The following is a 142573-nucleotide window of genomic DNA, read 5'->3' as shown; positions in this document are numbered from 1 at the left end:
TAATAATATAAAATTTAATTATATTTGAAATAATTTATAATTATATTTATATTCTATAATTTAAATGAATTTTTTTTTTTTTTTTTTTGGAAAGTGTTTTAATTATTTATTTATTTTCAAAATGCACACTGTTTGTGATGAATGGAAGCTTGTTTCCGCCACGGAATAAAACAACTCGCAGTTGCGTGTTAAAAGACTTTTTCCTCAGAATTGCAAGTTTATATCTTACAATTCTGACTTTATATCTCCCAGTTGTGTGTTATAAAGTCAGAATTGCGAGATATAAACATGAAATTCTGAGGAAAAAAGTCAGAATTGCGAGTTTATTTCTTGCAATTGCAAGCATATATCACAATTCTGACTTTATAACTCGCAATTGCGACTTTATATCACACAGTTGTTAGCGAGAAAAAAGTCAGAATTGTGAGAGAAAAAGTCACAATTACCTTTTTATTTTTTATTCTGTGGCGGATACAAGCTTCCATAGTGATGCCATTAATGCATTTATTTAATATGACAGATTCAGAACAGATTTGTTCTTTTTCAGCTTCAAATTTTACAAACGTAGCAATATTTAGCTATGTAACCGTAATACATTTAAAAAGATCAAGTATAAAAATGCAAACGGTTTTATTTTCAGGTTAGTTGTACATTAGTCATTGTTATTGTCTTCTTATAAAACACTAGAGGTCTGTGATACAGTATGTCCTCATTTACATAAGTTGACCGGCCTGTATGTGAGTATTGATTGTTCGTCCATGCATGCAGTTGCTGGCTGGTGTTTATAAAGCGTTACGCTGCGGTTGTGTTTGCAGGTTCTGTATGTTCCTGATCCGGAGTACGCGTCCAGTCCGGGCAGCTCTCCCTCCTTCAGTCCCAGCAGCCCACTCTCTCCCACCTCCTCTGAAGCTGACCTGGAGAAAGTGACCACGGTATGTGACATTTCCCTCTTCACACCACAAGCCTTATCATTTAACCTGTGCTGTTGAAGGACTCTCACACAATCAGAAATGCCCTGAGCATGGCATGTGTTCATACTGAAGGCTCTCTGGGAATTTTAGAACAATTTTCCAGAATTGAAGCTCTGTGTGCTTTTGTTATCTTAAGCTTTCTGGTTTACAGGAATCATGTGAGAAGGCCTTAACGGAACAGTGAAATCATGAGGTGACAGCACGAAATGCTGCTTTTCATTGTTAGTCAGGAAACGTTGTGCTTTGTTTTTCTTGGGTCATAGTCAGCATTTCTCTGATAGTAAGATAGGAAGAATGCCAGTCTTGCAGAAAATCTCTCTGTTTGGTAGTCGAGGTATCCATGTGTTTGTCGAGACGAACAGGAGCAGGAATTGTTGACTTTAGATAATTAACTCAATGTCAACAACATGTTTATCTTTAAAGCTGAATGTAATTGTTAAAATACTTCCTTGTATCCCAGGTTAAAGGGATAGTTCACCCAAAAATGAGAATTCTGTCAGTAATTACTCACCCTCATGTTGTTCCAACCCCGTAAGACCTTCGTTCATCTTCGGAACACAAATTAAGATATTTTTGATGAAATCTGAGAGCTGATCACTCCTCCATAGGCTGCTAGGTGGCCCAAACTTGCTGGCCCAGAAAAGTTATTAAAGAGATCGTTAATATAGTCCAAGTGGCTACAGTGGTTCAATCTTAAGTATATCAAGCGACGAGAATACTTTTTGTGTGCAAAAACAAACAAAAATAACGACTTTATTCCACTATTCATTTCCTTCTCTCTGGACCTCTAGTTGGTTCGCGTAGTGTTTTTGCGCAGCGCGTCTGTGTTACACGTCACCACGTAGGCTCACTATTGGCCGACGCCGGTCATGTGTGTGTTGCGTGATGACGTGCAACACAGACGCGCAGCGCAAAAACACTACGAGGCCCAGAGAGAAGGAAATGAAAAGTGGAATAAAGTCGTTATTTTTGTTTGTTTTTGCGCACAAAAAGTATTCTCGTCGCTTGATATACTTAAGATTGAACCACTGTAGTCACTTGGACTATATTAACGATCTCTTTAATAACTTTTCTGGGCCAGCAAGTTTGGGCCACCTAGCAGCCTATGGAGGAGTGATCAGCTCTCAGATTTCATCAAAAATATCTTAATTTGTGTTCCGAAGATGAACGAAGGTCTTACGCGGTTGGAACAACATGAGGGTGAGTAATTACTGACAGAATTTTCCTTTTTGGGTGAACTAACCCTTTAATATGCAGACAACTAGAAGACATTCATAGGATGATTCCTTTAAAAATGTAAAGATTGTGGCTCTCTGATGCTATTAAAACACACTTCCTGAAGAAGAAAATTTGAAGTTATTGTGTTTGCAATTCTGTCTGGTAATTACCTGGCAAACTGCATGCTTCAGCTTTAATTATTGGCAAATATGCCAATGTCGATCTAATATTAGTTACCAAAGGACAGATGGATACATAAAATATTTATACAACGCAAATAGATTTACTTCTGTACATTTGCTTTTGAATAGGTTTTGAGATCTCGCGGTTCAAGGCTGTGGTTTTTCACTGTCAGACGTGATATTTACGTACACACCCTCTGTAATCAAATACCTGCCATGAACTGTGTTGACTTGCCCTTATTCTTAGAAGCACTTCATCTAAATCCCTGAGAAATAAGATATTCTGGTTTGATGAATAGAACTGGGTGATAGAGCTTATCAATTTTATGACTACGATACAAATATAAGGGATGAACAAAACATTAAACATGGTTAAAGTATTTATGAGACAAAATTATTTGGCAAGAAAAGGCAAACTACAGCCACAGGTTTTATTTTACTGTGCAAAAAACATTGCATAGAAAAACAAAGCTCACAGGAAAAAGCGTACATTGACTACAACATAATCATTTATTAATATTTCGTTGGTTCTCTCTTGTTCCATGTGTTCATATTTCTTTTTATGACAGCCTTGCCAAAATTAAATCAGCAAAATTTGGCATGTTTCATTGCATTTTCACAAACAAAATAATTGACTCCAAGGACAACTACACAATATACTTACAAAATCTTTAACCAATTTTGATTCATATTTGAATAAGAGTAAAGGTGTTAATTTTCCTATGCCGGGGACATCACTTTTAAGCCACTACTGTATATAGTTGTAGTCAAAAGTTTACATACGGCTTGCAGAATCTGCAAAATGCTAATTATTTGAATAAAATAAGAGGGATCGTAAAAAATGCATGTTATTAGTTATTTAGTACTGTCCTGAATAAGATATTTTACATAAAAAGATGTTTACATATAGTCCACAAGACAAAAAATAGCTCTCACAAAAAGTCACCTCTCAAACTTGCATTGCTGGTTCTACCAGCAGCTTTTCTAAGGCTGCACAATATATCAAAACCATTTAAAAAACAGTGCTATTGTCAACTTACAAAGAAATTAAGGGTCTATCATTTTTATGGTAGGTTTTTTTTAACGGATAGAGACAGAATATTAACCAAAAATCCAGAAAAACACATTATATAAAGGTTGTAAATTGATTAGCATTTAATCGAGTGAAAGTATTTGATCCCCTACCAACCAACAAGAATTCTGTGTCCCACAGATTGCTTATGTGTCCATGTGGAACACAGATTAGTCCTGTCACTTTAAGAAAGTACTCCTAATGTCAGTGGACACCTGTCCACAGAATCTGTATCTTCCATTCCAACTTCTCCACCACCATGGGCAATACCAAAGAGCTGTCAAACGTCAGGGAATGGGCTACAAGACCATCAGCAAGAAGCTTGGTGAGAAGGAGACTTTTGTTGGTGTGATTATTCGGAAATGGAAGAAATACAAAATGAAAAATTAATCGCCCTCGGTCTGTGGCTCCATGCAAGATCTCGATTCATGGGGTAAGGATGATCATGAGAAAGGTGAGGGATCAGCCCAGAACTACACGGGAGGAGCTTGTTAATGATCTCAGGGCAGTTGGGACCGCAGTCACTAAGCAAACCATTGGTAACACACTACGCCGCAATGGATTGAAATCCTGCAGCACCCGCAAGGTCCCCCTGCTCAAGAAGGCACATGTTCAAGCCCATCTGAAGTTTGCCAATAAACATCTAATGATTCAGAGAAGGCTTGGCAGAAAGTGATGTGGTCAGATGAGACCAAAATTGGGCTCTTTGGCATCAACCATAGACTGTAAAAAAATACGGACGTTGTGTCCGTGACGTCACCTTTAGGACTTCTGAAGACCGTTTTTGAAGCCTAAAGTGGGCGTGGCCAACCGCTCTGCTCCTCCGCTTCTGCTGGTTTCAGTCACGTCACGGCTCTGAACGAAAACGCGGTGGAAACGCGTTGGCCTAGTACTTTTTGTCCCTCTCTGCTATTATAGTTTTTCAAGATGGCGGAACTACATGGAAGCCTCCGTGGACCTACCCATCCCATGTATATAAAGATAATAAATTCTTAATTTACGTCAGATCACTGGCAGAGGATTTTGTACACCATTGAGGACATATTTAAGGATAAAAATATTGATTTTAGATAATAAAATACCTAAAAAACTACACATCGTCCCTTTAAAAGTGGCCGCTATATACCTCACTGCCTCCTGGTCTCCATAGTGACAGCCTGAGATGCTCCTTTCCCTTTCGTTTTTCACACATATCTATTTAGACCGTTCCTCTGGGAAAATAAAAGCTGTGATCTGTCTAGCAGTCTGAGACGGGTACTGCACTGGGAATGAAATGACCTGTTCCAAAATCCAGAGAGCTGCCTACCTAGACACATTGTAGGCGTGCTTCTGACCTTGTTTTATCCAGAATTTAAGACTCTTCTCTCTTCAGGGAGAAGGCGATCCCAGAATGCATTTCAAGAAGCTCTGTAACAAAATTCATTCAAGAAGGCAAGCAATATTTTGTTAATGGGAGCCTATGCTTACAATTTATTTAATTTTGAAAAGTATTGAAAAAATTATTTAGTACAAGTAAAATGGACCATACTGTATGTGTGTTTGCTGTTTATTTTTATGCTTATTAGAGTATCACATTGTAGGCTTTGCGAGATGCTAATGTAATGAATCAAGGTTATTAATATAATGTTAGAATCACTGAACATACTTAATGTTAGGAATGTTATATACCATATTATTTCACCATAAAGAAATGAAATAAAAGTAAAGGCATAACAACATTATTATACAGTATACAAAATATAGTACAGTATAAAAAAAATTATTTTGAGATTTGATTTACATTACAAATAAATTTAATTGAGCAAAGAAAATTTTGAGGTAAAAATAGTACAATTTAATTTTGTAAAATTAAATATCCAATAATGACAGAAATATATCGAATACCAGCTGGTATTTGTACATTTAAAACATTTCTAATATGAGCTAATAACCGATAGCAGCGTAAGTGATTTGTTCCAGAAACATTTTTTGTTATGCTAATTAGCTATTACTAGCCGCTCCGAAAATTGCCTACCCTACCTTTAATATTTGTACTTGTGTTGCTTACAAGCCTCAGTACTCAAGGGGGCAAAAGATTTACCTTCAAATGTCAAATGGATTTGTTATTAATAATTAATCAGGTAGCTAACTATAAACATATTGACTTCAGCTAACTTGCTCAGAGCGATTGTCTTCAAACTGGTGCTTAGCCCTGACAGTAGGTGACCTGAAAGAGAAAACTGACTGTAGAAGAAGACAGTTTATGCTAATGTTCGCTAGAGCGCCCCTTTGGCAATGCTGAAAATTGCAACACCTACTTGCATGTGAGTTAAATTGGGCAGCAGTGCTCATTGTCCCCCTCAGCCAGAGAGTCTTTTCTCAGCACACTACAGAGTCCTCCAGAGACACAGCAGGGTCAGCCAGGTGCGGTTTGATTCAGTAGTGTAAAGAAAGCACTTGTAAAGCAAACAGCTCTTTTCCCAGGCAGTAGCAATCTTTTCATTACAAAGCCATTATTGCAGTGCTACAAACTGAACTTGTATTTAATTAATAAAGCGGATTCCCTGGCATGTTTGTGTGTAATTAAAAGCAATAGTGAATGCTGACCACAGGGTGCAGTTTATTTGCTTGGGGAAGTAGATGGATTATCTCACCTCTACTGCTGCTATAATGTGTTCTTAATCAATAGTTATATTAGCTAGTTAATAAATACCACGTACTACCATGGTAGTTTGAGGAATATGTGAATACTAAATATATTTCTATTTTAATTATTTTAATTAATGTATGAATATGTAAATACTGTGGTCACATTTATTTATTTATATTAATTACCTAGTTCTGGCATGAAACTCTATATGGCGCAAGCTGATAGGTCCTTAACTCATTTGGTAGCAATCACATCATTATCTACATGCCGCAGCTGATTGGTTGCTGTTCCACCAGCGGCCAATGAGCTGCGGCTCAACATTCAAATACTGGTAGTGTTGCTGTTAGCAGTCTGCAGAACGCTTCCAGAAACCCTCCACCTTCCCCAGCTCCACCTGTATAGATCTACTATGGGGGGTTAATTCATGGATGTTACATGTGCAGCAGCAGCGTGTCTGTGAATGTATTGACACTTGCTCTGAAGCAACAGCAGCGGCGTAGCAGATCTATTCCGCCAAGACCAAATACATCAACATTGCCATATTCATTACCATGCCAATCTCTATTACCATGCCAATCTCCAGAGAGTTGTCGTGACAGAATTACTTTCATAAAAAAAAAAAAAAAATCATTTATTCTAATTTAAATTAAGCAACATTGTTGTTTTATTACAAATTACAAATTATTATTATTAATGCACTGCACTATGGACCTTATCGCCCAATACTACGGTGTACCGATAATCAAAAGTCTGACTAAACAAGCAGCGCTGACTCCGTCAATTAAATCTGGTGACTTTGAATTGAGGCTTCTGAGGAGTTTTTGTCTCGTATCATCCTTATCTCACCCTCCCTTCCTGCTGTATGCTAAATTTAGTTTGTGTCACAAGAAAACGAGTGAGAGAGAGAGTGTGTGTGTGAGAGAGAGAGAGAGATGGCCAGTGTGCATGTGTATGTGTGTGTGTGAGAGATGGCCAGTGTTAATTACAAGTGGCTGCTGGTGTTGGCTGACACTTGGTAAGGTGACTTTGTCTCAGTGTTACTGGTCTGATTTTATGCCCAGAAACCCTTGTGATGCTTTGCCTCAGTCAATAACAGCATGAAACTCTGCAGATCAACAGAGGTTACAAGGTTATGTTAAGTTAGCACTGCACGTTATCTTGGAGTTACAGGAAAACTTTATCATTAGAAACTCCTTTGTGACATCATGTATACAATTCAAAACTCTGGAATAAGTATATATATAGTTTTAATTAATATTTGTATTCAGTGAGACTCATTAAATTCCACAAAAACATAAAGGGGTGGTATAATGCCCCTTTTTACAAGATGTAAAATAAGTCTCTGATGTCCCCAGAGTGTGTATGTGAAGTTTTAGCTCAAAATACCCCACAGATCATTTTTTATAGCATGTTAAAATTGTCCCTTTTTTAAGGGTGAGCAAAAACGTGTTGTTTTGTGTTTGTCCCTTTAAATGATAATGAGCTGCTGCTCCCAGCACTGTGTGTGTGTGTGTGTGTGTGTGTGTGTGTGTGTGTGTGTGTGTGTGTGTGTGTGTGTGTGTGTGTGTGTGTGTGTGTGTGTGTTAGCAGCTCCGATTACCTCACGCAGACACACTAAGATGTCAGAAACTGTTCTGCCTTTGATATTTAAACTGGAGTCGGACAATAGCCGCTTTCCGACCAAGTAGTTACAGGAACTTAGTTCTAGGAACTGTCCACTTCTAAACAGTTCTAAGAACTACTCTCCCCCAAACTCGGTTTTGCTGTTTGCGTTCGCACTGGCTAAGTGGCCATAGGAACTGGTAGGAGGGGTAAGGGAGTGACGCAAGCACGGGGACTTTTATTTTGACGGCGCGACGGACCTTTATTTTGGCGGCGCTGAGAACGCCAGAGTAAACAATGCTCGCATTCTCTGTGTTTATTAGTTAGCGATCTGTCTAACAGTACTGTTTAACATGTTATTAGATAGAACTGTTATAGAAAGTAGACAGTATATGAAAAAAAGGTTATTAGCCTATGCCGTGTGGTTGATGTCCAGTGTTGCTAGCTGGGCAGATAAACATAATCATGTTTGACTTGGTCCCCTCAAAGTTGCGTTGGATTTTCTCTTCAGCATAGAGACCCATCTATCACTGTTTTCCATGTTTGTATCTAGTTTCTGGAGTAAATATATAGGCTATAATCTGTGTTTACATTATAGCTGTTTTAAAAATGGCGGTGTGCTGGTGTTCCGCGTGCGTTCGGTCATCAGCGTTCCTATAGTGCTGGTTTAGACCCTACTCTGAAGTAGGACCTGAATTAGTTCCTCCAAATAGAGTTCCTAGAACTAAAATCGTTCCTAGTTCCTGCGGTGCGAACACGCCGACATCCGGGTACTTTAGCCAATAGTTCTAGGAACTGTGAAAAGGTTCCTCCGATCGGAAAGCGGCTAATGATGGAGAGACTCAAGAAGAAGTGACAACATGTAGAATGCCATAGGACGTTTGTGAATGGTTAGTTGATGAATTTATGTTGCTGATGTGGAGTTAACTATCTTTAAGTCATTGATTAGCCTATTCTTTCATGATAATCTACAAATCGCTAGTGTGGGAATTTAACTGTTGTAAGATTGCTACAGAGTGACATGCATTTGTGTTATGTACTGTATTGCAATAAATGTGAAAAGACGGATGTGCTCTACTACAACAAATCTTCCTCTTCTCAACACTGCTTGCTGTTTCCGGGGGTGGGGTTTATGTAAATTTTTAGGGTTTGTGATGTCACTAACCCGTGAAGAAGCTCATTGTAAAGACCCCAAACTTTTGAATGGTAGTGTACCTCTACATTTTACTGTATGCCTTTTCACTATATCCAGTGTTACTTGCACTGTCTTTGTTCAGATAAAATTAAGGTAGTGATGAAGTATTTGGCTTTCAATAACAACAAAGCCACATATGGATCCATTTTGGGATCTTGAGCGTTGCCATAGAAACTAATAGTTTCTGAATCTAAGGATGTGAATGGCTCCAGGTATAATGGAGATACCTGTTTCAGTGATATCTGTCAGGTGCTTTTTTTGACTTTTACCCTGCAGAACCTGTTTCTGGTCACCAGATGGAGCTGCAGTTTGTTGTCCTAATATTTCATATCAAACATCTGCATATGAACAAATCCACAGATGACAATTAATTCAAAGTGCTGTTGTTGATCTCAGTTAATATTAGAGTCAGCTGACAGCATCCTTCTGTGGTGTTATGCATTCTCAGTATTCGCCTTAATATAATGACAACAGAGCTGTGGAGATTTTGAGTGTTCATCTATTGCTTCAGACTAATAGCGCTTGAGTCATTAACATGAGCTGGTGAAATGTTGCTTGTGAAGTTTAACAGTACTCTAAGGGTGTGTGTGTGTGTGTGTGTGTGTGTGTGTGTGTGTGTGTGTGTGTGAAGTTGAGATCAGTCTGGTGATCTAATGATCACATGGATGTCAACCACCCACATGCGGAGCCCTGTAAACAGGGTTAGTGCCCTTTTTCCAGGCTTTGGTTCTAAATCAAGCCACTGGTCTCCCTCAGGCTGGATTCACTGAGGCCGTGTGAAACCAGCCCAGCGTAGGTAACCTCCAGATGGCCTAGAGGACATGAAGACATAGACTTTTTTCCTCCTCCATGTCGGATAGTAACGTCACCCAGCCAGAGGACACTGTTGGTCTCTCTCCCACAGTGTCTTTGATGTGCTTTGGTAATAGTCATGAGATGTTCTTCAAGAAGCGCTGAATGCATGTTCCTCAACCCATAGACTAGATTTTATCTTTGCAGAAAGTCACTGTGCCCGCACTGTGTCGCAACCTGTCTGTGTTGGCCTGTATGCTGTCAGACCTTGTGCCAGAGTAATTGAGTTGCATTGTTTGGTATGATCTCAGGGCTGATAGCGCTCCGGCGCCACGCCAGATTTCCGGCGTACAGACGTGTCTGCGAAAAAAAAAGAAAAAAAAATTCACGTTCGCGTGAGAGGCGCTTTGCTTTCACTAAACCACACCAGTAAACTTCAGCCAATCGGTAATAGGGTAGGCAGGGGCTGGTCTTGGGTTTTAGCCAATCAGATAGATTCAGCAGTCACTCCACGTGCGAATTTGTTTTGTGTTTCCCATACACTACGAATGTGTTTCCCACACTGGCAGCGCGAAACATAGCCAAAGTCATGGAGTCCGGTGTACCCATAGACTAGATTTTATCTTTGCAGAAAGTCACTGTGCCCGCACTGTGTCGCAACCTGTCTGTGTTGGCCTGTATGCGGTCAGACCTTGTGCCAGAGTAATTGAGTTGCATTGTTTGCTATGATCTGGTGCAGTAATGTTGTTTATGAATTGACCAATCAGTTAGGACTGAATGACATTATTGGCCGGTACTGGTACAAATAAGTGCAATAAATGTCTTCCATTGTAATAAGGGACAAAGTGAGACGTTTTTGGTTGCCCTGCAATTGATCTCGATCTCCGAATCATTTAAAAGTCAGTTTGGTTTAATCTGATTTCACACTGAATTTGTGTGAGACACTTACTTCACTTTTTTTATTTATATAGAATAATTTGTTTTGTTTTTTGTAAAAATGACTTGTCATTTTTATTTTATTTTTGTAAATATTGTTTTTGTAAAGGAGTCTAGTCATTTTTTTATTTCTATATCATTTTTATTTTAATGTATCAGTTTTTTTTTTTTTATATATATATATAACATTTTTATTTGTAAACGGGACTTGTCATTTTTTGGGGGGGACATACTTCTCTTTTCTTTTTCTTTTTTACGTGAAAATTACGTTGCACTATAAATATTCTTCCAAAGCAACTTGACAGAACGTTTTGCTAAAAGTGAATTTCGTCAACTTTTAGGAGTACACTAGAATATACATAACCTCATCGTGCACGTGGATTATTAGCTGTTCAGATAACCGGCCGATTTGCAGATCCCTTGCACAGATACAGTGATCTCTTTATCCATCCCTAAATCCTGAGTAAAGCTCTACAGCATGCAGGAAAGTGTTGTTTGTTCTTTTAAACTTTCTAAGTTCCTAATCAACATCTTCCCGGGAACACTAGATGTTCTTTTGTATTCCGGTGGTTAATAACGGCTTTGATAATGAAGCTATCTATAAACAGCACGCCGGCGTCAGAGCTCTGGAAATACACAAAGCTATTTGTGTTTCGGTGCACGTTACACCGGTGGATCCTTCCTTCCGGCGCTGAGCGAGACAAACGCCTTCTTCCTGGGCTGCCAGAGGAGGAGAGACTGTGTTTGGAAAAGGCGGAGAGTGTTAACTGTGAACAGGGTTTCATATAGACATGTTTTGACTCTCTGGTTGCTTATTGTGGGATCTGATGGGTGGGCCGGACTGTCACGGCACGCGGGATGTGCGATGTTGAGGCCAGAGGGCGGGGACAGCGGCCGCTGTGCTTGTCAGGGAAGATTTTGTGAGACGAGAGGTTTGGATTATAAATATTAATTGCAAATGTGTTTAATGTGTGAATGAAATGTTGTCTTTATTATTCATAGGGTTCTGACGCAGATATTGTGCTTGATTATAAGCAGCAGACAGGGATGAATTTAAGCCCATTTCCATTCAAAAGTTTGGGGTCGGTACAATAAAACAGCAGTATTGTGAAATATTACAATTTAAAATTAATTTTCAGCATCATTACTCCAGTCTTCTTCAATCACACGAGCCTTCAAAAATCATTCTAATATGCTGAGTTGGTGCTCAAGAATTTTTTTTTTTATTATCAATGTAATAAAAGTGCTAAGCTGCCATTAGCCTTGTGGGCAGCACGCCGACATATAGTGCAGTTGCGCTTCGGGCGTCCCGTGTTCGAATCCCGGCTCGTGGACCTTTCCTGATCCCATCCCCCTCTCTCTCTCCAACTTTGCTTCCTGTCAAGTAACTGTCCTCTCGTAATAAAGGCAAAAAAACATCTCAAAATATTTTAGGATTCTTTGATGTATAGAATTTTCAAATGATGTTTATTTGATTTAGAAATCTTTTGTAATATTATAATGAATTATGTACATTACTCTTCAATCTTTTGAATGGTAGTCTATATAAAATCTACATATTAAATAAACATCAAATTACTATACCATCTTATAGTTAATGTCTTCACTGTCAGTTTTGATCAATTTAATGCAACCTTTCTGAATAAAAGTATTTCTTTAAAAACTCTTACTGGCCCCAAACTTTTGAATGGTGTGTGTGTGTGTGTGTGTGTGTGTGTATATATATATATGTATATATATATATATATATATATATATATATATATGTATGTGTGTAAAATAAACACTGTCATTATTTACTCACCCTCATGTCATTCCAAATTTGTAATGGCTTTCTTTCTTCTGCTGAACACGAAATAAGGTATTTTGAAGAATGTTTCTGCGAAGTCTTTTTTTCTCCACACAATGAAAATCAGTGGGGTCCAAAAATACCACTGTGCCCCCATTGACTTTCATTGATGACAGAATCTTAATTTTTGGGTGAACTATCCCTTTAATACTTGTTAAAGCATGGATAAAGGTTGTCTTTGAAAAATGTTGCTAATTATAGTGTTAAAATATCAGTATTCTACTCAAGTATCCTGATCGTGTATCTGTAATTACTATAATTGAGATGCACATCAATGGTGAGCGTCTAATTGTGTCTGGGATTTTAGTAGTGAGATTTTCACCGAAGATTTATAATGTGCTGTGACAGAATCTCTATTGTAAACACATTCACTGCCTTATAGAGAGTGAGAGCAGGAGAGATGAAGAGTCAGTGTGGTCTCTGGTGTAGTCACTACCCCAACATTGCTCCAGTTGGCTCAGAGGTGTGTGTGTGTGTAGAGGTGAGAGTGGAAGTGTGTGTCGGAGGAAAGCAGACAGCTGTGGGCAGAAGGTTGTGTTTGCAGGAGACCCAGCGCCCACTCTCTGCTCCCGCTGTCGGCTCTGACTCTGACACACACACACAGTCACACCACTACCCAGAGTCCTGTGCTGCTTCCTGTTTTAGGTTGAGTCCAAGATGAGACCAATAAGAGCCCAAAATTAGACCAGTTTGTGATCAGTATGATTTAATGCAGTTCTTAATTCATTCTCTCTTACAGTACCAAACACTAGCATTGAAAAGTTTGGTTTTGGTAAGATGTTTTTGAAGTCTCTTAAACGCTCACCCAGACTGCATTTATTTGATCAAAAATATAGAAGTAACAGTTCGATTGTAAAATATTATTACAATTTTAAAACAATTTTCTCATTTTTCAGCATCATTACTCCAGTCTTATTCAGTCGAAATATTCAAGAGTTTTGGTTGAAGACTTTAGGATATCTGCAAATATCTGCATATTTTGCGATAACCAGCACTATTGTCAAAAAAAAAAGAAGTATATATATAAAGTTATTTAGATTTTACTGCAGTAACAATAGCTGTTGTGATTGATGATATTTTAGTATATACATCTCTCGGAGTGTCAGCCTGTCAGCCTGTGCCATCTAGAGTTTCATGAGTCATGACAGACATTTGTAACTATTTCCAGAAATTTTTTTGTTATGTGAGTGAGTGACTGCTGTTTCTTTATTTCTCGCTGTAGCTTAATCTGTCTCGTCTCTGTCTCTCAGGACTCCAGTTGTCCACCTCGCTCCGATGCTCCTGCCCCTCCAGCCTTCTCTGCACTGCGGTCCTCCCGTGTGGTTTCCTCCACCTCGGAGGAAGAAGAGGCGCTGACAGAGAAGTTCCTCAAAATCAACTGCAAGTACATCACGGATGGCAAGGTAAGTCAGCGTTCGACTTTTCTAATTGGCCACGTTTCCAAAGTTGCACAAAGTTAACTTATGGAGGAGTCCTCAGGTTATTCATTAATAAGACCGCTGCTTTTCTTCTGTCCTCTGGGAAACAAAAGACTGCAAAACTGCAAGGAGCTCCAAGTTTTGCTTATAGAGTAGGAGTTGAGGTGCTGTCTCCAGCACTGATCTGTTCTCCTTAGCGAATCTCTATGCCTGACGAGTGTAATGATGTTAGTGCCGAGATGATTTTCTCTCACACTGTCAAAAATGTACCCACCCTCACATTCACCACAGCACTTATAGACAGAATTCACTGAACAGTTGTGCTGCAGTGTGATCAGTGTGGTCTGGTTCACAAACAAGCGACTCTTATGATCCAATTCTTTTAATGAATCATTCATATGTGTGTATGTGTGTGTGTATATATATATGTGTGTGTGTGTGTGTGTGTGTGTGTGTGTGTGTGTGTGTGTGTGTGTGTGTGTGTGTGTGTGTTTGAACTTTCTTTTTATCCCCAAAATGTTTTATTGTGGGTTCCATAAATGTATTATGCACCACAACTGTTTTCAACATTGATAATAAGAAATGTTTCTTTAGCACCAAATCAGCATGTTAGAATGATTTCTGAAGGATCATTTGACAATAAATTACATTTTCAAATATATTAAAATAAAAAAATTATTTGAAATCATAATAATATTTCAAAATATTGCTGTTTTTACTGTATTTTTGCTCAGATAAATGCAGCCTTGGTGAGCATAAGAGACCTCTTTCAAAAACATTTATGTGTCTATTTTTTTATGTTTAAAAAAAAAGAAAAAATTGCAAATATATTAACATTTTATTATTTTGAATTATATAAAAACATTTATAATTATAACTAATAAAATGTAAATGTTTTATAAAGAAATATCTATATATTTTTGGATATATATGTATATATTGTGTGTTGATGTGTAACTGCCTCTGTCACAGGGAGCTGTTAGTGGGGTGTTGCTGGTGACGCCCAACAACATCATGTTTGACCCTCACCGGACGGACCCTCTGGTCCTGGAGAGAGGCTGTGAGGAGTACGGGATCATGTGTCCACTTGACGAGGTTCAGTCTGCAGCCGTCTACAGAGAGATCACCGACAGCAAGATCCGTGACTCCATACCCCCGTAAGACCTCTCACGTCATACTGTCACAGCACGGCACACACCTCAGCAGATTAAAGGGGTCATTTACAATGTTTCCTGGGGTGCCCTTATAATGTTAGTATAATTTTTACATAAAAAAATTTCATAATTTAGAAATAAAAGGCATTTTTCAAAAGGCCTGATTTTAGCCTTTGATTTGAGGCGTGTCTGTTGTGAAACTTCAGTGTAAACGCCCACTGCTGTGATTGGCTGACATGTTTGCATATGAAATAGCTAGCATTACATGTGGAAATCTCTCAAATGCTTTTACTACGTTTTTACTGTTACAGCTATCGAGATTAACGAATCGTGAGAAGTTTTTTAAGTATTTAGATCTATTCCATCACATGAAAGTTTGCAATGATGAGCATTGAGCAGATGACAAGACAGTCTGTTGATCGCGTGAATGAAGACATCTGATCATTTCAACGCAATTTCTGCACTCTCACGAATGCTTTCACCAAATAACAATGCAAACACGATGTAAATACAGTAAGAGCTTCGTTGTGCAGTGTAACAGCATCATTGATTTCATAACGAGTTTTGGCAAGTGCCAAGATAAACTCGCGCTGTGTGATTGACAGCTTGGGCGATTGTTCTTTGATCGCTTTCTGTATATATTTTATTTATAGTTTAAATAAGATTATTTTTATTTTTAAGTTGATGATCTAGTCACTGGCTTGATTTACTGATGCATAAACAGTATTGATCAGTACTGAATTTGATTACACATCAGAAATTACTGATTACAGATCAGGCATTGGAATAAACACACTTACATGTTTGTGGCGTTGCTGGCAGATCTATATCGTAAAAGTCTGTTTGCAAAGCCTGCTCGGAAACTACGACTGAATTACCAAATAATCCACAGTTATAGGACATTCACATTGTTAAAAAAAAAAAAAAAAACCTTTCCTAGCATTAGGATCCTTTGGAAGGTAATGGTATTGATCCTGTGTCGATCTTTTCTCGTTCTCATGTAACTATTCACTAACGCGCCAGTGGGCGGCGCTAAAGACACGGTGATGTAGACGTAGGCATTGATATTCCTCTGCAAAGGCGGTATTTCGCTGCCCTGTGACGTCACACAAGTCTCCACTTTTGAGATCCTGTCGGTTTCTGGCCTTGGTTTCAATAAAAGCAGTTTTTGGAATAACAAGAAAGTTTTGAGTTTTTAAATTTACAGGGTATTTTTATAGTATAACGAACTCTCACCTGTCAAAAGATCAAGAAAAATTTGAATTTGAATGTTTGTCAACAGACCTTATTCACATCATTGCCATCTTTGATTTTTAGCAGGAATGACAGTGAGGCTGTGAGGGATAGACATGCATCTCTTCAGAGGGTTGTACTGTTATTTAATGTGTTTTTGGATTGCATTGCAAAAATAGCTTTTTCAAGAAATGTCAGTAGACAAAGAACTCCAGAGAACATGAGTTGTGGAAAATTAGTGATCTAGGAGCTTTATGCAGCTTTTTATAGCGGATGCCATTAAAAACATGCTAACTAAGTCTATCCCTCAAAGCCTCGCTTTCATATCTGTCATGGCGCTGCTCTGAATAAGGTCTATTACTTGCCTACGGTCGTTTTCAGACCTGTAGATTGTTTGAATTGTTTCGAAACAGGGACTTACTTTGTTACAATGTTGCATTTTCTTCTTGGTTTGGTTTGCATTCGCATGGTAACATTTCAAAGCGTACCAAATTGTGTTTATTTAAGTCACATGCGAGTACAACTGTCCTCTTATTGGTTTCCTCTGCATCATCAATCAAGATGATAAACAAGTTCGCACCACAAGCTTATCGTGACTTTTTATGAACGCAAACTAAGTTCTTGCCCTTGCTCTTCTAGAAGTAGCACAAAGGCCAAAAAATAACATTATAAAAATGACGTGAGCCACCAGACTAATGGTTTTGATTAAGAAAGATTATGAAAAGAGAAAATTGCAGCGGCATTACTCGTTATTAATTGGATTCATCTTCAGATGTCTTATCTAGATTAAAGATCTCTCATGTGACAAATCAGTATTTTGTCTGCAGTGAGCACGAGGAACCACGCTGCTGTACGATTATTTTAGATATCCAGCGTTCAGCTTTATTATACAGGAAATGGATTTTTACTCTAAGGTTAATGAAGCGTGAATTCAGCCGCCTACATCTGAATTATTCACCCATTTTGATTTGTAATAAGAAGTTAATGATTTTAGCAGCGTTTCCACCCCCAGATATTTATATCCTCTGTTGGTTTATGAATGATGATGTGTTTTATTCAGCTCAGAGCGGTGTTCGTTGGTTCATCAGTCAGACGAGGTTCACTGCAGGGTTTCAGTAGTGGATCTGAAGCCCAGGCGCCTTTGATCATGCAGATGTACAGACAGAGAGACCTACTTTTCATTTGCGCACTTTTATGCTGGCTCGCACGTGTATTAATTGCTCCAAATGGTTTTGATTTTGTAGTACCATCCACCTCCCATGTACTTTTGACTAAAGCACCATCCAGACAGACACACGTCATTGTGCACTTGACTTTCAGATGTTTCAGGCTGTTGCTTTACTGCAGTACAGAAGCCGCATCTAAAATGACTTATCACGATAAGACGTCTGTGCATTTTAGACTTAAGATAAGAAGCGTCAGAGTGGTAGGAAACAGTGAATAAGAGAATCAAAAGTTTCTCATGCACAGCCCGCTAACGGTTGCCTTAGTCACATATTATACTGTAGGACAAAACCAACTGAAGATCATAATTCCACTCGTGTTGTTCAGAAGTAGAGTTTTGTTGTTATCAAGTTTTTCACAGTTTATAGTTTTTATAATATATTTTTTTTAATAATAATAATGTAAAGAAAATGAAGAAAAACATAAATTCCTACCACTACTGTTTTTATTAGAATACTAGTTTTAGAAGGTGCATCTCATTATTTCTGTTTGTACCACAGGGATCTTGAAGCCATGTTCTCTGGAAGCTGTCATCAAACGGATCAGCGTCTGCGGGAGGGTTACGACAGCGCCAGCACTGCCCCCCGCAGCACCGAGGGCTCCTTCTCAGAGGACGTCTTCACCGAGTCAGAGCTCTCACCCATCCGAGAGGAGCGGCAGTCCACAGAGGAGCTCCAGCAGGAGGACAAGTCATCGGGAGCCTCGTCTCAATCCGTGCAGACCCTCCTCCGGGAACCTTCGACAGCTGACGGCAGTCATACAGAGAAGGGAGAACCAGCCAGCGACACTGCCCAGCCCAACACCTCAATGAGCACACCCACCAGCAAGGACCACCAGCAACCACCCCACTGCCAGACCTCCTCAGGTTCTCAGAGCTCGGCCCCTGGAGCAGACGAGGCCACGGGACAGGAAAGCGGCCCCGATGGGGCTAAACTGACCAGAGATGGTACTCGAGATTCAGAGACGGACGTGGAGGAGCTGAGGAAGATGTGGAAGAGTCACACTATGCAACAAGCCAAGGAACAGCGAGAGAACGTCCAGCAGGCCCAGAAAGAGAATGTGCAGCAACCTATGGGCAGCCAGACACTGAGCTCTGCTGAGGGTACGAGAACATGTCCTCTAATCTCTGTCTTTCTGCCATTTGTGATTCTGAACAATCTGTGATAGAATTTGTTTTTATGTTTTTTATTTTTATTTTGTACTTAATTAATTAATCATTAATTTAATAATATGTTATAAAAAAAAATATATATATATATATAAGTAATTTTATATAGAATATCTTAAATATATCTTAATATATATTTTGTTTAATGCATTTTTAGTTTTTTTGAATAAATGAAATTAAAATATATAATATATTTTAATTATATATTTGTTAAATATTTGATATATGTTATTTAAGGTATCTTGGAATTTTCTTTATTTTAATACAATTATATATATACAATTTTAATATATTTTATATATATATATATATATATAATTGCCTAAAATTTTCTAAACAATATAAAGTTCTTTCTCTTCAGCCAGCGTGCACATTTAGTGTCATTGTAAACTGCATTGACATTATAGTACAGCGTTCTTACATTTTACTATCAAAGTCAGCTTCTGTCTTGGTGTCTGGGATGGGGCATGCTGGGAAGTGCTGATAACCTTGTGTTGTGTGGCTTTGTTGATGGCAAGACGAGAGAGTGCTGGGAAATGAAAAGTGGCTCACCTGTTATCACCTGAGGGAGCGCAGGGACAATTTACCGCGGCTTTTACACGCTGCTTTGATCTCTTGACACGACTGAGCCAGCAGCCCTCTGTCTGACGGCGAGATAAGCTAAAGCCCATCAAAACTGACAACTGCACATGCACACTAACATTACATGAATGAATGAATGAGACATTTACATAGCGCTTTCATATGTACTACTTTACACCCAAAGCGCTTTACAATCATGTCAGGGGATCTCTCCTCAATCCACCATGCATCAGAAACAACAGGCAGTTCTTTCCTTAAAAAGATAGCTGAAAATTTTAGTGTATTATCTACAAATAATGTGTTTAATCACAAGGCAGAACTAGTTTTTTTTTTTTTTTTTTTATTGCCTAAGGTGTTGATTTTGTATTAATACTCTGCAAAAAGCATGTCTTGTCTTGCTTTTCAGTAAATATATCGAAACAAAATACACTACCATTCAAAAGTTTGGGGTCGGTATGATTTTTTAATGCATTAGTCTCTTAGGCTCACCAACGCTGCATTTATTTGATAAAAAATACACAAAATCTGTAATATTTTGAAATATTATTACAATTTAAAATAATCGTTTTCTTTTTGAATATATTTAAAAATGTAATTTATTCCTGTAATGCAAAGCTGAATTTTCTTCAGTCTTCAGTGTCACATGATCCTTCAGAAATCATTTTATTATGCTGATTTGATGCTCAAGGTACCATTTCTTATTTTAATTCTAATTTTGAAAACAGTTGTGCTGCTTAATATTTTTGTGGAAACTGTGATACTTATTTTCACGCATTTTTAAAATTAATTTCTTTCAAAAAAATCATACTGACTTTTGAAAGGTAGTGTACAATAAATGATAAATGGAAGCTTAAAACAAGATGCGTTCACAGCAAAAGCTAAATAATTGTTTTCGAAATAATTAAAAGTTTTATGCTTAAAATTAAAATAATAATAAATCAAAAACGCAGTAAGAAAAATAAACTTAATTCAAAGGGAAAATGAGGGAAAACATTTCTCTCTAAACTAAATATACAAGAAATTTTGTTTAATGCAAACTATATCTTGTTGTAAGAGTTTTAGATGTTTGTTTTTAATAGAAAAAAAAAAAATTGCATTGTGTTGTACTGAACTTATTATAACCCTATACCAAGGTTCTGAATGGTTATCATATTCATATTCAGTGGTATTTAGAGGGTAGAGTGGTACAGGTGCAAATAATACAATGGTATGATATACACATGAGATGCCAGAGCGCTATTATTCAGGGCTGAGCAGTATGTCCACTAGGCTCCATAATCTTATAATGGAAAGCAGATAATGAAATGTTCATTTTTAGACTCCCACTTGTATATTTTTATCATTATTCCTCCATGCTTTTCAGCTCTAGACGTGCTAAGCTCTTTGTATACCCCAAGATGCTTTCCATCCCAGCGTATGACTCATCTACTGATAGTTATTCTACTCTAACGGCTGATCCGGCTTTTAGAATGAGCTCAGGAGTGAGTTAAAGGTGTGACGATATGAGAAATCAAAGCAGTTTCCTGGATCTTGTGGGATAAAAAAGTTGAAAACATATGGCTTGTGTCTGAACATCTGCAGCTTACTGACATCAGATGAACATGTGACTACCTACATGTCAACAACGCATATTTGTTGTTGGGAAAGTCCAGTCACGATGAGGTAGTTCGGATGAAGCAGTATAGATGCAATATTATAAATGTGCGAAAATGAGGTTGGACGTTTTACTTTTTTAAATTTGACCTATTTTATATATTATCAGGCTGTAAAACAACATCATAAAAGTAGTCCATATGACTTGTGCACTATGTTTTGCTTCACAGCAACACAACATCAGTCATGCCTCATGTCAGCTTAAAACATTATATACAGTGCTGGTCACCCCCTTGGTAAATATGATCAAAGATGGCTGTAAAAATAAAAATCTGCATTGTTTATCCTTTTAAAAATATTAAAAAAGCAATTTAAAGCAGTATATTTTTAAATATAAATATTTTAAGATGACAAAGAAATTATGACATGACCTCTTAAACTTACCAAAAAAAAGACTAAAATATACTTTTTAAACAATATTATGTTTTTCCCTCGCTTTTTCAACAGCAATACTAATCAGCCTAATGGTATGGGATTGAACTTTGCTCCTGTCCCAGCGAATGTCCCTTTGTGAATCATCGAACCATTCTGACAAATCACAAGGGGTTATTACCGCAGCTCAGGTCCGACTTTAAAAAGTCATCTGAATTACACACCAAATTAGCCCATTGAAAATGAATGCCCTCCCACTGTGTGCTGCAGAGTAAGTAGATTAATGTTGCATTGGCTGTGTAAATGGCTTTGGTTCTCACAGCACTGGTGTAAGGTGTTTCTTTCTGCATCTCCCGCTGCGTTAACCTTCTAATCAGTTATTAACAAAAGATGCATTTGATTCAGCACTGGATCTGATCTCCCGGCAGGGTTTAGTTCATTTGAGGCACTGTTTTTATTTCAGTGACTATTGAAATACTGTGCTTCATGTCCTTGATGATTGATGTATTACTGTCAATTTTATAGACTGCCATTCAAACTAAGTCTTGTATTAGTAGTTTGAGTCTACTAAGTCAGTCGCAGTTATTTCTGTATATTATAGTAGATGTGTTAGCTGTGTTTTTAAGATGAGCTTTTGTTTCTGTGTTTCAGGCCCCATGTTGTCCAAGGAGAGGCCGAAGTCTTACAAGTTTCTGTGTCTGCGAGTGGGCAAGGCCATGAAGAAGACGTTTGTGTCCAACGCCAGCGCCTCAATGCAGCAGTACGCGCAGCGCGACCGCAAGCATGAGTACTGGTTTGCCGTTCCCCAAGAGAGGTGAGTCAGACGTGGACTCAAAGCATGAACTAATATTTACAGATAAAAATGAGATTAACATAATCAAAGATTAATAAATGCTGTATAAGTGTTGTTCATTGTTAGTTCATGTTAACTAACCAAACAAAACCTTTTTATAAAGTGTTATCATTATTTTTACTGCTATTATTATTATTATTATTATGAGTTGAAATGTGACCCATTTATGTTTCTCTATGAAATTAGAAGTCATTTTGCAAGAATTCATTATTATTTTAAATGAGAAATGATGTCTTTTATGCGATTAGCTCTCTAGTAATGAAACAGCACTGTCTTTGTCTCATTTCTTCTACACTGTGATTTCAACACAAGCGCTCAGTGTTCTTCATCCCACTGGAACTTATTCTGTGTTATCACTTTATGAGATGAGTCACAGATATTTTTTAGGAAACACTTTCTGGGCTAAATCAGAATGAGAGAGTCAGAATAGATTAGCGTTGACAGTCTGCTTGTTGTGTGGTGTAGTATTGAACAGAGTCTGTACTCCTGAAGCACTGCAAAGCTCTGTGGCCAAACTGCTGTCTGTTGTTATCACTGAGACATGGTCGAGCTCGGCTACGTGACCTAGTTGGGTGGCGACCCGGATGATCAGTGTAAAGTATCATGACAATAGTGTGAGAGCAGGGGCCGAGAGACGAGGCTTTGAAGCTCACGCCACTTGTCAGCCGCCTGCCGCATCCTGATGCAAGTCACACTGAGTTTTCCACGGCTTTGCCTATTAAAAAAAACAAAAGCAGACATGCACTACCATTCAAAACGTATGGGTCAGTAAGATTTTATCTTAAAAGAAAGCAGTACTTTTATTCAGCAAAGACGCATTGATAAAAAAATGAATCACTGATCAGAAGTGGCAGTAAATATGTTACAAAAGATTTCTTATTCAAATAAATGTTGTTCTTTTAGACTTTCTATTCATAAAAGAACACTGGAAATATGTTCCTTGAGCAGCAAATCATCATATTAGAATGATTTCTGAAGGATCATGTGACACTGAAGACAGCTTTGCATCACAGGAATGCATTCCATTTTCAAAAAAAAATATTATTAAAATATATTCAAGTAGAAGTTATTTAAATTGTAATAATATTTTACATTGTTACGGTTTACTTTTTACTTTTTACTATATTTTTGGTTAAATGGTTAAGCATAAGAGACTTTTTATTTTTTCTACCGACCCCAAACTTTTGAATGGTACAGTAGTGTATATTATAGATACCAGATTTTTTTTTAGCAAAATATATTAATCCAATAAATGAAGAAAAAGGTGAAATAAAGATTCACAGTATGTCCACTATTTTCTGCTCATACAGAATATCTTGTAAAACCATATATTTGTCCCGAAACTCCTTAATTAATAAAAGTGGAACACATTTCAATATTTGGATTATTCTATATCCTACCAGTAAGAATGTAGTTTAAAGGTGCACCAAGGGATTTCTGAGAAATCCGCTGTTGAAAATGTAAATCAGCACCTAAACGATTCATTTTGTGAATATTTTTTAGATCAGTGTTTTCCAACGCCTGTGCAGCGACAGGTTGTCAGGTGTGCCAACCTATAATTGTAAATATAATTGGAAGAAGGGTTATGATCAGGCAATAGGACCCTTGTTAATATAGGAAAAGCTTTCCAGTGCTGGAGAGTTGCTTTGTTTCTGCTCGATACATGAGTATCGTTGGTTTCTGCTGTTTTTCACAGAACCGAGATATGCGAGGTATGTTGTTGAATCACAGCTGATTCATCCATACTTGGTCTTTCCTGTGTTGCGTAGCGTTTTGTTATTTTGGGAGCGGTGTGTTTGTTTGGGTGCCGATTTCAAATATCAACAGCGTTTCTCAGTAATCGCTTACTGCACCTTTAACATATTTAACAACGTCTAAATCCATTCCACAGAATTCCTCAGATTTTCCCCTAAAATCAGGGCAGAAAAAATTCATCAGATTCTGTCTTACTCGTATACAATTAATAGATGACATGTAGTATCATTTTTAACAATGTATTTGTGGTTGTTTCTCTAGGTCAGACCACCTGTACGTTTTCTTCATCCAGTGGAGCCCTGATGTTTTTGGGGATGGGCTAGGAATCATCAGCCGTGATCCTGGCTTCATCGTGGTAAAGAAAATCGAGGAGTCCGAGGCAAACGAGGAGCAGCAAACTGTAGAAAAGTCAACCAAGGAGTGGGAGGTATGGCCCGTCCAGCTCCAATGCTAGGATTGATATTATATCTGTGATTTATGCCCATGTCTGTATTCTCTATGTTGATATGCACTATATTTGATTCAGATATTTTCTCTTTATTGTATTTGCACCTGTCTTTGTGCCTTTATTGTTTGTTTCTATGTTCCAGGTGTCTGGAAATGTCTTTATTGTGTTCCCCGCACTTAATACACCTTCATGCACCAGTCATACTTTGTTGTCACTTCTCCTGTTTTCAATCTTGCTTAATGTTTCTCAGACTGGGTTGTTTTGCATTTGGTCGATAAGTTTCTTGTGAAACCAAGATGCATTGTTCACTGTGAGCTTGCAGTTGGTGTTTTGCATGATTGTGCAATTGTTTTATTATTATTGTTTTGTTTTATTTTTCAAGAAAGAGGAACATGTATGCAGTTTATGCATGCATGAATCTCTCGGTCATGTTTAAAAGGCATGGTTTAACCCGACTAGAATGAGATACAAGCAGATCATGCCTACAGGTGCAAGCAAGTGTTGTTTCCTCATGTATTATGCGTGGTGTGGTGGTCCAGCTCAGTTTGGATGTTTTACTGATTGAATAATAGGAAACATTACCACCTGAGATTTCCCTGCATGTTATTGTGTTCCGGTTGCCGTATTGAAACTAATCTGTGGCACTGAGAAACCGATACTATGACCATGGCAGCATTTAAATTTGACTTTAAATTAATGATGTAGGGAACAAAATAGACTGATTTGTTATTCTAGAACTGGAGGATCTTTGCAAAGCCACATGATCTTTTGATATGAATAAATAAAATTAACTTTCTCTAATCATGGCCACAGGGGTGGCGTGGCGTGAGTCATGAACTCAACCGTATATTGTGACGGGATACTCAGGGGTCAATTGTAACATTTAACAACCTAGAGTAATGACACTTAGGTGCAATTGTTTTTTGTGAGAAATTTTGGTTGGCCCGTATTTTCCTCTGCAGTCTAAAATTGTGATGTCTGTTAATTTAAACATTGTTCAGCAGTTAAACGTTAACAAGTTGGGGGCATTCATATAATGTACATTGTTTCCAGAGGACGCACTAAGATCAATCTGGGATAACATGGATCATCAGGTTTTGCTAGTACTTGTGGAATCTATGTCTGCTCGAGTGCTGTTGTCATTAAAGCAGAAAAAGAGAGGCATACTTTCCAGCTTTACACTCAGTTTGTTATGCTGATAAAAGGTAATGCTGGTAAAAGTATTCAAGAAAGCAGTTATATTATTACTTTGAGGTGCACTCTTATTTGATAAACAGCGAGTGGATTAGTATAATTTTTAAGTGTTAAATTTGCTGCGGGCGGTTGTAATACTCTGACTTCTCATGTCATATGTAATATTTCTCAGTGTAAATATTATAATCGTTGGCACACGTGCATGTTAAGTAGTAAAAAATGTAACATTTTACAATTTCCCCGGTTACTCTCGGTTAAGATTTGGGTTAAGGCATGTAGGCCTACTAAATAAATGTACTTACTATGAGTACTAAACAATATCAGACATCTTGTATTATATTGCCTCAATTTTGCTACTTTGTTGTTTCTCAAAACATAGTGAACTGTCCATCATTGTGGGCATCATGCTCAAAAAAATGCTTTCTAGGTTGGCAGCAACTCATTAGGTTATTTAGTGTTTATGCATGGTAAGTGGCATTTGAAACATGGCCAGAGTGTTGCAGTTATTCTGCTCAAAAAGCAGTTTATTGGTTTAATGATAAGGGGACTAAATACAGGCATGTTTAGTCAAGATACAGAACGTGTGTTTTTAACTCTGAACGAGTCCTCATCGACAGCATGTTTTTCATAGTGTCAGTTTGGATCCCTCCGTGTTATATCATTAATCACTTTAATCTTCTCAAGCATTACTGAAAAAAATAATAATAATTTAGAGATCGCGTTTAGGGAGGTGCGATCGTCCCTTTAAAAACACTAAAGTCTTCCGTACACGAGGCGGAACGTATTTTACCAGAGCCAATCAGAGACCGAATTCTTCCGATTCGTGCGATATCATTGGCTCTCAGAGGTGTCCGTCAATATCTTCTTGTGTTTATGTCTGAATATGGCAAGTTGTCCGGCGTCGGCCGAAGGAAGGCTGCATGTGACAGATAGTGATACCGTGTTCTCTCAGCGGGTGATGGAAGGAAAACCACTGACTCCGAAGTACACTTATGTATGTAATCACAAGTGTTTTGTGTGAATGCGTTTACTGAAGAGTAATGTGTGAGTGGTCTGTTGAATTATTAGCGTATACGTTAATGTCTGGCTGAGTTGATTGACGCGGGCTGTCTTCATTGGTTTGTGTTGCTGCTTTTAAAGTCAAACAGTATAAAAGTGAGATGTGATATTCTCCTGCTGTTACTGGTCTTTCATCTGTGATGATGGAGCGCGCGCGCGTGTGTGTGTGTGAGAGAGAGAGAATCAGTGGATGTCTCACCTCAGACGAGATGCATTTTTTATGAATGCTCTAGTTTACCTTCCTCCTTGTACATTATTGAGGGTTGTAAAGTGGCAACTTATCGGCTAAAACTTTTATTTACCGTCTTGGAGTAGAATGACTGTTGGCTTAATCATTTCTCCTTTACTGTCGATTAACACTGCAAGTCAGCGTGTTGCAGGACTTTAAAGCGATACTTAACCAAAAAAAAAAAAACTGCCATCATTTACTCTCCGTCAGGACATTCCAAATTCCAAACCAGTATGACGACTTCCGTGAAAGTGAAACACGAAAGAGGAATTTAAAGTGAACGTCCTCGTTGCTCTTTTCTAGATAAGGAAGGTGAATAGGGAGTGGACTTTTTAAAGGGATAGTTCACCCGAAAATAAAAAATGCTGTCATCAATTAGCCTCACCCTCATGTCGTTCCAAACCCGTAAGACTTTCGTTCATCTTCAGAACACAAATGAAGATCTTTTTTATATAATCTTGAGAGCTTTCTGTCCCTCCATAGACAGCCTATACAACTGAAACTTTGACGCTTCAAAAAGTTCATAAAGAGATCGTAAAACATCCATATGAATTGAGTGATTTAGTCCAACATTTCTGAAGATTGATTGTTTGAAGCTCAAACGTAACAGTGATGTGACACAAAAGAATGAACCTCATTGGTTACGCAACACGTTTGAGCCTCCGGAAGAGGTTTTTTCTTGCACGTCATTCATGTTTGGTTGAGCTTCTGTATGCGTTTGCAATACTTAATAATTAAAAGTGTAATTCAGTCATTTCTCTCAATCCTGTCGTCACTGGCGCGCAATGAATTCTGGGGTAGGCAAGGCAGCAAAGGATCCATCTGTTGTATCCTTCATTTCACGGGAAACGGAGGACGCATTTGAAGGAGCCTTCCGATTGGGACAGCCTTCGTCACGCAGCAGTGATGCAATCAGCCTTCGAATGTGCCCTTCAAAGGATGCAGCCTTTATTTTGCAACAAAATAATAGTTCCAACGAAAGCCTCAGAGAAACTTGGGTCTTCAAGCAACACACAACGGTGTTTCATTAGTAAACGAATTTTCAGCTTTGAACAAATCTGGAGATTCAATGACCCATTCATAAATACAGCTACTTTCTTCGTTACTGAATGAACGATTGACTCAATGACTTAATCATTAAGGCGGTGACTTGCCACCACCTACTGGCAATTTTAGTTTAATATTTAAAAGCATCACTTAATTTTTACCATCATTTTATATTTCTCTATTGAATTTATTTATTTAAAACATTATCTCATAAAAAATTGTATGCCATTGTAATTGAATTCAATCCACCTCTGAGCAGTGTTAATACATCCAGATTCAGCTTGTGCCACTGCAGTGCAAAGATGGCTTTTGTTGATGGTTTCATTTGAATGAAATTATTAATTTAGTTTAATTTATTGCTTTATTTATTATATTAATAATTAAGTTAGTAGAAGAGAGGGGGTACGCAGAAGGATGTTAAATGCCCCAGGGGGTACGCCGCTCTAAAAAGTTTGGGAACCACTGGTCTAGTGAATCGTTCTTGTGAGTCGGATCCTTTCAATGAATCGGTTGTTCCAGTTCACAAAACAAAAAACCTGATTAGTGTGAACTATTTCAACTCAGTAATTTGATGTTCCATTTAACTACTTAAATTAATTACGTAAAAGTATGGCTTCTGAAGACTTTTGTATTGTTTTCTATTTAATTGATGGACTACTTTTATAAAACATTTAACTTTTTTTTTTTGGAGCTTGACAGCCTCAGTCCCCATTCACTTTCATAATACTGAATAGGGTATTGGCTGGGGTATTCCTCATAAATAACCTTTCTGGTTTGGTATGACCTGAGCAGTGGTAAATGACAAAAGTTTAACCTTGCTTGTGGTGAATGATTCTTTCATGTTGTTAGTAGGTCATAAGTTGAATGTGTTATTGAATGTGTCACATAGTTAATAGGTGTGGCAACCAACAAGCTGTTAAATGATGTGACCGTTCAGAATTGACATTTACTGAAGATAACACATGCCGTAAAATTTCAAGGTCAGCATAAAGGTGGTATTCTTGCTTAGAGGTGCAAGTCTTTATTCAATTGGTATGGTAGCTGAGTCATTTTAAAGCTTTCTAATCAAGTATGCAACATTTGAGTTTAAGAATAAGGGTGAGTAAAATAATGACAGAATATTTAGTTTCAGTGGGGACATTGGGTGTTTGTTATTTCTATGTGGCTCTGCTATGGCTTACGTTAGCTCTTATGAATATGATTTTCATATCTGTCTGCAGAGCTTCATGCAAAACAGTTCACACAATCATGCAAAACACTCTCTGTGTTGTCTGCTCACATTTGTGCTGTAGTTTAACGAGACATGATCTAGACTTTCAATCTTACACTCATCTCTTCCATATACCATAAAGACGATCATTCCTGACCGCAGTTTTCAAACTTTAGTAGTCAACATCTTGTATTAAAAGAGTTCCAATCTGCACATTCTTGTCCATATTTTGGCCTCATCCTGTTGTCCTGCTCAGCGGTGTGGTTGTGTCCCCGTCTCTGGAGCAGGTAGTCTCATGGACTGAGTACCACTGCCGGATCGATGCGTTAAACAGTGAAGATCTGCGCTCCCTATGCAAACGCCTCCAGGTGCACAAAATCAGTAGAACCCTGCAGATGTAGTTCTAGGTTTTGTAGATTGTACTTGCTTTGCTGTGGATGGCCAGTTTGAGCCTGTGACCAAAACAATGTTTGTGCAGAAAATTCCATAATTTCCTGAAATTTGTTTTTCTATACCAAAGTACTTTAAGTGATTTTTTTTTTTTATTATTATTCTTAGATGCACAAATTAGAACTTCATGTCCCTGCAAAATTTCTAAAATATTGTTAGTGGAACTCCCAAATTAAATACAATTTGGAATTATTTGGAATTTTCTAATTATTAGATACGTAAATTAGCAGCTTTATGTCATTGCTGATCTGCTACATTCCGTTTTGGGAGATACCAAGCAGTTGCATGCCCTTAGAACACAAACTGATTGAAATGAGGAATTTTCTGGAAGCTGTGCAAGGGAAAGTGGATTGTATTTCCATGTTCAGAATGTTTTGAGGTTCAGACGGGTGTTTGGGTCGAGACCTGCACTGACTGCTGCTCGATTATTTGTTGTAAACAATTGATGTAATTGAAGCACGGTCGGCGTAACCTGAGTGTGTTTAGGCCACTAGAGGGAATGTTAACTGTCTATGGCACTACACTGTAAAATAACACCACTAGTCGCAGACTTTAGAGCAGTGCTTCTCTACTGGTTATGCTTCAGGAACCAGATTTTATATTGAAAATCAAGTGGTGATCCAACGCAGTACAAAAAAATTCTTATAAAAGTGAAGTAAATTGTACATGCATTAAAAGTATACATTTTATCAGTTCATGTGTTTCAGGAATCCTTATGCTCATATAATGAAGCTTGTTAATGTTACCATGAGCAGTATGCCTACTGTAATTATTATAATAACAGACTGAATAAGGAAATTGACAAGTTCCACTGGTTGAGAACCACTGACTTTGGGAAAATAATGCACAACAAATCTTTTATATGAAAACAATATCCCACATTGCCTTGCCAAAACCTTTTCAGTGAGATTAGATTTGTTGCCTCAGGTTAGTGTGTCCCCTTAGGTTAATTCCACCATAGATAGTCAACTCAGCTCCTGCTCAGGTTGATTTTGCATGTTAGTTCTATGCAGCTTTACTTCCACAAATGTTTTGAATACCAAATCCCTACTGCGAGGGTAAATTTAAGGGAGGATCTAGAGTCATGCCTTGTTATAGTCTCAGATTTATGTGGCATAAAGCACTAGACGGTTTGCTAATGGTGTCTTCTGTCTTTAGATCACCACAAAAGAGGACGTGAACTCCACACATGGCACGTCCATCTCCGCCAGTCTGGAGCCGGAGACTTTCAAGCCCAACCTGAACGAACCCAGTGACCTTCTGGAGGCTGAGCAGATTGAGAAGGTAAGCGCACAGTGGCGCTGCGGTGAAAGAGCTGCTTTACAGTTTTTCATCGATCCACTGGTCCAAAAATAGACGTCCCTCCCTGCTGTTCACTGGTTATTGATCCTCGACCGGAGGATGGTCTCAGACATGTTAACAGACAGATTTATTCATTTGTCATGTTATGGCCAAGGGCATAAGAACGATTGGTTGAGTGAAGGAGATTGTTCTTGAGCCAAAAATTATTACTCACCCTCTTGTCATTAAAACCTATATGATTTTCTTTCTTTAATGGAATAGGAAAAAAAAAAAATAGCAGAATGTTCATGCTTACTCTTTTCCATTTAAGAAAAACTACTAATATTAGACCAACGCAGACAGTCACCAGATTACAGCATGCCATGTCACTTCTCAGACATTCTGATTCACCATGTTCAATCGGTGAAAACAAGCTCCAACAGACTCCGACAGGGGTAACACACTTATCCGATAAATCCGACAAAGTATCTGTTGCCGTCTGTTGGTGCGGTGTAAATTGGACTTTAGGGGTAGATGAAGTACAGAGTGCATATCTTTACAGCGTATCTAAGCTGTAATACCCCTAAAGATAAAATTCTGTATTAAAATATTATTTAGGATTAATGCCGCTGTGCCGTAGTTTTGTAAGCTTGCAGTCAAAATTGAATGTGATGAGATAGAATGGGTGGCACAAAATAATACAAAGACAATGAATAGACTGCATATCTTTCTATTGCTTTGCTTTTGCTGGATGCGTGCAAAGAAGCATACAGTGTAGTCTGATTCATAGACAAATGACTCATTTGAGTTGGTTCTTTTTAAATTAATCATTCAACAAGGAATTGTTGAGTGAGTTCAGAAAATGATTTCTTATACATATGACTTGTTTTCTGAAGCCATACGGCATTTCTCAAGCCGTATGAGATAGTGCTTTGGCAACTAACTAAAATAAGATCATTTTAAGTTTAAATAAATTAAAGATATATAGAAAAATGTATATTAAGAAAATGACAGTAGCACAAAAAATCTGTTTCAAAATATGAATAAATACTATAATAACTACTTTTAATAATTAAAAAATAACACTGAAACAGAACAAAATTTAAGTAATTTCTTTTTTGCCGTTACAACAATCATGTTTTGTACAACTTTCTTCCAGAAATAAAGCGTGATTTTGTTCAGACACTTTTTGACTGTTGTTTAATAAATGTTGCAGTTGTCAGGGACATTTCTGTAATATTCGTACATGACGGCCTGATCTTTTGATCTGATCTCACTGTGCCATTTACAATGTGTTTTGTTGTGAAGCTTCAGCGGTATTGTGCTGTTATGAGGTTTTAAGTCATTGCGCCCTGCGGCTGCCCGGCTTTCAAATGCATCAGCGCTCTGTGAATGGATCACCTGAGGTGGCCTCTCACAGACCCCTTTATTCGGACGTAGACCATTTTGTTGGTAAATCAAATAAACTTGTGTCATTACGCAGAGTAATTCAATGCTCTCCAAGCGCTGGGAAAGCCTGGACCCGCCGGAGGACACAGAGAACGCTGGACACAAACAATGTGTTGAGGAAACGCCTGCCGCCCAGGCGCCCACCATATATGTGTGTCTATATATATATATACAGTGCTGGCCAGAATTATTTGCCCCCTTGGTAAATATGATCAAAGATGGCTGGAAAAAATAAATCTGCATTGTTTATCCTTTTGATATTTTATTTAAAAATTTTGCCAAAAATTGAACCTTTCATTGAAGTAAAATAATTGAAAGTGGGGGGAAATCACATTATGAAATAAATTGGGAAAAAAACACATTGGGAACAATTATTTGCCCCATTTTATTAAATACTTTTTGCAACCTGCTTTTTCCAAGATAACAGCTCTGAGTCTTCTCCTATAATGCCTGATGAGTTTGGAGAACACCTGACTTGAGATCAGAGACCATTCCTCCATACAGAATCTCTCCAGAACCTTCAGATTCCCAGATCCATGTTGGCGCTGCTTCTCTTCAGTTCAGCCCACTCATTTTCTGAAGGGTTCAGGTCAGGGACTGGGATGGCCATTGCAGATGCTTGGTTTTGTGCTCAGTGACCCATTTTTGTTTTGATTTTGATGTTTGTTTTTGGATCACTGTCCTGTTGGAAGATCCAAACATGTCCCGTTATAAGATTTCTAGCACAGGTTGTCAGGTTTAGATTTTTTTACCTGTTGGTATTTGATCGAATCCATGATGCCATGTATCTGAACAAGATGTCCAGGAAAATTAGGCCCACAGCATTAAAGATACAGCAGAGTATTTCATTTTACACATGGGGTACTTTTTTTTATCCCTGTATGAACCAAACCCATATTAAGTGTTTGCTGCCAAAAAAAGCTATTTTTTTGTTGTTGTTTGTTTCATCTGAAAGAGCTGCTTTACAGTTTTTCATCGATCCACTGGTCCAAAAATAGACGTCCCTCCCTGCTGTTCACTGGTTATTGATCCTCGACCGGAGGATGGTCTCAGACATGTTAACAGACAGATTTATTCACTTGTCATGTTATGGCCAAGGGCATAAGAACGATTGGTTGAGTGAAGGAGATTGTTCTTGAGCCAAAAATTATTACTCACCCTCTTGTCATTAAAACCTATATGATTTTCTTTCTTTCATGGAATAGGAAAAAAAACCCAGAATGTTCATGCTTACTCTTTTCCATTTAAGAAAAACTACTAATATTAGACCAACGCAGACAGTCACCAGATTACAGCATGCCATGTCACTTCTCAGACATTCTGATTCACCATGTTCAATCGGTGAAAACAAGCTCCGACAGGGGTAACACACTTATCCGATAAATCCGACAAAGTATCTGTTGCCGTCTGTTGGTGCGGTGTAAATTGGACTTTAGGGGTAGATGAAGTACAAAGTGCATATCTTTACAGCGTATCTAAGCTGTAATACCCCTAAAGATTACAAAAAAATCTCACAGTCAATGAAAATAAAAACACCATAAAAATAGTACATATTACTAGTCCATAATACTACTGGTTCACCATAAAATAGTCTTTTTTTTTTAAATGACTAGGACAGAATAATCTGTATTCTTCCACGGATGTGGACAAAATTCTGTATTAAAGTATTATTTAAGATTAATGGACCAAAGAAACCGTCCCGTTTGAAGTTCCAGTAGTGTCAGTCACTTTTCAAACGTTCTATGGTCAGATGAAACAAAACAAAAAATAGCTTTTTTTGGCAGCAAACACTTAATATGGGTTTGGTTCATTCAGGGATAAAAAGTACCCCATGTGTAAAATGAAATACTCTGCTGTATCGTTAATGCTGTGGGCCTAATTTTCCTGGACATCTTGTTCAGATACATGGCATCATGAATTCGATCAAATTCCAACAGATAAAAAAATCTAAACCTGACAACCTGTGCTAGAAATCTTATAACGGGACATGTTTGGATCTTCCAACAGGACAGTGATCCAAAAACAAACATCAAAATCAAAACAAAAATGGGTCGCTGAGCACAAAACCAAGCATCTGCAATGGCCATCCCAGTCCCTGACCTGAACCATACAGAAAATGAGTGGGCTGAACTGAAGAGAAGAAACGCCAACATGGATCTGGGAATCTGAAGGATCTGGAGAGATTCTGTGTGGAGGAATGGTCTCTGATCTCAGGTCAGGTGTTCTCCAAACTCATCAGGCATTATAGGAGAAGACTCAGAGCTGTTATCTTGGAAAAATGAGGTTGCAAAAAGTATTTAATAAAAGGGGGCAAATAATTGTTCCCAATGTGTTTTGGAGAAAAACATTTATTTCAGTGTTTTTTTGTTTTTTTTCACTTTCAATTATTTTACTTCAATGAAAGGTTAGATTTTTGCATTCAAAAAAAAAAAAAAAAGATATATATATATATATATATGTATATATATATATATATATATATATCGAAAGGATAACCAATGCAGATTTCTTTTTTACAGCCATCTTTGATCATATTACCAAGGGGGCAAATAATTCTGACCAGCACTGTATATAATATGGTGTTCAGCTTCTCTGTGTCTACTGGTGTGGAAAGGTCAGTGCTACTGTAATTGGGCTCTTAATGTTTCACAGGTTCTGCTCTGATCCTGCACAGGTCTTTTATTCGTTCTACATCTTCATGTTGCTGTGTTATTCATTCGTGTTCTGCTGTTTTCCACCTTTTCTTTTTTTCACTTTATTTTTACTTACAGATTACAGCAGAAACTATTTAAAAAATAACAGGAACATTCAGGAGCACAGAAACAGGTTGTCAGTGCTGCCCCGTGACTTTTATCAGTAAAATAGCTTCGCTACTGAAAAGCAAAAAAGTGGTAATGTTGCTGTTTTTGAAATCTTACCATGGTACTTTATTTTACTCTTCTAGATCCAGTTACCTGTAGAAACCAACTTTACTAAACAAAAAATAAATCAGTATTTTTATCCAATTCTGCAAACATCAATGCTTTCACTTGCCCATGTTGGCAAGTGACCACGTGTAAACAGGTTGATTCACAGCCTGGTGTCCAGTATTATTTTATTATTATTTATAAACTCTTACTGTTTTTATTAATGTTTGGAATTGGCTTTTCTTTTTTTTGTATTTTAAATGTTTTTGTCATTTTTATTAGTATTTTTATATCACTATTTAGGTTTAATTTATTTTTATTTTAGTGTTAGTTTTTATTTATTTCCAGTTAGTGAATTTAGTGCTTCAACTTATCAAATATCAATTATTTGCCAAGGCAACATTTAAAAATTTACATTTAGCTTAAGGTTTTCATCTTGTATTTATTTTTTACTTTATTTCAGCTTTATTTCAATTAACAAGAAGGTTTTAAATAGTTTTAGTTGACCAAAATAACCCTGGTCAGCAGTGGTTCTTTGCCTCCATGTCATGTATTAAAATAGTTTAATGCACACCTAACCATGCATTATCTTATTTCCTGTTTTTCACGCAGTTGGCGAAACATCTCCCACCCAGAACCATCGGTTACCACTGGAATCTGACCTTCAGCACATCTAAACATGGCATGAGCATTAAAACACTGTACCGGACGATGCAGGATCAGGAATCGCCCATGCTAATGGTTATCAAAGACAGTGACGGACAGGTCAGACTCTTCTCTTTATCTCTCACAAGTGACAGTCTCAGACCTTAACACAATATTAAAAAAACACCAAAGCCATTGGTTCTCGTATGTCATGTGACCAGGAGCAACGTAAAGATTTTGGTTCAGTGGTTTCCTAATCTAATCTAGTCTCTGTGCTCTTGTAGATGTTTGGGGCTTTGGCCTCCCAACCCTTCAAAGTCAGCGAGGGTTTCTACGGCACAGGAGAGACTTTCCTGTTCACCTTCTATCCAGAGTTTGAGGTTTGTGCTCAGTTTATCCAATCATTTTCGTTACAGGCAGAATAAGCTGTCAGTTTGAAATTAATTCTGATTGTGGTTTGTCATTTGACATTTTCATAATCAAAGACTTCATTGCAGGATTTAAACCCTGACTAAACTGAACTAGAGGGACCAAGTGTGTTTTCTTGTTCTAAAATGCTGTTTCTCTCACTGGCAGGCGTACAAATGGACTGGTGATAATCTGTTCTTCATTAAAGGAGACATGGACTCTTTAGCCTTTGGTGGAGGAAGGTCGGTAACTCAGGGCACTTTTAATATTTTGAATACTGATTTTCGTTAGAGATGTTTGTGTAAGACCAAAAGAATGTGTATGCAAATGTTGCAAACTAAACATGCACGTTTTTTCTTAACTACAAATCTCAGTAAGGGTAAGATAGTTTGTTTCAAATGTCTGCAGATCGGTTATTTTTCAGATAGCTAACTGTGAAAATGTTGACAATTTAACTTTTGTTGAAGGTCGTAGTAGGCGACCGTTTATGCTAATGCACACTTAGAAAGTTTTGAGAAAGCAATTCATTCTTACATTACTGTTTACATTTTTGTGAAATTTGGGGGTGGTTAAGATTTATGTTTTTGTAAGAAGTATCTTATGCTCACCAAGTCTGCATTTATTTGATCAAAAATATATAAAATAACTTTTCTATTTGAATATATTTTTATTTAAATTAATTTATTCCTCTGATGGCAAAGCTGAATTTTCTGTCACGTGATCCTTCAGAAATCATTCTAATATGCTGATTTGCTGCTCAAGAAACATTTTTTATTATTATTGTCAATGTAAATTAATATTTTTGTGGAAACCGTGATGGATTTTTATGAATAGAACGTTAAAAAACAGCATTTTTATTTTACTCTCACTTTTGTTCAATTTAATGGATCCTTGCTGTTTGAAGTGTTAAAAGAAACAAAATCTTACTGACCTCAAACTTTTCAGCAGTGGTTATCATTTATTTGTTTATTTTATTTATTAACATATCTTTATTGCGAGGATTAACCCCTTGAGATGAGACATCTCGTTTTCGAGGGGGTCCTCCAGTACAAGAACCAAAACAGCAGAGCAAATATCACGGTCAAAGACAGCACAACAAAACACAACAACACACACACACACCAGCTCACAATGCTCAACCCCACCCCACCCAGCACGAACCCCACAAGTGACATGACAGAAAAACAACCACATAACTAGCATTGCACAAGGTCAAGGATTTGCATCATGACATTTGGAAAGGCAACGACAGATGAAAATGAGCTTGCGTATGTACTCGTGTAGAGTGTGTTTTTGTACAGCCCTTTATTTTTATTTTTTAAATGATTCCCTCCATGTCCATTTACATGAAGGGTTTATTTGAGAATGTTTTCTTCTCTTTCAGTGGTGAATTCGGGCTTTGGTTGGACGGGGATCTTTATCACGGCAGGAGTCACTCATGCAAAACCTTCGGGAATCCCATGCTCTCCACGAAGGAGGATTTCTTCGTGCAGGATATTGAGATCTGGTCGTTCGAGTAGCAGCATACAGGGAGGTACCTTTGTGTTGTTAGTTGGAAAGAGGAGTTGGACAGCAGGCAGATCCCAAACCTTACTGCACATCACCGCGGCTCCCAGGAAGCCCGTAACGGACGCTACTGTTACCGCGCTTGTCGTATGTTACTCCTGCATTTAATACAGAGCTCTTCTTTGTGCTGTTTAGTATATGTGTTTTGTTCAAGCCGTGTGCAGCGTCAATAACGAACGGGAGGATGTAACAAGGGACCCCCCCGTGAGCACCTTTAGCTTTCGAGTGGAGATGACGATGAAAACGATGGTGGTGGCGGCACGGGTTTGGGCTGCCCGAGAACTGCCACAGTCCAATTTACCTGAGCTGAAGCGGCAGGAGAACGTTCAAAAGATGATGTTAGCCCATAGGATGTCACTACTGCAACACGGGGATCGATGGGGGGAAAAACAACTACGGGAAAAGAAAAGCAAACAACTGAAAACACATTCCCTTGCTCTCAGAGGACGAATATGCATTTTTTGGGGGGATCGCGGTGGCGTCCACAAGAAGACGAGAACACATCCGTAGTTTCTTTTGAGGCGAAATATTCAAGTGTCGTGAAACTCGTAGTCTTTCTGTCGTTCACTATCATAGCACACCATGTCGAAGCACATAATCGGAAACCCCATCGTCGTAATGTTCTGTTCAGTGGGTTTTACGTGTGAGTGTGGCTAACACCGACCCCTCCGCTTCGGAAGGGCCGACTTTTACTGTTCGTAGGCAGAAATGTGTCGCAATAGATTTGTGGAATATGCAAATTCCTGTCCTGTGACCTCAAATAATCCAAACGGGGCACTTTTGTTTTCCCTGTTTCTCTTTCTAAGAGACCTTTTACGTCTTGACGGATTAATTGCTTTTCTGGGTATCATTTGAAAAGCCTGAGACGTGGTTTAATTGTTTTTCATGAATATAATGACAATTCTATATTTATGTATATGATTATATATATATATATATATATATATATATATATATATATATATATATATATATAATGATATATATGTGTATTGCTGTTAAGTGTGACAGTGATCTTTTTTGTGCTGATATCTCAGCTGTTACTAATATAATGTATATTACCCTGTAAATTAATGTTAAGATAGTAGATTTGTTCCTATATATATAAATATATATATATATATATATAAATGAATATACAGTGTGTGGATTGGTGGGTTGCTTCTCGCACTTTATTAATCTAGTTTCAAGCCAGGTTCTTCAGGCCTCATTAGCAGTAGCAGTACAGTATATATTTTTGTTTGTCTTTTAGATCATAGAGTAAATGAATCGTTTATAAAGAGCTTGCTGCTACTGTGGAGAGGAAAAGCCCCGGACGGGCGTCTCAGCGGTCGAGCACAGGGTCGAATCTGACGGACTCTCTTCTTCTCACATGTCCTGTCCCGGAGTTTTTTTGTTTGGTTTTTGTCAGGGTTTTTTTTTTTTTTTCTTCGGTGTCTAGATTGACTGTGCAAAACGAGAGGAGCACAAACGTCCTTTCGAAGTGCAAAGAAGTGCAAACAAATCCTTCATCTATTTCACCGGAATATAATGTTACAGTGATGTATAAAGAACAATGAATACTAATAAATTGTTGTAACCTGGGACAGAATCAGGTCTTTTATGGTTTTTATTTTCTTTGGTCTTTCTTTGAGCTCTTCAGCACTGAATAAGCAATTACATGATTTTTTATTTTTATTTTTAATGCTGACTTGTTCTAATACCATAGTGTTTTGGAAAGTAATTCCGTGCTAATGCCATGTTAAATGAATATGCTAATGATTCAGGCCTGTGGTGTATGTCAAAGCACCATGATATTATCATCCAAAACTATATCTTTACAATAGTATCACCACAGCACTTTTGTTTAAGGGGAAAATTCATGGTTCATATACAGCCATAAATCTGCTTAATTTGGTTCAGAAGGTAAGTCTGTCAACATGAAATACTATTTCACTTTTGTAATCTGCCGTATTTCTTCGTGAAACATCTTATTCGTCGGGGAGAAAAAACATAATTTCATCCATTAGTAATGAGCGGATGGTGGTTTAAGGGGAGGGGCTTAAAAAAGTATGCGGGATTCATGACGTCAGTAAAAGAAAATAATTTCTTCGTAGATTGTTATTTAAAGTTTTATTTATGTTTAAAAAACAAAAATACTGAGACTTGTAAGACCAAGAATATATTATAATGTGCTAATTATAATAAGGATGATGATGATTACGTGTGACCGCCAAAACACGGTAGTTGATTTTTGTTTGCTGTTTTTATTACCACTTTTAAACTTTGACAGCAGCACCATAACGCTTTCAGATGGTAATAGCGAAGTGAATTGCCACATTTTGAACCGCAAGAGACGAGAATTCACATCAAACGACGTCACAAAAGTAGCGTTTTGATTATGAGGTAAAATGATGGGGTGATTGACAGGTGTCAAAAATGAAGAGTCAGTGCTTGTAGGAAAGGAGAATTTTTTTGAAGCTGCTGAGGTGGGAGTTCTGGCTGTACTTTGTTTATATCTATAGTCTGCTGCTGTTTCAGTAAATATATTCAGCTTCGTTCACACTAATGACAAACTCGTCATGTTGAGCAAGTGTCCAGACTACTATGACAGCAGGGCTGTGATGCTGTGAGATGAAAGTGTAAATGCATCTGCCTGGGGCTTATTGACAACACTGAATATATACTGTATATACGGCTGTAGTCTGTATGTTTTTGTTTTTTTTTAAATCTTTTTATTTTGTTTACAGGGTCTGGTGCAAGAGCGCCACCTGGTGGATATATTGTAAATTGCACAAAAATGTTGTTATGGTAATTTATACCACAAACCTCCATCCAATTATAAAAGAATGAGAGATATTAAAAAAGCAAAGCCTTTAAAACAGGTTCACAAATGTCTCTGGGTATTCCAGTCTTATAATATCTCAAACTATTTTTGACTCCAAATATAACAAAAATATATATATACAAAGAAGGCAAATCATATTGAAGAACGGTCGATTGGCTACATACACAAAGCCAGACATATTATGAACACAAATGTGACACCGTCATAACCACACACTCATGGTTGAATTAGTTCACATTAGAAACTAATTCGATCTTCACATTAAAGCTCTTGTCCTCTTTCAGAAAATATACACATGATTTTACTTTGAACAGAATGCCATATTCATTGCAAATAAAAAAAATAAAAAAATTGACGGCACTAAATGTTGACCTGAAAACTTTTTAAACGACAGAGAAAGGCAAAAATGATAATGAAAGTCCCATGTGAAAATCAAGACGTGCACAATTTTGAAAAAAATCTGAAACTGCAAAAAAGCACTAACGCAAGGAAAACAAGTGCTTTAACTACAAATGAGATGCAGTCCCATTGATTGTCCTTAGTATTTTGAAAACAATTAAAACATTTACACAGTTTTAAAAGTCAAGTAACCTAGTGGTTTAATCTTTATTCTGCACTCAGCAATATTGACTTTAAAATAAAGCACAGGATTTTTCCTCATTTAATTGCAGGGGTCAAGGCAAATTTCACCATATCATTATGAAAATATAAGTCTATTAATATCAGACACCATGTGAATACAGGCAAAGAATTTCCTCATCTGAGGCTTGTTCCTTTTGCAGTCTTCTGACAGGAATCCCTTTTTTTTTCTCCCAAAGAAAATGAGGCACTTGGATGTGGCCACCAGTGGCAGATGTGTCGCGTTCAATGGCAGGAGAAATTAAAAATCAGTTTCTTTTTCAGTTTGAAAGTTCCTTCCTAGTAAACCAGGTACTGTAACTCTGAGTAAATGAGAGGAAACATCACGGCACAGGCTCTGTACAGGATGGCTCCGCTCTTGACCAGCGCTCGTGGAATTGTGAGCCAGGATTCAGATCTGAAGCTGAAGTAAATGGCGTACAGGGCCACCGCGAAAAAGTGACCGATTAGAGTCAAGGGTCTCGGTGACAATCTAAGAAAAAAAAAAAAAACAACGATTAGTGGTGTGACATCAATGTATATGCAAGAACCAGTGAAAGAGATCTGATTTGAGGACCGCACTGATGCTTTCAGCTTGTGTTTGTAAGGCAGAGTGTTTATAAATACTTACACCGACAGAAGGCCGATCGGTCCGTTGATACATTCTCCACCGAGTTTGAAATAGTGGAAACAGGCTTTTCTCAACTGATATAGTGAATCTGAAAATAAACATAAGGTTTACATGCATTACAAGTAACTTGGATTACATAATCAATTACTTTTTTGATGTAACAAGTAATGCATTACTTTATATATTTACACATTATTATGAGTTACTTTTTTTTTTTTTACTTTTCTTTGCTTAAACATTTTTTTTTAACTGCTGCATTAAAATTCTCTCTCCATAATGTAGTCACATGTGAGCCAGAATTGACCACAAGTACACAAAACACATTTCTTTCGACTTTCCACATAAAGAGTTGTACATCAGTCAATATAAGCTGTAATGTTGAGAGATCTTTTGTATGTCATACATAGCTCTAGGGGTCAGGAAATATTCTAAATGTGTTTTTAAAAGAAAAATAAGGTGTATGTTACAATACGCCATGTTGCTTTTCAATGAAAAATAAAAAAAACGAGCGAGTCTCAGTCAGGTGAGAAAAAGTAACGTAACACATTACTTTCCACAAAGTAACATAAGTTACTTTTGTAGGGAGTAACGCGATAACGCATTACTTCTAAAAGGAGACTTTGATTTTTGAAAATGTGAAACCAAAAAATGTATATTTAAGAAAGGGTTTCGTTTCGTCACTTACTGTCGGTCGCAGCAAACAGCTCATACAGTGCTTGAGCCAAGACGTTCACTACAAACGAGTGAGATGATTTCCGCTCCCAGTGGAATTTCTTCTTCGCCTGACAACAAAAACAGCCTCATTTCTCTGTTGCACCATGATCTCCGCTGCATTTATCCAATACCATCTGTTCTAAAACCTGTTGAGGTGCCTTACTGTCTACTGCCTACAAAGGCATTACACTTACTTATTGCTGTGGCTACACTGTAAACAAATTGTTGGTTTAACTTAAAAAAAGTTACCTGGTTGCCTTAAAAATTTGAGTTAATACAATAAATGAGATTTAATCAACAGACACTCAAAATGTGTTATCTGAACCACATTAATCATCTAAGTTGATTTGCTAAAAGAAAAAAAAACCTGAGATAAGTTTTGCCGCAAAGTTGATGTTAAACGTTCTTGTCTTGATATGATTTGCAGTGAGGATCAGCGATGACTGGCACCAGAAAGGGATATGATGTTAGCTGTTACCTGGAGCACAGCTGTATTGTCATAGAGATCAGGGATGTTCTTTAGCAGGTCTCTCCAGATGCGGACGTCATTCAGCACGACACTCATCCCGCCACCGGTCAGAGGATGACGCATGTTATATGCGTCTCCTAAGAGCAGAACTCCTGATGGAGGACAGGTGGGTCATCATTCGCAACACAATTTCACTCTATGCACTCGGTGTTCATTTTTAGGGATGCAAAAATTATGTTATGAAAGAGTATTTTAACTGTGTGATGTATGTGTGTGTAGTTTATTTTTTTTCACCATTTGACGGGTCTATCGCAGTTACACTACCAGTTTAATGCTCACCAAAGCAAAATTTTAATTATTCCAAACTTTTGAAGTGTGTGTGTGTGTGTGTGTGATGATATACAATATAGAGAGTCATTCCTTATGGCTTACCTGATTTATTGACTGGTGATGGTGGCAGGAAGCTGGCTGGCATCGTTCTCAAGCGATCATTCTGTAATGCCACCATGAACGGCTCCTTTAAATGCTCTGTGTAAGCAAAATATACAAATTTGTTAGCATTTTGTTGTCTAAATGTTTCAATTGTGTAGAAATACAACTGAAATAAGAAGTATTTTAGAAATCCATTAGTATAAAAGGGACCCATTTTAGCAATGAGGTTTTTTTTTAACTCTAAGTCCGATACCTGGTAGTTGGGGGTAGATTTTTTCTGTCATGTACTGCATAAGGTCTCGGGGCATCTCTCCTCTGACATCCACCAGAACCCGAGTCTCATTGGAGGAGATCTGATAGATCAGCACCGGACTGGGATCAGCTAGAACCAGCTCTGCATGATTGGGCTTGAACTGAGGTGAGTCCTGGAAGAGAACATAACCGCACAATCAACCATTGTGTTGCTTGGGAATTTTTAACACAAGTATGCAACCGTCACCCATATGTTTACCTTCATTATGCATCCAACAAAATGAGACGATACTTTAACTTTCCCAGAAATCAGATTCTTCCGGAACTTGGAGAAACAGCCGTCAGCGACCACAGTCAGAGGAGCATGGATCTCCTGAGAGGGAAGGAGTAAAATTGCAGTGAGGAAAAAGCTTAAATAACAATTTTAAGGAGTGTATTTCATCAAACTGACATGCCATGTGCAGTGTTGGGGAAAGTTACTTTTAAAAGTAATGCGTTACAATATTGTGTTACTCCCTAAAAAAGGAACTAACTGCATTAATTAGTTACTTTTTATGGAAAGTAATGTTACAATACTTTTGCCTTACTTCTTCTCACCTGGGCTGGGCTTGCTTGTTTGGTTTTAATTACAAAAATGTAATATGAAACGAATAAGCTTCAGGCTGAAGGAAATGCAAATTCTCTGGGGGGAAAAGTAATCTGATTACATAACTCGCGTTACTTGTAGTGCGTTACCCCCAACACTGGCCATGTGAATAAAAGTGTGGCTTACAGAAGTATCTGACCTCGTGTGGATGATTGCCAGAGCATCTCTAAATATCTGTGATCCGTTTATCAACCGAGTATCAGTGTGCCATTACCTTGATCATCCCAGAGTCTTTCTCCCTGTACTGAATTCCTGTCACACACTCATCTTCTTCCTCCAGGCTTGTCACCGTTCCCTCCACGAACTTCACACTATGCAAATATGACATGATATTAAACCCATCAGTCTCTAAATCCTTGGGTGAAGAGAAACAAAAGCCCTTACAAAGACTCTTTACAAAATTCACCTAACACATAAAGAACATCTACACCCTTAAAAATAAAGGTTCCAAAAAGGGATTTTTGCAGTGATGCCCCAAAGAACAGTTCTTAATTTTTTTTTTTTTTTTTTCAGTGTGAAGAACATTTAAATAATCTAAAGAACCTTTTTCCACTATACAGAACCTTTTGTGGAATGGAAAGGTTCTATGGATGTTAAAGGTTCTAAATGGATTCATAGATGCCAATAACTATCAGGTTCCGGAAGTAAAAACTCCATTCAATTTCTCCACAGGGTAATTCATTTTCAATGATAACTTATAAATCTTTAAAGGCAGCCCTACTGTAAGCTATGACGTTGTTAGTCTATAGTATTTGCTCCTGTTGAAGCCTTTGTCCCGCATTATTTCAGCTTATCTTTAAAATAATCGTGTTTAACAGCATAATTTGTAGTGAAAAACTGCATTACCCATGAAGCTGTACAGAAAATTCCACCAATCAGATCTCATTAGCTCCGCCTACACCCATGAAGCACTGCAAGTTATGCAATCGAGTCAGTGTCCCTAAATACTTAAATATTTGAATATACATGCATATTTTTGCAATAAACTTAATATATATACATATATATATATATATAAAATCAAAATTTTTAAATTAGTATTTTTATACTTCATAATTTTTACACCAATTATGCAGTTCGCAGTGCTTCATGGGATTGTAGTTTTTTCCCTCACTAAAGCCGTTAAGTACACAGTCTTGTACCTTTGTATTTTTGTCTTCAAATCAAAGTTTGTAATGTTGTGATTCACCTCGTAGCTGATTGGCTTGGTTCATGTCTTATAATGCTTTAACAGAGATCCCTATGGGATAAATGAATGGAAAAATACTTCCATAACCAATGCCACGGGTGGGAGCTGTTGCGCTCTATAAAGAACCTTGACTGACAGACAGTTACTGTATAATCTCACCATATATGAGGTCTACAGTCAAAAATCACATTATGCAAATGTGTGTTTTCCCTTACAGTGGTTTTATGATTATCTCTGTAAACCGCTTTCCAATTAGAATAATTCTTTGAAATAAGACTAGTAATGATAAGCATGGTGTCATTATATTCATAAATGGAAAGTACAAACGGCATCAGGTATTTACTTGGGCTCAGCGAGGGCAGCTCGACGCAGTCCCATGATAAAGCGTCCATGGTGGAAGGCCCGTCCACCCTGAATGCTGTTCTCCTGCTGGGGATACGGGATCTCCACCTCCGTCCTGCTCTCAAGGTCGTGGATTACATATCCATTCACCACATGGGCGTCCAGACCCTCAACAGTACCTGAGAGAAGACAAACACAAAGGAACAACCTGTGAGCTTATGAAAATTAAATACAAAGCTACAAATGTGAATTTGTACATTACAGATCTATCCAATAAAAACACGATCATTTCTATTTATTAGATACTTAAAAACCAACGAAAATAGGAAAAGAGGATTTGAACAAGCATGCTTTTTAATAGAAATACTATAACAGGGGATCTGTACCCTCCAGGTTGAGTTCTTTGAGTGCCCGATATCCTCCCGGCTGCAGAAGTTCTCCCACTATCCGATCTGGTTCTTTCATGTCCCTCTCCACCACTGTGACCCTCCGGCCGTCTCGGGCCAGGACGGCAGCCATGGCTGATCCCAGAACACCAGCACCCACTATGATGACCTCGGGATCCTCTGCCTGATCGCACTGACTGTCAGTCGCTCTCCTTCGCTTTACATCTCTCTAGTTAAGAAGAGTGTCAGATAGAAAGCAACAGCTGTCTTTATTATAAGAATACCAATATTTATTTGTATTATTTAAATATTATATATATATATATATATATATATATATATATATATATATATATAATTTTAAAATATAATAATGTATTTTTTCATGGTAGTGTTCCTGGTGTTCTAAAATGTATTTATATTTAATATTGTTATATTATTTATATTATAAAAATACTTATCAGTTGGAAATGTCTTTAAAATTAAAGAAAATATTTTTTTATGTTTTTGTGGACCCCTTGAAGTACCTTATAATGTAATATGAATAAAGGGATTGTTAGCCCAAAAAAATGTTCATCCTTTACTCGCCCTCAAGTTGTTCCAAACCTGTATGAGTTTCTTTCTTCTTCTGAACACGAAAGAAGATACTATGAAGAATGTTGGTAACCAAACAGTTGCTGGACCCCATTGACTTGCATAGTATGGAGAGAAAAAATTACTATGGAAGTCAATGGGGCCCATCAACTGTTTGGTTACCAACATTCTTCATAATATCTTCTTTTGTGTTTGGATTAGAACTTGAGGGTGAGAAAATTATAGAATTTTAATTTTTGGGTGAACTAACCCTGAATTAATGAACTCCATTTAAATTATGAAAAAAAAAATCTCTTTATTAGTGGTAAATTATTTCCAGTGTTCATATTAATTGCTTGAAATTGACTGAATGAAAACTAAATACTCAAGCTCAACTATGAAAACACAGACACAAAGTAGCTATGATTAAAACACAATATCTCACCTTCTTAGAAGTTCGACTACAGCTGTCCGTACTAGACCTGTGGAAGAGTTTTCTGGTCGGAGAGAATGTAGTCAAGAGTTTGAAAGGCATCTGGAGAAATTGAGGCGCTTTGAGTGTCTGTCCGCGGAACCCGAGACACGTGAATATCAGACCCACGGACACGCACAGCACCGCGGCCACCATCAGCTCTCTGGGCGCGTAACTCACCAGGGCGTCGCATTTCTTATAGATATAAGTAAAACTTGCAATGCCAAGAAAGGTCCACATGTCGAAAAGCACTTAAAAGAGAACAAACAAAAATACTAAGACCGCTTTAAGGTGTTCAAAACTGTCAATAAAGTCTTAAAAGAACAGCACAGGTGATCAGAAAATAGACTTGAGTTATTATTCCATGCAAAAAAATGTCGGGGAAAATAGTATCTATTTTTCAGAATAAGTTATGGCATTAATTTAAGCAAATGCCTCTTCTTATAAGTAATCATAAATAACCATTTAAGTGTATTATCCAGGTGCACTCGAGCTGGTGCGATGCTTCTAGGTGATGCTGAATAATTTATGATAATGAGGGTGCGGATCCTCTTGCAGTTTGTAGACTGCAGCGTCCCGCCTCCTCTGTTTATAATGAGCCAATCAGCTGCGAGTCTTCGGTGAGCAGAGCTCACGCTATCTGGCCATTGGCCAATCCAAGGCTGCTGGTTGGCGAATGGACTGAAGTATGATGTGATGTCACAGAGAGGTTGTGTTTGGCAGATGTTACGAGAAAAGAGCGTCATTTAATGTAGTCCTAAATATGCACGTTGTATAAAGAAATGACTGTAGTAAAGGACTAAAATGCATGTATGTCTATAAATTGGGGAGAATAAATAATCGAGAGAGACCTCTTAATAAGTGCATTGCCATTTTTATGTAAAATGTTATTTTGTTTGTTTAAATACATAGGCTATAATATGACTACATATATATATATATTTTTTTTTTTATATATATATATACATAGGCTATAATATGACTACATATATATATATATATATACATTAAATGACTACTACAACTACATTAAATGACGCTCTTTTCTCGTAACATCTGCCAAACACAACCTCTCTGTGACATCACATCATACTTCAGTCCATTCGCCAACCAGCAGCCTTGGATTGGCCAATGGCCGGATAGCGTGAGTAGTCTCACTGAAGACTCGCAGCTGATATATTAAACTAAAAGGCAGATATTTACAATCACAAGTTGATTGGTTTAGAAATTACATTAAGTAAATAATAATACTTTCAGAATTCCAGGCTCAAAACATTGTTACTTTGTTTTGCTTGATGAATTAAAATAAATGTATTAAATTGATGCAGACCGTACAAGCATATATGCACAAATAAAGAGTATATGCCAGGGGTGTCCAAACTCAGTCCTGGAGGGCCACTGTCCTGCAGAGTTTAGCTCCAACCCCAATTAAACACACCTGAACCAGATAATAAAGGTCTGATTATCTGGTTCAGGTGTGTTTAATTGGGGTTGGAGCTAAACTCTGCAGGACAGTGGCCCTCCAGGACCGAGTTTGGACACCCCTGGTATATGCAGAACATAGACACCTTTGTTTAAAGTAATCTGCTCAATATCGCGCACTGAGCTAAACAAGGGAGACCAGACAACTGAATTTAACTCATGACTAATAAAGGCGATGTAAAATGAGAGTGTGTGGCATGATGTCATTATGATGTCATGATGACAAAAGAAAACCTTGTCCTCACACCATAAAAACTGGATGCATAAATCACAAGTTGGGGGACAAACTTTATTGAAAATAATGTCCCGGGATTATGGGGAAATTAATAATGTCGCGCTAAAAAACGTCTTAAATTAGGCTTCATTTTCTTAAGGCAAAATATAATTCTTCATGAAATGTTCTCCCAAAAACTTCATTTTCGGAACACAAATGAACATCTTTTTGATGAAATCTGAGAGCTTTCTGTCCCTCCATTGACAACACAACTGACACTTTGACGCTTCAAAAAGTTCATAAAGAGATCGTAAAACTAATCCATATGAACTGAGCGGTTTAGTCTACATTTTCTGAAGAGACTCCATCGCTTTATGATGAGCAGATTGAATTTAGGCTTTTATTCACAAATAAACATTCATCATCCACTCACACATCAGTTGAGGTAAACAGAAGCTCAAGCATGTTCACTTGATGTGTGAGAACCAATGAGGTTCATTCTCGTGTTACGCATCACGATTGAGCTTCTACAAGAACCAATGAGGTTCATTATTGAGTTATGCGGTACGTTTGAGCTTCTGCAATAACCAATGAGGTTTGTTCTCGCACGTCAAGCAGGTTCGGTTGAGCTTCTTTTTACGTTCGCCTGATCAATGTTTATATGTATAATTTTAGGGTGAACTATCCCTTTAAATAAACAGTATTTATATGAAAATCCTTGCAAATGACAGTTCCACCCCCCGTCTAATCACTGCAATCATGTGAGATGCTGGACAGCTGTGTTGTCTGTGTGTTTGAATAATTTTGGCCTCTTCACAGTCGAGTGTGTTTTCAAGAAGATACTCTCACAATCATGACGATTCACTGACACGCTGAATGTTCTCTGAGGATGTTTGGAAGCCAGCAGCTGTTCAAAAGAATCTGCACACATTAGCAAGGCAATGCGAAATCAGAAATGATTTGTATTTCTCACACAAACACACACACCCCAGCCTCACATCTTCTGCATTTGATTATTTTGATAATGCATGTGCATTAAAACAGTTTTAGGGATGCATTTTATTGTGTAGCCTATCTATTTTGCTTTTGACCGTAAAACTAGCTATGCCAATTATTTGACAGTTTTTGGATGACTATGTCCATGTGGCTTCATTAAAAGTGTCATCATTCCTTAAAAAACAAAAAGTATTGTGGCGGTACAGTGATGGCATCAAATGTAACATTTTCATCTAAAGTGACTGACATTGCATTACATTACATTGCATTCAAGGTATAGTCCAAGAAAACATGATATTGTTGCCATTTATTTATAATAAAAAAAGCTTAATTAAATATTTCATTTATTGTTAGTTAGTTAGTTAGTTAGTTAAAGCGTGTGGTTCTCTAACTCGCATACTTTGAATACTTCTTGTTTTGCAGACATTGATTTGTTTCTAATTTGCAATAACGCAATTCCGGCTGTAACCACACGGTGTCGCTCTCTCTCTCTCTCTCTACTCTGCATTTCTGACTCATGATTTGGTGACTTAGTTGAAATTTCTCGACAATTCCTGTTTTAATCTAACGCAGATCAAAATTATTATTTTTTTAGATTTCGAGACCTTTAAAAATAAGTACTGTGGCGGTATACCATGGTACAGTCATGGTATTACATAGAATACTTTGTAGTGTTTGAATGACTTCCATTTCACTTAGGCCTATATAATGGATTTGTCACTGGAATAGTCTAGAAATTACCATGGTACTTTTTTTTCCCCATCTTGTTTTGTTTCCTTATTTAAATAAGTTTAGTAAACAGGTAGGCCTACTGGTTTTTAACAACAAGGAACATTGACTATGAGTATGACTCACTTTCAAGCAGGAACGGTTTTGTAAATTTCCCCAGCTAATGAAATACAGTATATTACAACACCTTGTGTGTGAGAAACGTTTCCTTTTTCATGATGTTCAGTAAACGGTTTCATTACAGCAGACATGCAAACCAGATGTCACAACTGTTAGTATCATGAGCCCTGAAAATGCACTGCCCTGTACTGAAATAAATATAAAAATACACGAAAATTGCCTTTTATTGTTTATTATGACTATGTGTGTGTGTGTGTGTGTGTGTGTGTGTGTGTGTAACATGAACCCTAATGAACAAAGAGAAGCAGGTCACTTTCGCTGCTCAGTTTCAGGTGTTTTGTTTATTGTAATTAAGTTATAAAATATCTGATGCAGAAAAATCAAACGTAAAAAGAACACAGAACAGTACCCAGACTCATAAATACAGTATTTACATATTATAGTACAGAAGAAAAACAGCAGGGCCTTTGGCCTGGAACACTACTTGGAAACAAAGAGTTTAACCCAATGCTACAGTCCGTTCATTTTTATAGCAAACATAAACAAATATTTTGGCTTAGTGGAGAAAGGGCCATTCCTTTGTGGATGTAGTTTCATTTGTCCCATAATGCACCTGAAGGCACAATAAATCCACCGAATTTACCAGGCACTGAGAATGAGGCACTTGTGCACCTGGTTAGAAAGACTAGGGATTGGCACGTGGAAGATGCTACACATGTTGATTGGTTACGAAGAGTTCTCTTATGCGGTGGAATCTGATGGCTTCTTATCTTTCCTCTTCTTCTTTTTGGTGTTCTTCTTGGCCTGGCAGGGTTTGCACACACAGCACAGGATGCAGGGAGAGGCCAGCAGCAGCAGCGGTGACGTCACTAGCACGATGATGCTGACGCCCACCAGTATACCGACCACCTGAATACATCACAGCCACATGAAGTCTAAAGGGAAACTCAGCCAGAATCTTGCCGCTTGTGAGTGGTTTTCATCTAATTTCATGATAATAACAAGTCTTATCTTGCCGATAAAAACGTGTCAACCGAAAAAGCAGCGAAAAAAAGTACTTTGTGATCAAAGTCATTTGGAAATTGGTAAACGTCTGACATAATGAAAAAGCATCAATGCTAATGGCATCCCAGCTCACCTGTGTCCTGTTCCACATGACGGAAGCTCTGGAGTGTCCCAGCTTGTTTCGGCACGGTCCTTTATCATAATGTCTCAGGAATATATCACCCTATAACCATAGAGACTTTTTATTTATTCATTCAGCAGATGCTTTAATCTAAACGTGCTTACAAATGATAAATGAATATTTATTATTATTGTTACTGAAATTATTATATTAAAATGTAATTTAAATAATGTATTATTATTATTATTATTATTATATTAAAATGGATTAAACAAAATATTTCATAAAAATATTTGATATATAATTACAATAATAAAAGTATTATTATTATTATTAACAGATTGTTTTATTTTATTATCTATTCATTTTTTATTTTCACTTTTAATAATAGTAAATGTATTTCATTTGAATGATAGTAAAAGGAATACTATTATAATTATTATTAAAATGACTATTATTATTGTAAATTATCATCATTAACAACAGATTTTGATTTTATATATATATATATATATATATATATATTATTTTTATTTTTAAAATAAGTGTATTATATTTTGATAATAATATTATCATTATTACTATTATATTCAAATTGATTCTTTTAAATAAAATAAAATATTTCATAAAAAATATTTGATCTATAATAAAAAATAAAAATAATACAATTATTATTAGTATTATTATATCATACACCATCTTAGTGTCCAACAAAATAAGGTACCATAGTAACGAGCAAAAAAAAAAAAAAAAAAAATTATCATCAATCAAGGTATAATCATGGTACCATTTTCAAAATATATATACATTAATGTGGTCCTGTTATAAATAAATCATGGTAAAAATCATGGTATGTTTGGAATACCATGGTATCTCTATTGTCATAGAGTCCAAAAAGCTTTGTGTCGTCACTTACGTCCAGATTCTGTAGGCAGTACCAGCAGAAGGTGTGTTTGCAGCTCTTGCAGAGCATCTGAGCACAGCCCTGATTGCGCTCTATGTAGACGCCACACACAGGACACTGTTTAATCATCGCATCAGTGTCAGCGCTGCTCACTCCACTGCAGAGACCACAGACAGAGCATGTTTACGCCAAACTCAAGGCCGTGTTATGAGTGATAAGCACTCGTTTGTTGGTGTGGAAATGGGTCGCACTGACCTGTCTGCTGATGATGTCATCAGTGGCTGGTGCTGGGAGCAGGAATGAGCGTCTGTCCAGGGGCTTCTGCAGCCGCAGCAGAAGACGGCACGGCACATGGGACAGGACACAGGAACCGGTTTGCCTTCGCTACCGGGCGTCACGCTGCACACGGCCTGGCAGTCCAGCACGGGGCACCAAGCCTTACTGGGGTCCAACTGAACTCCTGAATGAGACCGAAAGAAACATTGTACTTGCTTGCAAAATTCACTTCCTCATTGACAATTTTTACTTTGAGGTTTCCTGTCAATAGACAGGAAATCGGAGGCTTTCTCGCCGTCTCTTGCGACTACAGTTCACTTTCGCACATTCTGTCCGACATGACAGACTGTCTAGACGATGGCTAGCATGAAGCTGCCATCTGAATAAGCTCATTGTTTACGGTTCTTCTAAACGCCGAGCTGGAGCCTGGCAGACACAAACCAGCAACATTAACCCAGACTCAGAGAAGCAGTGGCATTCATCTCTTACTACAACTTTATGATAGAACAGAAAATCGTGACTCTTCTGATTGTAAAATATACAACTAGTTGCCATAAGCTAATTTTTGTGTTCGAAACCTTAATGTTTGCCTTTGCAGACATGAGAGTCTGAGGGGCCGTTTACATGACACCGTTTTCAACTAAAAAAGAAAATGCTTTTTGACAACGGCGTTTTGGGGGCCTGACAAAGCAAACTTTTGAAAACGGGTTTCAAAGTGCATGTTTTTAAAAACTATACCGTTATCATCTCTGTATAAACTAACAAAAAGTGAATTTGTGAAAACGGTGACGTCAAGAGCATGCGTATTACGTGTTCAGTCTATAGGCGAGAACTGTTTCTTTACAAAGTGACATCGCCAACTACTGGCCTGGTGTGAATAATACAGCGTTTTTTAATCGTTTTTGCTGATCCATGTGAACGGGGATCATTTTGACAATGTTGTCGTCTGTACGCGAAAAACGCAACACTGTTGTCATGTAAACGTACCCTGAGATAGCAAGCCATCTAGTCATGTCTGAAATGAATTCAATGTAATATCTCGCATAATATGCCTTCATCTGGTTAGTTTTTGAAAGGCAGCAAAGATGCATCCTTCACTTCGACTTCCACACTCTTTTTTTTCTCTGAATCTGAGCAAAGGCCGGCTGTCACAGGACAGGTCATAGTCAAAGAGATCTGATTTTGGTCATAACTCACTGTTGGTCAATTTTCATTTTTTATATTTTAAAGTAGAAATAGAAACAAAAGAATAAAGCTAAAACCAACAAGAACCACTGACTGACTGACAGAAATACAGTCTACTATGTCTTTATCACTCTCTAACGCTTATCTAGAACGGCTTGTTCCTGCCAGTGATGGTTACGGTCACTCTACCCATCAAGAGGGATTATGGGAAGTGGCACATACATACAGAAGCACGTACCTCTTTCAAATTGGAGCCGCCGATAGAGCTCGACCTGATCGCTGGGGGCAAAAGAGGTGAGCTGTACAAAGAAAGGTATGAATTTATATCCAGGTGATGTTGGAACATGTCATGTTTGAGCTACAGCTAACTATATGTGAATAGCACATCATGTTTGCAAATCAGGTCTTATTTAAGGGATAATATACAGTCAGCTGGTCATTATTGCAAAATAAAAACCAGACAAAGATACATGACCCTGCTTATCACACATCTAAATACTAAATAAGTAAAGGAAGTACTAATATTGAGTAAAAAAAAAAAAAGAAAAAAAAAAAGATATATACACACACACACACACAAAATGAAAGAGACTGTAAATACAAAAAAGTGTGACACAGGAGTTTTAGCATGTGTAGGAGTATCTCAACATTATAAATCATATGAATAAAGTTTTCCAGAGGCCAGTTTAATGATAGACCCCTGCTGAATCACTGTAGTTTTATTTTTGATGCATAAGTTAAGTTCACAGAGCAGGCTGGTTAAGGTCATGAGGGGAAAATAATACTGGGATTTGTGGAAACAAACATGATAAATAAAGCCATTGTGTTCATGAGACTAATGCTGTGGTTACCGAAAGCAAAACGAAAATGTAAGCTAAACAAGCCCAGACAGATTCTTTCCTTCACTTTTGATCTATTTTAATTTATGAGATACGTTGTTGGTGGCTGTAATGTAATTATATGCAGTTGCTAAAGGCTTCCCGACCATTGTTAACAGATTGCTATATGGTCGCTAGGGTGTTCTGGGTGGTTGCTAGGGCGTAGTCAAATGAGCCAACTCCCTAGTCTCAGTTAATTTACATTTCCTTTCAGAATTTTTGGGGTCTGTAAGATATTTCTTTTGTAAAAGAAATTACTTTTATTCAGCAAGGTTGCATTAAATTGATCAAAAGTGATAGTAAACATACTTAAGTTATATTCCATTTCAAATTCAATTTCAATATTCACAGCAAACGAATGCTGTTATTTCTATGTAACTTTCTATTCATTTAAAAATACTGAGGAAAAAAAAAATTAGCATGGTTTTCACAAAAATATTAAGATATTAAGAAATAGGATGTAAGTGACAGTCTAATTGCTTAGAAAAGTAACAGAACACCTTTTCTCAATAAATGAGTTGAGTAATCATTCAGACCTGTAGCAAAAACATGTCATGGCAAGTTATACCCTGAAGTTTAGTACTTGGGGTTTAAGATTTGAACAGACCCCTCACCCAGAGTATGAACAATAGTCATTGTGATGTTTGCTTCTGTAAAGCCCTACTGACTAAAATAGATGCTTGGTAGAGGAAGGATTTCTGTTGTCAGTGTAAACAGCAGCATTTGCGCAGTCAATATTTGAAGCGTGATCTGCAGAACTGGAAACTGTTGTTGACTGAGACAGAAGGAGAGAGTGAGCCAGACAGAAGTACCTCAGAGTCCAGCAGAGTTCCAGTGTTCTTGCAGGCCGGATCAGGGCAGGTGATGGCATTGCCTGCGCCTCCCCGAATAGCCAGCTGGACATACTGTCTTAAACACTGCAAAGACATGAGAGCTGTGACTTCTCTATGGTTGCTAAGAGGTCATTATCTGAAGTGGCACCAAATATTATTTAACAAATAAAAAAAACACAGATTGTTTTTCAAAAACTCCCTCTGTCATACTTTGTTTGGACAGATAGTCTTGATCCGCAACATTTTTGCAATTTTTCTGTGCCAGGATCAGTGATTTCTGGGATCATAATAGTATATTTCGGTTGATATACTATTATAGTTTTTATTAATCTTTAAAATTAAAATTAAAATATTAAAACCCATTAAAGATATAGTTATTTTCTTGTGCATTTTTTGTGTGTTTTTTTTAAATATATAGTTTTTCTAAATATACAGTCTACATAGTTTTCTTGTTAATTATTTCCATTTCAGTTATTTTAGTACATGAAGTTAAAGGCAGGGTAGGCAATTTGTTACAGAAACATTTTTTGCTATGCAGGCTGAAAGTCTCTTCACATCCAGATAGCAATCACGAAGTTAAGTGGTCTAAATGCATTATTTATATGCATATACGTATATCGTCTGTGGAAGGCGTAGGACCATAAAATGTTTGTCCAATCATTGCATTCGGTCCGGCTCACGCAGACATCACATCACACGTCATCAGCGCTTTTTAGCAGGATTTAGCATATCATTAACAGCGAACTAGCAGGGGAGTCTCAAGAGAAGCCAGGTTATCTCGGTATACTTTTCTGTTGATATGAAAATCAGGTAGATTTAGCAATATAGCAGGGGTATGATGTATATTACGATGTTATGATGAACTATATAACTATATGTTCAAAGTGTTTCTGATGATTGTTAGAAGGCAGCTGTCTGACTCTGAGATGGCGAACGGGAGCATGGTTTGTGTAACATTAGCAACACATTACTAGCTGTTTGATAAAGTAGTCAAGCAAAAGGCTAATCATATTAATTACCGTTATGTGTTCGACGTTGTAAAGAGCGATACCGGTTACCTCAGTAAGGTGGCCGAGTGAGTGGAGGCGGGAATGAATTAGCATATTCATGGGTCCGCGTATACTAGGGTGTAGAGTTACATTCAAGCTATTTTAAGGCATAAAGACATTTTTCACAGGATTATTGACTATGGGGGGACTTTAAAATAGTTTTTTTTTATTTATGGAAATCAATCATTGAATGGGAAGTTAGGAGAAAACACTGAAAAAAATGCACACTTCAGCTTTAAACCACAAAAAGTCAAAAGATTTGTAAGTCTGACCCACAAGATTTGTTTCAGAGGAACAAAACATGTTAGGAGGAACAGGCTAGTCTTGGCTAATCTTAAACGGCATGTGAAAGAAAACATCCCCCACTCTGCGAGACTGAACACTATTGTGCTTTGTTTATTGTATTTCTGCCTTTCACGACCACCTTGTGCTAATAACCCAGACCACGGCTAGAGAGAACCTCCTGCTTATGGCGAGATGTATGTAAACATCATTTCCTTATAGAACTAGTACTTGCGTAATTTATGTAAAAACAACTACCTAATTCTGTAGCATGAAACTACACCTCAGTTTTAAAGCTAAAGATAGATTTATTCAGCAATGCTCTTACCTGCACACAGAACACACAGTTACAGGACTGCAGTGAGCTGGTCTCCAGTTCGGGGCAGTCGGTCAGGCACAGTTTGCAGTGGATCATGGTGCTTTCTGCCTCCATGCCTGCCTTATGTTGTTGTTTAGCCCTTAAACTTCAGAAATAGAGATGTGACGTCCTCCATGCTTCTGATGAATACAAGAGAGGAACAAACACAGCTGAGGCAGATAGTTTGCAACGTCAGAACGGTTTCCGCTGCACGCAGATATACGTACTGCAATTGAGCAACAATGGAAAGAAAAAGCTTGTGCAGAAATGTAAAATCATCATTCCGAAGTCAATTTGCAATTGAATTAGACGCAAGAGAGAAGCATTTAAAAACTCACTCTTAGTCAGAGACTATTTAGCCGACTGCCTAATCTCATTTGTGTTGTGTACACCAACTCAAAACCTGCTCGACCTGCCCCGTTAGTGTGACGCCAAACAAGTTGGTCCGGAAGAAGCAGGAGAGATCTAGATTTCACCCAGTATGATCTCACCGCTTTATAGATTCTTCTAGTCAATATTCCCGTCCCGCATGGGCGACCAAACCTCAAATGGGAAAAAGTCATAACAACATAATCCAGGATCAAGCTGGATTAGAGGCCCCCCCCCCCGCCGCCTGCCTAGACAGGTCAGAAAAATAGAGAACAGTAGGAAAGCGTGAGGTGGAAAGAATGGTGACGTTCATCCACAGCACATTTGTGCTCTTTACATTTATGTCTCCTCTGTCACAGTCAATGAGGATAACATCACTGCCCTAAATGTCCACTGTCTCTGCAGTCAGTATTGATCGTTGGGACACGTGTGACGTGCGCTGACACTAGCAGTATTTTTTTTCTTTTTTTTTCTGCCATGTCATTTTCTTTTCACTAGTGAGTTTGCACTGTTTTTCACTGTTTAAACTTTTACCCCCTTGTGACAGAACAAGAATTATTAGAAAAGATTAGGAAATGTTCTGCATCAATGTTTGGCAAGAATATGATTATGAAAATGTCCTAGATCACTATTGATCAACCCAAAAACACACTTGGTCACACCTCATAAAGTGGGTCACTGAGTAAATCCCTGGCATTACCACAGCACTGAAAATTATTTACATATCCTTAGGTTTCAAGCACAGGGAAGTGAATCACATGGCTGTTCCCATCAATGATTAAAATCATGATGAAGTCAAATCTCGCCAATTGAGGAACAGAAAATATTATACAGCTGATCATTTCAGTAAATAACTATTTAATGCTTATTTTGTTGTTTGTCTTCTTTTTAGACTTCACTGATTAGTCAAAGTAATACAGAACAGGTGATTTAAATTATCTTATTTAATTCTCTTTTATCATAGTTTCTCTTTTATGCATAGACCAGAATAATGCATGCAAGTCTGTAAGCACTGAAACACTCAGGCCAAACATTCCAGCAATAAACTAGAAATGTTGGCCATGTTTGAAATAGCATAATTTTATACTGCATTTGTATGTACACTGTGCACAATACGCACCTTTTCTGTATCCATAAAATGGCATTTATACAACCATAAAACAATGATGATTACTATAGCTGTGTCCCAAAACGAATACTGAGTAGGTACTACTTTTAAAGAGGAACTTAATTAGAAAGTATGTTCTATATAGTATGCATGTGTGTGTACTATGAATACAATTTGGACGTACTACATCAGCCATGTTGTTGTCATTGTCATGTGACCTACAGCATCAGTTACACTGCATCACTGTTATTCACGGCTACGATGCCCGAATTAAATGTTAGCTCCACTTCCTGTCTCCTGAGATCTGATTAATTTTTGTAAGCAGCATAGATGCATCCTCCACTGCCTTTGATATCTCACAATCCTGTGCATTCCATTCTGTGACAGTTGAGCTTGAAAAATAAAGATGACATCTAAAAATTGTGGTTGGTGGTCAGTTTGTGTGTAAATATATGTTTTTGACCAACGCTTTCCACTTTTGATGTCATTTATAGTGTGAAATTACTATTGAAGTAATTAATCATTCGCTTAGTTATCACCAAAACTCTCTTTTTTGTTGTAGATCATTAAACCATTACACTGCCTCAGAAGTCTGTCCGAAATGAGTTTTGTGAGGTACCTTCGTGTGCAAACGAAGTCAGCTGCCTAAGCTTTCGGACGCAGCCTACTTCTCCTCTACCTTGGCCTTATGGGATAGTTGCTGTAAGTGTGCACTGGATGTAACAGAAGTTGTCATCTGGGTACATTTCATGGGTTGCAAATTCAACATACTTCTCATTACTTTTTTCCCACATTCTACTATTTAGTAGAGAAGAAGGCATATTCTGTAATTCAATTCGTTGGGTACGATGGCATAAACCAGAATTTCAACTGTGAACACCCAGAACATCTTCTCGACTCATTTAGTGAATAAATTATGCAAACTTTATTACAATATCTGACTGTAGCAAACTGCTTTCTCAACGTGAGAATGAAAACTTTATCGTTGCATACTGTGTCAGTGTGTACAGTTTTGTTTTTTAAATAATAAGCAGCATACTGCGCAGTATGCAGTACACTGTATTCACCTCTGTTATGACGCCAGCACAGCAGCTTCCGCGTTAATAATAAACACAACTATTATGTCAATAAATTCAGTGTTATTGTAGCTCTAGTGCGGTTACTGTCGAGCATAAAAGACACCTTATTCTTAACTTTCACGCAAACGCACTGCAAGACAAACCAGCTCAAAACTTACATATAGCCTACAGACTAGACCAGGTGCCTCAAAGCCTAGTGTGCTGCCTACGTAGACCCCTTGTTTGGGCATAAAAGACACCTCAAAATTGGAACGCGACTATAATTACTTAAAATCTACAGTAGGTGGGGAACAATAGGTTTTGAGACTCGGTAATAAACTCACCTCACTGTTTACTGTACTCATGTCTGGAGTCTGTGTGCTGCGGTTCCTCCACCGCAGTGATTATCACACGCGCATCTGATGATGAAAATGCTGAAGATTCCTGGATGATGGTGATGATAATGGACAGTCAGTCAGTCTGGTTTACATGCCCGCTCATTCACCTCGATCATGAAGCGGTGTCATGTCCCACAAGGGTGCGTGTGTGTTTGTGTGAAGTTACTGGACGGGTTTAAAGGGTTTGGGGCCACTTCCTGTTTTCTCCTCCCACTGACTAACGTTAACTCTTTCAATCACAGAGTCTCTGACTATCCTTAAATTGTGCTTGGACTATAAAAAGTAAAATAAATATATATATTTTTTAATTTACAATTTGATTACAACTGCAAGTTATTTATAAATATTATCATTAGTATTAACAATTAATACATAATTGTAGAAATGCATTATTATAAACAATATATAGTAGCCTATCTAAAATATTGTCTATGACAGCAGTTTAACTGCTGGGGTTTCATTTCTATCATCTTTCTTTACTCTTATCAAACTGAATTTGAAACATAACAGGGATGTAATACTTCACTTCTATCATCTTTACAATAGTCTGGGACTCTGGGCATAGATTCATGTAGATTGCATCTTTGCAGTTTAGGTATCATGTCTTGCTGTCTTTTATTGTTGTGTATATTATGGCACTTGTATGGTTAGTTAAGTGTCCAGCTGGTTTATGTTGGTTCAAGCTGGTTGATGTCCCCATGTTCCCATTCATTAATTTGCAATATAACCTAAATATGATGTCAGCAGGAGAGTCTTCTTTTAACAGACGTGAGTGTCTATACCTTATATATTGCTATTGTTTTTCTTTTATCTTTATTAAATAACCCAAAATTAAACTTCAAAAAGTTAATATTCTGTTCATGTAATGTAGTAATTTTACTGGCATAATAAACAACCATGTGCAGTAGCATCCTCTAGTGTCAAAATCAAATGACTACTCAGGAGACAAACTGTTCTGTCAGTTACCTAAATATTACAACCTCAACCTGTTCAAACTCTGATATAAGAAAGCTGTTTCCTCCTTGTACGCTTTCAGTGAAGTAAACAGATGACTAATAACAAGAAACATGCTCTCTCATATGACATCATATGTGACATAATGTAGTTCCACTGGATCGTGGGTCATGGGGCTCGGCATTCATATATCAATAATGTTCCATTACAACCAATTCAATTTCCAATACTTACCCTCAGATCCCACTTAAAGTTCTAAAAGATAAAATGAGGTCACAAAATTATGAGCCATCATGCGAGAAGCTTTTCTCTGCTCTTTTATATGCTCAATGCAATGTTTGTATGGCTCAATATAAACCTATGACGCGTGAGTGTCTTTGTGTTTGAGGGGCATTTCTCATCCATCATGCTGTGCAGGTATTGCAGCTGCAGTTTCCACAGGGTCCCGTTACAGGGGAAACTCGCTGCAGCAAGCGTTCAGGGCAGCCGAGTGCTTTGGCTTGGCTCAGGCCACAGAAATCTGATGCTGCACCTTGCGTTCAATGCATTGCTGGCATTTCTCGGCAAACTGTCAACATTCCACTCCGGCCTTTAAAAGGATGTTGGCATCATTGCAGTCATCTAAACCTGCATGTAACTGCCTAATGCCTCTGTCAAATCAGGGAGGAACCAGCACATACCAAATGTGGTCTCAGTGTGGTCTAGATGCGGTGTCTTAGTAATCATTATTCTATACCAGTCATTTCAATGAATAGAGAGAATTAAACACATTTAAACTCTCTTCTTTGTCCTGTGGGCTGTGGTATGTCAGCAGCTAAACCACCTGAACACTATACAGCTCAAAAAAAAAAAAAAGAAAAAAAAAGAAGCTGTTTCTTCTAGATTTACGATTTACTATTTTCAATGGTTTACATCGAGTAATACAGTAAGTAAATGTATGAGATTACATCTCGTGGTTCCATCACAATGAGGTACAGTCAAAAAAGTACTCTGGGTTCGGGCCGAGCACGGAGCCCTCCCCCCGCACAGCACGCCAAATACGCATTAAACTTTACCCCCTCTAATTGTATGTAAGTGTGAACTCGTGAAACTGTATTAATGGTTAGTTATCGTTCAGTCCCATCATACACTATAATATTAAAAATGTATGTTTTAAAAATGAAACATGGAATAAAAGTAAAATATCAGAACAGTGAGATAAGGCAAACATTAGGCTATATTATAGGCCCTATTATATTATAAATGTTTAATATAGCCTAATAGGAGATGTTGCTGTTCGTATTTTTGTCTGGTTTAAAATCAAAACAATAAATATATTTTATATAAAAGACTAATGAAGGCATGACTCGTTTTGGTAACTTGTTATCTAATAATGCATTGATTCCTATTCCTACATGTGGCCAAACTGCTGTAGCCGTCAGTGTACTGAGGACGTTTTTAGTTTCTCCAGTAGAGGGCGTCTATTAAATGTATTACAGTTTTTCTCGATTGTTTACACACATTTTCTGAAAGCATGCCTCATATTCTCAGAACTCTACACACAAATAAAAAAAACACACACACAATGGGCAACACTATGATGAATGGAAAACACTTCTTCTCCATTCATCATAATGACTTAGGCCTTTTTTTGTTCAGTGTTACACTTACTACAGACAGTACATACATGTGTGTTGTAAAATATTTGAGAATATTGTTTTTATACTCAGAACACACAAATACACAGTAACAAATATTTTATTTTTCCCACAAAAACATTGTACACAGTGTACATCCCAACCAACACAAAGTTGTACATACAGTGGTCTACATACAAAACAACAGAAGAATTTACTGTATACAGTTACAGTAAAAAAAAAAAAAAAATCCAATGTTGGCATTCATTGCTCCATTGAAGAGCTCACCTGTTGCGCTTTTATGCTAAAGCTCTGATTGCTAATTGTAAAACTGTGTGACGGGTGTTTGCCCATGTGATGAGTCAGTGTGCATATTTGAATGGCAGTGTGTTCTGTGAAAACAAGAGATTTTCTGCATGAAAATTGTGCCAAAAGCAGAGAATTGTGTGTAGTGTTTTGAAAAAGGTGTGTTTTAGAACTGCAATTTGAGTGTAAAGCAGGAATTGTGCTTGTAGTTTAGCAGAATTGGTTCAGGGGGTTGGTAAATTAATTACATGTTGTGGTCATTGTGTCTCAAATACCAGTATTTGTGTGTAAACAATTGAGAAAAACTGTAATTTGTTACAGGAGAACGCATAAAACATTTCTAAGGAATGTGGGTGTCACCCCCCCCGGTGGCTATTTTTGGAATTATGCTTAAACAAGATTTCATAGCTTCAATAGAACTTCAATTTTAGCAATATCAACTTCAAATTTGGAACACAACTTGGTTAGACATATGTCGTTGATTTTAAAGCAATTTTAGGGTAAAAAATATTTTATAAAATATAAATATTTTAGCTATAATAAAAATGGTTAATATTAGGCCTAGCCTGCTAGTTCTGCATTATAAATGTATTAAAATCTAACCACTTCATATCTGTGAGCAGTCTGCATTGTGACTGATTGAAGAAGAAAAAACATTGCCCCCATTACATGACATGATTTTAAAAAAAAATCAATTTGATGAAGTGACAAGGGGGGCTGACACACGGGGTAAAACCAGCATGGGGCAAAAGGCACAAAGTATTGATACAAATAATTTTACTAAAATAATTTTAATATATTTATGTTAATACTTGTTCAAAACAATCACTTTAGCAAAGTTTGTACTATTTTTGGTTTATTTTGGTAAATAAGTTTGTAATTGTACGCCTCAAAGGGTTAAAATCGATCTCGTTTCGGGGGTGGAGAGGGGGCACAAAATCAGATCTGCCCCCTCATGGCGGCAGCACAAAATCTGATCTGCCCCCTCATGGCGGCAACACAAAATCAGATCTGCCCCCTCATGGCGGCAGCACAAAATCTGATCTGCGCCCTCATGGCGGCAACACAAAATCAGATCTGCGCCCTCATGGCGGCGGCACAAAATCAGATCTGCGCCCTCATGGCGGCAGCACAAAATCAGATCTGCCCCCTCATGGCGGCAGCACAAAATCAGATCTGCCCCCTCATGGCGGCAGCACAAAATCAGATCTGCGCCCTCATGGCGGCGGCACAAAATCAGATCTGCGCCCTCATGGCGGCAGCACAAAATCAGATCTGCCCCCTCATGGCGGCAGCACAAAATCAGATCTGCCCCCTCATGGCGGCAGCACAAAATCAGATCTGCGCCCTCATGGCGGCGGCACAAAATCAGATCTGCCCCCTCATGGTGGCGGCCATGAACATCACTTATAACAGGCTGATGCACGTCGAGGCCAAATTTAACATTGTCCCGCAGGAATCCTCACGTCCTCTTTCATCAGTAACTCAAGAAAGGATTGTTCACACTGCTGAGTGATGGACTACACGTCTCACCTACAATACAAGAATCTAGCAGACTCCTGTATGAGGATGGCATGCTGCTCTGAATGCCACGATGTGAGATAATAATGCCTTGCGGCTTTGGCACAGGTGCTGACAACCGAGACAGACAACAAGGACCCTCTGACATCACATGAGTGTCAGAAATATCTGCACCTTCTTCTATTTTTACTTTTTCAGAATATCAGGGATGCTTTGTTTGTTTGTTTGCTTTTACCTGCATGTACACTATACCACATATACTGTATATTGCATACTTTTAAAAAGCACCATTGGCCGTTATGTTTTGAAGCACATACAACAGGAAATCTGAGCTCAGATGGGACATTTGGCATGTTGACCTCCTGGTGAAGATGTGAGTCTTGCATTTCAGTGAAATGGTAGTAGTATTAGTCATTTTCCCACCTCGTCAAACTACACCAATCTGAGCTGACTACCGTGGCCATGATGGCAGGGTGTAAAAATAGTAACAAACACTATTTATAAGGCACAGACACACTGAAGTAGCAGCCTTTATCAGAAGATCTGACTGATAACGTTCTTATCTTGGCTTGTTTGTTTTGACCGCTCACTGGATGAGATGCATTGCCTGAGCCGGACGCCCAGGTCATATCTGCTGAACTCCTACAGTGATTTCCAGGAGACTGATGAGATTGCCAGAGAATCGTATGAGGCCACCTGGTTAGACCTACTGATGGAGACCAGACCAGAATATAAGTATGCATTTCTGTCTCTGACTTTGTTTTGTCTTTGCAGATTTTAGATGTGTTTTAAGGAACGCTTCACCCAAAAATTCTAAATCTGTATATATTTTCTTGCCCTTGTTGTTCCAACCCTGCATGCTGTTATCAACAGTTAATAGTAATCAGGACTGTCATCAAGGAAAAATAAAAATAAAAATACAACAAAATCATTATAAAAGTCCTTAACACTCATGCAACATATTCAAAGATTTCTGCAAGGAACAAACCAAAATTGAGTTGTTATTCATTTAATATTTTCTCTCTGCTGCAACTCTTTCCTCACAGAATGTTATTGTATAGCTTCAAAAGACTTGGAATATAGCACACAAGTTCTATGGATTTTCTTTCTTTCTCATTACTCCAGTCTTCAGTGTCACATGATCCTTCAGAAATCATTCTAATATGATGCTCAAGAAACATTTCTTATTATTATCAATGTTGAAAACAGTTGTGCTGCTTAATATTTTTACATAAACCGTGATAATTGTTTTCAAGATTCATTAATGTAGGCCTATAGAAAGTTTAAAAGAACCGTTTAAATATATATATATTAATTTGTAACATTATACATGTCTTTACTGTCACTTTTGATCAATTGTATGCATCCTGCTGAATAATTAAATTTATGTCTATCCATAAAAATCGTAGTAGTAACCCCAATCCTTTGAACAGAAGTGAATTTTGAAAGGAACTTTGTAGCCTACGATTGTAAAGTGTGATTTTGAGTTTGTGAACAAAATGTTTTAAGTTGGTCATTGCTCAGAATTTACTTACTACTTATTAACTTTCACAAGTCCTCCTTCACAGAATGACAGTTGCTGAGAAGGACTCGATAAGAAAAGAGAGCTACGAACGTAAGCAGGTGGTTCATTTCACGGTGCGACGATTCCCAAACCAGAGGATTAGCATGGGGAGAGAAGGGGAGCCGATGTCGGAATATCGTTTACCTTACAGAAACATTCTCCCAATACCACTATTTGTGCCCAGAGTCGCCACACCGCCTGACGTGACCCGCGAGCCGTCGCCCGCCATGAACACTGAGACTAGTTTAAATGGAGTTTGCCTTCAGAAGAGAGAGGTCTCGTCCATTACCGAACACAAACCTCTGGTAATCCAACCCAGGAGTCCAGACTTCAGAGCGTCCAGCCTCATCTCTCCACCCCGAGACGCTCTTCGCTTCCAGCGACGAGAGTGATGAGCTGATGAAAGCTGTCTGCCATCATGGACATGGATACGATGCCAAGTATGGTGGGTGACCTCACTCACACTTGAACTCCAAAGCCTTCTAACCCCATATGCTCACGAATATTATTTACTTGAGAAACCTTAAGGAAGGAGGATACAGAGGCCGCAAAAAGTAATTTTCACAGACAAGGCTTAAGATAGTCCATGACTAAAATGCATGTTTGAGCTGTAAGCAACTACTTAAATGTCAGTGCCATTTTTTTGTCTCAAGATACACACCAACACCAGTGACGTTTTTTTTTCTTTTTCTAGGGCATCTTTATAAAAGCTACTTAAATGCCCTAAATTAACTAAGGACTAATCCTGGCTTAGTCTAAGCCCTGTCTGTGAAACCAGGCCACAATTTATGAATATTATGCCCGTTATGAATCATATCCGTTTTATCATTTGAAACTTTTTATTGTTAAATTATTTCGAAGTGTTTATTTATTTATTAGATATGTAATGCAGTAACATTTATACATTTTCTAAATTTAATTGATGATGCTAAATAGTTTCGCAAAAAAAAGGATAAACTGGGGAAACATTAATGATCTTGATCCTGAATAAAATGTCAACACTGCACAGGTCTGAATGAAATGTAATAAAATGTTTATATGGTTGATTATAAATTAATGAGCTGTTGCTCTTTCTCAGCAGGTTTACAATGAACTGCAAGGTCAGACATCTCTGATGGACGATCAACATCTGTTCAAAACAGTTAGTAGTTCTTGGAAAAAAAAAATGCAATTAATAAATGCTTTCTTGACTGTACATTTCATTCATATGCATTTATGAAATTATGTCTCACAATAAAAAAAGAAACCCGAGTCGATAAATTAATATATTTCTTTTCAGAAAACATTTACTGTATTTTATTTTTGTGGTACATATTAGTTATGAACCATCTTTAGATTGAGAATGAATTAATTCTCTGAAGTTCATAAGTAATGCAACAAATAAGAAAGCATTTGATTCTTCTGCATTCTACTTGATCAAAAAACAAAAACAATTCATGTTATGATATGATTGTCAAGGACTCAACAGGTTTCCTGAAAAAGTTTGGCATAGCTGATAAATAAATCATGACGATAACATTAGGAAAACATTTATGGAAACAAAATCGTACTTGTCTCTTTTCATAAAGATCAACTGTCCAGCATCAAGGTCTGCTGGAGGATGGCGATGCTCCTTTGAGCGTCTCCTCTGCCCTCTTGTGTTTCTGCAGGGTGACCTGCAGCTGCCAGTACCTGAGATACAGCCACATCAAATTCCCATTCCTGCGCTTATCCATGTTCAGTAAATCTGCACAGTGTCTGTCGTTCTTAAAAATGTCCCTGAGATCGTCCTCTAGGTTCAGCTCGGCACCCGCCGGGTTTTTAGCCACCTTCAGCAGCAGGTTCTTCTCCATCTCCAGACGATGTTCCCGTGGCATGAGGATGCTGCAGAAAGCGTCCTGCCTCTCCACTAGCTGAACCTCCAGTTCCTGTAGCAGAGCCTGAGCCCTGCGCTGCCAGTCCTCCTCTCGCTGCAGGGCTTTCCGCAGCGCCACCCCGGCCACGCCAGACTCCAGCAGGTGCTTCTTCTCCACTTCCAGATCCCGCCGTTCCTGCTGAAGCTGCTTCCGTTCCTCCATGAGCTGCTGACTCTGAGAGATCAGGGCTTTCTTGAAGCCCAGCACACGCTGGCGTTCCTTCTCAAGCTCCACCTCCAGGTGTGCTGCCGTCCGCTGGTTTTCCCTCAGCGTCTCCCTGTACTTCAGCTCCAGGTCTCTGCTGATGGCTGCCATGTCGCAATCGTACTTGTTCTTCACACCTTGGATCTGGCTCTGTGATTCTCGAGTCCATATCCAACCTAGTTGAAAATACACCCACAGAGATTTAAAAAAAAAACTCTTTCGTAAGAGTGACCAAAACAATTTAAACAGAATATGACTCTAAATCTACAACAAATTACATATATCAGTATACATCAGTTTTATTGTTAACTGAAACTATTAAAAAGGGTTAAATTGTAAACCCAAAACTTTTATTTTGGGTATTTCTAGCTATTTATCATACAGTGGATCAATAATATGTCCTTTTGTTTATCAATCAAAAAGATTACATATATTTTGAAAGGTAAACTGTCTTTTTTGAGAATATTTGGAAACCCTATATATCCTTTATTTCAAACTTTGATTTTAGTAATATAATGAATGAGGTAGAAAGAGATCAAATAGCTTGATTCTCAACTTATTTTCACCCACAATTATTACTACTAAACCATTAGTCATTTAATAATTTACTGTTTTTCCAAAATTACCCCTTTTTATAATATGATTTGCTTCTCTTGTATGCATGACTATTTCCAACTCTTCTTAATGTGTAGCCATCTGAACTGACCTTTTCTTTTCCCCCTTTTTTGGGGGTGTGTTTTGGTAGTTGTTGTTTTATGTTCATTATTATTATTACCATTATGTAAAAATATATATATATATTAAAACCAATTATTAATTCAAAAAAAGCTCAAATAAAATATAAATACTAGTTGAAAACTCAAAAATAAGAAATGTTGCCTTGGCAGCTGACTAAAATAAGTTTGAAAAATTGCTACTAAAACTTATAAGGCAAAACAGAAAAAAAAGAGAAAGACTGTGAATTTTAAATTGTTAATTAAAAATCTGATACAACATAATTGTTAACATATAGGAGATAAAGAGGTAATACTGTGTGAAAAGCTGTAGAATTTACTTGATGGATTGCTTTTACAAACCTCTCATAAACCCAGATTTCATTACAGATACAACCTATAAAGTGGATTATCAGTATAATGTAGCACACAAACATTCAAGACATTTGTGAGGGCGAATGACTTTGAAAAGCATGTAAAGACCCCTTACGAAATGCTGCCAGTCCGATCATGGGCACCAGCAGGGCATAATTCCATCTGCCCCCGTCATTTCCGGCTGGCTCTGGTCTAATATTCCATCTAGGAGGATCATTCAGGTCGTTCATGGAGAAACTCTGATCAGAAAGTGAAGTAAGGCTTTGTCACGGTTTCGTGCATCTGCCACACATCACACAAACCACTACACCAAACTATATTCTAATAAAGAGTACACAACACAACACTGCTAAAGCTGCAACCCTGAAAAATATTAAAAATGCATTTCTCCGGCAGTTAACAATAGATTTCATAAAAGATATGTTCACATTTTACTCTTGTGAACATGTTTCCTTTGCTTACCTTGAACAATCAAAAGTTTTTTTTTGCATAAAGTGCTTCCAGATCCAGACAGCCTGGACGATTATGTAATGTTCCATTAAAAACACCCAACATCCATTTATTATTTCATAAGGGAGTTGAATACGTTTATTATTAAAATATACATATCGAACGCATCGTATACAAGTATAAGTAGTCTTTAAAATAACTGATTACGTATATACGTATTATTAAATGCTCATAGATCCATCTTTATTTACAAAAATTACAGAAATACAACCGTATTGGATTTTGAACACCCCTAAAATATAGCAACATATTGGTATAGTCCGGAGAGCTGCGTATTTGAGATTCTAGATGTTCGCAACTGCGCAGGGGATGCGCAGAATAGTTTCAACTAACGAAACCCTCCTTTAATTACACTGAGATCTCTGTAGCTTTTTTTTAAAGAAATACTTTGTGTTAAAATTTTTGTGTTATCAACATAATGGTGTTTTGATATTAAACGTGATAATGATAACATTGTTTTTTCATGTCATGTACCTTTTATTGCCATTTATGTCATGACAACTTTCTGAGTGTTTAATGGATATGACAATGTTGATATGTTTGGTCTTGGTGTGGTGGAATAGAGTTGCAACGCTGCTGTTATTGCTGCTACAGAGCAAGTACAGGACTTTCTACAGCCAATGCACACATGCTGCTGTGAGCAAAGTAAGACATACATGCTACTGCTGTACAATATAGAATTACCTGTAGCAGATCTATACAGGTGGAGAGAGTCTGAAAGTACGCTGCGACTACTACTACAGAAAAAGCAAAAGCTGACCAAATATTTGAAGGTTGAGCAGCGAGCTCATTGGCTACTGATACAGCAGGAACCAATCAGCTGTGCCCTGTAGAGAATGATGTGATTGCAAGCATGCTGAGGACCTATCAGCCTGTGCCATCTAGAGTTTCATGACTGAACTTTTGTATTCTAGTCTCTGCCTCACATTGCTCCCAAACTCTGATTTTATTTTCATTTCACCCCTTATTTGACCATTAATACCCCCCACAATAGGTGTATGATAATAACCAGTTAGTATTGATCTTCTGTATAGAAGATACTTCAGTTAGTATCTTTACTGGGTAACTCTGACTTCACAATATGGCATAGTATCCTTTTTGCATTTTTCCTTTAAAAAAAAGAAAGAAAAAAAGTTTATAATTATTGTATTTATTTATCTTATATCATTTTCTATAGTATTATGGACAATTAATATCCACTTTAGCTGTGTACTATTTAAATGGCATTTATGACATATTAATGACATCTCATCTTTAAACTAAAACGTTTCATGAATTGAGCGAAGGACTGTTATCAAACATAAACTAACAAAGGTTTAACCCAAATTCAAAGAGATGATAGCCAGTACTCTTGCTCCATTAGAAATGACGGTGAAAGATAGTGTGAGAAATCTTGGTGTAATAATTGACTCATCCCTATAAGCTTTGATAAACAGATAAATTATATTGTAAAGAATAGTTTTTATCAGCTACTGCATAGAGAGAGTAAAATAAATATTGACCAGTGAAACTGCATAAACCGATGCAAAATCTCTAAATAAAGGTATAACGGTACTGTTTTTGTTTTCACATGCTATGTACTGGTAAGGGGAATAAATGATCAACTATGAACAATGAGCCATCAATGTATGTATTTGATATAATTATAAATATATATATATATATTATATATATATATATATATATATATACATATATATATTTCCATGTTTACACTGGATGTGAGTGACGCAATGGGACACCACAAAACGAATTCACATGTATTATATCTGTGAATTAAAGCGACAGCAGCTTAATGTACAGTAGGGGAGAGCGGGGCACAAAGTAACACTTTTTGACTTTCTCAGTTTGTGTAAATCTACTTATGGTTCAGAGTATTTATTTTTTCCCACATTAATTTCCCACATGTCTAGTACAATTATGTGGTTTTGTTTTATTAATACAGTATATACTTTTTTCTTGATATACCCCGAAAGAATGGAAGTGAAATGTGACAACATGCCCCATAGGTGGACATTGTAACATGACCATAAAACAGCTTAAAATGTTATCTGATCTAATAAAAAAAAAAAAAACAAGACAAACTAAAATATTTTCTAAATAAAATACAATTATTACCTTTTCATATAAAATAATGGCATTTTTTAATAATTAAATATAAACTCATTTTTGAGTTTTAACTACGAACACAGGAAAACACAGCTATACAACATAGTTCAAAACAAATAAATAATTAGTCATTTCTGAACATTGACTCTCAGTCTTTATTCACCTTTTTCTCATGTTTTCTCAATAGAATTAATAAAAGTATAGAATGTAATAGCATATTTCTAATAGGGGCACATTGTGACGCAGTGTGACAACATGCCCCGCCTGTACAACTGGGATTTAAACCCAACTAGTGTCTTCTGCTAGTTAGCGAAGCATTAAATAACTATCTCAACTGTTAAATAACATATTGGAGATTAAAATAATATCAGATTTGTCTAATTTTAAATAAACACAAAAAATAGAGATGAAAAATGAACTTAAGAAATGTACTTTTGCTATGGTTTAATAAATGTCTATGGATATCTTCCAAAAAAAATGATAATTTTGGTGCAATTTTTTCTCTATATAGTGTTGATATGGCAACTAGTAAATACACCAAGTTTCGTCATGCTAGCATGTGTGGAAGTATTTAAAACAAGTGTGTTACAACTAGCCCCGTGTCACGTTGTGCCCCACGCTCCCCTAGGCTACCTGCTGCTGTCTATTCTGTTAATGAGAATAAAAGCAGAAAATCACTCTTGCCTGAGTGACTTCAGTAGCTTTGAAAATAACCAATTTATTACCCGAATATGCACTAGCCATAGGCACTAGCGAGGAGATAAACATGGCGGACTATGTACATGTTTCAGTGACGTCACAGTACAGCGCGCTCAGGAGAGGAGCTCTGTCGTCAGAGGCGGAATGTTTCAGTGACGTCACAGTACAGCGCGCTCAGGAGAGGAGCTTCTGTCGTCAGAGGCGGAATGTTTCAGTGACGTCACAGTAGAACACATGAGAACGTCTCTCTCTTCACTTTCGAGGTGGTCTCTTGCAGTGGTCTGAAGTAACGAATTACAAATACTCACAATTAAGTAGTTTTTTTCCCAGAAATTGTAATCTTTTGAGTAGCCTAGTTTATTTTACTTTACTTGAGTACGACCTACATTTTAAGTGATGTTAATCGTTAAGTTAATCGTTTCATGCTTGTTTTAAAATTTTGTTTTTATCCATCGTGATTGGATCGAGTATCAGTCTCCTGTCCTGACTGTCGTCAAATCAAATTCTGCATAGAAAACTTGAACCGCCTATATCTGCTGTTACTCGTGGCTGCTGTGAAAGTGCATTCTTCAAGGATAAGGATCAGTTCAATCGAGATATCAGCGTCTTCCTCTAATAAGCTAAGGTACATTTCACATTTCTGCTTACTATGATATTTATATAGGCTGGCCTATCTGTAGGGCCTGACATTTGGTGTGAGGTTGGGGTTATTGCGTACAGTGTGTTAACTCCCTCAAGTGTCGCGTTCATAATGCGGTGAATTCGCGCTCCCATTTACTTCATATCGAGAGACGCGCGTAGCGATCTGTGTACTGCTTGTCTGTCCCTCGCGCTCGACATGCAGGAGTGTGAAGGTGTGTTGGGGACACTCTAAAACTGTGAAAAAACACCTTCTTGTACTGAAATTGGATGACCAGATTCAGTAGGCCTATGCAGTGCACATTATGAACCATGGCGTTAACTTGAACTGCATTTCTGTCAGTGCGTGACTCAAGCTCGTTAATAAACAACGTTTATGCGAGTGCACTTCAGTAAAAACATTTTTCAAGTTCAACATTTGTTGTTGTTGTTGTGGATGCTGCTGATAAAACAGCTTCGCCGAGACTAAAGCATCTGAAGCCTCCCTTGCCTCTTTTGTTGTATCACCACTGGGCATACACTGTATAAATAATTATTATTGTTCTTTTTTTATTTTTTTTTTAAATTAAAGGCCCGGGTATACTCGATTTTCCGCGCTCTATCTCGCGCACAGTCATGCCCGCACAGCTATTTGTTGGTGGACCAGTTTGACACCGCACAATTTCTTATTTATACTCTACCAGATGTCTAAGAGCAGTACAGAGTTGTGTCAACATTCTTCTGTCTTAACAATCACCTAGCGTATGCATTGTTGTGCACGCACCGTTAGTGTGAACACAAAAATTGGGCTACACGCGGATATACCCGTGGAAGCTTTCAGGTTCTTGTACTGTATGTTTACTCAAATCATCTCTTCCCTTTCTCTTTGTTTCATAGTGCTTCACAGATATAAGTTCATTTTCTACATCACATCCATCATCATGAGTATGTCAACCATTCCCACCATTTTTGAGAGTGCAGAGCAGTCCTCATCTACTGAATTCTCAGATGAGCTCTCTACGGCCCTTGCTGCGGGGCGGTGGTGGGCGATAATGGAAGTTTCAGACCCCATATCTAAGTATCCTGAGTATGCGGACCTCATCTCAGGCCAGTGGGGGGAAACAGTGGAGGAAGAAGAAACATCATGCCCCACATCCCTGGTCTTCAGTAATGCATCTGAGAAGGCTCATTCCCAGCACTCGGGCTTCTCAGATGCAACAGTGAAGACCACACCGCAGAAGATGACGCAGGGAGCACCCTTTTCTTCCAGGTCCACACAGGGGGCACCTGTGCCTGACAGGTCCAAACAGGGAGAATGTATGCTTGTCCGGTCCAAGCAGATATCTCCCAGTTCTAAAAAAGAGGACATCACCTCAAAGGAAGCACCTGTGCCTGCTGCGTCCCCAAAGGGAGCAATTGTGCCTGCTGCGTCCCCAAAGGAATCACCTGTGCCTGCTGCGTCCCCAAAGGAATCACCTGTGCCTGCTGCGTCCCCAAAGGGAGCACCTGTGTCTGCTGCATCCCCAAAGGGAGCACCTGTGCGTGCTGCGTCCCCAAAGGAAACACCTGTGCCCGCTGCATACCCAAAGGGAGCAATTGTGCCTGCTGCGTCCCTAAGGGGAGAAACTGTGCCTGCGGCGTCCCCAAACGGAGCACCTGTGCCGGCTGCGTCCCCAAAGGGAGCACCTGTGCCTGCTCCATCCCCACAGAGAGCAACTGTGCCTGCTGCTTCCCCAAACGGAGCACCTGTGCTGGCTGCGTCCCCAAAGGGAGCACCTGTGCCTGCTGCGTCTCCAAAGGGAGCACCTGTGCCTGCTCTGTCCCCAAAGGGAGCACCTGTGCCTGCTGCGTGCCCAAAGGGAGCAACTATGCCTGCTCCATCCCCAAAGGGAGCACCTGTGCCTGCTCCGTCCCCGAAGGGAGCAAATGTGCCGGCTGCATCCCCAAAGGGAGCACCTGTGCCTGCTGCGTGCCCAAAGGGAGCAACTGTGCCTGCTGCGTCCCCAAAGGGAGCACCTGTGGCTGCTGCGTGCCCAAAGGGAGCAACTGTGCCTGCTGCGTCCCCAAAGGGAGCACCTGTGCTTGCTGCGTCCCCAAAGGGAGCAAATGTGCCGGCTGCGTCCTCAAAGGGAGCAACTGTGCCTGCTGCGTCCCCAAAGGGAGCACCTGTGCCTGCTACGTGCCCAAAGGGAGCAACTGTGCCTGCTGCATCCCCAAACGGAGCAACTGTGCCGGCTGCGTCCCCAAAGGGAGCACCTGTGCCTGCTGCGTGCCCAAAGGGAGCACCTGTGCCTGCTGCGTCCCCAAAGGGAGCAAATGTACCGGCTGCATCCTCAAAGAGAGCATCTGTGCCTGCTGCATCCTCAAAGGGAGCACCTGTGCCTGCTGCGTCCCCAAAGGGAGCAAATGTACCGGCTGCATCCTCAAAGAGAGCATCTGTGCCTGCTGCATCCTCAAAGGGAGCACCTGTGCCTGCTGCGTCCCCAAAGGGAGCAAATGTACCGGCTGCATCCTCAAAGAGAGCATCTGTGCCGGCTGCGTCCCCAAAGGGAGCAACTGTGCTGGCTGCAACCTCAAAGGGAGCACCTGTGCCTGCTGCGTCCCCAAAGGGAGCACCTTTGCCTGCTGCGTCCCCAAAGGGAGCAACTGTGCCGGCTGCATCCCCAAAGGGAGCACCTTTGCCTATAGGGTCCCAAATGGGAGGAAAACTCAGGATCCCTGAACATCTGAAAAAGGCAGCTTTTGAAACACCCATGCCCATCCAGTCCTCACGGGGAGGACCAATGCCAGACAAGGACAATCTCAGGATCCCTAAGCAGCAGAGGAAGAAGTTGAGGGAACAGTGGGGGCAGCAGCAGAGGCAGAAGAATATCCATAAGGGAGCACTTGTGCCTGCTGCGTGCCCAAAGGGAGCACCTGTGCCTGCTGCGTCCCCAAAGAGAGCAAATGTGCCGGCTGCATCCTCAAAGGGAGCATCTGTGCCTGCTGCATCCTCAAAGGGAGCACCTGTGCCGGCTGCGTCCCCAAAGGGAGCACCTGTGCCGGCTGCGTCCCCAAAGGGAGCAACTGTGCTGGCTGCATCCTCAAAGGGAGCACCTGTGCCTGCTGCGTCCCCAAAGGGCGCACCGGTGCCTGCTGCGTCCCCAAAGGGAGCACCTTTGCCTGCTGCGTCCCCAAAGGGAGCAACTGTGCCGGCTGCATCCCCAAAGGGAGCACCTTTGCCTGCTGCATCCCCAAAGGGAGCACCTTTGCCTATAGGGTCCCAAATGGGAGGAAAACTCAGGATCCCTGAACATCTGAAAAAGGCAGCTTTTGAAACACCCATGCCCATCCAGTCCTCACGGGGAGGACCAATGCCAGACAAGGACAATCTCAGGATCCCTAAGCAGCAGAGGGAGAAGTTGAGGGAACAGTGGGGGCAGCAGCAGAGGCAGAAGAATATCCATAAGGGAGCACTTGTGCCTGCTGCGTCCCCAAAGGAAGCACCTGTACCTGCTGCGTCCCTAAAGAGAGCACCTGTGCCTGCTGCGTCCCCAAAGGGAGCACCTGTGCCCCCAAAGGGAGCACCTGTGCCCATAGGGTCCCAAAAAAGAGGGAAACTCAGGATCCCTGAATATTTGACTAAACATCTGAAAAAGGCAGCTGTAGAAACACCCATGCCCATCCAGTCTCTACAGAGGGCACCAGCGGCTGTCTCAAAGGTGCTCACATGCACCTCACATGGAGCACCAATGCAAGACATGATCGGAGCTAGGCCAAATCTAAAGCCCTCTAGACCACTAAGACAGTAGCTGCTGCAGCAGAAGCCTCAAGCTTTTCTGCAGGGACCACCCATGCCTGACAACATCTCAAAGAGGCAAAAACGAACGATCCCTGAGCCTGAGATAGCGTCTGCCAAGACCCCACAGAGAACACTTGCTCCACCGTGTTCCCCACAGCAACCACCCAGTTCTCCCAAGGGAGCACCCATGTCCAGATGGAGTAAGAGTCTATGGAGCACAGAAGCTTCTGTAAGTCCCTTATATCTCTTGTTTTTACTTATTTTAAAATGGATTTAAACAAGTAAACATTGCCTTTAACTATGCTACTATGTTTTCTAGATCCTCAATTTAAAATCATTTTATATTTCAAAATGATTTAAAAAATATATATATGCCTTAAGATTTAGTCTAAGAAGCACCCATTAAACCTGCCCAGCATTGTACGATTATATCTGTTCTCTCAACAGGACAACGCAGGTCTGTGTTAGGCACCTCCACAAAAACTGTGTGTGGAACTGAGGCGCTACAACCATCCAGCCCCTCAGATAACCACTTCACAACGAACCGGAGAACTCAGAACAGACTTCAGCCCAGGTCCCAGCCGACCCGACCCGGAAAAGAGCATTGGTTAGACCCTCCTATCTCTCAATTTAACAAAGATTTAGAAACTAAATACTTTAATAATTTAATCTGGGATGCGAATCATATCCTTTTCAATTCAGATGCCTCATATCGAAATGGTAGAAGTAATTTTTCTTTAGATTTTCTTTAAGATTCACTCATTAAACCTGGTCACTGTTCCTTCAACAGGACAGTACACCCCCGACGGGTCGTGCTTTTTTTTGTGGGTCACCCCATGAAACATGAAAAAAAGCTTTTCATTCATCCAATTAATAATTAGTCTTTAAATTAATTTTACCATTATTTGTTTTATTTTTCAGGTAATATTTTTTCGTTCAAAACATCGTTAAATATAAATATTTTTCATTAAGACCTCAAGTAAGAAATATTTGTTTCGACAAATGTACAATTTCAAGGTTACACACAGGCCAGCGCATGGGCATTAATGTCGAATCTCGACCAGTCACCAGACCGCTCTTCAAGTCTACATTCCGTGGATCACTTTCCTGCACCAGAGAGAATCATCGGTTGCATCGCGGATAAACTGAAGTAAGTGAAACAAACAACCATTTAAATGTGCTGCTGTATTAAGTAGCCTGTAAATTTTATGCCAGACATGTTGCTCTGCTGACTTTCTCTGGTAGATAAGTATATGTACGTTAGTTTGAAAATGTTAACTTGGTGTTAACTATAGTTAACTAATGTTAACTATGCAAGTTAACGTTAATATGTCGACGTTAATCAATTCCTGACCGATTGCAAAAGGGAACATAAGTTTACCCGTGGCTTATTTTGATTTTACAGTGGTAAGTTAATTAACGTGAACGTTTAATCATTGAACGTATCTCGAGTCAGCGTCAAAAGAATAACGTTAAAACCGTAGGAAGTTAACCTAATCCACAGTGAACATGTAAAGGGACTGGCTTACACGTGTGGTTAATGGTAACGTTAGCTAACAGTTGTGACAGGCGACACACACAATGGTAATTTATTTATGGCTTGTATGCATAGAAGTATTGCTGCATTGGCGCCAATCGGTTGATGTCAGTTGGTTTTCAAAAAAGTGTAGTACTAGGCAGAGGACACTGGGGGGCAGTAAAAAGAAGAAGAAAAAAGTTTTTTCGTGGCGTTAATAGGGTTGACACACTACTGAATCATATTGTAATGATTATTATATCAACTGATAACGTATATTGTGATAAAGATTGTTGACCATAATGTCCGGCCCTACCCTTCTTACCACATACCTTCCTAAATGTCTCTACTTTCGAATGGATCCATGTGCATGTATGACCATTCCCATTCATTCATTCCTACATAAACTAGCTCTCAATCTCACACTTAACAAACCTTGACACACTCACAGTAAATGAATGGATTGACTTAACCAGTTATATTAATTTTTACTATCTTGATGCAGGATACTGACACCGCTACAAAGAGGGAGATTGCACTTAAATGTCTCATCCTTTATATGGGAGAAGCAGTGGAGGATCTCATCAAAGATTTCCTGGTAAGACAAGATTACTTTAGAGATGTGAAAATGCTAGGTAATGCCTGGCTCACACTACAGGAGTTTTAGGCCACATTTACACATCCCAAAGGGAGCACCTGTGCCTGCTGCCCAGGTGAGTAAGAGTAAGAATCAGTCAACAAACATGGTGAGTAATGACTTCTCCTGTTATTATCACTTGCACTTCATGTCACATGTTTAGCATAGCCTTCTCTGTCGGCAATATAGGATTTCTATGTGATAAATGCAGGGAGACAGTCAGGCTTACGGAGAAGATTTCAGAAGAGACACGCATCCAAACTTTAATTGAGGATAGTAAGAGTGCAAGAGCTTTAGATACTATTTTGGATGCGCCCAGCCTAGTGAACCCTTTACACGATTCGGTTCCGGCTGAATTAGAGCCCGTGCAGCAGGGCAAATGGGTGATGGAGAGGCGCTGTAGTTGCGGATCAAAAAAACGCTCTCCCGTTCCGATTACCATAACAAATCGATTTGCCCCCCTCAGTGAAACATCCACTGAGAATTCTGTTGAATATGCCCTAGTTATTGGTGATTCTATTACACGGAACGTGAAAATAGTATGAAGGTAAAATAGTAGCAAAACTCGAGAGCACGTAGATGTGAATTTTAGAACTTGTATAATAAATATTCGTACTTGTACATGAACATTTACACTCACAGCTCCGATGTGAAAACCTGTAAAATAAAAATCTGAAGTTGAATGTTGAAATTTGCACTCGCATACAATAGTCACAAACCTGTATTCTGAATCTGAAGCTGCAGACAAGTAGACACAAATGTGTAAAATGCCATTCACAGAAATACAACGACAGACACAAACTTGTAATATATATTTTGCGTTTAATCTTACGTTCACATTCGCAGTACTACCTCAAATAGGCACTTGCAACTTCTCAAATCTGTCACTGCAATTTCAAATTTCGCGCCTTGACTTTTGCTACTCTTTTTGCGATATATCAGGTGCAAAACTAACTTGTGCACTTGAAACTCAGAGGCGGCGAGAGAGAAAGAGGAGCTCGATTGCATACAGAGAGGCTTTAAAAGCTGCTAGATCTGCTTATTTTTCAACCCTATTAGAAGAAAATAAATATAATCCTAGGTATTTATTTGAAACAGTGGCTAAACTAACGAAAAAGAAAGCTTCAAACCCAGAAGTTTCCAAGCAACACAGCAGTAATGACTTTATGAACTTCTTCACTTATAAGATTGATAATATCAGGGACAAAATTATAACTATGCAACCGTCTACTACGGTATCGCATCAGGGAGAGCATTGTAGTCTCCCTGAGGAAAAACTCGATTCATATATTGCTATAGGAGAGGAAGAATTTTGCAAACTCGTTAATTCATCTAAATCGACAACATGTATGGTAGACCCTATACCAACTAAGCTACTGAAAGATGCTTCCAGATGTCATAGATCCTCTTCTTAATATCATTAATTCGTCTTTGTCTCTAGGATACGTACCAAAAACCTTTAAGCTGGCTATGATTAAACCGCTTGTTAAAAAAACGCAACTTGATCGTACAAAATTAGTAAATTACAGGCCGATCTCGAATCTGCCTTTTCTGTCAAATATACTAGAAAAAGCAGTATCCTCACAACTGTGTTCCTTTCTAGAAAGAAATGATATCTGCAAGGATTTTCAGTCATTTTCATTTAGACCGTACCATAGTACCGAGACAGCTCTCATTAGAGTCACAAATGATTTGCTCTTATCATCCGATCGTGGTTGTATCTCTCTATTGGTGTTTCTCGATCTTAGTATGTGCGTACAGGTATGTGCGCTGGCTGAATAAACATCAATTTTTATATATTTCTTTCACATCTACTGCAGTCAGATTCATCCGCGTTCACTCAGAAGGAATCACTCACATGACCTGTGCACTTGTAATGACACATCAAGGATGTTAAGAGGCTAAAAGCAGGTTTAAAACTTGCCCCATTGAAGTCAACAGGGTGCAAATTTTAAAACGAGTATAACACGGTGTAGGCAACACCGATTTTTGTCGTTGTTCTCTGTACTGACAGCACTCCAAATGTACAAAAAAATGAGCTCAGTGTTAAAATTGACCGGAGTTCTCCTTTAATAAACAAACTACAGCTAGTTCAAAACGCAACAGCTCGAGTTCTTACCAGAACCAGGAAGTATGACCCTATTAGCCCTGTTCTGTCAACACTGCATTGGCTCCCTATTAAACATCGTATACATTTTAAAATATTGCTGATTACTTACAAAGCACTAAATGGTTTATCTCTGCAGTACTTAAGCAAGCTCCTAACGCATTATAGTCCTTCACGTCTATTGCAATCTCAAAATTCCGTCCAGTTAATAATACCTAGAATATCAAAATCGACTGCTGGCGGTAGATCCTTTTCCTATTTAGCACCAAAACTTTGGAACAGTCTTCCTACCATTGTCCGGGAAGTAGACACACTCTGTCAGTTCAAAGCCAGATTAAAGACACATCTATTTGACCTAGCATTCACATAATACATTATAGACTTCTATAATCCAATGTTAGGCTGCATAGATTAGGTCAGCCGGAACTGGGAACACTTCCCATAAATCCTGATGTACTCGTTACATCATAAGAAGAATGGCATCTACACTAATTTTAGTGTCTTTGTTTATCCCGAGGTTTTCCCGCAGCCTGCCGGATCCAGGCCGTATCCAGATCTGACGAAGGACCTTCGCCTGGACCCGATGACAACGCAGTGCTGAAGTGCCAACTAGTCTCTCCCCTGTGAAGGATCCCTTTCCCACTCTACAGATAAAGCGTTGTCTGGATAATTCCGGTTTCGCGTATCTACCCCGAAGTGATAGTCAAGTCAAGTCAAGTCAACTTTATTGTCAATCAAACCATGCAACAGTACATTACGCAGCAGACTGAAATTGCGTTTCTCCCATACTCCAATGTGCAATATTAAAACAAGATTTGACACATACTAAGCATAAACTAAACAAAAGGCTAAACATAAGACACCACTAAACAAGTGCAAATAGATATTCAACAGATAGACAGATCAACATAGCATATGGCCTACAGTGAGCTTACAGTTAGCTTACAGTTACCAGACTATCACAGAGTTATCCAGTTTTCATGAGTGAGTTGAGCAGTCTGATGGCTTGTGGGAAAAAGCTATTGCTGAGTCTGGTAGTCCTGCAACGCATACTGCTGTAGCGCTTGCCAGATGGTAAGAGGGTGAACAGTTTGTGTGTGGGGTGGGTGGAGTCTTTGATGATGTTGGTGGCTCTTTTGTGGCAGCGGGATGGGTATATGTCCTGGATGGATGGTTGGGCTGATCTGGTGATCTTCTCAGCTGACCTCACCACCCTCTGTAGAGCTTTCCGGTCAGCAACAGAGCAGCTACCATACCAGACTGAGAGACTGCTGGTGAGGATGCTCTCAATGGCACCCCTATAGAAGGTAGTGAGTGCCAGTGGGCGGAGGTTGGCTCTTCTCATCCTGCGTAAGAAGTGGAGGCGTTGCTGAGCTTTCTTGACAAGGGAGGTGGTGTTGGTAGACCATGACAGGTCATCAGTGATGTGCACCCCCAGGAACTTGGAGCTTTTCACTGATTCCACAGCGCTGCCATTGATGGTGAGGGGTGTGTGTGGCCTGTGATTTTTCCTGAAGTCCACAGTTATTTCCTTTGTTTTATTAACATTTAGATGTAAATTGTTAATGTCACACCAATTGATGAATTGGTGTACCTCATCTCTGTATGCCGAGTCGTCGTCGTTGCTGATGAGGCCCACCACTGTTGTGTCATCTGCAAACTTGATGATGTGGTTTGAGTTGTATCTGGCACAACAGTCATGAGTCATCAGTGTAAACAGCAGAGGACTCAACACACATCCTTGAGGGACCCCAGTGTTCATGTTGGTAGTCTGTGAAGAGTTTTTGCCAACTCTTACTGTCTGTGGTCTGTTGGTGAGAAAGTCTAGTAGCCAGTTGCAAAGTGGGGTGCTGATGCCTACAGCACTGAGTTTATTCACCAGGTGTTGAGGGATAACTGTATTGAAGGCAGAGCTGAAGTCGATGAACAGCATCCGCACACAGCTGTTTTTGTTCTCCAGATGAGCCAGACTGAGGTGAAGTGCTGTTGCTATGGCATCATCAGTGGAGCGCTTGGGACGGTATGCAAACTGGAAAGGGTAAAATGTGGCAGGTAGGCTGGATGTTATGTGAGCCTTGACCAGCCTTTCAAAGCACTTCATCATAATGGGCGTGAGTGCTATAGGCCGGTAGTCGTTCAGTGTTGTGGCTGGTGATTTCTTTGGTAGCGGTATGATAGTAGTGGCTTTGAAGCATTCTGGTATGATGGCTTTGCTCAGAGAGATGTTAAAGATATCTGTGAGAACATCTGTAAGTGAGTTAGCACAGTCTCTAAGCACACGCCCAGGTATATTATCAGGACCAGCAGCCTTCCTGGGGTTCACCCTTTGAAGAGTCCTCCGCACGTCGGCAGGGTCAAGTTGAAGAGTTGCATTGTCCAAGCAGTGTAGAGCTTTTGTCGGAGTGGTGATGTTGTTTTCCTCAAAACGGCTGAAGAATGAATTGAGTGAGTATAGGAAGTCTGTGCTGTCCTCGCACGGTAAGGGTGTAGGCCTGTAGTCCGTTACTAACTGGATGCCTTGCCATAGGCGTCTAGGGTCTTTTGTATCAGTAAAGTGTAACTGGATTTTTTGTCCATAGGCATGCTTTGCTGCTCTCAGGCCTCGGTTCAAGTTGGCCCTGGCAGTTCTGAGGGCCTCTTTGTCTCCAGACTTGAAAGCCGCATTCCGTGCTTTTAGGAGCTCACATACCTCCCTGGTGAACCATGGTTTGTTGCCCTTGTGGTGATGTGTTTTACGACGATCACATCTTCCATGCATTTGGATATGTATCCCGTCACAGACTCAGTGTATTCAGTTATATTGACATGCTGGTTGGAAGTGGCAGCCTTCCTAAAAACAGTCCAATCTGTGCAGTCAAAACAGTCTTGGAGCGCTGAGGTAGCCCCCTCTGGCCAAGTTCTAATCCGCTTCACAGATGGTTTGTTCCTCACCAACAGTGGCCTGTAAGATGGCATTAGCATAACAGAAAGATGGTCAGAGTTTCCCAGGTGGGGGTGTGGAACAGCTCTGTATGCCTGTTTGATGTTGGAATAGACCTGGTCCAGAATGTTTTCTCCCCTGGTTGCAAAGTCCACATATTTATGAAAGTGTGGGAGTACTGTCTTCAATTTGGCCTGATTGAAATCGCCCGCGATTATACAGGCAGAGTCCGGGTTTGAGTCCTGCATTGAACTCACAGATTGATACAATGTAGAAAGTGCGTCTTTTGTGTTCGCACTGGGTGGTATGTACACGGCTATAATAGTCACGGCTGAAAATTCTCTTGGCAAGTATACTGGACGGCATTTGACTGTTAGAAATTCTATGTCTTCGGAACAGTGTCTTGAGATGACTTTAACATTAGTGCACCAATTATTATTAATGAAAATTGCTACTCCACCACCTCGTAGCTTACCAGTGAGTGCGTGGCTTCTGTCTGCCCTGAATGTTGTTGGTCCATCCAGCTGAATGGCGTTGTCTGGAACAGTGTGGTTAAGCCATGTCTCGGTGAGGACGATGGCGCTGCAATCTTTCACCATCCTTTGTGTAATTAGATCCAATCTGAGGAGTCCATTTTGTTTTCCAGCGAACGAACGTTGGAAAGTAGAATCGAAGGAAGTGCAGGTCTGTTCAGTTTGGCTTTTAGCCTTGCACTGATGCCCGCTCGACTGCCTCGCTTGCTAGGTCTAGCACACCGCTTGCGACTCATGCTAGGTCTCTCGCCTCCAGCATCGGCCGGTGTCGGGGGGGGGGAGTCCGCTGCTTTGCAGGCCTCTGGGTCTTGCAGGTGTAGGATGCCCAGCTCGTCGAGTGCTTTGTGTTCCAGAGCAAACATAACTCCGGAAAGATCGTTTAAAAAATTCGAGTTTCGTAGTCCAAGTAGTAGACTTCTGTTGTAGACTTTTCTCGTACAAGACTGGGACGATTCAGACGACACATTTAACATAAAACGCACATCGTTACTGGGAGCTGGAGTAGCCGCTGCCGTACAGGGCATCGCCATTTTTATCTATAAAATATACAGATAAAATTCTGTATCAAAATGTTAAGGCCAGACAAGTAGTTTAAGGCTTGGTTTGTAGGGAATTACAAACCTGCACACATATATTCAAATGCGCATAACTATAGAATTAATTCTTGATGCGCACGTTAGCGCCATCAGCGTTTCTCACAGGTTCGCGTTTAAAGTCTGTGTAGAGAGAACGATGTTGTCTCAGCGGCCTCTAATTTAATAACTAATGATCCTTGCGATGGAAGTGAATCAATCAAAACTAACTTTAGTTGGAAAATATCTTTATTCAAGAACCGCTATAAAGCCAAAACAATCTCTGTTACCTTAAATTATCCGTTTGTTACTCTAAAGCCGCTTTGAAACAATCTACATTGTTAAAAGCGCTATATAAATGAAGATGACATGACTTGACTTGACTTGACTTGCTGCATCCCCAAAGGGAGCACCTTTGCCTATAGGGTCCCAAAAAAGAGGAAAACTCAGGATCCCTGAACATTTGACTAAACATCTAAAAAAGGTCGCTTTAGAAACACCCATGCCCATCCAGTCTCTACAGAGGGCACCAGTGGCTGCCTCAAAGGTGCTCACATGCACCTCACATGGAGCACTAATGCCAGACATGATCGGAGCTAGGCTAAAACTAAAGCCCCCTAGACCACTAAGACAGTAGCTGCTGCAGCAGAAGCCTCAAGCTTTTCTGCAGGGACCACCCATGCCTGACAACATTTCAAAGAGGCAAAAACGAAAGATCCCTGACCCTGAGATAGCGCCTGCCAAGACCCCACCGAGAACACTTGCTCCACCGTGTTCTCCACAGCAACCACCCAGTTCTCCCAAGGGAGCACCCATGTCCAGATGGAGTAAGAGTCTATGGAGCACAGAAGCTTCTGTAAGTCCCTTATATCTCTTGTTTTTACTTATTTTAAAATGGATTCAAACAAGTAAACATTGCCTTTAACTATGCTACTATGTTTTCTAGATCCTCAGTTTAAAATCATTTTATATTTCAAAATGATTAAAAAAAAGATACGCCTTTAGATTTAGTCTAAGAAGCACCCATTAAACCTGCCTAGCATTGTACGATTATATCTGTTCTCTCAACAGGACAACGCAGGTCTGTGTCAGGCACCTCCACAAAAACTGTGTGTGGAACTGAGGCGCTACAACCATCCAGCCCCTCAGATAACCACTTCACAACCGAACCGGAGAACTCGGAACAGACTTCAGCCCAGGTCCCAGCCGACCCGACCCAGAAAAGAGCATTGGTTAGACCCTCCTATCTCTCAATTTAACAAAGATTTAGAAACTAAATACTTTAATAATTTAACCTGGGATACGAATCGTATCCTTTTCAATTCAGATGCCTCATATCGAAATGGTAGAAGCAATTTTTCTTTAGATTTTCTTTAAGAATCACTCATTAAACCTGGTCACTGTTCCTTCAACAGGACAGTACAGGAGTGGACGGGTCACCCCCACAAAAAAAGCAGTGGATGGCAATCAAAGTCAACAACCAACGGTCGGATCCAGGCAGCTTAGACCAAATTGACTATTTATGTAGCATATTTGCAAAATGTTGTGTAATTTCAAATATTTAATATTTATATTGTAATTGTACATGCCTTATATGAATGCATGTACACATGAAAAAAAGTTTTCATTCATCCAATTAATAATTAGTCTTTCAATTCATTTTACCATTATTTGTTTTATTTTTCAGGTAATATTTTTTCGTTCAAAACATTGTTAAATATAAATATTTTTCATTAAGAGCTCAACTAAGAAATATTTGTTTCGACGAATGTACAATTTCAAGGTTACACACAGGCCAGCGCATGGGCATTAATGTCGAATCTCGACCAGTCACCAGACCGCTCTTCAAGTCTACGTTCCGTGGATCACTTTCCTGCACCAGAGAGAATCATCGGTTGCATCGCGGATAAACTGAAGTAAGTGAAACAAACAACCATTTAAATGTGCTGCTGTATTAAGTAGCCTGTACATTTTATGCCAGACATGTTGCTCTGCTGACTTTCTCTGGTAGATAAGTATATGTACGTTAGTTTGGAAATGTTAACTTGGTGTTAGCTAGCTTAGTTTACTATTATATGGTTTACACTAGCAGACCTGCCAACCTGTACGCATTTTGCGTAGCGGATACGCATCTTGACTTCAAAGTACGATGGTATGATTTGTTACTCTACGCAAAAACCTGGTGACGCCTCTGCATGCGCAGTCCTCAAATCAAGCAACAGCAAAAGAAGAAGAGTTCGACCAATCATAGCGCTGGGTTCATTCCCCAAATAGCAAGCTTGGATGATTGACAGATGCGTAAGGCCTATAATTAAAAAGAGACTGAAAATCGACACCAATAAAGAATCTCGCTCGATCCCCCTTCCACTCCCGCGGCCCGTCGTCTGACTGATTTCATAAGCGAGGACAGTAGTCACGGTAGCAGTACTTCTGACTCCTGAAGGTAAACGGCCTGGGCTCGATGTGGAAAGTTGAAATATTGTATTGAGTCAACTTAATCCTATGGATTCGATGATCACACGGATCGCATGGATTATCTTAAAATACTCCGTTATTCATGGTCACTCAGAAAAGCGGAAGACATCATTCAGCCATGCAAATAATTAAATGATCTATGAAGTAGTGCTGAACAATAAATCTTAATAAATTTGAAATCGCTATGGTTTAGTGATTGTGAAAGTGATGTGATTTGTGGATTACCAATAAACGCGAGTTATAACAGTCGTTTATTTATTCATATATACTCAGTGTTGAGAAATGTAGCCTTATGTGTTACGTTATTGTGTTATAATAACTAAAGTAGCCTACCTAATTATGTTACATATTTATTTTGTATGAAAACTAGCGCGTTAGTTACGCTATGCTACTACGCTACGGATTCGTCTAACTTATACTTGATATTATTTTTAGAATAAGTGATTCGTTATGCTATTATTGGACTCCTGTCTATTCATTGTCAACTGTTTTCTATAAATATGTTTGTATTGGCTAACATTTATTCAGCTAATGCGTGTCCTGTTTAAAATGTGCATTGTTCAAATGCAAAGACAGCTAGTCACAAATAGAAGCCCCTTTTCCTGTGGTATTTAATATCATATGTGGATATTGGAATAATAAATTACAATGTTTCTGTTTTTTTTTACTGTTTTCTAGGGGTTTCTTAATTTTAGACTAGTTGACCAGCACACATTATATGCAATGCAGTACAATGCATGTGTGTCGTAGTCGTCGTCTAAAGATTGTTGACCATAATGGTTGACCTTCTTACCACATACCCTCCTGAATGTCTCTACTTTCGAATGCATCCATGTGCATGTATGACCATTCCCATTCATTCATTCCTACATAAACTAGCTCTCAATCTCACACTTAACAAACCTTGACACACTCACAGTAAATGAATGTCAACCCGCATAAATACGCCATAGAGCGCCATCATAACTATGCCAAACCTATGGGAGTGTAGGGAGAAGTAAACATAGGGGTTAATAAGCTCACATGACGTTAAGCATTTTCTGGTGCATAATATGACGTTTGAGAACCTAAAACCCCATTTCTCCCAGTTGACACGGCAACACATAACACGGCGTTTTCAGAAATCTCCACTTTGGCCGGAGGTTTTAGAAATAATCGGTTTCTGTGATAAAAACGGGGTTTTCGTGTAAATGAGAGGCCAAACCGTCTTCCCTTCGTGTAAACGTGACCTTAAAATCACACACTTAAGGAGAATCTTTGCAAATTTTATTCCCTCAAATCTTAAACATGCTCACACTACAAGATTTGAAAATCGCGGCGCATCACACACTACAAAATGTTATTAAAGTCGCCATGAAATCAAATTTTACAATTCGTATTTTTATATGTAATATTGTACTGTTTATTACAAATGATTTATCTGTGCACTTCATTAATTTTTTTTAATTCATGTGCCCTTATATTCTTTAATCAAATATGTTATCCTTCCCTCCCCCCTTGAAACGACTTCTGCCCTCTATTCAATATTCCGTTTCACTTGGAAATACGTCACAACACTGGAGAAAAGTTGTTTGTAACTTCCGGTTCATGGCGACTTTAAGATTATGGTGCCAGATGAAGCGCCTCACGTGATCTCACGCAGCAGATCTAAAGCGGAAAAGCATGTAAACACAATATCTGTCCTTCATATCAAGTCATATTTGTGAAAAGGTAGCCGTGACCAAGGAAAGCGAAATCTATCAAAAATCATAATTTTAACATTTAAGGATGTCTAATGTATGCTGGTCAATACAATGAATCAAAGCCACTGATCATGATGTGACGCTTCAGTGTTGCCCATGTGCCACATTGCTGCTCAGCTGAGCCTTGTAAAGTGGAGCTCAAAGTCAAATTTAAATATTAACATAATTAACAGCTTGTTTCATTACATCTGTCTTTGAATGAATCCGCTTTTTTTTTTACATTTCCGTTGAATGAACAGTTTAATGACTCACGCAAAGACTGTCCCTTCCCGCCACCTGGTGGCGTAACAATGTAACTGGACTGAGTGACAGCCTGTCTAGAATGCTCAGAGACTATCAATGCCAATACTGGTGAAATATCAGCAGAAAGCCTCTCGTAAAGTGAGATTCTAGGAACTAACTGTTATATAACTATGGCCTAACAAACTCATTGTCAGTTTTATGTTGTGTTTATTATATTTTGTGGACCCGACCCTTATTTTGGCATTGTATCTTCATTTTACTCTTCGTTTTAACGCGCTTTTTAGTTCTGGTTTCATTACTGAACATGTACTCGTCTTCATACCTGCTGACCACAGCGTAACACTTATTTATTTAGCAATAAATAAATGGAGATGATAACGCATATTGTGCTGTTGACTCACTCAAAATTACCTCAAGGGAAATTCCTTCACCACGACAGCCCTACTTGTTACTTATTGGCTATTTTGGCAGTACTGACGTAATCACAGTCTTGATCATCCCGATTTAAAATCCTAAATATCAAACATGTTTGATGTGTTCGGGGCGAGCCCAATTTGTGTGAGAGCAGATCGGGAGGTGCAAGATTCGATCTGTGAACGCCTCACATTACCAGATAATCTGCGCCGAACATCGGAACCGATCGAAATCGGCCTAAAACTCCTGTAGTGTGAGCCAGGCCAGTATTCAGCCAGTGTTCAGCCAGTGTTCGTGGGTCTGATGGACCCGCTGCATTTTGGGGTTTTTAATTAAACAATTTTATGTTAAAATACTCAACGGATGTTTACTTCATCCCAATTACAAGCAATATAAACAGCATATATGGTTAATATTTTCTCTTTACCTTTGTTAGATCACATTTAAGAATTGCAACCTTGTGCGGGAACGGTAGGGGTAGAAACACAAAACTCACTCTTGCACTCACACTTACACACAATCTCTCTCACACGCACACACACACACACACACACACGCACACACACACGCACACACACACACACACACACACACACACACACACACACTCACTCACTTGGATATGTGGTTTACGGGGACTCTCCATAGGCGTAATGTTTCCAATGTACAAACTGTATAATCTATCCCCCTACACTAACCATCAAATATGAGACTAATTTAAATTCTGCTGTAAAGCAGCTCTAAAAAGACAATAGTGTCATTATTCAGCTCAATTCAGTTCAGTCTTTATTCAGTTAAGCTCAATAACTTAACGTAAAGGGTTAGTTCACCCAAAAATGAAAATTCTGTCAGTAATTACTCACCCTCATGTTGTTTCAACCCCGTAAGACCTTCGTTCATCTTCGGAACACAAATTAAGATATTTTTGATTAAATCTGAGAGCTGGATCACTCCTCCATAGGCTTCTAAGGCATTATAACTTGCTGGCCCAGAAAATGTATTAAAGACATCGTTAATATAGTCCAAGTGACTACAGTGGCTCAATCTTAAGTTTATAAAGCGACGAGAATACTTTTTGTGCGCAAAAAACAACAAAAATAACGACTTTATTCCACTATTCATTTCCTTCTCTCTGGGCCTCGAGTCTTTTCACGTAGTATAACTGCGCAGCGCTTCTGTGTTGTACGTCACACGTAGGCTCACTATTGGCAGACGCTGGTCATGTGTGTGATGCGTGTGACGTACAACACAGAAGCGCTGCGCAGTTATACTACGTGAAAAGACTCGAGGCCCAGAGAGAAGGAAATGAATAGTGGAATAAAGTCGTTATTTTTGTTGTTTTTTGCACACAAAAAGTATTCTCGTCGCTTTATAAACTTAAGATTGAGCCACTCTTAAGATAAATACCACTTTAGTATTTATCTACTAAATAACTTTTAACTATACATTTACGCAATTTACTAACTTGCATTTTTACAATCTTAACATCTTTAATATCATCTATGTGAAAACAGAAGAGCAGCGATTAACCTCTTGAAGTCCATGAAAGGGATTGTGACATGGTTGATTATGTTGTTCTGTTTCATGGCATCAAACTTTTAACCCCTTTTGTTATTTTCTCCCTTTCTTCGACTGAAGTGGACAAACCCAAGAAGGAGCTCAAACGTTCCGTTCAGTGTCCTGGAAAAGACCAGGAAAATACACACTTTAGACGTATTTCTACACTTGATAAAATTGTCACTTTGTGAATTTAACTTACTTCAGCCAGATCCTCATAGAACAAGTACAGTATAGAATATGTCTGTTTTTTCTCCCACCATCCGCTGACATGATCATACCAAGAACCAAACACATCTGGCGGGAAATTACTGATGTTAAAACAAAACCTCCAAGGCAAAGTTCTTGATTGATAATGTAGGGGTTGTAATTAAGAAATGAAATATATTTACATTCTCAATGTTATATTTATAACATCCTTTTTAATCAAGACATTAAAATTATAGATTGCACCCAAGCTGTGATTGATCAATCTACTTACTTTTCCCTTTCATGAATTTCTGTATAAAGCTGTTCCAATCTCCTAGTACAGGCTGTCCCATGTTCATTCGGTCAAAATTAAAATAGGAAACTGCATTGTCTTTTGCATTACGTGCTACATGCACAACCTGGAATAAGTGAAAGAAAAAAAAATATATTATGACATAACACAGGACTTGCTGTGATATAGGCCTATGTTGTATTATGCAAAACTATCTAGAGAGTTTCAATTTCATTACATTCATTACAAAACTACTTAACTTCTATTAAAGCTGCAGTGAGTAATTTCTGTTCCACCAGTGGGACCAAACGTAATTCCTTGCATAATGACTATTTCCAAACAGGTTTCACAAACACCTGCCATTTTTCAATTTGTCTATAGAGTAGATAATATTGAAAGTGCCCACTGGTTCAGGCTTTGTTGACACGCAATATTTTGGTAGCCCTACAGAGCAACATTTACACTTTTCAGAGAACTCAAGTTTTCAAATTAGTTGCATGGAAATATTAGGGATTATTAGAAACCTCAAGACATAAGCAAGCCTCTCATTGGTCACATTTATTGAAAAGGTAGTTTCAAAAGCTATTCTTTTAAATCTAAATGAAGACAATATCCAAATAGAAAGTCAGATTTTGGCAGATATGATTACATTTATCATCTATTCTAGTAGTCAAAAGACCCAGAGTACTTTACCCTTGAGTTCTGCTCCCAGAAGGACTTGGGTACAAACTGAACAGTTAAGTGAGTTTTGATGAGACGAGGAGAGGTGGGAAGATTATCAGCCATTTCTGTCCCTGTAACTGATAATTAGATGTTGTTTAAAGTGTCATTATCATTGTGGTTAGGCCAAAACCCATTTGAGGCCTTTAATAAACAATTTATAATTTACATTCCAACATTTTACATTCCAGCAATCTTGGAACAGATGAAAAAGTGCAAAGTTTAAAGAATCTGGGTTACTTTTATTTCCGATGGTCCACTTTAGACATTCTATTAACTATATTTAACTTTGCAACTACATGTCAGCTAACTCCCATTAGTGTATGGACTGTAGTAGACTGTTAGACAGGCTTAGACTGTCTACTAATACTCTAATGATTGCTAGTTGACATGTAGATGCAAAGTTACTTATATAATAATAATAATAAGTTACATTTATATAGCGCTTTTCTCTGCACTCAAAGCGCTTTACATGGAAGGGGGGAAATCCTCAACCACCACCAATGTGCAGCACCACCTGGATGATGCGACGGCAGCCATATTGCACCAGAACACACACACACACACACACACACAGGAGACAAGAGTTATGAAGCCAATGAGTATATATGGGGATGATTAGGAGGCCATAATGATGGACAGAGGCCAATGGGCAAATTCGGCCAGGATGACGGTTAAACCCCTACTCTTTTTTTCGAGGACATCCTGGGATTTTTATTGACCACAGAGAGTCAGGACCTCGGTTTCACGTCTTATCCAAAGGATGGTGCTTGTTACAGTATAAGGAGCTTTCGTATCGAAGGAACCTTTTCATCGTTCCTAGAACTATTGGTGGAAGTTCCCGGAGGTGTTCGTGATTCGGTCAACAGGAACTAGGAACGATTTTAGTTCGAGGAACTCCTTTTGAAGGATCTAATTTACTCCTACTTCAGAGTCGGTCTAAAACAGCGCTATAGGAACTATCCGTGACGTTAGTGACGCTGATTGGCCGAACGCACGCGAAACACCAGCCATTTAAAAAAAAAAAAGCTATGTAAACACACAGATTATAGCCTATATATTTACTCCACAAACTAACTCTACGAACATGGAAAACAGTGATAGATGGACCTCTTAACCTTAAAGCTGAGGAGAAAATCCAACGCAACTTTGAGGAGACCAAGAGAAACATGATTATGTATTTCTGCTCAGCTAGCATCTCTGAACATCAATCACATGGCATTCGCTAATACCTTTTCATTACTGTCTACTTTCTATGTATAACAGTTCTATCTAATATTGTATTAAACAGGACTGTTAGACAGATCGTAAACTAATGAACACAGAGAATGCGAGCAGTGTTTGCTCAGGCTCTGGCGTTCTCAGCACCATCAAAATAAAAGTCACAACAACAAGCGCGGCTTATGTGACTTCAGAGTTCCTACTGGAGGTGCGAACGCAACCAGGAAAACGTTCCTAGGGGAACCATCCTGGCGGCTAGTAACGGTGCGAAAGCCCCTAGAGTGATGAAGACAATCAGTATATATGGGGATGATTAGGAGGCCATAATGATCGACAGAGGCCAATGGGCAAATTTGGCCAGGATGCCGGGGTTAAACCCCTACTCTTTTTTTTCTTTTTTCTTTAGGACATCCTGGGATTTTTTTATGACCACAGAGAGTCAAGACCTCGGTTTAAAGCTACACTGTGTAGTATTTACTACACAGTGAAATTGTGATTTCTAACGGTGAAATTGTATATGACTACCAACTGAATATTACTTTCTAGCTCCTCCCATTCCGAAGGTGTTTTAACTCCTACGGTGGCCGTATTATTTCAAATCTGCCGGCAAACGCGAGCAAATCTCCCTCTCGCATTCGTCACGGTGCTACTGCGTGTAAAAATGCGAAAGGCGAAGCTTGTATGTCCTTCTTTGTCTAATGTATTTTCAAGATGGATGCGCAACATGGCTTCCGCCATTCGAGCGACTCGCTCGTATGTATTCTAAATGGCAGATTATACACTTACGAGAATACTTAATTAGTTGGTTGAAGTGATTACACATTAATGAGAACGTATATGTGTTTTTTGCTAAAAATCAACTTAAAATATTACACAGTGTAGCTTTAACGTCTCATCCGAAGGACAGTGGTTTTTGACAGTATAGTGTCCACGTCACTATACTGGGGCGTTAGGACCCACACAGACCACAGGGTGAGCACCCCCTACTGGCCTCACTAACATCTCTTCCAACAGCAACATCGTTTTCCCAGTAGGTCTCCCATCCAGGGGTGCGTTTCCCAAAAGCATGGTTAGCCAACTATGTTCGCAAGTTCTGTCGTTATCAGCAGTTCAACGAGTCTGTGTTTCCCGAAACCATCGTTACAACGAACATTCGCAAACAACATCTCAAAGTTGTGAGTTTAGAACGACAGCTCTCGACCTGTGGTTAGAAGCAGAGTTTCTTGTTTGCATGACATGTGACCTGTGTCTTTTATTTAGAATACATACAAATGTCATTTACGTTTTTTAGTTTGTCAAGAGATTTAAAGCACCGTTTTTGAAGAGTGTTTTCTGAATTCTGAATTTTCGAATACTATTTAGGACGGATAGTATGCAAATTGGGACGCAGCAATAGTAAAATATGCCATTGAGTGTTAAACAATGCTAAAGCATGCTAGCAATACTTAGCTAAGTGCTAAAGCATGCTATTAATGCCATGAAACAGGAAGTTGTTGTAACTCAGGCATGGAATGTCCAATTTGCCCCAAACTTCACACGTTTGATAAGAGTTCTGTCCTGAACACGTCCATGCTCATATTCAGTTATAGTCATAGCGCCGCCTGCTGGCAACAGGAAGTGACGTTTAACACTGTTCTGGACTCCTAATAACATATATAAAAAAAAAAAAAAAAAGCCAGTAGGTGCTAAACATCTTACCAACATACTAGAAACATGCTAAAACATACTAGCAAACACTTAGCTAAGTGCTAAAGCATGCTATTACTGCAATTAAATATGAATTTGCTGTAACTCAGGCATGCAATGTCCAATCTACCCCAAAATTAATATGTAATATGCTAGAAACATCATAAAATATGCTAGAAATGCTAAAGGAAGTTGTTGTAACTCAAGCATACAATGTCCAATCTGCCCCAAACTTCACATATTTGATGAAAGTCCTGCACTGAACACATCTACATAGCGATATTCATATATAGACATAGCCCCACCTACTGGCAACAGAAACTGACATGGTTAACACAGTAATGCAGTACTAACCACATAATTATTGTGTACTAAGCATGCTAGAAACATACTAAACATGCTAGCAACACTTATCTGAGTCATGAAGCATGCTATTATCCCCATAATACAAAACATTTTGTAATTGACTTTGACATACTCTTACTATATATACCTCCTTAAATGCACATTGCCCAACCATGCTCTGTCTTCCTAAAGCCACCGAGTGACGATGGCATGAGTGCGAGGGCCCTTTCACTGCTGCTTGCAGCTTTCATTTTTATTTAGTTTTCTTTCTCTCTACACTGATCTCACTATACAGTTGTGTGAGGAGTATGTCTAAGAGTGTGTAGTGATGCCTTCACTTGCTAGGCTCGGTAAATGTTTTAATACGTGTATGTCTTATTGTTTTTGTTATAACTGTGAAGCACTTTGGGCAACAACATTGCTATTAAATGTGCTATATAAATAAAAAGTTGAAGTTGAAGTATAAAAAATTATTATTGACCTATTCAAATATGAACTAAAGCATAATCACAAAATCATTCACGAATCTGAAACTGTGATCTTTATTTAACAAAAGTATTTATTTCACTGCATTTACATGTTAAACCAATATGGACGTTTCCTGTTGCGTTCTACTATTCTCTTGTCTTTATCTGCATCAGAGGGCGTTTCATTTTCATACAAAACAACAGACTCTACAGCAGGAGTGTTGAGAGGTCCGCCTTCCATGATGGAGATTTGCTTCCGTATCATTGCCGTCTCCTTCCTGACCTTTTCATAGCAGAATCCACACAGAGTATGCTTCAGTTTCATGTTGCCACACTCTGAACACGGCTCAATGTTGTACTGGGAGAGAAAGAAAAAATAGGATAAATTGCTCTTCATCTAAACAGACATCTGTTTACTAGACAGAACACAGGTTTACGTTGATAGCTCTTTTAATTTTTTCCATGCTCTAGTCTAGTGGGAATCAATGAGTTCTTACCTTGACTTTTATCAGTTTATTTGGGTCTCGCCTTCTGCAGCGATTTACTTCAATGGTTCGTCTCTTTTTAGGGGCGGCCATCCAAAAGATACTGTCCAAGAAACTGGGCTGAGCGTTTTCATCATCACTGCTGTGATGGGATTGAGGAAGAATCCCGGGACCATTTACTGCTAGAGCTGGACCTGAAGAGAAGGTGTATGTGACTGATAGATTAATAAAATAATCAAACTGAGTTACTCAAATTATTTTTAAGACATGCTCACACTACCATTTCAAATATACCTTACCCTAACCTCTGTCCATTTATTATTTATAAAAGGAAGATGTGGGCTTACATTTGACTTAAGGTGATATAAATATATTTTTAAAATATGTTAAATTATTATAAAAAAAATAATATATATATTTTTTTAAATAAACCTTAGAAAAAAAACAAAAAAAACTGAAATTACCAATCACATTTCACATTAACAGAATTTATTCTCTAATAAAGATGCGCTTAATTTTGCATTATAGATTTAATAAATACTATTTATTTTAAGACAAAAAGTAAAAACTGTAATGTTCAGATTAAAGAGACTTTTTATCTTATGTACTGTATCCTTCCCTTAAAAACACAACAGATGTGCCATGTGTCTCCTTGAGACCTTGATACAACACCAGAGATTATGACATTAAAAACAAACTCTATATTTTATGTTACAACACACAAGATAATTTAACAGTTTGTTTTTCTTTGATTTACCTAAGATAAGCTTCAGTGCAATATAAGTGTACGTACAGTGATATGAGTGGAGTAGTGTCACACATGACACACTACAGTAAATGCACTCACCGAAGCGGTCAAATCCCGCCGCTTGCGATAAACTAAGTTCCAGACGCTGCAGAGAACGACCGACAAACTGAAGTAAACCCGTTAATGACATTGTGTTCGGTATTTTATTTCAGTTTAACCCAACATGTACAGACCAAACATCCTCACGGTCACAGCTCAAAAAGACCCACTGCGCCTGCGCGTTCTTCTGCACCCGTGCATTCTGGGATCTGTAGTACAACAATATAAAAACTGCTTCATTCTGAGCGGGTGAGAGCGGAAAATGTAAACAAAAAACAAAACACAAAACAATACATATTTTAATTACGGTTTTAAATACTCAGTGGCAAACAGAATGTAACGCCCAACATTATTTTAAACTTATCTTTAAGCTGCCTACAATACCCACAATTAATTGAGTTACCCTAGTACCTCTTTCAACCAATCAGATCAAGTAAGCGTGTGTCGTCACTTCCCCAACAGTCACACAGCCATGGCAGACAGAGGCTACAGTTTCTCCCTCACCACTTTCAGGTAATTAACATCATGATTTTATCATATTGAATGCATTCATCATATTAAACGAGTGTGTGTTTTTAGCGAATCGCAAATCTCGAGGTTTACGGAGAGCGTTTTGTCAGTTAAAGGCGTTAATTCATTATCTGAGCGCTGATGCAGAGTCACTGTGTTTGTGATGGGTGCTTCTTTCATTCATGAGCATCAACGTTCATGCATAGGGTGAACTAAACACAATAATGCTTCCCAGATCAACATATACAACACTATCAGAAGTGCTTAAAAGACAGACTAGGGCTTAGTTTTATCTTTGTGCTAGAACTTGCTGATTTTACTTTCACTTTCAGTGTATCATCGTGGAAACTTATCCTTTTATATACATTTATATGACTTTTTAATGCACATAAGTAAGTTTACGATTATCAGTTAATGGTTTCCTTAGTCATTTAATTATAGTATAACTGAAAACAGAACACTCATCATGTGTGACATTTTACTGACCATTTTATAATCTTATTTTTGTGTTTTCAGCCCCTCAGGGAAGCTGGTCCAGATTGAGTATGCCCTGGCAGCTGTAGCAGCTGGTGCTCCTTCGGTTGGAATAAAAGGTTAAAAAAATTATATTTGTATTTATCAGGTGTGTCTTGAAATTTGTGTTGTTTATAAAACTTTAGGGTTTCATTATGTGCTTATTATAAATGGCCTTCTTGACGTTTAAACTGTGTCCATTCACTGAATCTTCACTTTCATTTCATCCTCATTTCTCTTTCACAGCCTCAAACGGTGTTGTTCTGGCTACAGAAAAGAAGCAGAAATCTATACTGTACGATGAGCAAAGTGTTCACAAAGTAGAGCCCATAACCAAACACATCGGTATGGTCTACAGTGGCATGGGTCCAGACTACAGGTATGGATTTGGAGCCTGCATGACCTAACGCTACATAATAATGATTCCTAACATGTAGCACATGAAGCTCAATGAGATTTTTTGTTGTAAAAAAAGTTGATAAAGTTGGCATGAAACAGAAGTTGCAATAGTCTTTTCTTCCCTATTATGACATATATCCGAGGGAAACAGCTTCTCAAACAAGAAAAAAGTAGGGCGGGACTTGATTATGTCCATTATGTCCAATAGATGGGATTGTTCTGGTTTTGCTATTGCTGTGATTTCATGTGTCCCACCCTGGCTCCAGTAAACATGACATCAGAGAAGAGATGTTGCTGCAAGAGGGCACAAGAATTAAAAAAAGTGATGTGCACTGATTAGTCAGTTGAAAAAAAAAATGCTGCAATATTCCATAAAAAAACAAGAATTGTTCATTTTGATTTCATGGTGACTTTAATCATATCTGCAGGGTTATGGTGCGAAGGGCACGAAAGCTGGCTCAGCAGTACTTCCTGGTCTATCAGGAGCCGATTCCTACAGGCCAGCTTGTTCAGAGGGTGGCTTCTGTTATGCAGGAGTACACACAATCAGGGTATGCGTGATTTTATCGCCACTGTTACAATTATTCTGGAAGTTGTACTTCAAACAATTGTTTTGCAGTGTTGTAAAACATTATTTTGAGAAGATGCTTGACGTGCATGTACCAAAGTGACAATGGCGTAACATGCAGATTTTTTGTTTTGACACAGAGGAGTTCGGCCTTTTGGGGTGTCACTCCTGATTGCTGGCTGGGATGAAGACCGCCCATACCTTTTCCAGTCTGACCCCTCAGTATGTTATTCCCTTTGGTGTTATAATTATATTTATTGTATTACTGAAATCCGGTTTAAACTGAAATAAATTATCTGTTAAAAATGTAAGCTCTTTATTATGTACTGTATTCAAAAAATAAGATGGACTTTGATCTGTTTAAGGGAGCATACTTTGCATGGAAAGCCACAGCGATGGGGAAGAACTATGTGAATGGGAAAACATTCCTTGAAAAAAGGTATAGAATGAACACGCATGGTCCAAGTCTAAGAGCTTTTTAGTCTTTCTAAACACACAGCCTCTCATTTGCTTCATTTTCCTATTTCAGATACAATGAGGATCTGGAACTGGAAGATGCGATTCACACTGCTATTCTGACTCTTAAGGTAATAATTGACAACCCAGCTATGTCTGTTCACGTTGTGTTCCGGTCATTTTTATTTTTCTCTAAAATGCTAGTTAATGTTCTGGCATTAGACTAAAACTTACTGACTTTGCTCGCAGAGGGCATAACTCCCTCCAAAAAATATAATTTTGTGCCTTTTTTTGTATGTTATTTCCACCTTTTTTAGTTTTTAACCATCTTCTTACAAAAATTACTTATTCCCTTGTTATGCTATTATTGCCAAATAATGGATTCAATCTTTTTTTGGAACTGATTAACTGAATTCCTCATTTATTTGAGCTGATGCACCTCACTTTTCTCTTTAACGTAATTTTTTTGACCAGTAACACCATATGAGGTAAAGAATTTTAAAGGACCTGTTTAAGGACCTGAAAATCTTGTAATGTTAAAAAATGTAATATTAATTGCTGTATTTTTTCTGCTTGTTTGTTTTTATTGTGTATATGTCACTCTTGTATTTTTGTAATTCAGTTTTTGCCATGAAGAAAGCCACAGATGCTGACATGGCATTAAATAAAACTATACCGATACTGACTGAAACTGCACCTGTCACAAAGCATGACGTTTTACTTGCCAGTGCTCTAAAATGTCAAACATCAAAGTTATCTATGACTACTTTTGTTACAGGAAAGCTTTGAAGGTCAAATGACAGAAGACAACATTGAGGTGGGAATCTGCAATGAAGCAGGATTTAGGCGACTGACCCCAGCGGAGGTGAAAGACTATCTGGCTGCCATTGTTTAATATCACTTTTACAAGTTGTTGTAGATTGAGCACTGATTATATTGTCTTCATCAGTCCAACTTCATTAGTACTTAGTACTTACTTATTTGTTTGAGCAATCTAAAGCATGGAAATAAGTGAAAGTTGTATTGTTTAGGAAGGAATAAAATAAACAAGTCTTTTGAAATCCTGTTGTCTGTTTCCATTTGTACTACTGTGGATTTGTGGATACTGTTTTAGATTTGTGCAAAAGGCAACAACTAAATGTAACCGAATATACTCTTTGTTTTATATCATAACTTTAATCTGAAATAAAAGTTAGATTACATATGGCGCCAAATATCTGATTTCTGTGCTCGACTGTCCTTAATAAACAAGCTTAAGACGGGGTTTGGCCTGCGCCAGCCAATCAGAATCTTGAGCCCCGCGTCACTTATGGCGCGCCAAAAATGAGTCGGTACACCTTCCAAACAGTATTCCTACGCACAATCGAATTACTTGCACAGATCATAAAACCCTCAAAGGTTTTGTCATCGAAAGGTCCAGCAATATCTCTCCTATAATTTCTTCATATCCAGTTGAATAACACGTTATATTTGAAACAAGGGATTTGGTAGGGCGGTCATTCGCATAAACAGCCCTAGTTTCTGTCTCGCTAGCACATTCGCATTTGCGTTGTGTCATTCGACTGTAAGTGACGTTTGTGGCGCCAGAAATCAAGGAGGAGCGGACTAGTGCCTTTTCAAAACGATGTGTTCTAGTTCAAAGCATTCGGCGTATTAAAGTCTTGACAAACACAGCTTAAAGTGAAGTTGACAGTGAATGGTCTGGGGGTCTTTTAAGGCTCGTTAAAGATGGTGATGTTACGCAGTAACGGTGAAATGGACTCGAGCTCGGAGTTTCTGTCGCTGAACCCGCCTCAGAGAAAGTCCGCGCGGCTAAAAAAGGCCCATGATGACAGTTTAACGAGCGCAGAGGACAGTCCGGCCAATGTGAGTTAATAACTCTTCGTTACTAGTACAAATATGTCAGTAATTTGTTTGTTTACCTACAGTAAATCTCTTGCTCTATCAAAACAAAGTTGGCGCTTAAATTGAGCGCGAGACGCTTGAATGAACTGCATGAGCGCGCGACTTGTTAACACTTCCAAAACAAAAACAGATGAGGTGATTATCAATGTTTACCTCAGATATAACTTACACAGGTAATCATTTACATGGTGCAGGAGGATACATGTAAATGGGCACCGTTAGTTGACAAGTCAAAATCAGAATTCCGTTTTATTGGCCAATGAAGTTTTACCGCAATGAAAAATATCCATCCATAGCTTAACGTGACACAGTGAACAATATATAAACTTTAATCACCTGTAAATCTTTAAGTTATATGTGGTGTGACACTTGATAATTACAAATATATAATATAATCATGATATATGAGCTCCTGTCAGTAACTTATATAGCTTTTAAAAATAGTTATATAGAGAGAACAGCATGTCATTCTGCTGGACACTGCTATGATATATTGAATATATTTATTTTAGGGGTTTTTGTCTGTAAAGGAGGAAAACGGCATGAGGGGCAGAACTCAAAGAGGAAGACATGTAGTCACCTTTGCTGATATGAATGGACAAAACAGCAAATCTCCAAAATCCCCTCCAAAAGATGAGAAAAGTGTGAGGAATTTAAGGTGTGTGTGTGTCTTTCATTTCTGAAGAAAAAAATCATCTTACATACTGAATGTACTTGATACACTATTTGTTAACTTGTATATTGTTTTATTTATTCATCAATTCATAGGAAATCTCCAAGATTTCAGGCAGATGGGGAGCGATCGGCAGATGAGCACACAGGTGGGAAACGTTAGAGTATTTGATAAACGTCAGACAGCAGTTCTGTTGGTTTGCTGCTGGCTAAATATGAATCCATTACTTTCTTCAGATGAGGTGGAATCAACTCCTACTTCTCGAAGCCTGCGTGCTCAGATTCAAAGGCGAGAAGAAGACAGTGCTGTGAGGCGTAGCTCAAGAATCACAAGATATAAGCTTGACACCAGGAAACAGTCGGTCCTCTATGACAGGCTCATCACAAAGTATGCACTTATATAGAAAACTCTGTTATATTTTTGTTTATAAGGACAGTGACTCATTTAAATCACATTTTATGATTTTCCCATTTTGATGATCAGAAGTCTAACATGTGGTAGATTCACACAAATCAGTACATTGGACCTTTATATTCAGACTCAGACGTGCAACTGGCTTTGTTTGTGGATATTTCTGTGGTTCTTGGGTCTCAGTGGCTGTTTTCGTCTGTTTTAGCACTGCAGAGGCTGTGCTTCAGAAGATGGATGACATGCAGAAGATGCGTCGGAGATTGAGGAGCAGAGACAGTGAGGAGGAGGTGCGTCATCGTGATCTCCATCACTGACTCCTCCTGTACTTCTGTGATCTGCCAGGACTTAACTCACTGTTTTTTGTGTTTTTAGAATTTGATAATTTACTCTGGAACGAAGAGGAAGAGGGTCACAAAACCTTCAGTCAGGGGACCGGAGGAGAGTTCAGACAACCAGGAAAATGGTGATGATTGTAGATCAGAATTCATTAATCCTGCTTTATTTATTGTCTCATCCTGAATTTGTGTTTTCTGCACCTTTATCTAGCAGTTGTTTTGCGTCAATAGTGAATCTATAGCCCCACAACAAAGACATTTACGTTAGCTCCAACATGTATTTGGACACTCATTACCATAATTTTTTTTTTTAAATAAGGATTGAAAGATAAGAAAAATGTTATACACAGGTTTATTAGGCTTCAAATTATAGAAAAAAAAAAAAATATATATATATATATATATATATATATATATATTAGGGGTGGAACGGTACACATAAGTCACGGTTTGGTTCAGACATCATGGTTCTGTACGAGTTCGGTACAATGGAGGGAAAAGCAAAACAAAAATGCAGAAGGCTTGTGCGTGTCTCAGGCTGTACCACCAAAGGAAAATAAATTACTTAAGCCTTGTATTTTTTAAATAAGTTTTATTAATAAAGTAAAGGCATAGAACCAGTTTATTTGTAGTGCACTGACAATAGTTTTATAGAATTAGTTTATTAATTAAATTAATAAAAAGAAAAAGACCTTGAGATATGTTTGGTAATTGTACCTGAATGAATTGAAAATTAATTTGCTACATTTCAGATTAATATATTTGTTTTCCTTAATTTTAATTAACAGTAACTTAAACACTTTGCAGTTTGAATGATGTCCTGTATAAACAAAATGACGGAGTACATTTTTATGTTTCCACTGTTCGATCGCACCCGCGCCTCACACACACACACAAATATAAGTAAACACTTTGCGACTTTTCGATCGCGCCCGTGTCTCTCTCTCTCTCTCTCTCTCTCTCTCTCTCTCTCTCTCTCTCTCTCTCTCTCTCTCTCTCTCTCTCTCTCTCTCTCTCTCTCTCTCTCTCTCTCTCTCTCTCTCTCTCTCTCTCTCTCTCTCTCTCTCTCTCTCTCTCTCTCTCTCTCACACTCACACTCACACACACACAACATATTCCAGGATTGCAATCTTTACATCGCAGCCTGCTTCAGAGCTAAGGCGGGGCTACAGATTAGGTGTCCCTAAAGAACCCGCGTATCTAACAGTAGTTCCGCATTACATTATTTACATTATTTAATTTGCTTGCGAGTTTTATTTATTTTTATACTGTGTATTCTCCGAGTAAATTTCTGCACCGAACCGTTTATGCACCATTTCAGTTCAATACGAATACATGTACCGTTCCACCCCTAATATATATATATATATATATATTTTATAATGAAGATGCGTACAACAACAATTTGTTTTTGTTTTTAAACAAATGATGAAGCTGGTTCTAACACACTCTGGTGTAACAGGTTCATGAGACATGAATAAGTCTAATCACTGCCCTGTTTATTTGGCATGTGATAAAGGTACAAATGTTTGGTGTAATAATGGTAGTATAATTAACTGCATATGTACCACAAAATATTATTGGTTTTTGTTTAGCATGTTGGTTGGCCTGAACCTGTAATTATTTCCCAGAATACAGTGATCAAGAGGAGGATGGAGAAGGTGAGGAAGAGGAAGAAGAAGAAAATGATGAGGGAGATGATGACGAGGATGAAGATGAAGAAGAGAACGGAAAGCGCTATGAGTTCCGACAAAGGAAAGCTGTTGTGCGTTACCAGGCGCCCCTTGAAGGTTTGTCTAATAGTTCATTAAAGAGACCATGCACTGACTATACATATCAGATATACACATCCCTGATTTAAATTTGCTTAAATCTTTTTCTCTGCCTTTCATGCCTTTTAGTATTTTCCTTTTTACTATATATATTTTTTATTGCAGAGCCAAAAAAGCAGAGCATCTTTTTTAAACGTCACTCCACGCCAGTTAGACGAAGATATCAATTTAGTTCCTCAAGTCCCAGGGGCTTGTACAACAACAGGAGGAGCACCAGGTCAGTACTAGTCCTCAATTTCTCTTCAATTTCTTTTTTAACATTATCAGTTTGAGTTTTGGCTTGACAGGCTCTTGATTCGTATTTGAAAGTTCGCTATGTTTGACACCCTGTCTTAAAAAAACGAGACACAGATGTGAGCAAGATGCTGAAGGAACAGCAAGCCACAGTGCAATTGCCAAAGACATTGTGTTAATAAAACAAGAAGACAGAACTCGCTTCATCACCCACCATCCCAGCTCAAGTAGTCGAGTTTTAGAGTCTTATCAAAATGCACACCCCTTCTTTGCACTTTCCATGTTATAATTTCAGTCCCACTCATCTTTGTGTTTCTCGTGCTGTAGTTCAGGCAGGAGTGAGGGTGATGGGTAAGCCAAGCATTCATACAGCCTCACTAGATCTGCATGTGGAAAACTTTACAATACGTCACACTAATATAATAATTACAAATCTGTTTTGTCGCACATTTAAATGAGTTTGTTTTGGAAAGAGGTGTTAGGGTATAAGAGGTGGTGGAGTATTTTATGAAAGTTTAGACTTGATGTGAATGTTTTATGATAGTCTAAAAAACAATCTTTCTGTTCTTTTGTTTTCATCTTAGGAGAAGACATGCCATCCACAGTAGTGACTCCACATCATCATCATCATCATCTGATGAAGAGAAATTTGAGAGACGGAGAAGTAAGAGTCGTAGCAGGTCAATAAACAGGTAAAGAGCTCTAGCTGAAAGCTTTTATTTTAGAGGTGCTATGATTAAGCAAGGTTTTTCCTGGGTCAAAAATGGTCTTCGGTGGTGGCCGACAGACACTGTCATCCTTTCTTTGCCCTCTTAAAAAAAAAAAAAAAGGTGTAATTTTACCACTGGATTTCATTGCTTTGTAAGATAAAATCCTTCTTTGCTAGACCTGATAATTATTTTGGTATATAATCATTTCAATATTAAAAAGTAGAATAAAAAAGAAGCAGTAAAGTTATTTCAACTAATATTCTAGTTTTAGGCTATAATAGTTTAATAGTCAGCTAGCTAACAACAACATGCTTTGCACTTTTTTTCTGGTTTCACCTCACATCCGGGACTCTCTCTCTGCTCGTTCTTTCAGTAACATGCGCCCTGTCACAAGCGCAGCAGTCATACATCACCAGGGTTCCAGACTGCGACCATTTTTTGAGAATGTGCGAGTAAAATTTTTATGTGGTCGCATTTGTGTGAGTGCATGGTCATGTAGCCTACTAAGTTAAATTCACGCATGAATTTTCCTGCATTGAACTTGTTTTAGCGCCCGCCAAAGTGAATTTTTGTCCCGCCAAAGTCTTACTTGATCGGTGAGTAATGTAGATGAACTGCTGCGCTTGTGACAGGGCGCATGTTTAACTGAAAGAACGAGCAGAGAGAGAGAGAGAGAGAGAGACGGTCGCACGCGCGCACTCTGTCTTCGGAGCCAGGCGAAAGTGTAAACAAGACTTCACCCTCTCCAAACTAAGCGCTGTCTTGCTCTCTCTCCCTCGCACATATTAATCAAAATAAATGGACACGGTGGTAAAAGGTCGGAAGACCAAAGTTTCATGTGGAGCATTCGGAGATTTTTTTTTTTTTTTTTTTTTTTTTTGATGAATTACGCTGGGTGTGAATTGTGCTAAATAAGTTGCCTTATCTTCTCTGAAAAGCGTTCCGGACATTCAGCTGATATAAAATCACACTTTAAATAAACGAAAAAACCTATCCAGTGATGAAATGTTTTCTGTGTTGACAGAAATCTTGGATGTCCATGTCTTAACTGCTGGGATAATCACACAACGCGCATGACACGTCCAATTCGCGAACTAATGACTCCTTTGAACCGATTAATTTTAATGAATGGTTAAAACAACTGATCTTTCCAACAGTGAACTCAGGAGACGTCTGAATCGGTGTATAACTAATCAGTAACACTTTACAATAAGGTTCTATTTATTACATAAATTACATAAAAAGTACAGTTTGCTTACTCAAGCTTAAGCTTTAAAATAAATAAAACCACTTGTTTTTTTGAAAAGCATATGACTACATTTTTCCACACAGTGCTATCAAGAATCGTTAAAGAATCGGATCGATAAGCAGAATCGTCAGTGGCATTGATATTGATCAAATCTTATCAATTCCCATCCCTATGTGAAGACAGTAAAATTATAATCAAACATTAAAGAACATACATGTTTTTTTTAATAGTTTTTTTTGAGAGTTAAAAGATTAAAACATTTTGCTAACATGAGGTCTTGTGTCACTGTCAGTCTTTTTACATCAGTGCAAAACTAGGGTGTGCAGATTAAGACCACTATTCATCAGCATGCATTGATTAATCCCATGGCATGTAGCAAAAAAAGAAAGAAAAGGTGCGACCAAATCATATGCTGGTGCGACCAACTGAGAAAGTTGGTAGCACCAGTGCAACCAGTGGAAAAGTTAGTCTGGAGCCCTGATCACTCACTGATCAAATAAGGCTTTGGCGGGACAGAAAACTCGCTTTGGCGGCTGCCAAAAAAATTTCAATAAAGGAAAAACCCTGGCTTAAGACTTGGTTTAAAGTCTTGCCTAGCAAACATGACCAATCAAACAGCTCTGAAATACAACACCTGTTCTTGTGCAAGAGTAAGAGTTCCGTAAGAGTTGTTTCTTAATATTATTATTATTATTATTATCATTATCTAGATTTTGTAGTCTTTAAATATTTGAAAGCAATTATTAAACTAAACGTTTAATCACATTTTGCTTGTAGATGCCTCCCTATGAATTTACGGAAGGAGGATTTGTTGGGAATCCATAAGGACAGGATTAAAATTGGAGCAAGTCTTGCAGATGTTGACCCAATGCAAATTGATCAAACGGTATGTGCTTGCCGTTTTACTTGAACTACAAAAATTGTAAAGCCCTTTATATGACTGTGGTTTCCATGTGCAGGTGCGCTTTGACAGCATTGGGGGTTTGGGCAAACACATCTCCGCATTGAAGGAGATGGTTGTGTTTCCTTTACTCTACCCTGAAGTCTTTGAGAAGTTCAAGATTCAGCCTCCAAGGTTTGAAAAGTGATATTGACAAATACTCACATTAAAATGCCTATTTGGATGACTAACCAACAGATTGCAAAAATGAGAGGTAATGCTGAATATCACCTTTGGCAGAACGCATGTTGAATTATTTTTCCAGAGGCTGTCTGTTCTACGGCCCTCCTGGCACAGGAAAGACTCTGGTTGCTCGAGCCCTGGCAAATGAGTGCAGTCAAGGCGAGAAGAAGGTGTCGTTCTTCATGAGGAAAGGGGCAGACTGCCTCAGCAAATGGGTGGGCGAGTCTGAGAGACAGCTCCGCCTCCTGTTTGACCAGGTTTCCCTACATTTCATTTAAAAAATGGTCATTCATTGATGCCTAATTTTGTCTCTGTGTGATTTAAAGGAACTTTGCCATTTATTTGCCAGGCATACCAGATGCGTCCATCAATTATTTTTTTTGATGAAATTGATGGCATCGCACCTGTTCGGTCAAGCCGGCAGGACCAGATACACAGGTGTGTTAGTCTGTGTTTCTGTGTGTGTGTGTGTGTATATATGTGTATATATATATGTGTGTGTAAATATATATTTCTTGTTTAAAGGTGCTTTTTGCTGTTCTTTTGTTAATGTTGAATCGTTTGTTTGTGTTTATGTTCTCTAAAGCTCCATCGTGTCCACCCTGTTGGCTCTCATGGATGGGCTGGACAGCCGTGGTGAGGTGGTTGTTATTGGAGCCACTAACCGCCTGGACTCCATCGATCCTGCGCTCAGACGGCCTGGGCGATTCGACAGGGAGTTTCTCTTCAGCTTACCAGACAGAGAGGTGAGAGTTTGGAGCTCTATTGTAGAATGACTTATTCAGTGTTTATTTTTGACTGCAAGTGAGTGTTTTGTTTAGGGTATAACCCACAAGACGTTGTTGCTTCTTTGTAGGCTCGCAAAGATATTTTAAAGATCCATACCAGGCAGTGGGACCCGCAGCTGTCTGATGCGTTTCTTGAAGAGTTGGCTGACAAGTGTGTTGGTAAGAGCATCTCATGTTCTACTATGTTAAACGTCCTGATGAGCGCATCTCAAATAATAGCTTGCCTTTGTCTCAGCTTGCTCAGTGCTAAAACAGATGCTCGAGCTTTCCAACACCCCCAGGACCTGGGTATTGCTGTGTTTGGGTTTTGGGTAGCAGTGTTATGTAATGTTCTGCTGTTCTAGTACTCTCACTCTTTAGTACTTTAAATTCTGGCATTTAGTGAGACCTCAGACTGTCTTGTCCTGTCTAAGTGGGCAGTGCTTTATTAGAATGAACTGCACTTTCATCCTTGATTTTTATACCAGTAGTCAAAACTATTGTCTCCCTGTGCTCCTAGGTTACTGTGGTGCAGACATCAAAGCAGTGTGTGCAGAATCAGCTCTGTGCGCCCTGCGCAGGTGCTACCCCCAAATCTATGCTTCCTCCCAGAAGCTCCTGCTGGATCTGGAGTCCATCAGCGTGAGTGGCCGGGACTTCCTCTCAGCCATGAGGAAGATCGTTCCGGCTTCACAGAGGGCAGTAGCATCTCCAGCTAAAGCACTCACCCCTGTTATTGAACCCCTGCTGAGCTCTGTCCTCAGTAACGCCATGGAGATGCTGCAGAAACTCTTTCCTCATGTAGAGCAGGGCCTCAAGAAGAAAAAAAACGCTGGTAAAGATAGCTTGCTATTTTGATCTCCCTTCTACATTGCTATAAAAACATTTGCATAACACTGTAGAACTCAAACACATTATATCATGCCACATTTGCACGGGCAGACGCCACTCACCTTTTTTCTTTTCAGAAATTGTAAATGTAGTTTGTATTTTGAAATTCTTAATCATGCCATCAATGCAAGTAAATATTGTTTATTTTAGGGGGTGTGTCTGACATCTTAGAGGATCTACTGCAGAGTGAAGATGAGGGGTCCTCCGTGTGCCCTAGTAATAAAGGCCAGAAGAACACTGGGCCTGCTCCATCTGCTCTTCATCTGAACAGGTTAGAAATGCAGAAAACTGACTTGTTTCAAAGGTTTCTTGTGCTTCCCTATATATAAAAAATAAGCCTGTTTTTATAGTAGTAAATAATTTCCTGATATACAGTTCAAGGGATAAACATAGAGTCAAATGAAGTACACAATTTCCCTTTTCTTGACTGAACTGTTTATATGTGGTATCATCCTCTGTATACAGATAAAAGTTCTCAGGAAAGCCTTATGAAATAAAAGATATTGCCATTTAAATTTTGTGTAGTTAAAGATTTGTTTAAAAACAGGATGCAACTTTTCTTAAAAAATAAAACACTAGATCCAGTTTATCCTCAACAACAGTTGTTGTTTTTTACACAAGGGACAATGTGTAACTTTTTAGGTATTTTATTATCTAAAATGAATATTTTTATTCATAAATATGTCCTCAATGGTGTACAAATACCTCTGCTAATTATCTGACTTATCCTCGTAAACGAAGAATTTATTATCTTTATATACATGGGACGGGTAGGTCCACGGAGGCTTCCATGTAGTTCCGCCATCTTTAAAAACTATAATAGCAGAGAGGGACAAAAAGTACTAGGCCAACGCGTTTCCACAACGCGTTTTCGTTCAGAGCCAGCCAGTCACGTGACTGAAACCAGCAGAAGCGGAGGAGCAGATCAGTGAGAGGCGCTTGTCACTTGTCACAAGTTTAAAAGGCTGCACTGCACGGTTATTTATACACCGTTCATTCATACATATGCTGAGTCACAGGATGAGTCCTCGTCGTCGAAAAAGTCCAAAATAGACCGTAAAAGGAAACGTGAACGGAGATTACAAAAACAAGGATAGCTTTTTCCAGGTGGAAAGGGCTAATGCAGGAGAAAGCTTTCAAAAGAGACGCTGAAGTTGCCTGCTTTCTTCTCGACAGGCAAGTCAATGTTACGTTCTTAATTACAAGCTTTTTTTCATTGCTTGGTTGTGTACTTTATTATATAATATACAAAAATATAACGAATAAAGAAGGCATCACTACTTATTACCATAGTTCATGTTTTTCACTATCAGTAATTCATACTGTAACATTCGTTTGTTCGTTGTGTCAAGTTGCAGTTTGTTTGAAATAACAAACCTGTTCACCCGAAGGAAAACTCGAAGTGCTATTAGAACATCCTGTCATAGCTTTTTGGTACATAACGGCTACCGTAGATGCAACACGCATTTGAAAAAGTGAGGCGGTGGAGAGCACTATTTTTTTTAATGCAAAATACATTATCACCACTAGATGGGAGAAATTCTTACACAATGTCCCTTTAAAGAGCATACCTATGATGCCTTATTATGCTGTCCTTATTATGCAAATTCCATAGTATTCAGCCTATGGTATAATTTAAGTAATTTTGACCTGCTTTTATTTCTTTCATTACCTGTATTACAGGAATGCCCTGAATCAGCCCACCTCATTCAGACCCAGACTGCTACTCTGTGGGACATCAGGTTCTGGTCAGACTTCACACTTGGCTCCTGCTATTCTTCACGCCCTGGAGAAGTTCACTGTTTACACACTCGATATTGCTGTGTTGTATGGGGTCAGTTCAGCCACCGCAGAGGAGGCTTGTGCCCAGGTGAACACACTGAATTTATAAAGCTCAAGATACACCCCGATAAACTTGTTTTATTAAATGACTATCGACCTGTATTATATACATCAGGTTTTCTGTGAGGCGAGGAGAACCACTCCCAGTATTCTGTATATTCCACATATCCAGCGCTGGTGGGACACCGTGAGCTCCACTTTGAAGGCCACATTCATCAGTCTCCTGCAGGACATCCCTTCATTCTTCCCCTGCCTCCTTCTCGCCACATGCAGCTTTCCACACCAAAAGCTCTATCCTGAGGTACCACATGAACTTTATAAACCAGTATTGGGGCTTGTTTGGCCTAAAGACTAAATGAAATATCATTTGTGATGCATTTTATCTTCTGTAATGTTACTGTATGACAGTTTTTTTTGTTTTTGTTGTTTACCTGTTTAAAGGTGCAGGACCTTTTCCATGTTGAGTATGGTGAGGTGTTCAATGTTCCGCTTCCTTCTCGGGAGGAGAGGCTCAGATTTTTTGAGGATCTTATTTTAAATCAAGCTGCTAAAGCCCCAGCATCTAAGAGAAAAGCAGGTGAGGTTTTTTGTGTTTTTCACATTCTTAGTGGAGTGTTTTCATGCACACTAGAGATGTGACGGTGATAATATTCTCCCACCGGTTAATCGAATTGTGACAACATCGGTATTACCGGTTTCATCGTGGGGGTGGGGGGTGTTAGAGTGATGTAATTTTTTTTTTTTTACATGGCGTCAATTCATCATTCGTATTGAGTTTGATTGACATGCGATCTGACCAATCAAATTCCACCATTTTTGTGCTACAAAGCAGTCAGAAGAGTTATTGATTAACTTCGGTGGATTTGAACTTGGCTTTAACTGAGGCGATCTGTCACGACACATTAAAGAGCCAAAAAACGGTAGGCCTATTTTATTTTTGTTTGACTGACCAAATTTGAAAGTTAAGACTTTGTTTCATATTGAATATTACCTGCTCGGTCCTGTATTTCAGCGCGTTGTCAGTGTCCTCTATTTTTCACTGCTTGAGATCATGTTGAGAACAATAACGCCCGATTTGAGGGTATAGGGCGCGATTTCGGATTCAACCACAGTGTTTTGAATGGTGGGTTTGTTATTATTCGTTATTATTCATGAAAAGCGCAACAACAAAACATTTTGGCATAATTTGTGTGTGTTATGTTTTGTTCAAGGCCGAAAAGAGAACTCGATACTGACGCGCGTCTTTTCCGTGTGTGCGCACGTGTGTGTAATAGGCAGGACTTACAGCACGGTCTCTTGTTTTGTCGCGCTTGAATGGTTGAGCGTGATCATATAATGCTAGTCAACTGGTGACCGAAAATACGGATACTGCGTAATTGCTTTAAAAAAAAAAATTTGCGGTGCTGCGGTGGGCAAGTGATGAAACCGGTGTTGCGACGTAACACCGGTAACACTGACTATCGTGCCAAGCCTAATGCACACCTGTGATATCTCACCTTCTCCTTCTCAGTCCTCCAGGCACTAGAGGTGTTACCAGTGGCCCCTCCGCCGCCTCCCCGCCAGCTGTCTAAGCAGGAGATGCAGAAGCTAGAAGAGCAGGAAGAGAACACGCTCAGGGAACTCCGCCTCTTCCTGCGAGATGTCACCAACCGACTGGCTCAGGACAAACGCTTCAAGGCTTTTACAAAGCCTGTGGACATCGAGGAGGTAAGATAGTTTTCAGTCCCACAGTTCTTCTGAATCAACTCTCTCTAGCTGTTGATATATTGCTGAACCAGTACTGTCCTCACTGAAGTCATGTGGTTTTCATTGGGAAAGGTTCCTGATTACACTACAGTCATCAAACAGCCCATGGACTTGTCCACAGTTCTCTCCCAAATTGATCTGCACAAGTATGAAACCGTGGCGGCTTACCTGCATGATGTGGATCTGATTTGGCAGAACGCCCTTGAGTACAATCCAGACAGAGACCCCTCAGGTAGGCTGGGAATTGTAATGGTAATATATTTTGTACGTATGTATATATGTGTGTGGTTTATCTACTGAACATTGGTGACAACCACTGAATAGTATGTGGGTTGAACACAGTTTCTATTCAGCTTGGCTCAATAAATGTGTGGTCAAAGGATTGTCAGCTTTGGCTTTTATTTCAAAGCATATCTATTTAAGTTTCAGAGTTGGAACTATCCTTTATGATTCTCCAAGTGTGTTATTGCATGACATTTGTATGATTTCTGTAGTGTACTATGCAATATCTATGACGTTTGTGTTTGTAATAGATCGGCTCATCAGACACCGTGCCTGTGCTCTCAAGGACACTGTACATGCCATAATCAGAGATGAATTAGATGAGGACTTTGAGAAGACCTGTCTTGAGATCAGGGAGTCTCGCATCAAACGAGGTTTCAGTGATGCTGCATTGATTTTTAGTATGATCATATTTGTGAATGCATCACTTACATTTTATAATATTTTATTTTTAGGCTCCACCTCATCACGGTTCACTCCTGCCTACTACCACGTGCTGCCAAAGATGTCCGCTACAGTCGAGCAGAAGATGAGTGATCCAGCACCCAGTAAAGATGCTACACCTGTGCCAGCAGCACCAGCAGTGATTGCATCACGTCAAACAGGAATTAATACAGGTGACTGCCAGTGCTTTAATTCCTGACATCAGTGCTTGAGAGTCTTTTATTACTTTCATCTGGAGCTGCACAATCTGGTTAAATAAAAAAAATGTTTTTAATAGAGATCACTATTCTCCCACGATTCTGAATGAACGCAGGCGTCTGTCAGCAGATCCCTAATATATCCACTGATAGCCGCCTGCTTTCAAATGCTCCCGTGTGTATCTGTATAAGCGCTCTGTGAATCAGTTGTTTGAGTGTGTATTCACACCAGGAAAGTCAGATAGTTCACTTGCTTTGGTCCGGACCAAATGCAATGTTGATTTTTTTTTTTTTTTTTGGTACGGTTCGCTTTCATGCTGCTCTTTTTGCAAGTGAACCAAAATTTGTAAACAAAACCACACGTGTGCTAAGGTCGTCTATTCATTGGACAGGAATTCTCAAGCAGGGAAAAGCAGGAAGTGCAAAAACAGGCTCAGCATGGAGATATTTCGTAATGCAATATTTGTTCTTTTACTGATTTGGTGTTATTCTCTACAAACGCAATATGAAGAATGTAATGAGCATCATATGATACAATGTCATCTATACGATGTTGTAATAGGATTTTTCAACTACCGTTACATTATATGATCACTCTCCTATTCATGCAAATGCTTTTAAACCATTTAAGCGCGATAAGACAAAAGAGAACACTCTGTCTGTGAATGTCCTGAATGATGCACACACGACACGTAGAAAGACGCGCAACAGTATCGTGTGCACAGACAGCGCGTCGGACTGTGCGCGAGACCGCTTATATCCCCTCTCCTTCATCCATTCGCTAAACTTGCTGAACACATTAGTATTTTTATGCGTTATTTCCAGCAATTGGGTCGGTTCATGTTCACACCGTAAACGAACCGTACCAGAGTTCGTTTGGAACCGGACCGAGACCACCTCTTCAGCCGGGTCTCGGTTCGGTTGTTTGGTCCGCACCCGAGTGCGATTGCTGTATTCACACCTGCCCAAAAGATCTGCACCAAGGGGGGAAACGAACATGAGTTCGATTCAAACGAACCAAACAAGGCAGGTGTGAAGACACCCTGAGAATCTGTTCAACAGCGCTCAAAATGCTAGGGTGGAAATGCTGGTATCGTCACATTTTTTAAATTTCACTTTTGACATCACTAACCACGATAGAGACTATAGTCCAAAATCTCTACCGACAAATACTGACAAATTTCTACCGGTTAATCGTGTCTACCAGTATATAGCCCACCCCATATGACAACACCTCTCTCTGGGTCAGCGGCAACACCAGCGCAGATTCAAATGTTCACTGTGAATGTACTTGTTAAAAGCTGATAATATACTTGTTAAAATACTTGAATGCTACGTGCCTTATTGTAATACATTTTAAAGTGAAATATTAACATTAAAATAATGACATGCAGCCTTCTAGTATGTTTCAAATAAATTATAAAAATATTGCCTAGTAATTCATTTAAAGATCCCGTAATAAAGACCAAGAAAGTGGTTTTGTCTTTCTTGTCAATATTGTTTTGATTTATTAATAACATTTTTAGCAGTGGCTTATGCTTAAATTATCTTACCGGTACTTCTGACATCAAGTTAGATGGGTAGGCTTTCTTCTATGCAGGCTACAGGTGAAATATTTTGTGTATCCACAGCTTCACAGATGAAAAAGAAGAGGAAAAGCCGATGGAAAAACGGCTTCATCCGCAGAAAGAAGTCTTGCTCACATTTGAACTCTAAAGACAACCCCAACACAGCAGAATCAGGGGATGGAGAGGAGGATGAAGAAGAGTATGATGTAAAACTGGCTGAGAGTGAAGATCCAGAGAAGGTGAAAGATGTTGACTGTGAGTCAATGGAGGCTGATGAGTGTGCTCGTGCAGAAGGGCCCACAGAATCCACGGAGGTAGTGCAGAATAACATCTCCGAGAGATGGGACATTGACAATACAACCTCTACAGTGGATGAGGTTGCGAGTTGTGAGGTTGAGACGGTCCAGAATAATGTCACGGATGTGCAACATGATGTCCAGGCATCAGAGAACACTGAACCTAAGAGGACAGAGCCAATTGCAGAGGACAGCAGTGGAATGGGTTAGTAAATCACAAAACCATTTAGCATATTCTAACAGTTGTGTTTGTATGAACATGAAGCAGTAATTGAGTTTGCATGGGTTTTTCAGAGTTCAGACTGAGGCGGATGACGAGAGGCTTTAAGAACCAGGCCGAACAGCAGAGTCTCATCAGTGTGGATGCTGCCATGAAGATCCTGGAGCAGAAGACCCTGCCTCTTATCGTGGACCACAACAAACTGAAAGTACGCCACATATCTTTATCTAACTGCAGAAACTATTACAATAAGTGTAATCGATGACCTCGACAGTTTGTTGGCTCCACCTGGTAATCTTTGGCTGTCATGTTGCCTCGACTCTTACACTGGAAGGGTGTTTTTAGACTCTGTTTTGTTTTCGTTTCCCGATTCAGGAACTTTTACAGAGAGTTGTGGACATGACAGAGGGATATGAGGTCAATCAACTGGAGAAACTTTATGCTCTGTTGTGCCAGAGCATTTATAGACACCGGAAAGATTATGACAAGACTGCACTTATACAGGTATGTTTTGATAAATGCAGAAACACGTCCTCCAGCTTTATTAATTTACTCTTCTGTTGATTGAGTAGTAGATTAAAACTATCTAGCTGAGTCATAACATTTTTCACATCTAAAAGGCTTATTACTTTATATGCCTACTTAATGTGTGTTTTCTTTTCTTTTCTTTTCCAGGAGATGTCAAAAGAAGTTGAGGAGTTTTCCTAGTTTTCTTAATAAACAAACTACAATATATTTCTTACAAGAAGTTACTGGTTTATAAAGTATATTTTACTAATTCTTTAGTCCTGACTTTTGTGTTGTGCATTTTGAGTGCATATTAAAGCTTTTATCACAAGTCTCATTGTCTCGCTTTGGTTGTCATTCCAAACATGACTTTATGATGGTACAATAATATATGATCTACTATTTTCCTAAAGTACTGCAAGTGGTTGGGTGTTGTAATCACTGGTGGTTTGTGCTCTTCTGGTTATGATGAAATCTAAATAGTGCTATTAGGAAACATGGGAAAAATTCCATTTGAATCTGCGAAGCGATGTATGAGGGTCACGTGACCGCACGTTTACTCTGATTGGACGGTTTGGAGTTTGTACGTTTCTATAGTCAGTACTCGGGTTTGTTAGTTTATAGAGAGGTTTAAAGTCTACAAGTATGTGCAATTGTATCCTATAAAGTCCTCTGTGAGTGTCTTGACTCAATTAACGTGCAAACGTGTTGTTTTATCGCCGATTTTACGTGACGGCGAGGAGTCGCCTGGCGATGATGTCACGACGTATAACACTGACAGCGGTGACGCCTGATGATCATTAAAAACTGCCATTAAAATGAACGCAGATGATTATTGTGTTTACTGAGAGAGCAATAAAACACCCGCGCGGCGTGCCCGGCAAAATAATAGAGGAGCTGAGTCATCAGAGAGAGAAGCATCCGATCAGCGTGGCATCTGTCCTGTCCATCCAGGGTTTTCCCCCTCTACCCGCGGCGGTTCTCGGTCCGCCTCGCCTCCGCTCTTCCTGCAGCCGAGCCGAAGGATACTCGCACCCAGAGCCGCGATCTCACACTAAACCCCGCGGCCGGTGAGTTCCAGTACATCCCTGAAGCTCCCTCACTAACAAAGTAGCATGGTATTATCTTGTTTTTATACTTTGTAACATGGTAATACCATAGTAATTTTAATAACCTTGGGGTACCAGACATGTACAATGAATCATGGTACAGTTCTGATATTTGGGAACACCATAGTACTTTGATATATACTATGGTGCTGATATTAATGTAACATCGTACATAAAGGCAATTTGGTGAACATGCTACCATGGAAATTTGGGCTTGTATCTTGATATGGTACTGCCACAGTGTTTGCAAGGGAACACTCTAAACACACAATTTTGTCATGCTCGGGGATGATGCCTATCATACTGGTGAGTGGTGACTTTAGATTTTAACAATGGTCATTCAACTTTGGTAATTTTTTTGAATACTGTACTGTTAATTTTAGTTATTAATGCATTAACTAATGTTAATATATATAACTTTTAATGTTAATGTATTGTAATGTAAATGAACCAAAATAACTGCCATAATCTAAGCCCTGTCTGTGAAACCAGGCCTTAATGTAAGCTACATGTTTAGCAAAAAAAGAAAGATATCAGACAGCTGTAGGTCTGCAGTGGCACTAAATCTATAGGGCTATAGATAAATATTTCAAATGTTAGATAACAGATAAAACGGTTCACAACTTCACATTTACAGATGCTTTATCTAGTGTTAACATACTTACTGTAAAGTGCTCCCTAGATTCTGCAGTGTTGGATTAGCATTTAATCTAAAATAATTGTATATTTTATCTTATCTACATTTTTTTTACAGTAATTTGATCTAGTGTGTAAAGGAACGCATCATTGAATGTTGATCATGCTGTCAACTGTCCTGTGTTTACATTATAACCAGTGTCTTGTGTATGTTTTTGTTTCTCTGTATCTTTCAGGATGCTGAGCTCAAATCTTGGAATGGGACTAACATTTAGCATATAAATTCAACCTCCTGGAGGTTCTGGCTAGCTTATATTTTTCACACTCACAAGCACAATGTCGAGCAGAAGGAAGTCCACGACCCCCTGCATGGTGCTTCCGTCAGATGTTGTAGAGCAAGATCCAGATATGGAGGCCCTGGAAGGGAATGAAGGAGCCGAGAGTATGGCAGACGGTCCTACTGAGGGAGCAGTGGTTCCCATGGAAACAGAGACAGGTGAAGTTCACTTCTCAAGGCAGTTTTTTTTATGTCCTTTCAGAAAAGCGCTCTGTCCATACCAAGTGCAAGTCATTTTTCTGTTCATATTGAAAGCTCAAATGCTGCAAAATCAAAACCTTATTGATGGTTAATATACAACTATGTTGAGTGTGATTTTGGACCAATGAGATTTACACTGTGGGCGGGGCTACCTATCACATTGCAACAAAAAATATAAAGCAACCTCTTGTCGCACATCGCTGTTGACAGTCACTACTGGTTAGGACAGAAAAAAAAACATACTTTAACAAGTCAGAAGTCCTGTTCTACTTATCTGCTAAGCATCTGTTCCTGTCATGTACTTATACTGACTCTAATCAAAATGATCCTTTCACTGTGCTTACAGAATATGAGGGGAGTCATTTCTCGAGCGAGGACTGTCGTTCTTCAGGAAAACGCTCAGGTCAAACATCACTAGAGCAGCCCATTTCTGATCTGACCACTGAAGGTGGTTTTGTGCAGACAGAGATGGAGGATAGTGATGACCCCTCAGTTACTGGAATCCCTATCAGCAAGACTCCCATAATGAAAATGAAAAGCAAGTCTGAACCCAAGAGAATAGCTATGTCTCTAAAAGGCACAAGTGAAAGCGAGACAATGGCTGAAAGTGAGATGGAACTGGAGCCATTGGAAGCATCAGTGATGGGCTCTTCCATGGCAGCAGAACACATGAGCCCATTGCTCACGGAGTCCATAAAGCCCAGCGTTCTCGTCAATATTTCAAACCCTGCGGTAGCAGATCAGAAGAAGCTGGTTATGAACTCTGCGACGGTTCTTCCGGCCGGCTTGGCCCAGGTGCTTTCTGCCTTGCAGGCCCAGCAGAACGCTCAAGCTCAACTTCTAATTCCAGTAAGCAGCATTCCCACATATAATGCTGCCATGGACTCCAATGCAGTCCTGATCAACATTTACAAGAAGTTCCCCTACCCGTCGGTGTCTGAGATCATGGGACTTGCAGCCCAGACCAAGTTCAGCGAGGAGCAGATAAAGATCTGGTTTTCAGCTCAGCGTTTGAAGCATGGTGTTAGCTGGACCCCAGAAGAGGTTGAGGAAGCCAGGAGGAAGCAATTTAATGGCACAGTCCACACAGTTCCCCAGACCATCACAGTCATCCCAGCCCATCATCTTTCTGCCACTAATGGCCTGCAATCTATTCTTCAAACCTGCCAGATTGTGGGGCAACCAGGTCTGGTTCTGACACAGGTTGGAACAGCCAACAACCTCCCGGTGTCCACCCCGATAACGCTGACAGTAGCCGGAATGCCCAATCAAAGTCAGACTCCCAAGATCGCAACCAATCAAATAAGCCCAGGTCTCAGTGAAACTAAGAGAGCTACTACGGTTCAGCCCCCATCACTGACCCCTCAGGAGAACTCTGCACTCAGTGCCGATCACTTTGGCATGCGCCCTAAGAAATCCAAGGAGCAGCTGGCTGAATTGAAAGCAAGCTATCTGAAGAATCAGTTTGCTACTGATGCTGAGATAGCTAGGCTAATGAAGTTGACCAACCTCACTAAAGGTGAGATTAAAAAGTGGTTCAGTGACACCCGATACAACCAGCGCAATTCTAAAAACAGCCACACCATCCTCCCGAACGACAATCCCAGGGGTAGTAGTAGTGCCACCATTGTTATCGACTCCAGTGACGAAACGCCACAGTCTCCAACACCATCACCTGTCAAAGAGAAGGAGACGCGCGCCAAGACCTGGAACCCCTTCCCAGACTTTACCCTGCAGAAGTTTAAGGAAAAGACACCGGAGCAGTTAGTGGTTCTAGAGGAAAGCTTTCAGAAATGTGACACACCAACTGATGAAGAGCTCAGCCGACTAAGAGCCGAGACAAAGCTTACCAGACGAGAGATTGACGCCTGGTTCACAGAAAAGAGAAAAGCCCCTGTGCCCGATTCCTCAGAGTCAAAAGCAGATGGTGAATCTTCCCAGAAGAAGGGGAGCCAAACTCCACCTGGTGGGAAGAGGGTAAGCAAAGAGAAGGTTACTAAAAAAACTCCAGAGCAGCTTCATGTTCTAAAAACTGCGTTCGTTCGGACCCAGTGGCCCTCGGCTGAAGAATACGACCAGCTGGCTGAGGAGAGCAGACTGCCTCGCTCCTACATCGTCAACTGGTTTGGCGATACACGCTACGCCTGGAAGAACGGCAACTTGAAGTGGTATTTTTACTATCAAAGTGGAAATGTGGGAGGAACAAATGGCAACAAAAACAGAAAACGGAGGATTCGGAATCGCGGTTGGGGGAGAACCCGTAATAGAAAAGCGAAGAAGCCCACAGAATCGGAGAAGAATTTACCTATCAGGTTTAAGTCTGGACGAGATATTTTGAAGGAATATTATTTGAAGCACAAGTTTCTGAACGAACAGGACTTGGATGAGCTTGTCGCCAAGTCTAACATGAGCTACGAGCAGGTGAGAGAGTGGTTTGCAGAGATTCGTCGGAAGGAGGAAATGGGTACCAACCCATTTGAAGATAAAACGGGAAATGAGGAACAAGACGAGGAAGAGGACGAGTCGCTGGGTGAAAATGAGACGGCAATTGAAGAGCAAGGACCTTCTGCCTTGGGAGATGAAGAAGGTGACGATGATGACGACACTGATGACAGCGATTCCTGGGAGCCTCCACAGAGCGTTCGAAAAACGTTATCAATGTCTGAGGGTCAGTGATCTGTCTGAATTGGCTTTATTCTGAGCAATGGCCCTTGGTGGAAAACCATGACTCTGTTGGGTCTCGACTACATGCCCTCTACCACTGCACCAATTCTGCTTATATTGTACATAGTTTCAATTAAGGTTTGACAAGTTCTTACTAGCATAAACATTGAGGAGAATAATGTTGTTTTTTTTGGTCAGAATGTTTGGTTTCACTCAAAACTCAAAAAAAAGAAATCATGCACATGAACAGGGTTTTTTTTCTCTGTGGCTCTGAAATGCAGCGGTAACTCAAGAGAGCCCTTGAATAATCTTGACAACGTCATGCATACGATCTGAACTTATGCCTACCAGAATTGGTTATGCACCTTATCCCTTGTACATGCAAAGACATCCTAGGCCTCTCTGTAGGGGCTTTTAATGGGGCTTTTCTCACTTGCAGTTATTTGGAGAATTCTTAGTGCCAAAGGTATAGTATTGAATGTTATGGTTCCCTTTACAATGAACACAACAGCTTATTGAAGGGAATATGCATGAATACTTTGTTTCAGATGGACACGAGGCACTTTGTCAACCACCGTGATGTACGGTGTTTAAAACGCAACCAGCCACCTTTTTTATGTTGGGCAATTTCAAAATTCAGTGACACACAAGTGTTTTATGTCTCATTCCCAGTGTTTTATCATCCATATACTGGCAGTGTATATCTGATATACAGCACACTACATCCCAACAGGACGTTGTAGATGTTCCTGTAGTCCATCTGACTTATAAAATATTTCATGAACATGTCAGTGGTTGTAATAAACAGGAGATGTGACTGTTTTGCAGCTTTTCAACTGGACAGTTTTAAAGTGTTTTGTTAAATTCAATGGGAACATGTTTTTGGCTGTCATTTGCTGTTTATTAATTTAAAAGTGTAACCTCCCTCAGATTTCTCCTCTGTTGGGCTGTCAGAGATGTTCATAAGCCTGCAGGCAAAGGGGACTTTCATTTGCTTGACAAATTTCAAATGATCATGTTAAGAACTTAATGTGTATTTGCCCTAATCATGAAGCGTTATGTTTTCCATTTCTATGACTTTGCAGAATTTCTTGCCTTTTTGAGGAAAATGTGTTTTTGTTTTCTATTAATATCTTGCTTTTATAGGACTAAACATGAACTGTTGATGAATAATTACCATGTGGGTGTAATTTGAGTTTGCTTTTTTAATATTTCTGCATGAAAGCGACATTATTACTGGTACTTTTAAAATCGAACCCCCCCGTGTAAGACATTCACCATCTTCATTATATCTGCATGTATCCGACATTGAGGATGGGGGAAAAATTGTTCAGTTTGTACATATACCTTTATGCTCAACTAGTAGTTTTAAAGCCTTTTTATAAGTTTGTATTTATAGTGATACATTTCACCTCTACACGAGTGGGTTGCTTGTATGGTGATCATTCAAATAATTATTTTGTGATTTGAGATGTTTCTCAGATTTTAAGAGTTCTATGTTGTATTTTTGTTTTTACGTCCTGGATTTCTTTCTTTTTCTGGTGAACATTTAATTGATTTGCTTGCAACCCTCATTTTCCTGTGAATACTGTAGTGTATTATAGACAAGAGGTCAAATGTGCCTCTGTGAACATGGTAAGTACTGTTTGAACAAAATAGCACATTTAAACTTAGGAAAATGTGTCCTCTCCACTGTTAACAACTGATGCTTTCATGTTTTTTAGAGTTTGAGAAGCTTACTGGGATCTTGCTTTGAATGCGTATTAGTGCAGAATCAAACCACAGTTGTATGTTTTGCTTCCTTTCAGCGGTCACTAATAATACGTTTAATAACGACAGTGTTTCTTAAATGGTTATCAGATTAGTCTGTTTCTAGGCTCTGTAAAACACAGAATTTTACACAAATAATAATAATAATACAGATCTGGAACCATCATGGATTGTGATTTGAAACTCATGACGAGCCTTAAAATCTGTAGATGCCGCTGTGGTGGCAAAAAGCTTTATTTCCAAGAGCCATAGGCCTTGTGCAATGCTTTTAATTTAATTGAACTGTTTTAATAGGCTTTTGCTTGATTTAGACTAAATATATATTTTCTACTTGTTTGAGGACAACACAATAAATTTGGATGAAAAAATGCTCTCTGCTTTTCATTTTCTCCTCAAAGTTGATCTTTTCCATAAGTCGCTCTAATGGCATCACTCTCTGGGAGAACAAAATGGAACATATTTTAGCCTAATCGTTGTATTTTATATAGTAAGCAATTACACTGCAGCAAGAGGATAATGTGTTATTTTATGTATTTATAGTATTGTCATGGGAATGACATTTTTGGAAGTGGACTTCATTGAATTTATTCATAAAAAGCAAGTAATTATAGTATTTTCTTAATTAAAATACTTATAATCTGGTAATGGCACCTACTCTTAGAATACTCTAAATATCTGAACATTTAGGTCTTCAATCATCACCGACTCAAACCAAAACCTTTTTCTTGAAAAGAAAATTAGTAGAATGCTTTGAGTGATATATAATGACAGCAGTAAATGGGGAGTGATTCTTTAAAATTTCAATGAAATTACAGATAAATACCAAATGAAATGAAATGATTACTGCGTACGTTCTTTGGAGGACAATTATTCTAATTTTAACACTTTATAAATGCATAGATAGAGAACTTCCCACAAATCTAACCATTAAATATGTGTAAAACGTGATTAAAGAGACACAAATAGGATCTTTTAGGGCACACAAATGTTTACCTATTTGAAGCATCACTCAAATAAACATGTTTAAACGTCAATCGTGAGACTTTTATTTTGAAGCAGTTGACCAGTACGCAGCCATTTAGCCCTCAGCGCTGGGCGGAGCGACCAATGAGTTCCCCTCGTGACACCCACGTGATTTGTAAACAGGAAGTGTCTGATCTGTACTGCAGAGGGTGAGTGACCAAAATCTAAAATAAATAAAAAACATAATTCAATCATATAAACGTTACGTATAAATGTGGATTTGGCTATTACAGTGCATCACTTTATAGTCAATCATATTTAGTGTGTTCATGCTATTTGAGCGCAGATTCAGCAATAAACAGTAGATTGTTATTGAAATATATTATGGGGAAAAAATAATTTGAGGTTAGAGTTACGTAAAATCACCGTAATCTGTAATGAAGGCAGTCATTTACGTGGTTAGCATGGAAAAGTAATGCTTTTTTATTGAATGTCATCAGATCTGGCCATCACTGAGGAGAGACTGAATGATCAGAGAACAGATCTGCTGTTTTCTTCCTCATCATGGTGGATTTTCTGGCAGAGAACAACCTGTGTGGTCAGGCCATCCTGAGGATTGTGTCCAGAGGAAACGCCATCATAGCAGAATTACTGAGGCTGTCAGACTTCATTCCTGCAGTTTTCAGACTCAAAGACAAGAGTGACCAGCAGAAATATGGAGACATAATCTGTGATTTCAGCTACTTTAAGGTACTCTCATTGTCTGTCATCTGTAATTATGTCATCATAAATGAATTGGATCTGATCTTTCCAAGATGCTCAGAAAGATTTGCAGTAAGCAACTGGTTCTGATGTGAATCTGTGTGTTCTAGGGTCAGGAGTATTATGAGGGTAAACTGGAAGCAAAGCCGGAGCTGCAGGATTTGGATGAGGAGTTTCGGGAAAACAACATAGAAATATTGACGCGGTTCTACCTGGCCTTTGAGAGTGTCCATAAATATGTTGTCGACTTGATAAGGTGTGTTGTTTTCAAACGCAACGGATCTGAAATAGTGAACATTTTTAGCAAAAAGAGGGGAAAATTCAACAAGCAAATCAGCACCATTAGTTTTGCTGGAGCAAATATACATTTATTTATTTATTTGACATAATTTAGTGGATTTCTCTCTAAATCAAATCTTCTTCTTCTTATTTATTCAATTTAAAGAAATGTATTGCTTCCTCTGAAGGTACTTGGATGATCTCAATGAAGGGGTCTACATTCAACAAACACTGGAAACTGTTTTACTGAATGAAGATGGGAAACAGCTCCTGGTAAATTTCTGACTCACTAAATATAAAACAAATAGGAGTTAATGGAGGAAATCAGTAATGCATGTGATTTCTGTCAGTGTGAGGCTCTGTACCTGTATGGAGTCATGTTACTGGTCATTGATCAGAAGATGGAGGGGGAGGTGAGAGAAAGGATGCTGGTGTCCTACTACAGATACAGGTAAGACGATATCTTGCCTTACACTCTTGCATTTTTTGGAGTTTTTTTTGTTTTTTTTTACTCAACTCATCTGAAAGCAGCTCAGATGAGATGATTTATCTCATCAAATGGACAAACACGTCCAGGTGCTACTGAATGAACACATTAAACACTATTTCTCATTTCCCCAGCGCTGCCCGCTCCTCGGGCGACTCCAACCTGGACGACATCTGCAAGCTCTTGCGCAGCACGGGATACTCCAGTCACCCGGGAGCCAAACGGCCTCCCAACTACCCCGAGAGCTACTTCCAGAGAGTTCCCATAAGCACCACCTTCATCAGTATGGTGATCGGCCGCCTCCGCTCTGACGACATTTACAACCAGGCAAGACAGTGGTGTGATTTAAACTGGGGGAGCTAGGGGCTCCTCGGGAAAGTTCAGAGAAAAATGGTGTAAAAAAAACCAAAAAAAAAACAGTAAATGAAAATAGCACTAATAAATAGTAAAATAAATTAGATTATGTTAAATAATTTTATTCTATTGACATACAAACAAAAAATGAATCAGTAAGGTTCAGATAAAAATTTTTTTTTTAAACATACATAATAATGAATGATAAAATAAGTTTGATAATGTAAAATTATTTTATTCTTTTGATGGATAAAATTCAATAAAGTTACTTAATCTAAAAGTTCAAAGAAAAAAAGTGCAAAAAAAACATTATTATTAATAAAATAAGTTTAAAAATAATAACTATTTAATTTTATTGACAGATAAATGTTCAGAGAAAAGGTGTAAAAACATTTATATATATGTGTGTGTGTGTATAATAAAATAAGTTTGATAATTATTCTTTTTTTATTCTATTGACATAAAATGCAAAAATAGATACAGTTACATACATAAATACATATATAAAATTAAATACATTTGATAATGACAAATTATTTTAATATGTTGACAGATAAAATGCAGAAACTTTATAGAAAGTATATTTTCTAACCAATACATTTCGCATATTTTTCTACATTTGTCTTCTTTATACATAAAAATGGTGGCTTATATTTATATTTTTGGAAGGAGGTTCCTCACATATTCGGGGTCTTTGGGATCAGTATGTTTTGAAAACCCCTCATTTAGGCAGATAACTCATCTGTTATGTACAATGTTTCATCTGTTCTAGGTCTCTGCGTATCCTCTGCCGGAGCACCGGAGTACAGCGCTGGCCACACAGGCCGCTATGCTGTGTGTCTGCTTATATTTCACCCCCTCCATCCTGCAAACACAACAGGCCAAGATGAGAGAGATCGTGGACAAATACTTCCCTGACAACTGGGTGAGAAGACTTTATGAAAGGGATAGTTCACCCAAAAATGAATTACTCGCCCTCATGTCTTTCGTTCATCTTCAGAACACAAACGAAGAACTTTTTGATGAAATATGTAACTACCACTTTGACACTTCAAAAAGTTCATAAAGAGATCGTAAAACTAATAAAAATGAAAACTGATATGAATTGAGTGGTTTAGTCCACATTTTCGGAAGAGACTTAATCACTTTATATGATGAACAGATTTAATTTAGGCTTTTATCCACATATAAACATTGATAAGCGAACATAAACAGAAGTTCAACCAAACCTGCTCTGCGTGAGAACAAACCTCATTGGTTCTTGCAGAAGCTCAAACGTGCTGCGTAACGCGAGAATGAACCTCATTGGTTCTTGCAGAAGCTCAAACGTGCTGCGTAACACATGAGAATGAACCTCATTGGTTCTTGCGGAAGCTCAAACGTGCTGCGTAACACATGAGAATGAACCTCATTGGTTCTTGCGGAAGCTCAAACGTGCTGCGTAACACATGAGAATGAACCTCATTGGTTCTTGCGGAAGCTCAAACGTGCTGCGTAACACATGAGAATGAACCTCATTGGTTCTTGCAGAAGCTCAAACGTGCTGTGTAACGCGAGAATGAACCTCATTGGTTCTTGCGGAAGCTCAAACGTGCTGCGTAACACATGAGAATGAACCTCATTGGTTCTTGCGGAAGCTCAAACGTGCTGCGTAACACATGAGAATGAACCTCATTGGTTCTTGCGGAAGCTCAAACGTGCTGCGTAACACATGAGAATGAACCTCATTGGTTCTTGCGGAAGCTCAAACGTGCTGCGTAACACATGAGAATGAACCTCATTGGTTCTTGCGGAAGCTCAAACGTGCTGCGTAACACATGAGAATGAACCTCATTGGTTCTTGTGGAAGCTCAAACGTGCTGCGTAACACATGAGAATGAACCTCATTGGTTCTTGTGGAAGCTCAAACGTGCTGCGTAACACATGAGAATGAACCTCATTGGTTCTTGCGGAAGCTCAAACGTGCTGCGTAACACATGAGAATGAACCTCATTGGTTCTTGTGGAAGCTCAAACGTGCTGCGTAACACATGAGAATGAACCTCATTGGTTCTTGCGGAAGCTCAAACGTGCTGCGTAACACATGAGAATGAACCTCATTGGTTCTTGCGGAAGCTCAAACGTGCTGCGTAACACATGAGAATGAACCTCATTGGTTCTTGCAGAAGCTCAAACGTGCTGCGTAACACATGAGAATGAACCTCATTGGTTCATTGCTTCCGTTTACCATAACTGATGTAATGAAAATGTTATATGCATGATATGTTTTATATTGCAATACCGACCTTAAATCTTCAGGTTATAAGCATATACATGGGGATCACTGTGAACTTGGTGGAAGCGTGGGAACCATATAAAGCTGCTAAAATAGCCCTGAACTACACGCTGGAGACAGCCAACATTAGAGAACAGGTACAGTCACCTGTGTTGTTCCCATTCACACACACGTTCGATCTAAACCAGAGTCACTCTGGGCTCACACACAGTTATCTCGTCTCAGGCCGGTCGATACGCTGCCAGTGTGGAGAGTTTGCGGCCGCAGGTACAGCAGTTGTTGAAGGAGGGATTCCTGAGAGAAGAAATCGTCCTGGACAACATTCCCAAACTGCTCAACTGCCTCCGTGACTGTAACGTTGCCATCCGCTGGCTGATGCTGCACACTGCAGAGTCCGGTGAGGCCAGTAAAGCCAATAACCCAGCACTTCTCAACCTTTTTGATTTAGACACCCACACTTTCAAAGACCATATTATACTAGATATTTTTGGTGCTTCTGCTGTAATGACAAAATATTTTTAAACCTTTTTTATTTACAGAAAGTTTCAGAAACTAGTAGTGTCAATATATTTAAAGAAATAAATAATTATATAATAATATATTGTTATTATACACTGCCTGGGCAAAAAAAGTCACTGTTTGGATTTAAATAGGCAAATGAAGAGTCTATGATTGGATCATCATTGCAGTGATTATTATGTTTCTAGCTTGTTATATGCTTGGCAACAGTTCTTCTAACCCTAATTGATGGAGTGTGTAGGAAGACGTACCATGGCCATATTCCACAATGACAATGTCAAGATTCATCAGGCTCAAATTATGAAAGAATGGTTGTGAGGAGCATGAAGAATCATTTTCACACATGAATTGGCTCCTCTGAGTCCAGACCTTAAATTCATCGAGAGTCTTTGGGATGTGCTGGAGGAGACTTTACAGAGTGCTGGACTCTTGCGTTTCAATACAAAATCTTGACCAAAAATTGATTTTCTTGATTTAAATTGGGCTTTTGGGCCGGGCAGTTTATTTAATAATTCTAGATAATTAAAAGAAGTATATTCCACAATTCTGGAAGTTTCATTGACATTGGACATGACATTTCCAGGTTTAGAAATTACACTTGTAATAATAGGCTTGCTTAACTCTTTCACCACCAGCAGTTTAAAAAAAAGATAATTTTGACAAAAATTTCATAGCCCCCAGAATATTTTGTTGTATGAACATCTGAAAATGCAATATATCAAAAGAAAGAACAGAGCCTCTGCTTTAAACAAAAAAAAAATGTTTTATTCTAGCTTCATGCATTCTTTTTTTATCTACACTTGAATGTGGGTAAGTTTCGTAAAAAAGTATTTTTCAATGTCCAATAAGCAATGCTTTTATGGCTTATTTCTGCTTCTTTTTTGTCTGTGTTTTGATCTGGATATTCTCTACTCCTTCAGAAGATGCATAATAGCGCCCCCTACCGTACACAGAAAGCCGGAAAATTCTGTCAATGGCGAGTAATCGTCTCATAAATGACGGAAAATTTCGTCAATGGCGAGGAAAGAGTTAAATATCCAGGTCTTTCAAGACCATAGGAATTCTGGTGCTTAAATAAAAATGACAGTTGTTGAGGGAGTGAATTGAGGGGAAGGCCCCCTTGAGGGTCCTAGACCCCTGACTAAGAACCATTGGTTTAAATGTTTTGAGCTTTGATTACTGAATCTATTTGAAAGGAAGTATACCTTTGTAGAGTTTGCTGTTCGATATAATGCATCAAAATGCTTTTATGAGTAATTGTTGTTGTTTTTTGTTTTTTGTTAAAGCTTATGATCCAAACAACAAGAGACTGCGTCAGATCAAAGAGCAAATTATCAATGACTCCAAATACAATCCCAAAATTCTGTTTCAACTGCTGCTGGACACGGCCCAGTTTGAGTTCATACTCAAAGAGGTAAATCGAAATAATCTGAAAAATGTGCCTCAGCTCAAACGTCACTGTTCCTTATTTTGTTGGTTTAGAAGTCTTGTTTTTTTATTTGATCTGTAACATAAGACAAAAAGGTAAAAATGTAATTCATCCTAGGGCATATCTACCAATCTCAGCTCAGACCTTCACCCTGTTCCGACTTATTACCATGTATTTTTGTCTAGTGGACTTTCAGATTTTGTGTATTTATCTGTCCATGAGGCCAATATAGCCTTCCATAGTAAAGGCTTTTATTAACTTTCATGCAAGATAACATTTTCTAGATGTACACTACTGTTCAAAAGTTTGGGGTCAGTAAATAATTTTTGTCTTTCTTTAGACAAATTAATGCTTTTATTTAGCAAGGACACATTAAATTGATCAAAAGTGACACCAAAGACATAATGGTAAATTTCTATTTCAAATAAATGCTGTTCTTTTTAACTCTATTCATTAAAGAATCCTGTAAAAGTCTATCACAGCTTCCACAAAAATATTAAGCAAAACTGTTCTCAACATTGATAATAATAATACATTTTTCTTGAATGATTTCTGAAGGATCATGTGACACTGAAGACTGGAGTAATGATGCTGAAAAAAAAATCACAGGAATAAATTACTTGTATATATTATATTAAATTAGAAAATAGTGTAATAATATTTCACAATATTACTGTTTTACTGTATTTTTGATTATACAAATGCAGCCTTGGTGAGCATAAGAGACTTCTTTCTAAAACATGAAACAATCTTACCGACCCCAAACTTTAATGGTACTGTATTTTGATATGGGATCTCACATAGAAGCCTCTCATAATTTACTTCTCTCGGTTTGCGTGATTTGCAGATGTTCAAGCAGATGTTGGCAGAGAAGCAGCTCAAGTGGGAGAGCTATAAGAAGGAAGGATCAGAGAGAATGATGGAGCTGGCCGAGGTGTTTTCTGGGGTCAAACCTCTCACCAGGGTGGAGAAAAACGGTAAACATGCAGAACCACAACATGCCTTTCTGCACTGTAGACATTATCGCTCATGCATTGATTTGTTTATCAGAGAATCTTCAGGCCTGGTTCCGAGAGATCTCCAAACAGATCGAGTCCCTGAACTATGAGGACTCGACCGCTGCTGGCAGGAAGACTGTGCAGCTCATTCAGGCTCTTGTGGAGGTACGAACACATCTGAACATGTGCTGTGATGTGATTCTCTTCAGTGATTTCACATGAAATTGTTTCTCTGGGAAGGTCCAAGAGTTTCACCAGCTGGAGTCGAACCTGCAGGTGTGTCAGTTCCTGGCGGACACACGCAAGTTCCTCCATCAGATGATCCGCACCATCAATATTAAAGAAGAGGTGCTAATCACAATGCAGATTGTGGGGGATTTGTCCTACGCCTGGCAGATCATTGACAGGTATTGGCGTTACATTGGCCTCTTTTTGTTTTCTCACACATTTAAGGTTAAAGTTCCCCAATTATGCTATTTAAAGATTTATAATTTAGTTTTGGAGGTTTGTTGCAATAGCTTTAATGCCGGAACACACCAAGCTGACTTTCGGCCATTGGGCAATCGGCTTCGGTTTTTTTTTTTTGGTGTTCTGCACTGTTGGCTCTAGTCAGGATTTTTGTGCCGATTCATCATGTTGAATCGGCGTCTGGCCGTCGGTGAGAGAGAGAACTCTGATTGGCTGTTCAGCTTAGTTTGGTGAGTCAGTGCACGTGAATAAAAGCGAAACTGGTGAAAGCGAGCAAAGAAGTCAAGACGGTACAGACAGAAGGCGGTTCAAATTTTACATAATCTTACCTGAGCATTTGAATGCACACGATTTTCATAATAACATAAGCCGACTGGAATGAAGAAATTGATCCGCGTGATTGATATTCAGAATAGTAAGCAATCACTGCTTTGTTTAAGGTTTGTATTTCTATAGTCCTAATTTCGGTTTCTCTTTTTGAATTACGAAAATAGACTATTGATACCTGCTGATATAGACAGATCGCAGGCGCAGAACACATGTGCTAAGTTAGTTGACTTAAGTTAGCCTTTTTAGTCCTTTTGGTGTGTTCAAGCACAGCTTTTTGGCCGAGATGCAGACAACGTGTCAGCTTTTGTCATCGCTAGTTCTTTGACGTTGGCTTGGTGTGTGCCGGGCTTTGCGTGCGACATGTCGACGACACGAACCAAACTCTTCCAGGCGTCAGCTACAACTACAGTATTTGAGGGCGGGTCAAAGTAGATGTTGTTTGCTGGCAACCAATGAAGACCATGGGCTACCATTATGCAAAACAACATAGGTTCTTGTAGAAAGTTAGACTGAAATCGCTGACGACTCGTTTCAGGCGGTTCAGAATCGGTTCTTTCTTTTGGTAGACAGTAACTCTTTATCAGGCACTTAGATCTTCACAAACAACATTCACAAACAACTGTTTATCAGACATTCACAAACAACTATATCACACACTACATGAAAGGTGATATCTGAAAAACCACAATGGTGGCACTTTAAAGTTCCTTTTCCCAATGTGTTTCTCACAGCTTCACCTCAATAATGCAAGAGAGCATCAGAGCAAACCCCTCGATGGTGACCAAACTCAGAGCCACTTTTCTGAAGGTGAGTCAGACTGGCCTGGTAATGTGTGACACCAGAAACATATCCACTTTATAACTGAATCTGCTCTTCATTGTGAACACGAACAGCTGGCGTCTGCGCTGGATCTGCCTCTTCTACGGATCAACCAGGTCAACAGTCCAGATCTGCTCAGCGTGTCTCAGTTTTACTCCGGGGAGCTGGTGGCTTATGTTAGAAAGGTTTGGAGAAGAAATCACTTTATTAATGTCTCTGTATTTGTTCCATATCTCTTTAAACGCGTTTCATGCAAACATGCTTCCTACCAGGTACTGCAGATCATTCCGGAGAGTATGTTCACCTCGCTGGCCAAAATCATCAAACTGCAGATCCATGACATTATGGAGGTGCCCACACGTCTGGACAAAGACAAACTGAAGGACTACTCTCAACTCAGTGCCCGTTACGAGGTACGACAGATACATTTGAGCTCTTGAATGTGGCTGTAACAAGCGATAGTGTTTCCTTCGGTTGTCTTTGCCATCAAACCAGATGTGATATTATCTAGGAAGCTTACTATAAACATGCCGCCTTTGCCCTGAAAATTATGAAATCTTGACATGACATTTTAGTTAGTCAATTTTAATATTTTATTATTTTACTTTTTTTATTATTTTTTCACAAAACCTGTAGATTATCAGGGTATCATTTAATTGACCAGTCGAATAGTCTCACACATCCATAATTTATTCATAAATGTTGTATAGTATTTTTTTTATGCTGCTTTTGATTTATGCAGATTATAAAAACGATTATATTATAAATGTAGTATTATTTTAATCTATATATTTCTATTTATTTTACTCTACATATATTTCTATTTTGCATTATTTTACTCTATATATTTATATTTATTATATTTTGCATTCTTCTATTTTTCTATTTTATATAGAACATTTTTCTATTCTTCTATTTTATATAATCTAATTCTTCTAATTGTATATATATAATTTTTTATTTTTTATTTATTTTACTCTCCATATATTTATATTTATTATGTATTTGTATTATTTTACTCTCTATATTTATATGTATTATATTTTGTATTATTTTACTCTATATAACTAACTTGCTCAGCAAAATTCTCCACAAAATCAAGCCTGTGTAAGAACCTGGAGGTGTTTGCGTTCACATACTTAGAGTATGAGTCAACAACAGGTTGCTGTTCTTGTATAGATTTATTTAGTGTAATTATTTATAAATGATAATAAATAAAGTAACTCGATGCCGATCTCCATTTGACAGGTAGCTAAACTCACTCATGCCATCTCAGTCTTCACTGAAGGTATTTTGATGATGAAGACCACACTTGTCGGCATTATCAAGGTACTCTAAAGATTCTCTGAATGTTACACGTTGATCATTTTTGATAGATCACAGCATTTTCTTTTTGCACTGATGCAGACCATAAATTTGCAATAAGAATTACAGGTAATAGGGTGGATTTTTTTTTATTTCTTGTTGAGAATAATGTAGTTGGTAACATGGTTTAACTAGCCTTATTTCTATGTTTACGGAGTATTACACATTTTTATACGACCATGAGAGCTCGGAAACCATGAAAACACGTCTGTTTCAGGTGGATCCGAAGCAGCTTCTGGAGGACGGGATCAGGAAAGAGCTGGTCAAACGTGTCGCTTACGCTCTGCACAAAGGCCTCATCTTCAACCCCAAAGCCAAAGTGAGCAAACCTTCATCTTGCCCTGCTAAACAATTATATCTCTGTCCTTTGTGTTTAGAACATCATATTGTTTCTCTTTCAGCCCAGTGAGCTGATGCCAAAGCTGAAGGAAATGGCTGCCACCATGGATGGGTTTTATCGCTCATTTGAATATATTCAGGATTACGTGAGCATCTACGGACTGAAGATCTGGCAGGAGGAGGTGTCTCGTATCATCAACTACAACGTAGAGCAGGAGTGTAACAGTTTCCTCAGGACGAAGGTCTCGGTCTTTGCAGCGTCTTATTCATATTGAGCCTCTTTTAAACTTCAGATTTTGTCGTTCATTGGTAGCTTATACTTCTAGTGTTGATTTTCAGATCCAAGACTGGCAAAGCGTCTACCAGTCCACCCACATTCCCATTCCTAAGTATCCGTCTGTTGATGAATCCGCCACGTTTATTGGACGCCTTTGCAGGGAAATCCTGAGGATCACGGATCCAAAGTAAGTCAGCGCAAAAGTGATTATTTCAAACTTTTGATGCTTTGACGGCCAGATGCCAAAAGCCTGGAGAAATGTCATGTTCCTCGTCTTTATTCCTCTCAGAATGACGTGTTACATTGACCAGCTGAACACTTGGTACGATTTGAGGACGCATCAGGAAGTGACCAACAACCGACTCTTCTCTGAGATTCAAGACACGCTGGGGACCTTCGGCCTGAACGGACTCGACCGACTCTTGTGTTTCATGATCGTGAAGGAGCTGCAGGTGAAACTTGTGCTCAATTTCTACTGAAATGCAATGATTTTGAAATTGACCATTGATGATTTGAACTAATCAAATCAAGTCGAATTGCATGACAACGGTGAGAAAACGGCACTTAAGAAAGCGTCTGATTGTAGTGATGTGGATATGTTTGCACAGGCTCTGCAATTCACAGCAGTCACGTCACATTTATTAATACAGTAAAAGTAGCAAGACATGAAAAAATAGTGTCAGTGTCTCTTCCCATTAGAATTACAACTTCAGTTTTTACTATAAAGCAGCTCTCCAGTGTGTTCAGTGGTAGTTCAAAGGGTTTTCTGGAAAGAAAATGTCGAACTCCTGAGACGAACACTAAACAAACTTCATTTTGGCCTTATTTGTTTTTAAATGACGTCACACAAGTTCGTTCGTTCTTCAATTTCGCTTGAAGTGTATCAGGGCCTTAAAAGGGTTAGTTCAACCCAAAATCTCATAATTTACTCGCTCTCAAGCCATCTTAGGTGTATATGACTTTCTTTTCACAGCCAAACACAATTAGAGTTATATGAAAAAAAATATCCTGGCTCTTCCAAGCTTTATAATGGGAGTGAAGAGTAACTGAGTTTTTGAGGCTTCCAAGCTTCCTTTCAGGAACTGAATCATAAAAGTCGTAACTGAATCAAAAAGTCAATTGAATCAAAGTCAATCAATGTCTGTACAAATAATTACATCAATATTTAGTGAATACCTTGAAATCCCCTCATCACAATAAATTTCATCTAAATAATAATAATAATATAAACAATAATAAAAAAGAAATTTCTCCTTTGCAGAATTTCCTGACAGTCCTTCAGAAGAACATCCTGAAAGACAAAGCGGTGGTTGACGTGTTTAAAGCTCTGCTGACAGCTGTCAATCCTGTCAAAGGGATTGTGGGTAAGTGTGTTTGATGCACTTCCAAAATGCCCAAAGTATACTTCAGCCATCTGCTCTCTGCGTAATTTACATCATCTAGAGGGTGATTTACACTATCTGCGTGCAGGGTGCACTTGAAAACAAAGTCCACTAGATAGTGTGCACGTGCCGGACGCATCTTTCCGTGCTCGCAGCCAAAGGAGTATACTTTAAAATGCCCGTGTGCGCAAGACGGAGCGGAACGTGGAAAATGAAGTATACCCGGGCCTTAAGCCTGACACTTATTCCCACTGTCGTGTTCTTAATATATTTATCTTTCTACATCAATATTCAGCAAATGCAAGCAAAGTTTACGCCAACGCTGTGGCCAAAACCCAGAAGATTTGGGCGTCTTATCTGGAAGCCATCATGAAGGTGTTGCTTTCTTTTTATTTCTGAGACTTCATTTTGAACATTTGTTTTTCCATCCATTATTTCTATTTGATTTTGCATATATTCATGCTGAAAAAGACCATGATCCTTTCTCACAGGTGGGTCAGATGCAGATCTTGAGGCAGCAGATCGCCAACGAATTGAATTACTCCTGTAAATTTGACTCGAAACACCTCGCTGCGGCACTGGATAATCTGAACAAGTGGGTTGGGAATGATGTTTCTTCCTTTCTTTGTACTTGGATTAGTTTTGACAACTTACAATGGAAGTGTGATCATTTTCAGGTCTCTGCTGTCCGATATCGAAGCACATTACCAGGATCCATCGCTGCCGTATCCCAAAGACGACAACACCCTGCTCTACGACATCACCGCCTATCTGGAGGCGGCCGGAATCCATAACCCACTAAACAAAGTGAGTCATGTATATGAGAAATATTCATTTCTCCATGTCAGTGATTATTTTATCAGATAGGCCCAAATTTCAGTGCTTCCCTGCCTGACATGACATGACCTATTAACATCAACCACCATTTTGTTTTATTTATCAATTTGATACTTTCAGATCTACATCACGACGAAGCGTCTGCCTTATTTTCCCATTGTGAACTTCCTGTTCCTCATTGCACAGTTGCCAAAAATGCAGTACAATAAAACCCAAGGTCTGTAACTTTTTAATATTTTTTGCATCTGTTCAAAAGTTTGGGGTCGGTAAGATTTTTTTTATGTGTTTGAAAGAATTTTTTTCTCTTATGCTATAAATTTTTTCACAATTCTTTGATAAATAGAAAGTTCAAAGGAACAGCATTTTAAATTATTTAAAATGGTACAATTTTTTTCTGTCACTTATGATCAATATTCATTTCTTTCTTAAAAAAAAAAAATCTTACTGAACCCAGACTTTTGAACATAGTGTATGTAAATGAGACCAAAGCCTCCAGCTCCTGCTGGAGTGGGTTTGATCTGTGTTTGTGCTGGTTCCACAGGGATGACGTGCAGGAAGGCTGCAGATCCCGTGGATTGGGTTCCTCTGGTCCTGGGTCTCCTGACGCTGCTCAAACAGTTTCACTCCAGATACACAGAACAGTTCCTGGCTCTGATTGGACAGTTTATTCGCTCCATAATGGAGCAGTGCACCAGGTACCTCACTTCACTATGTGACGATAGAAGGGTGAATCTCACCAGAGAATGTCCAGAAAAATATGAAATTATATTTTGTATTGAATAAAATCAAGACTATTTTAGGACTATTAAGATTTTGGTAACACTTCAGTTTAGGGTCCAATTCTCACTATTAACTAGCTGCTTATTTGGATGCATATTACTAGGACATATTACTCGTTTATTAGTACTTATAAAGCACATATTAATGCCTTATTCTGCATGACCATATTCTACATCCCTTAATCATACCCAATACCTAAACTGAACCACCACCTTACTAATTGTTAATAAGCGGTAATTATAAGTTTGAAGCAAAAGTCATAGTTAATAGTTAGTTAATAGTGAGAATTGGACCCTAATCTAAAGTGTGACCAAGATTTTTTGATTACACTTTATATTACACCTTAACCCACCCTTAAACCTACCCATACCACCAAACTTGTCCCTAACCGTACCCGTATCCCAGCTCAATAGCAGCAAGTGTTTTGCTATACAACATGAACACAATTAAGTACGTTGTACTTTTTTCTTTTTTTTTTTTGATGCAAGTACATAATAGTTAAATAAGCCTAAAGATAGATAGTGTAAAATTATCCAAAATATAGTACAGTTATAACGTAATCATTAATATATTTATTTTACTATGTATTTATATTATAAATACATAATGTAAAATGATACAAAATATGAGAATTAGTTTTTTACATTATGGTATCAAAAATATGGGCAAGTTATATAGAGTAAAACGATACAAAAATAATAAAGATAGATAGATAGATAGATAGATAGATAGATAGATAGATAGATAGATAGTAAAATAAATATATTAATTACATTATAACTGTACTATATTTTGTATTATTTTACACTATATTTATTATTTTTGTATCGTACTATCTGGCATTACAGTAATTTACTTTTTTATTGTATACAACATGAACACAATTAAGTACGTTGTACTTTTTTTTTTTTTTTTTTTTTGATGCAAGTACATAATAGTTAAATAAGCCTAAAGATAGATAGTGTAAAATTATCCAAAATATAGTACAGTTATAACGTAATCATTAATATATTTATTTTACTATGTATTTATATTATAAATACATAATGTAAAATGATACAAAATATGAGAATTAGTTTTTTGCATTATGGTATTAAAAATATGGGCAAGTTATATAGAGTAAAACGATACAAAAATAATAAATATAGATAGATAGATAGATAGTAAAATAAATATATTAATTACATTATAACTGTACTATATTTTGTATTATTTTACACTATATTTATATTTATTATTTTTGTATCGTACTATCTGTCATTTTTATTGTATTATGGCGTTAAAAATATGCTTAATTGTCATAAAAAATGTGATATTGATTTTCATTTAAAGCAAGGTATAATTTATTCTTTTGATTTTAGAGTGGAATCTACAGGTTTTGAGGGGAGAAGCTTTTTTTAAAATAAATGCCGTACTTTTCGGCATCATAGCAACAGAAGTGTCTAACATCGTCTGTTCCCTACAGTCAGAAGATTCCAGACATGCCTTCAGATGTAGTCGGAGCATTAATGTTTCTGGAGGACTATGTGCGTTACACTAAACTGCCCAGAAAGGTAGGAAATACTGCCATGAGATGTTGTATTCATTTTCTTTAAAGACACAAATATTGCACATCAAAAATCATGAGTAATAGTTATTTTGTTTTTCTCTCCTTTTCAGGTGGCAGAGGCTCATGTGCCGAGTTTCATTTTCGATGAATTCAGGACTGTGCTGTAAACATGCCTCTCATAATGTCAAATCATATTTGATATCGTTCATCTTTCTCTTAAAGCACTAATGAAATTGAGTAATTAGCATTTTTAACATTTCGATTTTTAAACATGTTGATCTTTTGTAGCTGTTACTGACCAGATATGTCTGTCTGCTGGTGTAATACATGCCATATGTGTATGTTTTGATACAACTTTTTAGCACACTTTCGAAGAATGAATCACTTTAACTCGCAGCCTCTCATGACTTATTGCTTTTATAAAATTATGGCAACATCAACCTCATGTGATTTTCCTTTTTTGCGAATATTGGCTCACCTTATCAGAATTTAGGCTCAGAATTATTCTTTTGAGGTACTAAACTGAAGCTTTTCTTTGGTACACAACACAGGAGACATGATTTGAATGAAAGTTTTACTTTTATCTTAAATATATTACAATACTGAATGGATACTGTATGAAAAAAAAAGAGCTTTTATCGTTTTAATTATCAGTCTATGTACAGCACACAATGAAAGAAAAGTATAGCCATGAAGAATCTATGAATACCAACACTGTGTACACGGTCAGAGGCGAACAGAAGAGAAACAACAGGGTGTGACAGCGGCTGACTTGATAAAGACGTTACAGCTGAAAAACAACAAAGTTAACGCGGTCCTGGATTCCATTATGTGTGTGGGTGTTCTGTTTGTGTTTAATATGGTTTGCCTTAAATACATTCATTGATATTTTGGTTGTGTCCTTCAATCAGGGATCAATGCGCTGAGATGCCTGATGCATTGATTATGACAATTGGCATCAGACTCGGGTTCGACTGACTTTTAATTCCAGTACGAATGTGCATTTGTTTCTGACAGGTCAGGGTCACAGTGAGCAGAGTATTGCTTCAGATGGTTATTACAAACGATAAGAAACTACATTAAATTATTGTCAACTGAATGTTCTTTGTGTGAGTTCAGTCCTGATGGTTAAAGTTACATATAATGTAATTTTGCACGTAAACTGCAAATACAATCACACGGAAACAGGACAAGCGTCCCACGATGTGTACAAAGGCGACTTGAAATGAAATAAAACCTTAATTTGCACAAAAACCTATCGCGGCATTAATCATTCTAAAGCACTTAATCGTTGTTGGGGTTAAATATGTACATACTAATACTGGGGAGGAGGGAAAGACTTTACAAATTTACCTTAAAAATACTTCATATGCATCATGGCGGTGTTACGGGACGTTATTCGTGGATTACAGGCAGAGTGCAAAAATCAGTGCCGACAGGTCGACCGCACAGCAGACTATGTACAGAT

The 142573-nt window shown here is 38.7% G+C and overlaps 10 protein-coding genes, 1 long non-coding RNA gene and 1 pseudogene across 18 annotated transcripts in view; 7 read left to right on the top strand and 5 right to left on the bottom strand.

Annotated features, from left to right (window-relative positions):
- The window catches only part of oxr1a (oxidation resistance 1a), a 153067-nt gene extending 113726 nt beyond the window's left edge, over window positions 1-39341 (top strand). For 2 of the 5 annotated variants that reach the window (XM_084384745.1, XM_084384746.1), the window contains 12 exons: window positions 816-932; window positions 13697-13849; window positions 14837-15021; window positions 17976-18577; window positions 21902-22064; window positions 24120-24285; window positions 29333-29413; window positions 30654-30779; window positions 35744-35896; window positions 36061-36156; window positions 36353-36426; window positions 37569-38170. In XM_084384745.1, the coding sequence (XP_084240871.1) occupies window positions 816-932; window positions 13697-13849; window positions 14837-15021; window positions 17976-18577; window positions 21902-22064; window positions 24120-24285; window positions 29333-29413; window positions 30654-30779; window positions 35744-35896; window positions 36061-36156; window positions 36353-36426; window positions 37569-37704 (2052 nt within the window). In that variant the 3' untranslated portion in view covers window positions 37705-38170. Of the gene's footprint in view, window positions 1-815; window positions 933-2150; window positions 2172-13696; window positions 13850-14836; window positions 15022-17975; window positions 18578-21901; window positions 22065-24119; window positions 24286-29332; window positions 29414-30653; window positions 30780-35743; window positions 35897-36060; window positions 36157-36352; window positions 36427-37568; window positions 38171-39002 lie in introns of those variants that run through there. The other 3 variants (XM_084384748.1, XM_084384749.1, XM_084384747.1) reach the window with 3 other exon arrangements.
- Window positions 39342-40330: 989 nt separating this feature from the next.
- On the bottom strand, window positions 40331-48721 carry sqlea (squalene epoxidase a). The gene is made up of 12 exons (XM_084384751.1): window positions 48637-48721; window positions 47275-47552; window positions 46257-46485; window positions 45872-46049; window positions 44554-44650; window positions 43953-44066; window positions 43695-43866; window positions 43442-43537; window positions 43019-43161; window positions 42512-42608; window positions 41827-41914; window positions 40331-41688 (listed from the first exon to the last, which is right to left on the bottom strand). The coding sequence occupies exons 2-12, from the start codon at window positions 47539-47541 to the stop codon at window positions 41496-41498; spliced, it is 1674 nt and encodes a 557-aa protein (XP_084240877.1). The 5' UTR covers window positions 47542-47552; window positions 48637-48721; the 3' UTR covers window positions 40331-41495.
- Window positions 42307-44467, top strand: LOC311275616. Its single transcript, XR_014624957.1, has 3 exons — window positions 42307-43175; window positions 43771-43859; window positions 44000-44467. It is a non-coding gene; the product is annotated as an uncharacterized lncRNA (long non-coding RNA).
- Window positions 48722-51164: 2443 nt separating the features above from the next.
- On the bottom strand, window positions 51165-60858 carry rnf144b (ring finger protein 144B). The gene is made up of 8 exons (XM_084384857.1): window positions 60613-60858; window positions 57704-57873; window positions 56024-56128; window positions 54572-54632; window positions 53128-53332; window positions 52885-53029; window positions 51981-52070; window positions 51165-51751 (listed from the first exon to the last, which is right to left on the bottom strand). Exons 2-8 carry the CDS (start codon window positions 57806-57808, stop codon window positions 51584-51586), a joined length of 879 nt encoding a protein of 292 aa, XP_084240983.1. The 5' UTR covers window positions 57809-57873; window positions 60613-60858; the 3' UTR covers window positions 51165-51583.
- Window positions 60859-65524: 4666 nt separating this feature from the next.
- LOC311275688 (telethonin) lies at window positions 65525-67884 on the top strand. 2 transcript variants are annotated; one of them, XM_084384859.1, is made up of 3 exons: window positions 65525-65798; window positions 66632-67072; window positions 67709-67884. In XM_084384859.1, exons 1-2 carry the CDS (start codon window positions 65662-65664, stop codon window positions 67017-67019), a joined length of 525 nt encoding a protein of 174 aa, XP_084240985.1. In that variant the 5' UTR covers window positions 65525-65661; the 3' UTR covers window positions 67020-67072; window positions 67709-67884. The 2 variants fall into 2 exon arrangements, with proteins under 2 accessions (XP_084240985.1, XP_084240986.1); XM_084384860.1 differs by having other exon boundaries at window positions 67706-67790.
- ccdc127a (coiled-coil domain containing 127a) lies at window positions 67872-70372 on the bottom strand. The gene is made up of 3 exons (XM_084384858.1): window positions 70277-70372; window positions 69930-70053; window positions 67872-68902 (listed from the first exon to the last, which is right to left on the bottom strand). Exons 2-3 carry the CDS (start codon window positions 70042-70044, stop codon window positions 68211-68213), a joined length of 807 nt encoding a protein of 268 aa, XP_084240984.1. The 5' UTR covers window positions 70045-70053; window positions 70277-70372; the 3' UTR covers window positions 67872-68210.
- Window positions 70373-92186: 21814 nt separating this feature from the next.
- LOC311276401 (cytosolic sulfotransferase 3-like) lies at window positions 92187-93627 on the bottom strand (annotated as a pseudogene). The gene is made up of 5 exons: window positions 93618-93627; window positions 93422-93528; window positions 92729-92855; window positions 92450-92544; window positions 92187-92370 (listed from the first exon to the last, which is right to left on the bottom strand). The product of its transcript is annotated as a cytosolic sulfotransferase 3-like (transcript).
- Window positions 93628-97241: 3614 nt separating this feature from the next.
- On the bottom strand, window positions 97242-98690 carry mrpl32 (mitochondrial ribosomal protein L32). The gene is made up of 3 exons (XM_084385827.1): window positions 98500-98690; window positions 97665-97846; window positions 97242-97525 (listed from the first exon to the last, which is right to left on the bottom strand). Exons 1-3 carry the CDS (start codon window positions 98588-98590, stop codon window positions 97274-97276), a joined length of 525 nt encoding a protein of 174 aa, XP_084241953.1. The 5' UTR covers window positions 98591-98690; the 3' UTR covers window positions 97242-97273.
- A 247-nt stretch (window positions 98691-98937) lies between these two features.
- Window positions 98938-102006, top strand: psma2a (proteasome 20S subunit alpha 2a). Its single transcript, XM_084384753.1, has 8 exons — window positions 98938-99012; window positions 99526-99602; window positions 99769-99901; window positions 100350-100472; window positions 100630-100711; window positions 100855-100928; window positions 101019-101076; window positions 101724-102006. The coding sequence occupies exons 1-8, from the start codon at window positions 98972-98974 to the stop codon at window positions 101838-101840; spliced, it is 705 nt and encodes a 234-aa protein (XP_084240879.1). The 5' UTR covers window positions 98938-98971; the 3' UTR covers window positions 101841-102006.
- A 495-nt stretch (window positions 102007-102501) lies between these two features.
- atad2 (ATPase family AAA domain containing 2) lies at window positions 102502-118508 on the top strand. 2 transcript variants are annotated; one of them, XM_084384740.1, is made up of 28 exons: window positions 102502-102811; window positions 103363-103508; window positions 103619-103671; window positions 103760-103910; window positions 104140-104221; window positions 104307-104397; window positions 105901-106059; window positions 106207-106318; window positions 106920-107027; window positions 109072-109180; window positions 109254-109369; window positions 109500-109674; window positions 109767-109855; window positions 110004-110163; window positions 110274-110364; window positions 110705-111019; window positions 111226-111346; window positions 112759-112945; window positions 113033-113218; window positions 113359-113494; window positions 114428-114624; window positions 114736-114895; window positions 115197-115319; window positions 115401-115562; window positions 117218-117655; window positions 117745-117878; window positions 118046-118174; window positions 118346-118508. In XM_084384740.1, the coding sequence occupies exons 1-28, from the start codon at window positions 102674-102676 to the stop codon at window positions 118376-118378; spliced, it is 4101 nt and encodes a 1366-aa protein (XP_084240866.1). In that variant the 5' UTR covers window positions 102502-102673; the 3' UTR covers window positions 118379-118508. The 2 variants fall into 2 exon arrangements, with proteins under 2 accessions (XP_084240866.1, XP_084240867.1); XM_084384741.1 differs by having other exon boundaries at window positions 102521-102811; window positions 103381-103508.
- Window positions 118509-118953: 445 nt separating this feature from the next.
- Window positions 118954-125265, top strand: zhx1 (zinc fingers and homeoboxes 1). Its single transcript, XM_084435364.1, has 3 exons — window positions 118954-119247; window positions 120159-120418; window positions 120807-125265. Exons 2-3 carry the CDS (start codon window positions 120259-120261, stop codon window positions 123134-123136), a joined length of 2490 nt encoding a protein of 829 aa, XP_084291490.1. The 5' UTR covers window positions 118954-119247; window positions 120159-120258; the 3' UTR covers window positions 123137-125265.
- Window positions 125266-126014: 749 nt separating this feature from the next.
- Window positions 126015-142354, top strand: washc5 (WASH complex subunit 5). Its single transcript, XM_084384743.1, has 29 exons — window positions 126015-126066; window positions 126358-126607; window positions 126730-126875; window positions 127087-127171; window positions 127249-127349; window positions 127520-127712; window positions 128512-128664; window positions 130037-130150; window positions 130239-130410; window positions 131819-131946; window positions 132809-132938; window positions 133012-133124; window positions 133200-133366; window positions 134489-134564; window positions 134651-134761; window positions 134849-134989; window positions 135825-135905; window positions 136159-136260; window positions 136343-136522; window positions 136620-136744; window positions 136847-137009; window positions 137819-137921; window positions 138235-138314; window positions 138431-138534; window positions 138617-138746; window positions 138897-138993; window positions 139318-139471; window positions 141022-141109; window positions 141216-142354. Exons 2-29 carry the CDS (start codon window positions 126422-126424, stop codon window positions 141270-141272), a joined length of 3480 nt encoding a protein of 1159 aa, XP_084240869.1. The 5' UTR covers window positions 126015-126066; window positions 126358-126421; the 3' UTR covers window positions 141273-142354.
- The last annotated feature ends 219 nt before the right edge of the window (window positions 142355-142573 follow it).

Source organism: Rutilus rutilus (genome assembly GCF_951802725.1).
Source record: "Rutilus rutilus genome assembly, chromosome: 17".
Classification (NCBI taxonomy): Eukaryota; Metazoa; Chordata; class Actinopteri; order Cypriniformes; family Leuciscidae; genus Rutilus; species Rutilus rutilus.
Note: the sequence above shows the minus strand (reverse complement) of the source record. Positions and strands in the feature narration are given on the sequence as shown.

What these genes read in the sequence shown, in the direction of transcription:
- sqlea (XM_084384751.1), bottom strand. Translation starts at nt 47,541, where the DNA reads ATGTGGACCTTTCTTGGCATTGCAAGTTTTACTTATATCTATAAGAAA. An exon ending in CAAAGAACTCAACCTGGAGG is followed by an intron (nt 46,050 to 46,256) that starts GTACAGATCCCC and finishes GTCTTCTCTCAG; the next exon opens with GTACTGTTGAGGGTCTGGAC. An exon ending in GCTGTTTGCTGCGACCGACA is followed by an intron (nt 41,915 to 42,511) that starts GTAAGTGACGAA and finishes GTTTATTTTCAG; the next exon opens with ATTCACTATATCAGTTGAGA.
- rnf144b (XM_084384857.1), bottom strand. Translation starts at nt 57,808, where the DNA reads ATGGAGGCAGAAAGCACCATGATCCACTGCAAACTGTGCCTGACCGAC. An exon ending in GAACTCTGCTGGACTCTGAG is followed by an intron (nt 54,633 to 56,023) that starts GTACTTCTGTCT and finishes TTCTTTGTACAG; the next exon opens with CTCACCTCTTTTGCCCCCAG. An exon ending in ACTGCCTACAGAATCTGGAC is followed by an intron (nt 52,071 to 52,884) that starts GTAAGTGACGAC and finishes CTATGGTTATAG; the next exon opens with GGTGATATATTCCTGAGACA.
- LOC311275688 (XM_084384859.1), top strand. Translation starts at nt 65,662, where the DNA reads ATGCATTGCCTGAGCCGGACGCCCAGGTCATATCTGCTGAACTCCTAC. An exon ending in GAGACCAGACCAGAATATAA is followed by an intron (nt 65,799 to 66,631) that starts GTATGCATTTCT and finishes CCTCCTTCACAG; the next exon opens with AATGACAGTTGCTGAGAAGG.
- ccdc127a (XM_084384858.1), bottom strand. Translation starts at nt 70,044, where the DNA reads ATGAACGACCTGAATGATCCTCCTAGATGGAATATTAGACCAGAGCCA. An exon ending in GATCGGACTGGCAGCATTTC is followed by an intron (nt 68,903 to 69,929) that starts GTAAGGGGTCTT and finishes ATTTTCAACTAG; the next exon opens with GTTGGATATGGACTCGAGAA.
- mrpl32 (XM_084385827.1), bottom strand. Translation starts at nt 98,590, where the DNA reads ATGTCATTAACGGGTTTACTTCAGTTTGTCGGTCGTTCTCTGCAGCGT. An exon ending in GGCGGGATTTGACCGCTTCG is followed by an intron (nt 97,847 to 98,499) that starts GTGAGTGCATTT and finishes CCTTCTCTTCAG; the next exon opens with GTCCAGCTCTAGCAGTAAAT. An exon ending in ATAAACTGATAAAAGTCAAG is followed by an intron (nt 97,526 to 97,664) that starts GTAAGAACTCAT and finishes TTTCTCTCCCAG; the next exon opens with TACAACATTGAGCCGTGTTC.
- psma2a (XM_084384753.1), top strand. Translation starts at nt 98,972, where the DNA reads ATGGCAGACAGAGGCTACAGTTTCTCCCTCACCACTTTCAG. An exon ending in TTCTCCCTCACCACTTTCAG is followed by an intron (nt 99,013 to 99,525) that starts GTAATTAACATC and finishes TTGTGTTTTCAG; the next exon opens with CCCCTCAGGGAAGCTGGTCC. An exon ending in GGCATGGGTCCAGACTACAG is followed by an intron (nt 99,902 to 100,349) that starts GTATGGATTTGG and finishes TCATATCTGCAG; the next exon opens with GGTTATGGTGCGAAGGGCAC.
- atad2 (XM_084384740.1), top strand. Translation starts at nt 102,674, where the DNA reads ATGGTGATGTTACGCAGTAACGGTGAAATGGACTCGAGCTCGGAGTTT. An exon ending in ACCAAAAGCTCTATCCTGAG is followed by an intron (nt 113,219 to 113,358) that starts GTACCACATGAA and finishes ACCTGTTTAAAG; the next exon opens with GTGCAGGACCTTTTCCATGT. An exon ending in TGGACCACAACAAACTGAAA is followed by an intron (nt 117,879 to 118,045) that starts GTACGCCACATA and finishes TTCCCGATTCAG; the next exon opens with GAACTTTTACAGAGAGTTGT.
- zhx1 (XM_084435364.1), top strand. Translation starts at nt 120,259, where the DNA reads ATGTCGAGCAGAAGGAAGTCCACGACCCCCTGCATGGTGCTTCCGTCA. An exon ending in TCCCATGGAAACAGAGACAG is followed by an intron (nt 120,419 to 120,806) that starts GTGAAGTTCACT and finishes CTGTGCTTACAG; the next exon opens with AATATGAGGGGAGTCATTTC.
- washc5 (XM_084384743.1), top strand. Translation starts at nt 126,422, where the DNA reads ATGGTGGATTTTCTGGCAGAGAACAACCTGTGTGGTCAGGCCATCCTG. An exon ending in CTGACGACATTTACAACCAG is followed by an intron (nt 127,713 to 128,511) that starts GCAAGACAGTGG and finishes CATCTGTTCTAG; the next exon opens with GTCTCTGCGTATCCTCTGCC. An exon ending in CTGAGGATCACGGATCCAAA is followed by an intron (nt 136,745 to 136,846) that starts GTAAGTCAGCGC and finishes TATTCCTCTCAG; the next exon opens with AATGACGTGTTACATTGACC.